This window comes from Mustela putorius, unplaced genomic scaffold (assembly GCF_011764305.1).
Source record: "Mustela putorius furo isolate JIRA1106 unplaced genomic scaffold, ASM1176430v1.1 tig00003867_pilon_pilon_pilon, whole genome shotgun sequence".
Lineage (NCBI taxonomy): Eukaryota > Metazoa > Chordata > Mammalia > Carnivora > Mustelidae > Mustela > Mustela putorius.
The window spans coordinates 1,972,251-2,116,429 of NW_025422019.1; the positions used below are offsets into that span (position 1 = coordinate 1,972,251).

Genomic DNA, 144,179 nt, shown 5'->3' on the forward strand with positions numbered 1-144,179 from the left:
ATTTGGCTTGTGGAAGGGGAAGAGTCCATCTTGCCCATCTGTCGTGACACTAAAAGTGATATTTCTAAATTTCAAATCTGATCAGGCCTTCCCCGCTCAGAGTCCTCCAGAGTGTCCCACTGATTATTGATCAAAATGTACACTTCAGAGTTTGATCTTCAAAGCTATTAATGAGTATTCTTTTAGGACTCTGCTCATCACCCTTCTCTTTCTGAGATTCTCTTTTGTTAATTCAAATGCTGATAACTCAGTAATTCCTACTTATTCTTTCAGACTAACAAGTAGAGTTCTTCCTCCAGGAACCTTTCCTGACCAATTTCTCTCTTCTTTTCTATCCATTTCTTTGCCTTCCCCTTGCTTCTCTCTCCATCACACTCTCTTGGGTCATGTGTGGAAACATCCTGGGGTCCCTTCTGTCTCTGTATTCAGTAAGCTGTGTTGACATTTTCAATTTCCTTTATATTAATGCCTACCTTTGTGACCTCCCTCATTCGTCCCTGTAGATCAAGTGTACACATAGAATCAGGCACAGAGTAGGTTCTCTGTATGTGCTTTGTGACACAGAATGGAGGCACGTTCTCCTACCATGGTATACAAGTGGTGCTCTGCCTTCGTAGGGCTCCAGGACTTTATTTTGTCATGACCCATGAACAAAGTTCCCTGATGTGGCTCCTGGGCAACATAATTTTCAGGGTTTTCCATTATTCTGAGGATTGAGCATGGCATCCAGGTAGAATGTTTCTGGAAGGCAGTACCCTTCCTTCCTCCAGTGCCCCAACCCCTGCAGACATCCCAGGGAAAGCAGGGATGTCCTGAAGGAACAGATGTCTTGTGGGATATTTCTGAGAATCTGTTTGCCTGGCCTCTAAGAATTTGATTGGGAAAACACTTACCTCAGTTGGAATAATTGCGAGTTCTGTGGATAGAGATGCTGACTTGACTGGGTCAGGGTTGCAGATGAGTCCACTCACCTCATGCCAGACAGAGAGGGTATCTAAGCTACAGCAAATCTCCTGCAGGCTCACAAGCCGCATGTTCCCAGAAACTCAGTGCAGCTCCTTCATTTCAGAATCAACACTTTCTGAAAAACTGTGTGGTGATTAAGTGAATGGGCTGAGGCCTGGGTTCAAATCTGGCTCTCTCTCATGTCATGTTATGCAGTCTGGAGGGCCTCCTTCACATCCCTATATCTCAGTTTCCTTACCTATAAAATGGAGTCCTACCTCAAAGGACTGTTGTGAGGATTAAATGAGTTAATGGATCATACCTAGAACATTTTCAGTGATTAGAAAACTTAGGAAGGTTAGTCATAGCTCAATATAATGTATTGTGTTTTATCCAACCAGGCCTTATCTCATCTCTCCTTAGTGTTCCCATCTGTTCAGTGAGACAGCTGGGCTGTATAACCTCATCTGTACCTTCTAGCAACAGGAGCCCCCAATTGTCTTCCGTTTGCTAGCTCCGTGCCCAGTGCTTCCAAACATGGATGGTATGTTCATCGACTAGTATGGCTAGGCATTGATGTAAATCACTTTTCACATGGCCTTGTTTCTGGTTTGGACAATACTCTTGCACTGTGTCTCTGTTTGGCTCTAAAGACTACCCTTTCTGGGGTGATAACCTTCACTAGGGAATTCATACAGGAATTTGTATCCTGAGGGCTCAGGGAGGAGGGTGTTCTGTAGAATACTCTGAATTTTACAGCAGAGCCAATTCATGGCTGAGGTTCATTTAATTTATACTACATTTTCCCGCCCCCTCTGATTGTATATTTTTTGTAGAGGACTTGGAAAAGCACTTGATAGGAAGGAAATAGCAGAAAATGATGACTCATACCTATTACTGTTTGCTGCAGAACCTCTGCTCCTCTGGAGGAGCTGAGATCCTCTGCAGTTGCTGGGATCGAGAAGGTGACGTCTCGTTTGCAGTGTCTCAGTGTGAACTCACTTGCCACAGTGTTAACCCCTTGACAGGAGATACACAGTGGGACAAGGGAGCCTATGAAGGTGCCGTATCCTGAGGGTGAAGAGGGAACGGGCCACAGTGAACCTCTGGTCTCGGCCTCCCTAGGGTGAGTAGTCTCAGAAAAGCTTGCTTGATTCTTGTGGAAACTTCCCTCAATGGTCTTAGTACCCTGAGTGGTTACTGTTCACATGCAGGTGGGCTTTCCAATCTTGCCTGTGCCTTTTTAGCCTGACTGAGTTTGCACTGGGTATATTGTGTAATTTAGTGTTTTTCACTTAACATTCTATCACAAGCATTTCCTGAACTTATTAACAATTCTCTGTAATATCATTTTATTGCTTCAGAATATCTAATTGCAAGTCCACATCATAATTTTCTTAACATTCCCCTAATGATAAACACCTAAGCAGTTTTATATTTTCCTTACTTTAAATAGAGCTATTATGGGCACTTTTTAACTGAAATCCTGATGTGCATTTCAGGATATTTTCTCAGAATAGACTTCTAGAGGTAGAATTTCAGGGTCAAAGAATATGAACATTTATGAGATTCTTGGTACACTGCCAAAGGGACTGCCAAGTCTGTTCCTGCCAGCGTATGCCTATTGCACCCTTGATGGCTTTGGGTAAGCTTCTTTTAGATAATCTCTGCCTTAATTAATAAAATAAAATGGGCATACATATTTCTTTGATTAGTAATTCAGCAGCACATTTTTTCCTCTTAGAATCATTTTTCAATAGCAGGTGATTAATAATAAGTGGGATAAACAAGTTAGAGAACTTCCTTCTACGTCCCTGGGGGAAGCTGCTGCTGGCTGCCAAGAATTCCAGTTCAGCCTGGCTGTTGAAACTCTCTAGCTTTTTTATTTTGAAAAGTGAACATGTCTGTGTGTGTTGGGGGGGGCGGAATTCTCTATATAAGCAACCCAAACACATTTTTGGCATGGTACATTTCAACAGGGTATTGAAAAGGATGGGAAAAACTCATGGTGGAGGTATTCCAAACATCACACATTAACACCTCGGTCTCAGGACCAGCTAATTCTGACAGCTCCATGAAGAAGGAGGCAAGGACTTTTCTCCTCTTTTTACTAATGAGGAAATATAGGGGCAAAGAGACAAGACTCCTGATTCTGTTCCATGTCAATTCCCAAGAACGAACTCATCTTTCTCAGCTAGTGAAAAACAACTGTAAGGTGCCAGCAATTCACTTCAATTGTCAGACCACATCTGGGTTTGGCTCAGGCTGTGGGAGTGAGGTGTGGAGGTGATGGTGAAGCCAGGCTGGCTCTGGTAGGAGAGCAATTTAATCAGTTAGCAGTACCTGCCAGGGACACAGGGAGTGGGAGGATTTCACAAGTGCCCACTACTGCCCAGGTGTCTAGTATTGCCCAGGTATCAGTATTACCTGGATGCTAGAATTGCATCGTTGCTAGTATGGCACGGGTGCTGGTATTTACCAAATATGTGGACCCCACCTCCCTTCGAGTCTCCTAGATCCCATTTTTCCTCTCTCAGGAAAATTAGAAGGTTAAACGTAAGTACACAGATTGGTTTCTGTGACCTTGTCTGGTACATGTCTACTTATTCTGCCTGACTTCGAGCATAACCTCTTTTCTGTATCACAGTCCTATGTGGGCTAGAATGGGGTTCTGACCTGAGAAAGGTCTCAGAGCTGAGCCTTATAGAGTAATGAAGTCAGAAATGTCTTTCTTATCTACCTTCCTGTCTCTGTCCCACCCTGCACTACATAAACATTCCTCAGCACTCCATTCTGCTGTCCCATCTCCAGGCTCTCATGCCTTGCATCTCTGGCCAGAGATAGGATGCACAGAGGATTAGGATTCCCTTTGTTTCCCCCCATGCCTAGAAAGATGTGCATAACAGAGGGCTTTGCAATGCTTCATCCTGAAGAATAAAATTTGAACAATGGAATTTCTGACTTACTCGGGGTTAAAAGTTTAGGTAGAATGCCTTCCCATGGTATCTCAAATGCCATATGGGCAGGCTTTAAGAGCTTTCAGGCTTCTGAATCCATTGCTATTCCCTCTGGGCTTGTAGTCAGTTATTTTTTGTCCCAGAGGAGATACAGGTGTGACTATAGGATGCTGAAGGCTTTCGTTCATTCCATGCAGAATTTAGTGACAAAGATTGATGAACAGTCTACATCTTTAAACCCAACACATCTAGTGTGAACTTCCCCTCCAGGAGCTGTAGGGTTCTATATGCATGACATCCCAGAACAAGTACGGGAGTCAGGTGAATTCACAATTGTGTTGAAAGGATTTGGCTTCTATCCCAAGGGATCTGTTATAAGGTGCTTTTCCCTATTCAGGCTTCAACAATTCCTAGGCTATCTTTCTCCCCAGAGTACACCTCTAATTCATCTTCAACATTGGCTACCGATATGATTTGCAAACCAGACATCTGGGTCCCATCCCTTCAAGGGCTTTCCACCACCTACAAGGCAACATCCAGACTCCAAGCATGACAGCCAGGCTCCTCATTACCTGGTTCTTTGCAGTCTGTGGGGTTAGCCTCGCCCTTCAGGGCTTCTGCAGACTACATGCCCCAGGAACAGCAGCACACTGAAAATTTCTGGGCTCACCTTTACTTCTCTGCATTTCCCACCCCTATGACTGGTTGACTCCTTTCAAACCAGGCTCAGAGTTCCTTCTCCAAGAATGCTTCCTTGGCCTCCCTACTTTAATGTGCTTCAGTATTCTTCTACTGTGGGCTCTGTGCAACTTGAGCTGTTTTAATGCATTCCCTACTGTGATGAGTGTCCTCCAGAGCAGTGGCAGGGCCGTGCTCACCTTGTCTCTGGCATTGTACTTACCACTTGGGATAAACTCAGAGAACATTTGTGGACTGAACGAAGGTGTTCACTGCCTAGATGCCCAGGTCTGGATGCTCACCATCATTTTGTCCTAATGTCTCCACTTGTCACCCTTAGAGGACAATATCTGATAAACGGCAGCTGTGAACTAACTGGTCCTCCCCTGGAGGAAGGAGTGGTCTGCCCCTGGGGCATCTAAGGGGGACCACAGAGGGCTTTTATCGTCAGAGAACTGAATGTAAAACTTTTTCTTACTTTTTGATGTGGAGAGAAAGAGAAGAATTTCAGCTATTTGAAAAATAAAAGATGGCCAAAGTGTTTGGTTTAAAGTTAAAGACTGGGTGGGGGGTCCACCTCTCTTAAGCATCCTTGGAGATCTATAATGTTGTCAAGAGAGACCTCTTGATCACTGGATAACCTTAGAAATAGAAGCTGGAGAATTCCATCTAGCCTTATTGTCAGGGCTCTGGATTTATGAGTTCACCCATGAACTAAGACATTCCCATAGCATATACCTCTATTTGTTCCTGTGACAGTAAACCAATAAAATCCAGAAAATCTGCAGCCATATCTCTCTGGGATTTGCAAAAAGATGGAGAAAAGTTTTCTCCTTTAAACTCTCTCATGTGCCTTAAGAAGCAGAATATGCTTTTTGGTTGGCTGGTGACAAGGTAGAGATACTTTAATGTTCTCCAAGCCCAGCTACTTGGCACATTGCTTGGGTTTAATGTATGTACATACTTACTCAACAGATATTGAGCACTCATGGGAAGCAGGCACTGTTAGGCAGTGTCTACCTTGTTGGGAACAATGCTCCATGGGTCTCTCAAATTTGTCACATCTTGTGAGGAGTGAACTGGGCTATCTTTGCAAGGCTGTTTTTATAGCAAGCAGCTTTGGAGAGTGGAGATAATGCCTTTCTCCAGAGCAGAGAGGCAAGCATGCTTACTGTCCATCAGAAAGACTCTGGTTCTCTTAGCTCAAGTCTCTTTTTCTAGAATTCAACCTACCTTGTGGGCAAGCATCTAGCAGGGACCATCCACATTGCCCACATGGGGTTAGGGGACAAGAAGTGCTGACACAAGTGTGTTGATGTTCATGCCCTAGCTGTGAGCAGTAAAGCCCTCTATCCTGTGTCTTCTGTCAACATCTGTGGAACTGTTATAGGTTTGGCTTACCTCACAAGCAAGCAAAATCTCAGCACCTTTATATTTCCTGACCAACTTATATCCTTACTGAATTTCATATTCAAAAAACCCCCAAATTAAAATATCTTTACTTCATTTCATGGATTAGAACTGAAGCAGAGAAGTTAACTCTTCCTAGGTCACAGAGCTAGTTAGCGGTAGAGAGGAGATAATTGCTCAAGTCTGTCCAGTTCCAGAACCATGACTTTCCATAATATGTTGGTTCAATTGCAGATGTGAAGGTGCCTATAGTTCTATGTGTGGTACTCTTCCCCCTATTCCCTAACCCCTTGGCCACTAAATGAGCTCTGTTGCTATAATGATAAAAAAGCTCAAGCAAGGAGTGGAAACCAATCGAGCAGCATCTTCTCCAAAGGAACATAAACAAGGTATGATCAGGAGTGACTTCCATGAAAGAAGTTCTCCAATATTTACCTAACAGTTGGCTCAAAGCTCTACTTACTGCCCTTTCTTCTGATGCGCAGATGAGATCAATTTCCCCATGAGCAGGATGGGCTGAGTCATGTGAATTTCATACAAAATGATGTGTAGCTGGAGTAATGGGCGTGCTCTAGGATGACAGATGTCTCCAGCCCCTTCGCAGGGTCCAAAACTTGATAAGCATATAGAAGCTCCCTTGTACATTTCCACAGTGCATTTTCATCTGTGCCATTTAATTTGATCATTGCCTTATCCTTATGATAGTGACCTGCTTCTCTGGTGGCTCCATATGGTCTGTGGCACAAAGCCCCATTTCTTAGACTAAGGGCCCAAGATTTTCTGTGGTCCAGCCCTAGTCTACTCTGTGGCCAAACAAAGTTTCCTTTCCCCTCAGAAGCCTTCCTAATCCATTCCATACCTTCGGTGGAACTGGCTTCTCCTTCCATGGTGCTCACAGTTACCTGTATCTCTTCACTCACAGCATCTGTAACTGTGGGCTGAATACACTGACATGTTCATCTTCTCCTTCAAGCCATGGGCCTTTGAGGCAAGGCTGGCGATATCTAGATAAACCACCCATGTCACACAGAATCTATCTCTAGGTTTGAAATTTCATCATTAAATCCTCTTATTTGGGGCTTAAACACTTTTTTAAAGCCACAAATCATCCCAGGAGTAAGTAGTACAGATGTTTTGCACATGTTTTGACATGATTTAACCTATCTGATCATTTTCTTCCTTGATAAGTGTGACCTGGTGGTAAGATTCATGGGTGTTAGTACATGAATGAGATGTGATCAACCTGAAAGTACTTACTGTCTTTATCTTGCTAATCATCCTGCAGGGGGCCAACAGTTCAGGACTCCACTTGGTCACTGACTCGCACCATTGAGAGCTGCCTCTGTCCCAGGCCAGCCCTTGCCAGGGATGGAGATGTTGGCATAAGAGCCCTGGTCATTGTTGGCAGGAGCCAGGCCTGGAGTGCTCTGACCCCAGCACTGGGTCACTTCGGGGTCCTTGAGTCCTGGTACCACCTGCTCCACTCCCATGAAGAGCTCTTGCTGATGCTCCTCAACCTGCAGAAGGAAGGAGCCTCCTATCTCTAGCCTGCTAGTCAGACAGGCCTGGGTTCAAACGCTCCGGTGGCCATTAGAAGCTGTGTGACCTCCAGAGATCACTCCAAGCTTTCTGAGCCTGTTTCTACAGGGCTGAAAGGTGGATAAGGCCACTGGCCTGCAAGGACTGTGGTGAGGACAAGAAGAGCACATGCAAAGCAGCTGGCATTTCATACAGAGTGTGCTAGCTCCCCCTCCCTCTTCTTCTAGCCCTCCTCTCCACTTCTCTCCCTTTTCTCTCCCCTTTCTGCCTTTCCTCTCCACTTCCCTCTGTTCTCAAGAGCTTTTGAAGAACTGGTGCATGCATCTGTGCACATTTGCCCCCATCTGCATTTGTGGCAGACATGCTACCTTGTGACTCTATGCACCATCCTTTGGGGGAGGGATCAAAGATAAAGAAAGTGTGCTCCCTTCGAGGATGGTGCACCATTTATTTGCATACCAGTGTGTTTTAGATGCCTGAGGGAATGTGTGCATGCCTGTGCTCACTGGCTTGGTGCTCTGCAGTTAGCCTGTGACAGCTTCCTCCTCCTGGGGGCATCTGGATAGGCCACCTTGGATGAATCAGCTGGCAGCATCCATGTCACCCCTGTGCCTGGTTCTGGCTAGGCCTGAGGGCTGAGACTAAGCTGTGCTTCAATACAGTCTTCTAGGACATTGGATCGGCATGGGGGGCAAGGACCAGGGGAAGGAGGTGCCAGTTCTCAGAGAGTAGTCAACACAGGTGGCTCTGGGGCTTTTGCAGAGGATGTGGGGAGGACATCTGTTGTGGCATCAGGGGGCCCAGGTACTCTGGGTTCATCCTTTTCCTGGAGACTTTTTTAAAGCAAGACATGCCTGTGTATGGGTTCAGGGAGCCTCCTCTGTGCCCACTGGGCAGTGACCTGTGCTCACAGTCCTTCAAGATGAGGCCATATGCCCACATTTTCTCAAAACCCTGAAGTGATGTCACAACAGGAAGGGATGTTGGTAGTTGGTTAGTTCAGTGTTTCCCAAATATGTTCTGGGGACTCTTGGCCCACAAGCGTGTAAAAGGTGTCTGGGGAAGAAATCGGGTCTCTGGAAACATACATTTGAGGAATGCTGCATTCAACCTCCTACCCTCCCATACTCCAAGAGTCACTGCACACATTAGAACACTAAGGATGCCTGAAGCTTTGCACAGCTTTAACTTTGCTTAACATGTCATTTACACATTTATTTGCACAAGGGACATCCTTTTTGTTTGGGCTGTTTATCACTATTTTGCCAGGCTGTTACTTTATAGGTTAGAGTTTGGGACACATGGATGGTTGTAGCTAAATGCTTGATTTTATAGATGAAGTGTGGTGGGCCAGCGAACTCAGGTTACTCAGGGGAAGGTCTCACCTTTTGGCTATCATTAACTTCTTTTCTTCTATTTCTCCCCCAACACCCATGACAACCTTAGAACATCCAGCTATTTTGCTTGATGGCAATTTGGGACAGAACTTGGATCCTGCTCTTCTCCTAGGGGGAATGGTGGAGGACCTTTTTGCTGACTCCTGGTAGTAGAAGGTGCAGCCTCAAGAGATCTGAGTCACAGAGGGTTCCTGGCAGCCTGGGCTGTAGTCTTAAACCTGGACTTGCTGATCTCTGAGTGACTGCTGAGTTGCTGGGAGTCTTAGAAAGACCCTTAAAAAGGACGATGGTTAGTAAGTTCATCTTCTCTTCCTGTTACTCATTTTAAATGACAGTTCCTCTTCTTCTGGAAATGTTTAGAAGTGGTGCAGTAAGGAAATTCCATTATCTATACATATGTACTGCGTATCTAGCACCAATTATTGACTCTGGATGGCAGCACTGAGCGCCTGATACACTTGTTCTTACTACCAACCCTGAGACTTGGTACTGCAGGGGTTCAGAATGAGTCCCTCAGCATGGACCACTTTGGCACACAGATTATTTTGAGCTGGAAAGAATCAAGACCCAAAAGACTCAGAAGAATCTCTTACCTTCCCCTTAACTGCCCAAAAGAATTGAGACAGAGGACCTGCTCCAGGAAGGGAACTATCACCATAGATAACTATGTTATGATATAACCAGAGGAGGTGGACAGGGAAGAGTTTAGCAAAGTCTGTGTTAAAATTCCTCTCTGTGTCCTATTGTTCCTGAGGGGCCCAGCCAACCTTTCTTTACCAAGCATTTACTCTTTTCCACATTCCTATGAATGGACCTTCCTTCCCTTCAAAATCCCATCCACCGACCCTCTTCCCCTTAGTCAGGATGGCAGATATACCTCATCTTGCCTGACTGTTTTTGGAATCCCATGTTTATGTGGATTCTCAGGAATTATGAGATTAAATTTGATTTTTCCAGTCTGTTTCATGTCAACTTGATTCTTAGACCAGCCAGAAGGATCTTGAAGAGCAGAATAAAATTTTTCCTTCTCAACACTACCATGGAATCATGTCCATTTGAGGGATAAGAACACGGAAGCCAGAAAGGTCAAGTAAGTTGCCCAAGTTCCCAGGACCAGGAAAGGGGATCCAGGGCCCAAACCCAGAGGGATGGCACTCTGCAGTCTATGCCCTAGCCACTGTTATTAAGGGAAGGATTGGTTCACTCATAGTTATTTAACAGGTGTAGTTTTCCTAATATCACACATTAAAAAAATCAATGCTTCAGCCAGTGTCCTGTCAGCTGGTAAGCCCATTATTTCTACGGGAACATTCCACTCTTACATTTATTTCATGAAGCTGGTGCCTGCAGAGGGAGAAAAAGAAATCTTGTCACTGGGCCCTCCTTCCCTCAGGGCCTCAGGAACCCTCTCCACTGTCTATGTTGAGGACAGGACAATGGGGCTGGAAGTGGATGGTTCCAGCCCCACGCATGCAGATTTAGCGGATAACACAAAGTCACACCTGTGAAATGCAAGGTCTGGGTGGTGGTTATCTTTCCCTAGACAATTGCAGTAATGCTGTTTGATTCTGAATGCTTGGTTACATTTCAAATTTATTTCCAATCATTTAGAGCTGGATCAATGGGAGACAAAGGTGCCTTTTAGCTCTGGCACCTGCTGTTCCCCCCAAATGTCAAGGATTGACATTTGATGCCATTATCCCCAGTCAGCTTACAGATGACTCACTTCCTTGCTTCCCCAGCCCTCAGGCCCACCCGCCCAGCAAGGACTTTCACACCATGCTGATAACAAACTGCACTGTCCAGGAGAACCCAGACTTTCTCCCTCTGGCAGAGCAAAGGCAGAACTCCTGGGTGGCCACTGCATCCCTGGGTGCCTGGGAGAGGCCGCTTGTGGCTCAGTTCCTTCTTCCCTCTCTCTCCCCAGGCTAACACCTAGTGTTCCCAGGCCAGGTGCATATCTTGGGATGAGGTGGGCACTCTCATGATCTGTCTGGTGGTACAGATAGCAGGTGGGGTTGTGGGGTGCATCTTCTCTCATGGAGTTGAAGGAGGCACTGGGGGAGGTGAGGCCTGGTGTTCCTCAGATGAAGTACTCCTTTCTGCTGTTGTCACCTGTGTCCTGGAGGGAGGGGTCGTCCTGCAGGGCTGCGTCTGCACTCTCAGCAAACTCTGTGCCCTTGGCCTCATTGGTGTGGTACGTCCCCTTGTGTCTGTACATGTAGCGTAGCATGACAATGAGGAGGCAGATCAGGACGATGGCTACAGCAGCGATCACGCCTGCAGGAGGGAAGCAGTGCATGGTTCTGTCTGAGACAGGCTTGTGGGAGGGGGTCAGGACACACAGGGCTTGTGGCAGAACAGACACTCTGCTGCAATAAACACCACCCCCAGACAGGCTGGCTCATTCCTGCCCAGTGTGCACTCACCCTTATCTGTGCCCATTGAGTTACCCCTCTCTCACTTCCTGCTCCCCCTCCCTCCACTCACTGTGGTGCAGACTGAGGCTGGAAGAGGATTCCAGAACTGACCCTCACTCAGGGAAGCTCAGTCTACTGAGGAAGACAGACCTCTGTGCATAACTTGCAGAATGAACTATGTGAGTTTATCCAAAACTGAGGGGCTCATGAACCTCAGGACTTTCAGTTTTAAAACCAGAACAATCCCAACTGAGAAGTGCCCTGGGGCATGAGACTTGGTGCTGAAACCAGGAGAGTGGCCAGAAGGCTGGGCCCTGGTGGGTGCCCCCTGTGTACTACTGGGGGTCCAGAACAGGGCCATGGGAAACCCTTGAGACAGGTTGGATGGAGTGGGGTTCACTGCTTATCACCCTACCTGAGCTCCAGCACATTCTCCAGAGGTGAGAGCTGCATGAGTCTGGCTGGGGAGCAGTGACCAGGCAAGCAAAGGACTAAAGGGGGAGAGGATTCTGGAGGACGCCACGTAAAGGCATCCTTGTAAGGCATCCATGTGAAGGGTGGAAGTCAGCCCTTCATTTCTGTTGGGGCTCATGCGCAGTTGGGAGAAGAGACTTGAAATCTGGGCAGTAGGGCCCAGGTCACTCAGAGCCTGGGAGTGCTGGGGGGAGGAGGACGCTGGCAAGCTTTAGAGGGGCTTAGGCCCCTCATGCAGCCTCACCCTCATTCAGGCATTTGCTCTGAAGCCTCAGGCGGGTTCTCCCTGGGGAGTTCCCGCGACCCCTCCTGGCTTGGAGTCCCAGAACAGCTCACCTGCAATGATGGCGATGTTCGCCCCCAGAGAGGGGAAAAGTGGGCCAGGGTCGAGTTCTGCAAACAGAAGAGAAAAGCCTTAGTGGGGAGAGAAAATCTTCCCATACTTGGCAGCACCCCAGCCTTGCCTGCACCCCCTGCTCACAGGTGCACAGCTCTTGAGCAGGCCGAGTGGACAGGAGGCAGCATGTGCCTGGCCAGGCTTCTGGCTCTGCCTCGTCACTGGCAGGTCTGGAGAGAACGTGTGAACCGCAATGGAAAGGACCCAGTTCTGGCGTCTCTGCAACCCTGCGAGTGGGATGAGGGATGGGCTCCTGCACTGGGCAGACCCTGGGTAGACATGCCTGGTGGTGGACATGAAGGTGGGAATATGCCTGGTGCCAGCACCACCGGACTTTGGGCCTCAGCTTTTCTCACCATAATGGCCAAAACAGCATTTGTGAAGTGTCCCCACATGTGGAGGGTCTATACATGCCAGGTGTTGGTTTAGCTGCCTTTCACCCATCCCGTCATTTGGTCTTCGCAGCCGTCCCATGAGGTGTGTGGTATTACTAGCCATTTCACAGGTGTGCCCCTGAGCATCAGAGAACGACATGCCCAGAGTCACACAGCTCGCCAAGTGGTGGGCCTGAACTTAGCTCACACTTTCACCTCTGGGGTGTACTTTCTCTTTTCTCTCTTGAAGATGCCCCTCCAAGGGGGGCTCCTGTCTGGAGGCTCCTCCCAGAGTCCCCTCTGTGGTCTCTGATCGGCTCTTCTGTGGGAAGGGCCACCTGGGGTGCTACCAAATTATTGAGTGTGTTTTCCCATAGGGCTCTGGTCTGGCCGCAGGGCTAGCATCTCAAGGACAGCAGGCACCTGCACATCACCTCCAGTGGCTTCACAGAGTGTCTCCTCTCTCCTCTGGGAGATGAGTGAGAGGAAGGATTTATTAGACCGCAGAAATATCAATGTTAACATGGAAATCCCATGTTCCCATTACAACGGCTATGCATATTAAAACAGAGAAGGCTGCTTCATAATAGTCCTTTCCGCTCAGATAATCACTTTAATTATAGTCGGATGAGGTCATTCTCCCCAGCGCAGCTTCCAGATGCCTTTTTCTGATAAGAAACCAGCTGTGGTGCCAGAAAGGACAGTGCGGGGAGCCAAGCAAAGGCTCCAGGCTGGAGACAGAGGAGGAGAAGAACAGCCTGGGGGGTGGAAAGAGGTTAAAAGAGGTCCTCAGGTCAGCAAGGAGAGAAGGCACAAGCAGGAGTCAGGGCAGCAGGGGGAGGGGAAGGCAAGAGGAGCAGTCAGGTCAGCTTCTAGGTGCTTCACCGCAGTGAGAACTGAGGCTGGAGGGGCAGGAAGTTAAAGTAGCATCGGACACTGAGATCTAGGGTGGACAGGAGCAAGCTAGAATTTAGTATGAAGTCCACAGAAGGTGCTCCATGGACACGCACTGAATGATACCGCAGAAAGAAATGCCTGTACGTGTGTATACACCCACACAAGTGAGCGGATTCAGACGCTAGCCTTGTAGACCTTCCTCAATCACGAAGCACTTCATGCTTCAGTAAGAAGAAAGAGTGGCCTCTTCCTTAAGTCTGTGTGGACAGTCACAGAAGTTCAAATATCCAGAATTGCCACTTGGAATGTTCCAGGCCAAGACCAACATTTCTTATGCCAGTTTATCCAACCCAGTCAGGGATAGAAGGGACTCCTGTTCCGTTTTCTTTTAAAAACAATTCACAGTTGATCACCACGTGCCAGGTACTGTCCTCAGCATTTACCAGATTTTAACTCATTTAGTCCCCGCGGCAGTCCCATTCAGAAGCAGTCACTATTTTTCCCATTGTACAGATCTGGAAGCTGAGCCCCAGAAAAGCATTACTGTTTTTCCTGGATCATACAGCTAAGAGAGTTAGGAGTCCACCAACTCAGGCCAAGGCTACTCGGAGTCAGTGTGCTTTCCCCTGCAGGCACTGCCCAGGGAGGGGGTCCGGGTTGGCAGCTTAAGGAATAGTTGAGGTATTTGGCTTGAATCCCTTGGGGTGAACTTCTTAGCTTGTGTTTGGAACCCTGTACCCAAACCCATATACCAGAACACCGGAAGCCCTCCCAGCAGGCCAGTGGTCTGGGGGCATGAGGGACCTCCGGCCTTTGAGGGGTCATTAGTTGAGCCCCTAGCAGGGCTCCCTCTGAACTCATGCACACTCAGGAGCACAGTGGGCAGGGATGCCTGATCTCCATGCCCCAGCCCTCCAGCTGTGTGGAGCTGAATTTGCACACTGTGAGCGCCCCCAGACACTTCAGCATGACAAGAACGGCCACAGAGGTCAGAATCGACACAGAAGAGGCAGCTCAGGCCTGTCTGGGAAGATGGGGATGGTATAAGAAGCGGTTCTTAAAGTGTGGTCCTGGGGCCAGCAGCATTTCCTAGGAGTCTGCTAGAAAGGCAAATTCTTGGGCCTCATCTCAGACCTGTGGAATCAGGGGAGGGTGCTCCGCAATCTGTGGTCACAGGCCTTTAGGTGGTTTGATGATTGTTCCGTGTTGAGAACTGCGGGTGGCGAGAAAGCTCCCAGAGGGAAGTCCTTACGATTGGCCCTTGAAGGATGATTGAGAGTTTCTGCACAGACAGGAGTGTAAGCATTCCGAGCAGAGATCGCAGCACCCAGAACAGCGCTCATCTCTCCCGAGCCCTCACTTTCTCCCTGAATGTCCGCTCACCGTCCATGGTGCTGAGGCTCTGGAAGGCTGTGCTTTGATCTCTCACTTCTGGAGATGGTGGGGTGAGGACCATCATTGGCTCTGCTCCCTTGTCCTGCTTCCTTTTAGCGAGTAGCAATGATAAGGGACATTTGAAAAGGCTAGCTGGAGTGAGCTCCATTCTGTCCAGGAAAGTGGCAGGTTAGTGTGCAAGCAGATTGCAACCCTGGAATGAAAGCCCACCTCTAGCTGGGGTTGAAGGGTGAGTATGTGATTGGAGTTAGCATCATTCTGAGCCCAGGAACTGGGGTAAGGGGTTAATGGGTAGCCTTAGTGGGTGCATTTATGGCAGAGCAAGGTGTTACTTACGTCTAGGCATGGGACTGAGATCAGAAGTAATCCATTGTGTAGCCCTCAGATTGGACAGGCATGGGAGCCCTCCACCCTTCTGTAGAGATCCAGGGTATGCTTTGATTTTCCTTCTTGGCTCCCCTCAAGGTTGTAATGCTCCCCACCAGAGAGAATACAAGCCCCAGAAGCACAGTGACCCCAGTGTGCACAAGCCCCAGAGACACACTGGCTACAGCTCTATGCTCCACATCAAGCTATGCTCCTTGGACCCAAGAACAGTTGTTGAATGGTATTTGTAAGCCTGGTCCCTTCGGGGGAACAGAGAGTCAAACTGCACTTTGCATTGTCCACCTTATTGTGAGGACAGCTTTTGGTTCAAGTCTTGGCGTGAGTTTTGCAGCAGTGTATTCAGCAAAGTACTTGATATTGACTGGCTTTAGCTTCTTTGTATGTAAAACAAGATTAGCAATACCCACCCTGTGGGTGGGATTAGAAATGACATGCCCACACATGATAAATATTATATATGTTTACTGAGTTGTAGTCACTGTTTTTTGTTTTTTGTTTTTTGTTTTTTTTTTTTTAAAGAAAGGCAGACTGCCACATGTGGCACTTCATTTGGACGTGTCTGGAGTCTTGGAAGCTTGACCACCCTACATTCCCCTAAAAATAGTCCTCGAGAGCTTGACTGAAGGTTCTAGCAGGGGAACTCAGCTACTCATATACCTTCAACTGAAGAATCGCCCTCCTCTATCAGGGAAGGTCGTCCTCTTCTACCAAGGGCGTGGCTTTGGGAGGGAAGCACAGGGAGCCTTGAGGAAGGAAGGGGACACCGTCTTGATAGCCAGATCCACTGAATCAACCCTGGTGATCAGCAGGGTGATAGATGTTGCAGCGAGATTGCCCTCACATCCTGTCACCACTAGTTTGATCTCATTCTTATTATTACTCTGCTTTGCACATAATTCAGGGCCAGTGAACTAAGCAACCTGCTAACAGATGCTGCGAGTCCAGGCAGAGGATGGGTGCTGGTCATGGATTCCCAGTGCAGTCTTGGCTGACAGTCAATCACCATCTGGGTGCTGAGTGTCTCTGTGCTCCCAGCAATACCATAGGGACGGAGGAGATTCCAGGAAACAAAATGAGTCTCGAACCTCAGGGGGCTTATGGTCTCCCTGGGAGATTTGACAGTGACATACAACTTATTTAAGTTAGTGTTGTCAAACAGTAAATCCCAACCCACTGGTGGTCCCAACTAGAGGGAGTAGGGTGGGGAGAGAGAGAGAAGTAGAGGAAGAGAGAGAGAGAGAAAGAAGGAATGTGGGGGGGGGAGAGATGTTCAGAAACCATCAAGCCCTATCAGAGGCAGCCAGGGGAAATACTGTTTGGTGGGGCTTTGATTTCATTTGTGCGCATACAACAAAAGCATCCACCATACTGTTTGGAGGCCTTGGCTTAAACCACGGCACTATAAGAGAGAATAAAACAAATCCCTAGTCCTGCAGTGCTGGTTCAAGTAAGCCCAACTACAAACAGGCAGATAGCCAAGAAAGCACGGCTTCACCCTGACAAAAGCTGGTATGGTTACGGCAGTAAGGTGGCCATGTTGTGTGACAGCTCTGGGCTTCTGAACCCCTGATATGGCCAGCCACAGTCCTCACCACAAGGCTAGGGCCTGGGTCATGTGCCAAGTGCAGGGATAACAGATGCTTCCTGTGAGCTGAGCTGGTAAATCTTCAGAGGGAGAGGAAAAGGAAGGGCTGTTATAGCCCCAAACTCCTGTTCAGGGAAACTGCCCTCCCACGGGGGAAGGGGTAGGATGGTGAGTGGGAGAAATGCTCCCTGATTATGGAGATGAGACTGCATAGCCTGGGGTTCAGCCTTGTGAGCCTCTGGAGGAGGAGAAACACTCTGCAGGTTCTCTGTGCATAGAAACTCTGGGCAAAGTTTCTGTGGAAGCTCCCGCATTTAATCCTGCAGCAAGCCTGCAAAAGGGGAGTTTCCTCCCTCTTTTAACTCACAGATAATCAACGCATGCCTAAAGAAGTCAAATAACATGTTAAAAATCTCACTGCCAACAAAAAGCAGAACCTGTGTTCAAAGCCAGGATTCCGTAGTCCCAGAATGTGTGCCCTTCAAAGCACTGGCACTGGCTTTTCTCCTGTGAAATCTACAACCTGGCTGTGGCCACACACGTGCTGATTCTACATGTGGTCCACAGGGTGGCCAGCTGCCTCTCCTCTGGTCGAGGGCAGCAGGGAACACAGGTGCTGCCCCTTGTTAAAGGTGACATTCCCAGTTCCAGCTGGCAGTTGGGCACAGCCAACAGGGTGCAGGACATTAGCAGCAGCTGGACCCTGGAGGTTCTCAGATGTTGACAGAGAGCAGTGGTCAGGTGCTGGCTCCAGAGACACAGGTCGACCCTCTGGGACCACCAAGAATTTTTCTTCTTCCATGTTTTCTGATGAAGCTGTGCCAGGAGTTCTCTTCTTTTGGGCAAGGTTTTGTCTTTACACCTCTTGCCCACCTCTAATGGATTTTCCTTGTGCCTCAGGAGTTATGGAGGAAGAGCCTGCTCCCAGTTTCCCATGTCCACCTGGACCAACAAAATCACAAGAATTCTGGCCAGGGCAGAGCCCTCTGGGGAAGTCAGTTACTTAGAGTCGAGAGGGAGAATGCCTTTGAACCAGGGTGCCTAAGTGTTGTGGGAAGAGGAATATTATTTCAGTTTTAAAACCATGAAGGGGAATAGAGGTTTGTCGTGTAGTCCTCAGAGAGATCCCACCATAACAACTGTGTGGATAACAGCAACACAAAGGGGTCCACACCGTTGCCTGATGATTTGCCAAGCTCCAGGCTGCTTACCCAGAGCATTCCATTTCAAAGAAACTACAGAACTGGTTAGAAAAGTCACTCTCCAGTGGCCATGACTTTGCGTGAGTCTGATTTGGGTTCAGGAGGAGGACAGCTATTGGGGGAGGGAGAGGAAACTACATGGCCACAGAAATTTCTCCTTGGCTCCCACTGGAGTTTCTTCTTCCTGTGCTAGATTCTTGCCTCCAAGTTCTTATGCCGGTCAAGCAGAAAGCAGCTGACAACTGAAGTTTATTAACTGACTTTTCTTTTTGGGTAGGAAAAAGGTCAACCACGTTTCCTTTTCTTTGATGGTTTGTTGTTATCAGACTCTGAAAGGATATAGCATTTAAGCTACAACTGGGGAAGAATTGGTCTCAGGATAGTAGTGCTACAAAATAATAAATGGATAGCTTATTATTCACTGTCTATCCATCTCTCTTGCAAGCCATCAATGTTGGCTGAGCAGGTAGCATTTACCTAGCCTGGGATGTGGAGAAGATGGGGTGTGCCCCCAGGGAGCTTATGACTTGGTTGAGGAGATTTAATATATTTATGTGAAAAGAGACTGCCAACACTGTCTGTGTGGTAAAGTGTCAAAATGAGCAATAAAGATATGCCTAGGGGTGTGGCAGAGGGGACTCAACTATCAGACTCAGCCCCAGGATTCCCAGGCTCTCTGAAAATGCGGGTGGTCATGATTCTGTTTGTTTATTTCTGTGTCCTCGGCCACATTTCTCTAGCACCTACTGTTTTGCAGCAATGTGCTCTCTACTTAAGCCAGGAACCTTACCTGGAAGGAGCTTACTGTGTAATAGAGACAAAGGCATGCACATAAGTTTAGAAAGATTAGCTCTCTGATGTTTTCAGGAATGGGTTCCTGGAGGAAGAGGGGGCTCCCAAGAGGGACCTACTAAGATGGTGTACTGGGCAATACCAGCAGGGGGAGCTGGGCGCAGTGGTGAGAGGATGCGGGGTGCAAGTCCATAGCAGAGTGGTCATGACTTCTACGTGGGGCAGGAGGACCGCTGTGTGGGCCCAACTGCTGTGGTGTCTGGTCATTGTATGTCAGATACAAAGCCCCATGACATAGAACTACACCTAGGCCGGAGGGCAGAACTTCTCTGGCAACTTAGCTCACTTCTTGGAGCTTCCTTTTACTTCCTTTAGAGAGTAAAACCTCTTCCTGATAGGGCTAGAGGGGGCTGATCATGGGTTCTCAGTCTGAGTGTGCATCAGTATTTCCTGGGGGATTTGTGACACCACAGATCACTGCACCCACCTCGGATTCTGACTCAGCACACCAAGAGCGGGCCGAGAATTTGCATTGTTAATTATGTTCCCAGGTGCTGCTGATGCTGCTGGTCCAAGGAGCCTGTCTTTGAGAACCACTGAGCTTGTGACAGTGAGAGTGGCTTACAGATCGCGTGCTCAGTTCCAATGCTTTCACACACCTCCTCTTTGCAAGGAGGTGATATAAGGCTTCAGTAAATGGAAGTTGTAGGAGGATGGTCCTCTCTTAGCAATGAAAATAAGAAGTCATACTCTCAGCTGCCTGGCATCTGAGCGACTCTGAGCTTAGTGTCCTTTCTTTCAGGAGCCAGCTGCTGTAGTTTCAGACCTGGCATAGTGGTTACTGTGAGAATTTGTCACCTGTGCTGGCTTCCTTGCCTGCCCCCATGACTGGAGTTGGGTGAGAGGACAGAGGACCCCATGCCAGCATCTGGTAGGTGCACTTGGCCTCTGATCAATGCCAGATCAGAAGACTAGTCTCCTGTGCCTTGTTCTTTGGAAACTTTTAAAGTCTCAACTGCCCGTTGGATATCCATCTGTATACTGAGTGCCTGCAGTGAGACCTACGGAATACAAACAACCTCTGTCGATATTTTTCAGTATCCCTGGGCTCTGATGATGCATCAAGGAAGTGATTCTCCAAAAAAAGGTGTTTGGGGCACCAAAGTGGCAAAGGGAATAGATGCTTGCAGAAATTTTGAGAAACCAAGAGGGGACAGTGTATCCCAATCAGCATTTGCCTGACTTCCTAGCTCTGAGCTTGGGCAGAAGTGACTGGAGCACAGAAGGCCCTGGATACACTGATTCCAGCCCCAGCTCCGTCCAGACTGGGGGAGAGTGAGGGCACAGAAAGCCTCTGCCCGCCAGGCTCGTGGCGGGGTGCCTGCTTCCCTGCATACCTGTGAGGTGTGCACCTTGGCTGTGTCAGCCAGGCTTGGGAGTGAACAGGTGAAGGAGTGAGGTCCAGAGGCAAGGGGCAGTCCCTCAGCACGACTGAGCTCCTGCCTAGACCACACCTGGACCGTCCTGGGGAGTGCTGTGGCCTTTCTAACCTCACCTTCCTCACACGTGAAATGTGATGGCACAGCTATGTAGGCTCCTTGTCAGCTAGTGTGTGGTGAGCACCTGGGGCAGTGGCCAGCACAGGCTGGCTGTTGGATTATCACCATTGTCACCAGGATCACCACTGTCAACAATGTCAAAAGAGTCCCCAAGTGAGATTTTCAAAAATGGTCACCTTTAATTCTCTTGTATACTGTTTGGCAAATGTGTCACCCTGAGAATCAAAAATTCCATTTCTAGTATGATCCTAGTGAAATAGTCTGAAAAGGGAGCAAAAATTCATGCTTAGGAAAGTATACTGCAATTTGGTATAAAATAGAAAATAAAAGAGAGAGAACAATCTAAATGTTCTACATTAGGGAATTGGTCATGTAAATTCAGATATGCTTATATCATAGAATATTATGCAGTTATTGAAGTGATGCATGGAAATCCTCAGTGACAGGAGGAAAATGCTTACAGTATGATTTAAGAGGAGAAAAAGGACCCTGTAAATATAAATTACATTAAATATTTAAAAAAAAACTATGAAAAAGGAATCAAAGGAAATAGCATGTAGGGGTAGTGGCTTTTGGGTGATCGGTGGGGTTTAGGAATGGTATTATTTTCTCCTAATATACAGTTTTCTACATTTTCCAAATCATCTATGATAAACATGATACTTTTAAGGTCAGGAATTGGAAGTGGATCTATAGACCCAGCTATCATCACAGAATCTTCAAAGTTCCCTCCAACTTTACTCATCTGCCTGCCCCACCCTAAACCCCATGGGATGTCTGCGTCCTTTCGCAGTGTTCCCCACAAAAGCCACTGTGGGCCATCACTGGACAGTAGGACTATGACTGTGCTTTCTCAATGATCTAAGTCTTGTGTCCACATATCCTTTGCTTGACCTGGTAGACATTTTCCCTTCCAATAAAGAGGTGCATGCTGGGGAAAGCTGCAAGTGTATTCAATGCCCCCAGCTCATCTTGCCTTTTCCATGGGCTGTAGATGTGGATGGAGGAGTTCCAGGTGTGGCTTGAGTCCGAAAGTCCTCACAGACATCCTTGTTTCTGCAGGTGGAAACAAAGGTACTGGCCCTCTCCAGAAATGAGTCAGAGCCTGGATATGGGAAATTCTGCAGCTTCTAGACTACAGGTTTTGCTTTTGTCTAAAGGAGTGCTATCCAGAGCAAGGAGCAGTCCCGCAGCACAACTGAGCTCCTGCCTAGACCACACCTGGACTGTCCTGGGGAGTGCTCTGGCTTCCTCACATGTGAAATGTGATGGCACAGGTGCATTGCTTCTGCTTGGTTTCCTCAGAGAAGCTGCATAACTTCTCTTGAGTCATTGTGGGTGTTCTACTCAGCTGAGCTCTCAAGGATTCCTGGATTTGAGCATCTTCCTAAAGACACTGAAGGATCCCTCTCACTTCCTAGACTGGTTGAGAGCCTTCTTTGAAGGGAGGCCTCAGTTATCCTTCTAATCTCAGTCTCAGGGGAAGTAACCTTATAATGGAATGCACAGACTCAGTTTCGCCTCTTGGCTTCATCTCCCTCCATCTCTTCCTTTTTTCCTTATCGCTGTGGCCATCTTCAGTCACTTCATGCTCATCCATATTTCTTGTGTTTTTTTTTTTCCCCCAAGTACAGTGAATCTTCCATCAATGATTTTACCCCTTCACTTTTGGAGTCTGTATCTATCCTTAGCACCTCGAGGTGATGACTTCTAGTTTGCCTGGCAGAAAGGCACCCTTAGTTGTGTGGGTGTCAGAGAGCTCAATTGGAGAAGATTCTTGTAGTCCCTGAAAGCCAACCATTGTAACCTCAGGAGAGCTGGTATTATACCTCAAGGTCACAGAATGCCTCATCTTTCAAAATGTCTGTGGGAAGGGTGTTGGAGGAGTTCGTGTCATCTACTATAGACATTGTAGTGAGCATGTACGTATCAGTTGCTTGGTTCCCAGCAGCTTTGGGTTGGAAATGACCCTGAATGCTCATCCTGGTCAGCTTTGGATTAGAAATGAATTTGAATGCTCCTCCTGGTCAGCTTTTGGGTAGAAATAACCTTGAATGCTCATCCTGGCCACCATTGTCTGGTTCTTCATTGGTCTAAAGCCTTTTTGACCACAACACCTATACTGCATCCACAGCTTCCTGGGGTTATCAACCCAGCCCTGGATTCTACCTCTTTCCACCTGAGCTAAGTGGTCAGCTAGCCCCAAGACAAGCTTTCCACTTGGGCTTGTCTTGTTACCTGATCTGTTCAGGAGAGCTCCGTGAGCTGGCATTGGGTTGCCATCACTACGTCATGTTGTTTTGTGGGGGAAACAAGATACACATGGGCAATGGCTATGCTTTGTCAGCAAGTTTATACATTCTCTCATCCAGTTAAGCCCATGGATAGTCAACGCAACTACTCAGTCACAATGTAAATTTCTTTCTGGTCTCCTATAGGTAATGCCTGCTGCAGGCAGGCCCTGAGTTGAACAGGTGTGGGAGGAGGGCACTGTGGTGTAGGAGAGGCAGGCAGGGGAAGGATAGGGCTGTACAATGGGGACACAGCTTCTGTCCCCCCTCTAAACTGTCAGAACATGCTCTGTGTAGCTGCTCTTGGCCGGGGACTGCATCGTGGGTCGATTCTTTAACTTTCCAGTCCCTCCCAGGGGAGTCCAGTCCACAACAAAAGCTTTGGTCTCATACCCATTTTAAAAGTCCTAAGTGAAATAAGCTAGTCCTAGAAACACAAATACTGCATGATTCCACTTACATGAGGAAACTAAAATAGTCAAATTCATAGAATCCAAGCATGGAATGGTGGTTGCTAGGTCCTGGGGTTAAAGGGGACTTGCTAATCAATGAACATAGTTTCAGAAAAGGAAGGTGGAAAGCTCTAGAGCTGTGTCATATGATACTGTGTCCACAATCAACTGCTTGGTACCCTGGAACATTGGTTAAGTGGGTAGGTCTCATAGTAAGTGTTCATACCATAATAAGATAAAATGTTTTTTAAAAAGCTCTCACTATGCTCAGCTTGCCCAGCAGGGGAAAGGGGGCCTGGCCTTCTCTCATTAATTCCTCTCTCCTCACCAGTTCTGAGTTTGGCCCCTCCAGAGCTGCAGTGGGAAGGAGATACGAGGCCAGGAGGAACCACCTTTCTACCCCCTAATGGGCGACATGGGTTGTTTGGTGTTGGTGGGGAGCTCTGGACTGGGAAGGCTCTTTCTGAGGGTAGAGTGATGGCCACTGGGATGAACTGAGGAAGGTGTGTCCACCCCTGACCCTGGTGGGCCTTGAGCTGATGGATCCTTCAGCAGGCCCCTGTCCGGACTGGATGGAGCTCCTGTGAGTGGGCTGCTTTGAGGATGTTCACACCCAACTCCTCTGGGCCTCGTCCTGCAGAGCAGGGGAGATTTAGGATGTGCTGCCGCTGCCCCTATTGCACAGATGGATGCAGAGCCAGCTTCTCTGTGGCATCAGCTCTGCATGCTCTGGGGACTCTCTCAGGTTCTCTTCACTTGGCCAGAGGTGGAGAGATGCTGAAGGCCACTTAGAGAGATAAGGACAATGCAGTGTTGTATTCTCCCACAACTGCCCTCAGGGATGCTCTGGGTGGCTATCTAGCTTCTCTGAGACCACAATTTATGGGTGACCATGCTTGTCCCAGTGTGGACTCCACTTAGGATATGTCTAGTGTCCGTTTAGAATGTAAGTGTTCTACTGTTCCCTTTCCTCGATTTTGACTCTTTATGGAAATTCCTGTATTATTTTTATTAAATATTTTATTTATTTATTTGAGAGGGGGAGAGAGGGAGAGAGAGCACACACATGAGCAGGGAGAGGGAGAAGCAGATTCCCTGCTGAGCAGGAAGCCCAATATGGGGCTTGATCCCAGGACCCTGGGATCATCTGAGATGAGGGCAGACGCTTAATCGACTGAACAACCCAAGGCACCCAAAATTCCTGTATTATATTACACACAAGTGCACAGACACAAACACAGCCCTTCAGGATGTGCAGTCCTATAGGGCCCCTCTTCGAGCTGATGCAGCTGCTTCTCTAAGGCATGGTCCCTACCACTGATGGTGGGTTGTGAGCTTCCCAGCTATATCTGTTCTAGCCCAAGGTCAAGCACATGGATGATAAGCAAGATCCATAATGGGGAAAATAATTCTGTAAGTAGCTCTCAGTGAGGCATGAGGCTCAGAATGACAGTGCACCCGGGAAGTGAGCCAGTGATAAGTCTTCCCAATCCTGATTTCAGGCACAGGGACCTAGGGAGGACCTCATCTTTTCAGCTTAGGAAATAACAGAGGCTGGTGTTATAAAGCCTTTCTCTGCAGTCACCCTGCCTCAGAAGCTTTTCTGAAGACAAGGTCACCTTCTCAGACTTCCCCAAACCTTCATGGGTCTGCTTGGCCTTTGTGTGCTCTCTCTTTCACACCCTGAGGCCTAGGTTTCCTGTCTTGCCTCCACATCCTCTACTTCCCCAGGAATCCTGATTGCCCAAGGCTCTCTTTTCCTGCTTGAAACTCTCCTTTCCTGATGTGGATAATGATGCCATTGCCACCACTTGGGGCTCATTTTATAATTGATTGATTATAATTTTATAATCATTGAATCGGATGTTATGATGCCTATTACTTCACAGTTAAGGAAACTGAGGCTCAGAGATGTTGGGTAACTTGCCCAAGTTTAAACAATGGATAAGTTCTGGGATTGGAATCCAGGTCTAATTCCAAAGCTCATTCCAGAATCATTCATCCAACGAAAGTCTCTGAATGGCTACTGTGTTCCTGTCCTAGAGCCTGAGGATTTCACAGTGCACAGCACAAAACCTGTCCTCAGCATCTTCCATTCTAGAGGAGGGAGCAACCGATAGCTCATGAAAGATGTGGATCCATGCTACAAGGCCTGGTGGTGATAGATGCTATGAGGCATAAAAAGGGAGAAGAGAGAGAGAGTGATCAGAGAGGCCTTTCAGAGGAAATGCTTTTGGGTTGTGCTAGAGACCGAATATTTGCATCCTCCCAAAATTCATATGTTGAAAGCCCTCACTGGGATGGCATTAGGAGGTCGGGCCTTTGGGAGGTGGAGCCATCATAAATGGGGTTAGTGCCTTAATAAAAAGACTCTGAGAGCTCCCTCACCCCTCCTGCCATGTGACGACCCAGAGAGAAGATGGTCACCTATGAACTGGGAAGCAGGCAGGCTCTCACCAGATACAGGATCTGTCAGTGCCTTGATCTTGGGTTCCCAGTCTCCAAAACCCTGAGTAAATGTCTGCTGTTGAAGTCCTCCAGGCCATAGCACAGTGCTCTGTGGTAGCAGCCCGATCCCATTAATACAGTGTGAAGCAGGGAGAGAATGAGCCTTGCTCATTCTGAGTCTGAAAGAGGAGTGTTCCAGCTGGACATTGGCCAGTGTGAAGGCCGGGGGCAGGCTAGCTTGGTGAGCTCTGGGGTGAGCCAGAGACTGTGGGCCTAGAAGGTGTGGCACGCTACTGTAGAAAGAAGTATGGCTTTCATCTGTGAAGGGTGGGAGGCCAGGGAGGGTCTCCCGCAGGACTGTTTGCGAAGTTTCTATCTGAGCAGTGTCACCATGGCTGCCGTGCTGAGGAGAGATGTTGGGGTGAGGATGGGACCCCTACAGTTGGGGTCCAGAGAAGTGCTTAGGCCTGCACAGCGGTGGTGCTGGTGAGAAAGAATGGAGGTATTTTGGACACGTCTGGAATTGGAGTCAATAGGAGTTGCTGCTGGATTAGATGTAAAATGAACAAATTAAAGAAGGAAGGAAAGAAAGAGAAACTAACAAAGAAAGAAAGAAAGAAAGAAAGAAAGAAAGAAAAAACAAACAAGAGAGGAGTAAGAGTCAAGGGTTTGGCCCCAGCAAGAGGGCTGGGCTGCATTCACTATGGGCAGGAGGTGAGTGGGGGATCACTGGGGTTGGGGGGGGTTGTTGCTATGCCCAGAGAGACTTCAGGTTGCAGCATAGGCACAAGGTAGGCCACTGTGCACAGGGCCTGGGGTTCAGGGGAGAGGTAAGGGCTGGAGCCCCAGCTGGGGCTTCCAGGGCCTCGATGGCATTAACAGCCAAGGGCAGGGAGAAGAGGAAAAGAGCTGAGCCAGGGGATTTCCACAGGGCATCCTGGGAGGGATCAGGAGAGGACTAGGAGGAAAGCAGGGAGCACCGTATCAGGAACATCTCAGCTTTCCATCTGATGCTGTCCAGGGCTGTCTGGGCTCCCTACCACTACACCTTTGTGTGTGTACTAGACCCATCTCTTACTGGACTCTGCTGAGATCCTCCCTTCTCCCCTGCATCACTGAATCAGTCCCTCCACCCGATCACTTCTGGCAGCATGACCATCCCAAATTTAAGAGAAGGAAAACCTTCCCTGATACCCTGTCTCCCTCTTGCTCCTGGCCCCTTTCTCTGTGCCCTTCGTGGCAAAGCTCCACTAAAACATTCCTATACATGCTTTTGGTATTTGAAGTGTTTTTTCTTTTTTGTTTCCCAGTGAGATAAACTGAAACAGAACCTTCTACAGAATGTGGGAAGCTGGAGAGAGTGGAGGCAGGGAGAGGGGATGGATTGCTGGGCAGCACACTGGGGCTCTGGTTGAAGCGCTGAGGTGGGGCTGGTCAGTGTGAGTGTGTGTGAGTGGGAAAGTGTGTAAGCATGTGTTTGTGTGTGAGTTAGTAGGGTGTGCTTGCAGCCATGGGCATGTTTGGATGCAGGCATGCAGCACGAAGGAGATGGATCATCTAGACTGAGCCAACAGGAGAAAATGAGAAAAGACGAGAAGAGCATTTGGCCCGAACCAGCTGGGTGACAGCAGTGGACAAACAGCTCAGAGATCTGGTCCTCCTGGAGTTCATGTTCTAGGGAAGAAATGCAGATGATGCAAAGGAGAAATTAATAAGCTCTATAGTGTGCTAGATGGTGCTAATAGAAACAATGAAGCAGAAAAAAAGGGTGGGGCTCCGGGGGAGGGGGGGGGCTGCAAGTTTAAACAGTGCAGCTGGGAGGGCATCAGGAAACAGGTGGCATGTGGCTGAGGTCTGACCCAGGCTATGAAGGCAGGATGAGGGTATCTGGGGAACAGTGCTGTACACAGAGGGAGCAGCTTTGCATATTTCAGGAACACCCAGATGGCCAGTGTGGCCGTGGTGAAATGAGCTGTAGAAGACAGGGTTGGAGCATGAACTGGGGCCACGTAGGGCCTTGAGATCCTGGGATGGCCACTAGGTCTCACCCTGAGGTAGATGGGAGCCATGGGAGGATTCTGAGAAAAGGAATGACATGAACTGAGACGTTGACAGGATTACACTGTGCAAGGGAAGGGGACCATGGTAGGCTGTGGTAAAACCCAGGGTGGAGAGAATGGTGGCTTGGACCCTAGTGGAAGAGGTGAGAAGTAGTGGGCTTGAACATACTTCCTAGCAATTACTGGCAGGAGTTGAGGACATACAACAAAGGCCACAGCAATGGGCCGCAGAATCTGAGCTGTGGAAGGGAGGTGAGAAAGGAAGGGAGGTGGCCAGGCTGCAGGGCCCGGGGAGCTTCTGGGCTGAGGAATTGCCTGAGTGGAGATATGGAATGGACATGGGCAGGAGCTAGGAGTACCAGGGGCTTTGGAGGGCAGGGTGACTGAAATGGAGACTGGGGTCATTCTTAGTATCCCCTGTCAGTGAGTGACTGTAGGAGCTAGTGGCTGATGCCAGTTGCAGTTGAGGTAAGTCACCTTTGAGGGTGAACGGCATTAAGAATGACAGTGGCCATGTGTGTGAGAGAGGCAGCAGAGGCAACGGCTTCAGAGAACAGATGTGTGCTTTTTAGAAGCAAGGAAGTAACAGTACCTTGGAAGTAACCTTTGTTTCCACACTGCCCAGTGGCACAAGAACATGGGAGAGAAACACAACGTCCTCCAGAAGCCAGGCTGATCTTCCTCCAAGGGAGAAGAAGCTGAGGGAAGGGGGCTTGGTGATGCAGTCTGGAGGCTTAGGAACAGAGATGCCAGGCAGCGCTGAGGACCTGGTCAGGAGGAAAGCCCTGAGCCACAGAGAAGAGGGCTAGGAAACTTCGTGTCCTTGGTGTCTGTGTGTGGGAGGTCAGGGGCCCTCGTAGAGCTGTGTGTCTGTGTGTGTCTCTCTCTTCCATGCAGCTGCTCTTCTCTCCCCAGTCACTCAGTCCCAAGAGGGACCCTGTGATGATTCAGAGCTAAGTCTATGGCCTCTAGGCTAGAAGGGGCCTGAGAAGCTGAGTCATCTGTCCCTTCCCTCTGACTGATGTTGGGGCATGTTAGTGTGTCTGGGAAAATGCCTGTTGGTTCTTCTGCTGAATATCCAGTCCAAGTTCTACTGTCTGACATTTCAGAACTTCTGGATGCCTACAGCCCTTATTTCAGTTAGAAATCCTCTCGATTTGTCCTTAATCTTTGTTTTTCATGTTCCAGCCGCCAGGCTGGAAGGGAGCTCCTGGGAGGCCTGAGTGCTGCGCCAAGTCTCAGGGCCTTTCCAAACTCCAGTTCTGCAAACAGGTTTAGATCATGTCACCTTCTCTGGGAAGTCTTTTGTGACTTCTGCAAAGGGCTGTGTGCTCCTTCCTCTATCCCTGCAGAAGGTAGCAAACTTTCTCATAAATATTTTAGGCTATACATAGACCACATATATTCTTCTTTCTTTGTTCTATTCATTGGTTTGTTTGTCTGCTTTTTTACAATATTTAAAAAATGTAAAAACCATGACTCTATCAAAACAGGCCAGAGGCTGGGTTTAGCCTGAAGGCTGCAGTTTGCTGAACAACTTGTTCAAATCACCATTAACCTGCTTTGCAGTTGTCTGTCTCCACACTGAGGGCAAGGACTGTATTTTATATACCTCAATGTCTGACACAATGCTACGTGAATGAGTAAGTGATGTTGCGTAAAATATCCTCTGACATGTCCCAGCTGACTCTTTTATCATTTTTCTGCACACCTGCTTTTCTCATGTTAAATAAATTACCTCCTTAAGAGTCTCCAAGTCAGTCATTAAACAATCCCTCCACAGATGCACACTAAGCTTTCAATGATATTAATGGATGTCATTTATTAAGCTCCTGGTATGCAGCAGGCCAGTGTGGAGTCCTGGGAACACAGAAGTGAAGCCAACAGACTGTGTGTGTGTGTGTGTGTGCTCACACAAGTGACTCAGGTACAGGTCACTCAGTCTCTGCACAGCCCAGGGTCACACTGACGTGCTCTCTACTGTCCCTGCTCTCTAGCTGGATCATGTGCACTAATCCTTACCACTTCTCTGGAGGAGTTAATTCACTTAAAAAAAATCATATAATTGCATTTTCAGCATAATTAGGTACCTAATTACATGACTAAATGTCCTCGATCAGGCTGCATGTGTAAATAATGATGATTTAGTTAGCCATGCTTTGTTATTGGCTTTCCAGAAGGCTCATCAGTTGGCGAACAGGATGGAGAAAATGTTTTTCTCTTTCCTTCACCAGGTTTGACAGGCAGGAGCAGCAGAGCTCTTTCCGATTAGGAGAGGAGCTGGGTGGCAAGGAGAATAGGAGGTAGAGGGGACTCCTGCTGCTTGGGGATCTTGGTTCAAAGCCTCAGGGAAATCCTGTCAGATGAGGGCATGAGTGCCCACATTCTTTTTTTTTTTTTGCCACACGGGGTGGGGGGTTTAATTCCAGTCACAGCTTCCAGAGAAACTCAACAATAAATTACATCATTAAATAAACTCCCTGCTGGACCACGCCCCCTTCTGCCCCTCCTCCTCGCCACACGCTCCCTGTGGGGACCCTGTGGGGACCTGGCCAGGCCCACTCCCTGCCCTCAGCCGCTGCCGGGGAGGGAGCCTCACTTGGTCCCAGCAACTGAGGGTGGCAGCGGCAGAGTCTCCCCGCCCTGGTCCTTGGCCCCTCGAACTCACTTGCCTGACCTTGACAGCTGGGCAGCTGCTAGTCAGCTGTCTCCTCCAGAGGGGGGGCGGGGGGGGCAGGCAACAGCCGCCCCGCGCAGGCCTGGGTCCCTAGAGGTGCGTGGGGTTCTCCAGAGAAGGGTCCGTCTTAGTCATGTGCAAGACCACGGTGGGGGCCTTGTAGTGGCAGTGGGTGCCACGGCCGTAGCCCCCTGGAGCCCGGCAGGCCTTGGCCCGGGCCCGGCCAGCTGCCATCTTACGGTGGCACAGGCTCTGCCAGGTCTGGAAAGTCTTAGAGCTCCACACCCAGACACCGCTGGTGATGCCCACCACCAGCGACATGAAGATTTTGAGCATAAAGACAGCCACGGTGGGCACCGAGCCCCCTGGGAGCGAGCAGTCCCTCCGGCCCCCGGGCATGCTGGCAGCCGAGCAGGGCTGCTCTGTGGCCCGAAGGCGCCAGAAGTCCATGTTGAGGCGTTCGTAGACGTAGCACACGATGACGCAGGTGGCGGGCACCGTGTAGAGGATGGAGAAGACCCCAATCTTGACCATGAGTTTCTCCAGCTTCTCCGTGTTGGTGCCGCCCGCCTTCATGATCTTGCGGATGTGGAAGAGGGCCACGAAGCCGGTCAGGAGGAAGCTGGTGCCCAGCACCAGGTAGCAGGAGAGAGGCACCAGCACGAAGCCCGTCAGGGCCGCCGCATCCATGCTGGCCACGTAGCAGAGCCCCGTGAGCTCGTCCCCCGCCACCTTGCGCAGCGTCAGGATGACGATGGTCTTGAGGGCCGGCAGGCCCCAGGCCGCCATGTGGAAGTAGCTGCCATGGGCCTCGATGGCCTCGTGGCCCCACTTCTTGCCGGCGGCCAGGAACCAGGTGAGGGTCAGCACCACCCACCACAGCGAGCTGGCCATGCCGAAGTAGTAGAGCAGCAGGAAGACGAGGGTGCAGCCCGTGTTCTCCAGGCCCTCCTGGATCACGTACAGGGCGCCCGCCTCCTGGTCGCAGGCCACGCTCTGCGCACCGGCCACCGCGCGGATGAGGAAGGCCAGCGAGTAGACGTTGTAGCACATGGACAGGAAGATGATGGGGCGCTCGGGGTACTGGAAGCGGTGCGGCTCCAGCAGGAAGGTGAGCACGGTGAAGGCCGTGGAGAAGAAGCACAGCGCCGACCACACGGCCATCCAGACGAGCGCGAAGTCCTTGTCACGCCGCGACCAGAACACCTCGACGCCGGGCCCGCAGCGCGGCGCGCACGAGCGGCTCTTCTCCACGTACTGGAACTTCTCCGGGTTCTCGCAGGTGCCGCCGCTGCCGCCACCGCCGCCGCCGGGGCCAGGGCCCGAGGCCGGGTCGCCGGGGGGTATGCCCAGGCCCTTGTGGGGCTCGGCGGGGCCGGCCGTGGCGTTCTCGGGCGCCTCCATGCAGAGCGCGTGCGGGTCGTTGCGCGTGGGCAGCCGCGCGCAGTCCAGCGAGTCCGGCCAGCCGAAGTGGAACTGCTCCATGATGGGGGCGCAGCGCAGGCGCGCCTGCTCGCACATGGGCCGGCAGGCGGGGATGGGCGTCGACACCTGGTCGGTGCACATGGGCGCGTACAGCGAGCACAGGAAGAAGCGCAGGTGGCTGTGGCAGCCGTACTGCACGAGCGGCGCGAACTCCGCCAGCTCCGCGGCCGCCTCGCCCTGCGATGTGTGGCCCAGCAGGTTGGGCATGCGGGTCAGGTTGTAGCCGATGCCGCGGCACATGGGGATCTCCACCGCCTGGCAGGGTGCCGGCCCGCGCCCGCGCTCCGGGTCGAAGCGGCCGATCTCCAGCGCCGCGCCGCCCGCCGCCAGCAGCTGCCACAGCAGCAGCAGCGGCGCCCAGCCGAGCGGCGGCACGGCCATCCCGGGCGGCCCCGGCCGAGGGCAGGAGGGCGGCCCCGGCTCACTCGGGCCGCGCCGTCCGGCGTCCCCGTGCCCGCCCGCCACGTCGCGGGGCGCGGGCCATCGCCGAGCCGCCCGCGTGCGTCCGGGCGCCCCGGCAGCGCGCAGGGAAGCCGCCCGAGGGAGAGGAGGCGCCGAGCCCACGGAGCCGCCGCCGCCGCTGCCAGTCGAGCGGCCGCGGAGCCAGAGCCGGCGCCTCCCGAGTGCCCACATTCTAAAGACAGACAAGACCACTTGCCCCCAAGAACTGCCATGGGAGGCCCAAGTGGCCCTGAGACAGTAGAACCTCCAGATTCCAGACCAGAAGGGTAAAGCTGTGGTGAGGATTCTAGAAGGAAGGAAAGCCACAGGAGTAAGAGGCATGCATGGCTCCTCTTCCATTCCCTGGAATAGTTCTCCTCCTCTTAAGTCAGTGAGGGCATCTACACCAAAAGATGCAGCTTTCTCCCGATCCTGGGTTGAGGTGTGCTGAGGCTCACTGTTCCTACATATGCAGTGGATCATGAGAGAACTTACCTCAGAGGAAAGTTGTGAGAATGACATGAGATGATGCATATAGATGGCACAGTATGATTTAATATGTAACACCTGTTAGCTAGTATTGTGAATGATACTGTGGTGCTTCGTTTTTTTAAGCTGGACTAGTGTTTGAAAGGGAGGGTACATTTTGACCTAGATATTGGGCGTATATTGCTTGGGGGCAGTGACGAAGAGTAGGGCAAACGTACATCAACACAGTGCTCTACAGAAGTTATCTTAAAGTGATTGAAGGGGGCGTTGTGATGCACAGCACAGGGAGTGTGGATTGTGGCACCAGAAAGTTACGGCTATAGGTACCTGAGTCCCACCTGCATATGACTGTCTCTAATGCTCAGCTAAGGTGCCTCCTTAGTGCAGTAGGCAGCACGTCAGTCTCATAATCTAATGCTCAGCTAACTCAACAATACAGAAGGATGTACCTTCATGGCACCAAGAGAGGCACTTCCCAATACAAGCAAGCTCTTCTTATCATTCCCATTTATTTGAGTATAGCTCCTGCACATGTGTGTTCACACATATGGCCCCCGGATTCAGGGCCCCTGTGGGGGAAGCAGAGCGATACAGTGCTTATGACTTGAGGAGTAGGGAGTCCTTGTTTATCTCCTGGGATAGCTGGGCTTCCAGATGCTTCCCACTATGCTGTTAGCCCTCCTTTGTCCTCTGGGTATTAGAGCAGAAAGGGGGCTTCAGGAAGTCACCAGTTTACCTCATTTTGTACCCAGCACTACAGCCAGGAAGCTGGCTGCCCCCAGTCAAGCCCCTGTGCTGTGTTTGTACTCGGGGAGGAAAAGCTATTTCTCTTCACCACACGTGACCCACCACCCCTCCACTCCATCCTCCCACTGTATTTCTGGCTGATGAAGACACTCTATAATACGTCTCAATCCATCACCCTGGCACTCTCCTGTTCTATCTTCCCAGCCCCCCGATCAGGTCTTGTGATTTATACTTCCCCAACATTAATCTTTTAAAAGCAAAGAAGCTATAAACACATACATAATTCTTCCTCCTGTCAGTTGAAATCCCATGACACAAATCAACTGCCATCTAAATTAAATGTTTCTTTCACAGAAAGTGATAAATGCCCTGGAGACCAATCAAGAAAGCCAACAAACTTAGACTTTGTTTCACTTGGGAATTTTGCAGGTAGTATGGCTAAAGTCCAATAACTGGTTATCTCTCATAACCAACAGGAGTGGTGAATTGGATGTTTTAATACAGCTGTATGGACAGGAGACATTGTGCATCTTTCCTCATTAGGGATCTTAGCTTATCAATTGCAGGGTTGAAATCTAACACATAATCTTAGAGCAAAACGGTAAATACAGACAAAATATACTATTCTATCAGACCAAGTGACAGAATGAAAACAGAGTTACCAAAAGAGACATCAGCCTGTTACAGAGATGGATCTGTTTAACTAGTTAGGATTCGGGCTCCCAGATAGGTCAGATGGTCTAAGAGCAGATTTCAAATAATTTTGTCCTTTTTAGCAGAGATGGTTTCATATTTTTAAAAATGCAGTTTTTAATTCTACACCTTTCACATACCTATTTTTTGGGGAAATATAGAAGTTATGATTTTAGGAGAAGGAAGGAGAAATGAATGGCTAGATCCGGTACATATCTTGGGTTTATTTTCCTCTCTTCTTTTTCCGTGTCTTATTACTTCTTCCACAATCACTACTGGATTCAAAATCATTAATAAACTTCATTATTCATCTCATTATAGGAAGAAAAGAGTCCTTTTTTTTCCCTTTTTGAGATAGAGAGCAGAGCACGAGTGGGGGTGGAGGGGTAGAGGGAGAGGGAAAGAGAGACAATGATGGAGCCAGATGCTGGGCTCGATCTCAGGACCCTGAGATCATGACCTGAGCTGATATCAAGAGTAAATGTTTAACTGCTTGAGCCACTCTGGGGCCCCAGGAAGTAGATAATCTTAAAGGTCAGGTTAAAGAAACTATACCTTCTATTGTAGGCCATGAGCAGGTGAAAGATTATGAAAAAGGAGATTCTCTAGATATTCTGAAGTAGTACGGGGAGGGAGAGGAGAGCCTTTTCTCTTCCAAGTTTAGAAGAACACTTAGAAGCCACCAAGAAAGGATCAGCATGACACAACGAGAGGCTATCAAGGCTGAGAGTAGTGGACATGAGCAGAGAGGTGTGAGGTGTGTGTGGTGGGGGGGAGGTCCAGCAAGTTACACTTGACAAGGCTAGGCATCTTGAGGGTTAAAGAATTTGAGGTTCTGACAGGAGTGTGATTAGAAGTTAAGTGAAGAAGACGGTGTGATAGAAGAGGTAGGAGGATTATGAACAGTGATTTATTATTTTGTACTAAAATATATACAGTTAATGAATAGGTTCCATAATTATATAATATAATTATGTAAAACAAATGCTTACAAAATACATAAATCTCTTAAAGTATTAAATATCAGGATGTGTTTCAGATCTTCTAATTTATGTAAAAAATAGGTTTTTGACCATTGTGGGAAGCATCCATGTGTGGCTGGGATGAATGAGTCAGAAGGGGATCTTGAAAATGTTTGAAATAAGGATAGTTTTTAAGACTAGGAGTGCTCCATTTACCCAGAGGGCTTTGCACCCAGGCACCTGGCCTGGGAGTTGAGGCACTGAGTATGTGGGTTCTTCCCTCAAAGCAAGAACTTCTTGTTTATGGTTCTCAACTCTGGCTGCACATCAGAATCACATGGAACTCTTTAAAAAACACCCATGCCCAGGTCCCATCCTCCTAGGGTTGCCAGATAAAATGCAGAACACCAGTTAAATTTGAATGTTAGATAAACAACAACAAATTTCTTGGTGAAAGTATGTCCTACATATTGCAAGACAGCTCCAGAGACTATTTGGTTCTTTGTCAGCTCATGATAGACTGGCAGGGGAATGCACCCGGGGGAGAGCTCAGAGCCACAGACACAAGCCAGCCTGAATTTTCACATTATTATTTCATGTGTTCATTTCATGCAGGGTAGTTCATTTCATGCAGGGTAGTAGCAGAGCCCACTGTATGTGGGCCCACTGTATGTCACATGGATTCTAATTCCACTTCATACCTCCTGGCTTTGGGCTTATGCTGTTCCCTCTGCCTGAAGTTCAGTCCACCTGGGGCCTACCTTGTGAATGAATGTCTACACATCAAGGAGGATGTCTCTCCTGACCTCCCAGTGGAAGTGACCTCCTGTTACTATGCACAGACTCATCAAGTATGTGAAAACTACCCTGGGGGTAGGGAGGGCCACGGCATCTTTGTCTCAGTATCCTGGCATTTTGCAAGGTGGCTTACACATAGTAAGTCAGGTCATCAAAAGCTTACTGAGTGAGAGAGAGGTCTTCTCAGCAGACCGGATTGAAATGTAGCAGGAAAAAAATCATATAAAAGAGAGCTTCTGAAAGCAGGAGTTGTATAGTGATTGCTAAAACAATTGCTGAGCACCTACTAGGTGCAGGTGTAAAACCATCTTTTGCATTTATCTCTCCACATTGCACAGAAATTTTATATATACTGATCCTTCGGCTAATGATTAGAGAATGATTACAGTGATGGTTTGGTTGGTTCCAGGGAAGAGACTGGAGGAGGCCTCCTTTGTGTCCCCCCAACCCTGGCTATCCTACTGCTCTTTCCCTTGATCTCTAGCTCTTCAGACTTTGTCAGCCTTGGTGTCTGAGAGCTGCTCATATCTTGATATTCTAGTGACAATCTCCTTGAGCTCAGTCTCCAGGTGAGGGCGCACCACCAGCACAGTCCCAGTTTGGGTATCTGTCAAGAGCTGCAACTTGCCCACGAGTCTGCTTTGATGGAGCCATCCTGGCAGGTCGTCTGAAGGCTCAGGCCTCAGGCCTCCCAGAGAACTCGGAGTTGGCTCAATCCATAGATGTAGTCCGGATATCTCCATGGGAGGCACCAGGTCCATTGTCATGTCCATCTCCCCCAAAAGTCTCTACCATCCCCTTCTCCATCAACCCTCCTTGCCAAACATTTACCCCAGTTGCTCCTCATTGGGTCTTGCTGCCTGTGGCCACCAGGAGTCTATCTGGTGCTTAAGAATGGAGAGAAGCTTCCTGGGTCTCACTGTTCCTGTTTCTGAGGGGTTGGGCCCTGGGGATGGGTCTGAGAAAGCAAGTGGTGAACGGCTGGGCCCAGACCCACTTTATCAGCCCCAGGCCCACCAGGCAGGCACCAGATCTCCCTGCAACTCCCTGATAAGAGGCTCAGCTCAGCGCCTCGAGTCTCTTATCAGAGGCAGGCCTAGGTGAAGGTTCCATTTCCTTCAGTGTGAATAAAGGGGAAGGAAAAAGGCTGGGGAAGAAATAGAATGTCCTCGCACTCAGACATAGTCAAGCTGGCTACCTGCCTGTGAGTCTGGGCCCTACTGGTACAAATGGAGAGGGGCTCAGGACAAGGAACCCCAGGCTTCCCTATGTAAGAGTGAGTGGGGAACCTTATACCCACTGGGTCTGAAGCTTACAAAGACCTGAGCCCAGTGAGGGTGCGTGCTGCCTTGCAGCTCTCCTGACTTGGGTGTCTATGTTTATGTGCATGTGTATTGGGGGGAGCAGGGAGTATTTAAGCTTGAAGCATTTTCCCCCTTAGAACTGTGGCACATAAAACACATGGTGTCATAGACAGGGGTGCACTGCCTGCCTACCCATGAACCTGGCGAGTTGCAGAGGTTGTGTGATCAAGTTATACCTGAATCCTAGTGCGGACTCCACCATGTGCTATGGGTGTGCCCTTGAGACAGACTTTACATCTACCCCAGGAACACTCAGGATACTGAGCTGTGTGAGAACCCTAAGTTCCTCATCTAGGCAGGTGTGTAATAGTGCCGTCCTTCCCGGTGGGCACATGAACAGCCTGCCCTGGCACGCAGGCACAGAGAGAGTTCGATAAATGCTAATGTCCTGTCCACCCCTCCCTCCTCCGCAGTACCAGGCTGGGTGAGGACAGAGTGAGATAGGAAGTGTGAATGGCTTTGCTATGTGCCAGTGATTCCAAGCACAAACAGTTGCTCAGGGGGCGTGATTTCCAACAGGGCCCTCAGGTGGAGATGAGAAGCCAGTCATTCCCGTAGAAGCTGGATTCTCATGCTGGGATCATATTCTCTGAGGGGAGGAGGCACACAGGATGAATTTGTGTGTATGTGTTTAAGTGGCTTTGGTCACTTAACTGAATTGCTGTTTGGACTGCTTATCAGACTAAACAGAAAAGTGTGCAAATATAAAGCAGGTGCAAATAACCTCTTAACATCTTTCCCATGCTTATGACCCTGACTATTAGTGTGGCTGGCCTGCGGGGAGAATTGCATGAATTTCTATCTTGCATATGGGTGGTGGGGTGGTGGGGAGAGAGCCTGAGGTGGTGGAATCCTGGGCTCTAACCTAAGCTGTCTGAACCTGAGCTGGTCTCTTCAGTTCTCTGATTTCCAGGAGAAGGAGCCTGCATTTCTGGTCTGTGCTTTCATTCTGCCAGCGAAAACGAGGTGAGGCTGAATATGGCATGAGGACCTCCTTCCCCAGCAAGGTGGCAGCTTGAACATCAGGAACAGCAGGGTGGACCTCCTTTGTCCACACTCTTTCATGGTTCTCTCTTCACCCCCTTCTAGGCCAGACCCTCCACTGCAGGGGAGAAGGTTGCTGCTCTGTGCTCTCTGCTGGGTCGGTACCCACAGAGCTTCCATGTACCCAGAGTTGCAGGTGAGGGGCTGATTCACATCCCTTTTGCTCCCAGCTTCCCTGTGAACTGCAGGTACTTGGGGCTCTGGGCCCTGCACTCACACTTAGTCCTTGCAGAAAACCTTCAGACCCAGAAGATGCAACTAGCAATATCAGAAAGGCTTCTGGAAGCTGGCCTCTGTGTGTACACACACCTGTGCACTCAACTAAAGCATCTCTCAGGACGGCTGAGGACAAATGGGGGGTCTTGGTATTACAGTACCCCACGTCTCCCATTCCCCTGCATTTCAGGCACTCCTCCAGAATTCCCTAGCTTCTTCTCCCCTCCCAGTCATTCTCACCGGATGCCATGGCTCCAGGTCTTCGCTCTTAGTCTTTTGCTGGAGCATTAGCTGAATGCTCAAGGGTTCCTCTCTTAGGGGCAGAAGCGTTCTACCAGGAGGTTTGGAAGTCCCCAAACTTGGGAGGATTGTGGAATTCCACAACAGGTGCTAGGAGATAGTCCCATTGTCTTTCTGCTACCTCCCCTGTTGGTCTTTGTCTCTTTCTTACTATTTTCCACCATTCTCTTCTAGTCACACTGCCTCCTCAGTGTTCCTTGATCAGACCAGGTCTCCTCCTACCTCAGGGCCTTTGTACCTGCTATGCTCTCTGCTTATTTTGTACTCTCTCAGATATTCCTTTTTGACTCCCTGCTTCCTTTCAAACATTATCTCTCCCAATGAAGACTTCTTTGGCCATGCTCTCTAAAATGATATCTCCCTCATCTCCCTCACATCTCTGGGTTCAGACCTAGTTTGCTGCAACATGGCTAAACCTTCCAAGAATGTCGGAATTGTGGGTAAACATAGGACCCTTTATGGAGCTTCCCTCAGGAAAAAGAAGACTGAAATGAGCTGGTATGCCATGTACACTTGCTCTTTCTGTGGCAAGGTGTCACCTTGATGAAAAGGCAAGCTGTGGGATCTGGCATTGTGGCTCCTGCATGGGATCCATGGCCGGTGGTGCCTGGACCTACGATCCCATTTCTGCTGTCACAGTAAAGTCTGCCATCAGAAGACTGAAGAAGTGGGGTGCCTGGGTAGCTCAGTTGGTTAAATCTTCAGTTTGGGTTGTGATCCCGGGGTCCTGGGATCAAGCCCCACATCAATTTCCCTGCTCAGCGGGGAGCCTGTTTCTCTCTCTCAGTCTCTCTCTCTCTCGCCTGCTTGTGCTCTCCCCTTCTCACTCTCTCTCAAATAAATAAATAATATCTTAAAAACAAAACAAAACAAAAAACGAAGATGAAGGAGTTGAAAGACCAGTAGAAGTTCCACCATTTGAAACACTGCTGGCCTATAATAAAGGAGTTAGTTTATGTAACAAAACAAAACAAAACAAAATTAAATAAAATGGTACCCCCCTCATCCCTGGCCTTCCTTATCTCCTTTCTTGACTTGATTGTCTTCTCTAGCACTTGGCACTATCTGATGTATTGAGCATTATCCCCATACGTCTAGTATCTATCTGTCCAAATCCCACAGAATATAAGTTCCTTTTTGTGATCACTGTTAGTTTGTTCATTGTCATATCCCCAAAACCTCACACAGTTGGTCCTCAATTTATGGTCATGGAATGTGATTCATGGCCTACCAGCCAACTGGTGTTGGTGGCATAGGCAAAGAACATGGATGTATACTCAGGGACCCTAAGACTGAATTCGGATCCACCATTTTATAACTGGTCAAATGCAGACACACTTCTGAGTATCCAGCTCCAAATCTGAAAAGAGAGGTAATAACCTCCTGAGGGGTAAGAGGTTTCAGTAAGGTCTGGGCAATGCACCTGGCCCAACACCTGTCATGTGGAGAGTTACCCCTCTTCCTTACTTGGGCAGTGGGTGAGAAGCACTGTTTTCTGAACTTGGGAGGTAAGCTGGCAGGCCCCGTAGCTGTAATCCCAGGGGGAGCCCGTGTGTTGCCTTTCCTCCCACCCCTGTTATGTTGAGATGAGGATTTTCTGCAGGGTAGTAACAGAGCCCCTAGGGCCTATACTGACAGACGGGTGGCTAGAAGACAAGAGACAGTGAAGACTACAAGAGGAGCCTTCTCCTTGGTGGCCTGGACACTAGCAGATCAAGTGATGGGAACAAAGGCACTTTGTGTATCCATAGTCTGGCCCATTTGGGCCTCCCTGGTTGATGTCTGGTTCTTGATCTTGACTGCAGGTCTTTCCTCCATGGCTTCTTATTCATCAGGGGTGGTGGTATCCCCAGAGAAAGGCTATGGGCCCCACATGGGCTCTAGGCCTGGAAGTTGAGGCATTAGAGATTCTCCTGTTGGTTTAAGTCAGGAATCAAGAAACTTTTTTGATAAAGGGCCACATGGTAAATAGTGTAGGCTTTAAGGGCCATATGGTCTCTGTTACAAAAACCAGTCATAGACAAATGAATGAGTGCAGCTGTGTTCCAATAAAACTTTATTTATAAAAACAGATGGCAGACTGGATTTGAGGTGTGGGCCTCAGTTTGCAGACCCCTGGTTTAAGTCTCTATACCACTGAGTCTCTCTCTTCCTGCTCAGACTAATATTTACTAAATATTTTCCCCGTGCTAAGCCTGGGCCTTTTCCTATAATCTTCTCATTTTCTCCCACAGGGAAGAAGCCACTGAATGGCCAAGCTGCACCTTGAACCCAGTTCTGTCACACTGGAGGCCTGAAATCTTACCTGTGCAATGCACAACTGTTGGAATGCAGGCACGCCGTCCACTGCCCTGGTCACTTTCTACAGATTACCAGTCTGGTGGCATGTGGGGCTCATTGGATCCTGGACATACGGTGGGGTGCTGAGTACACAAGCATCAGGGGCATAGAGGCCCAAAAGGGTGAGATGACTATCCTGAGGTTGTCCTCACAGCTTAGCAGTGGAGACAACAGTAGCTGGTGAGGTAGCAGGGAGGGGTGGGGTCCTGCCTCTGAGTTAAACCTTGCATAGGGTCAAAGCCATCTGTGCCAGTGAGGGCAGTGGGCTGGGCCTCGCTGTCTTGGCTCTGCGAACCTTCTCTGGCCAATTACACTGATTGTCCAGGCCCTGTCACAGAGGGACTTCCTGGGGAATCCTGAGCCCTTGGGGCCTTGGGTCCCAGAATAGGATAAATGGCCACAGCTGGTTACCATGTAAGGGCTTGGTGCAGGGAGGCCAGAGGTGGTCTGGGAAATATGCTGCTGCAGTCTAAGCGTCCCTGAGGGAGGCACAAGTGGCTCAGAAGGAGATACCACAATTCGAGGTGGAGGAGAATGCCACCCTACACTCATTCCCCCTTGGGGAGGACCCTCTCATGGGAGCTCAAAGGAGAACCATGGGGGACCTTGGAGGCAGGAGGCAGGATAGTGAGAGGTCAGCCTTTTATCTGCCCAGACAGTCAGACTTCTGTTCCCACAGCCCCTGGACAAGGAGGGCAAGATAAGGCCAGGAACTCAGATAATTGTGCCTCCAAGGTGGTGCAACTTCAGCATTGGCTTATCCCCAAAGCACCACCCTGGAAACAGAGGGAAGAAAGAACAGTGAAAATAGGCAGGCGGAGACCAAAGCCTCAGGAAATAAATGGCCCAGAAGTGCTCTTGAATGGGAAACACAGCCTCAGGGTGTCTGAACTTTGAAGAAAAACTGTGGATTCTGTCCTCCAAAATGGATTTTGACTTTTTCCAGCATTGTTTGTTTTCTCAGTGAGTGACAAATATCATTTCACTCAAATACGTCCTTTAAAAGCAGCATGTTCCAAAAGGTCTTTTCGGAAGCTCCATGATTCTTTTTCTTTTAAGATTTCATTTATTTATGACAAAGAGATAGCGAGAGAAGGAACACAAACACAGGGGAGCTGGAGAGGGAGAAGCAGGCTTCCCGTGGAGCAGGGAGCCTGTATGGGGCACATTCCCAGGACCCTGGGACCATGACCCAAGCCAAAGGCAGACGGTTAATGACTGAGCCACAGTGGAGCCCTGGAGGCTACATAGTTCTTAAATAGGAAATGTCCTAGGGGTAATTACCAGAGCCTGATACAAGGAAATGGACTTAAAAAGCCCATTTGAACCAACATTCTTTCCCTCCTCCTGTGAAAGAAAACTTTGTTCTTCTTGGAAACTCCTTATATTCTGCACCTATGAATGGTGGTGGTGTGCAGGGGTTAAAAGACAGCCCAGGGTTGGACACCCCCAGCTCAAATCACAGCCCTGCCACTCACAGCAATGTCCTGTGTCCTGAAGATGGAGGTGCCACCCACAGCAACCCCCTCACAGTGAGGGACCCTGGCTACTGATAAGTATGACCAGCAAACATTGGCTCAGCTCTTCAGACAGACCAGATCACCCTGCCTACCGTGTGTACCCTGTACATTTACACGCTATTTTTCCTTTTTACGTCTTTCCATTTGTCTTTACTGAAGTCATTCCCCAAAGTTAGAGCATTCTCAACAATCAACATTGATCACTGACAGCTTATTTCTTCAAGCATAAAATCTTAATCCAAGATAAAATTATATCTAGCTAAGTAGAAATTTACCATAATTTAATATTACCTACCAATATTAGGTAATATTTGGTCATAATTTACATTTGGGGAATTATATTACTTTAAGTTATTCTTTAGATAGCTAGATATCTATTTACCTTGTTCAGTGAATGATCGCAAGACATAGGCAATTTGATCTGCAACCTGAATTCGTGTGATAAGAAATGTCTCCCTAGGAGGATTGTTGCTTTTTTTTTTTTTTTCTCTGTTATGTAGTGTGTCTTGCTGCTCCAAGAAGCCCAACAATGGTTTGAGGGCATGGATCTTATCTTATACTTTATTTGTCTCTTCCTTAAACCCTAGAACAGATGAGGAAGATGAATATTTCTATTGATGAATCAGGAATGTATATGGTATTGAGTAAAAATTTGTGTATAAATTGCTTTCATAATCAACTCTTCTGTCTAGTTTCCTTTCCTACTTCTCAGATTTTCTTCATGGAGTCTGAGCGCTGGGTTCTGACGTGTGATAAGATATCCTCAGGGAACTAATTGGTAGAGCGATTGACACGTGGGCATACATTACAGTTTGGCTGTAGGCAAACCTTTAGCCACAGTGAGAACATTTTATGGCTTCATGGAATGGAAATGTCTACAACTGAAGGATCCTGAAATCCAGGCTCCCAAGTATCATTGATAACCAACAGTGACTGGATATCAATGAACCATTCTGTCTTAAGCACCAAGCACCAGGTGGAAAGGAGTTCGCAGACTGGGTTACACGAAGCCCTTGGTGTCCAGCGATAACTTAAGAGTAAACCATCACAAGGAGCCTCTGGAGTGTGGTCACCTGCCTCTCATCCTCAACTCGACTACATCAGGTAGGCTTTTATCACTTTTATATTTCCAAACTTCATCTAAGAATTTATTTTGTGGAAGTGTCATTTCTGCTGAAAATAATTGCAATTGAGATTTGTAGCTGTGACACCACTGTGTGTGTGTGTGTGTGTGTGTGTGTGTGTGTTTGTGTGTGTTTGGGGGGGAGACCCTAGATGAAAACCTACTTCTTATGGAGTTTCAGGGATACATGACCTTTATTCCAGAGGGGACCTGCAGAGCTGCATGCAGCTGAACCTGGCGTGGCCAGTGGCCTGAAGGGTATTTTTAATTCTTTTGCCCTCTGCTGTTCTTGGGTCTTGCTTCCCAACTAGGCTGAAGATCTTTTGAAGAGAGGTTCTGTGTCCCCTGTATCTCCTGTGTGGTCCCTTGTACACAGGTAGTGCTCATTGGATCAAAATCAAAGTGCATCAGATTGAATTATGGTAATCTGGAGGAGTGCTCTGGACTGGATTCACAAGAAGTAGATAGAAGGCCAAGGGCCCATGGCTTGTGTCACCTGCTTCCCAAGGGGTCCCTGAAGACTTGGGATTTACAAAGGGACCCCAAATGATGTAATAGGCTGGGAGTGATGAGGGGCATGTATAGGGCTCAAATCTGGAAAACAGCCCTGAATCTGGTACATGCAGGTGCTGCATCAGTAACCTGCCAGAGGGAAGGTGGATTTTATTAATGGACTGACTATTAGATTGTTGTCTTTGTTCATACACTCTGAGTGGGCTCAAGGGGGGAAGGCATGAAAGAGGCAATGCTGAGCCCAAACCCCAAATCACCAAAACAACTTTGTGGACTTCTTTCGACCTGTGTGTCCCATGAAGAGGGTGGTTAAGGGGATCTGGCCCGCACATTTCATTGACTTCAGATGAGATCACAGATAGAGGAGGCTTTGAGAAGCAAAGCTGCCGATAGATAGTCAGGTGTTCTGCAGAGATACCAGACGGAGGCAAAGAGATGCGAGCTGTGTCTGAAAACTGGTAGCATAGGAAAAATTTCAAAAGTATGCCCGAGGCCAGAGATGCTGTAGGCAGCACGTCTCACATTTGTTTTCAGCTCTCTCTGTGAGGTCGGTAGGGCCCAAAGACTAAGTGTCTGTTCACCCTGCCCCAGGCCAAACTAGGACCCAAGAGAGCTCCTCCTTGCCTTGAACCTGGTGGTGACACCAGTCTGTTGCTGAGGACTGAGAGCAAGTGGTAAAGGGCGTTTGTGCATGCATGCTGTGCGCACCTGTGCATGAATATGTGCGTGCGTGCGTGTGTGTGTGTGTATGTGAGCACGTGTATGGGAAGGTACAGGAGAATGTAGCGCCAGTGTCAGTTTCTTCCTTTTGGTGACCCTACAGGTCCAGCATCAGCATCTCAGCATCACCCTCATCCTGTCCCCGCCTTAAGAACCTGAAGAATGAGTTTCTGTGGGACAGAGTGCACTCCCAGAGGAATCAGAGACCTGTGTCCCAATCTTGCTCTACCTACTATCCCTGGCTGCTTGAATTTTTATTAAGTCACACAGCTTCTCTGAGCTTTACTTTATTTTCTCTCAAAGAGGGAGAGTAGTCTCTCTTGAATGAAGATGGGAAATGGATTTAAAAGGACCTAGCAAACTGTAACACACAATACAGTAATGGTCCTGTGGCTTGAAATCTCTGAACAAAAGACAAAGCTGCTAGCCCAGGGGTGGTTGTGTGGTGGAGGCATTCCAGCAATTGTCTGGGAATTGGTGGGGTCTTTATTGTCTCCAGTGTCCTTGCAGTGAACCTGAGAGGCAGCTGCCCACTGCTTCCCCAGGGGAAAGCAAGACTTGTGTGTGGGTGAGCCTTGGCAGGCAGGGCTCTCACAGGCACAACCCTGCCCTTGTGTGCCACTATGGGCATTTCATTAGCAGCTGCTGGGCCAGCAGTTGTGGGCTGGCAGAGGAGGGTAGAGCTGGGCACAAGTGGCCTGGGGTGGGTGGGCAAAGAAAGGCCTTTTCTTCCGAGGCAGGAGAGTAACCTCAGGGCTGCATAGGGCCAAGCAGAAGGGCACGGAGTCATGGGCAGCCTCCTCCCAGCATGGGGGATGGATGCTGCATCCCACAGGTGGAGGGATACACACCTAACTCAAAGCAGGACCCTGCCAGTGGTATACAGTGAGGGCCTGGGGACACCATCTCTTGAACCTCATTTTCCATATTTCTAAACTGGAATTAATAGTGTCTGCATTGGTGCAACATCTCCAGGATGAAAACCAGGTACCACGTATATCCTCAGTGGGTATGGAGTAGGACAGAACGGGCACTCACAACTGCTCTTCGCCACCCATTCCTTGCGCCTGTGTGAAGATCCACACCATCTGGAGAGATCCATGCATCCCCAGGACACTCTTCACGCCCCCACTCTCAGCCCCTGGCGGCCCCCCTTCCTTGGTCCTTATCTTTGCCCAGATCTCTCTACCAAACTGCCTTCCAGCTGTCACCTGCATGCCCCACGAGTATCTCAAAGTTGCCTCTGCTCTAGAGAGAATCTTCCTACCCCTTTCCTCTTGGTCTTGTACATATAATTTGATAGTGAACACAAATTGTTTCTATAATAATGAAACAGGACAAAGAAAACCTGTTTCTTTTAAAAAATTTTTTTTAAATAGATTTCATTTATCTATTTGACAGAGATCACAAGTAGGCAGAGAGGCAGGCAGAAAGAGAGGGGGAAGCAGGCTCCCCTCCGAGCACAGAGCCCGATGCTCAATCCCAGGACGCCGAGACCATGACCCTAGCTGAAAGCAGAGGCTTTAACCCACTGGGCCACCTAGGCGCCCCCCCCTTTTTTTAAATTTTAAGTGAAGATCAACTTAATTACATGGCTTAAAAAAAGCCAAGAGAGTAAGAGAAAGAGAGAGAGAGAGGGAGAGAGAGTGCGAATGAGTGAGTCCTGGCTCCCCACAAGCATTTACTTTGATGGAATCTCCTGAGGCCAGAGGTAAAGGGCAGGCTCAAAAACAGCCCTGGCAGCTGGCCACCCCAGGGGGCTCGGCAGGATTATGCAGGACTGCTGGGGGAGTGTGAGGATTGCAGGTAGGGCAGCCATGAAAGGTGGTCAGTGTGCTGGCAACAGAACAGAGTCCAGTAGGGAGAATGGCCATGCAGGGACCAGCAGGTACCCAGCCTCTCGGCCTCTGGTGCACTGAGCCAGGCAGGGATGCTGGGTGACCTTCCTGGGCCTGGGTGCTTCATGGATCCCTTCTCCCACAAAATATTAAAAGTCTTATTTTATAGCGGTATTGGTCTAAAGACAAATGTAATGTTTAAAAAGTTTGTGTTTTGTTGTTGTTGTTCCTTTTGATTTTAAAAGACATACACATTTTTTGGTATCTCTAAGAGCACCATGGGTCCTAACTACTTGCCTACCGTGCAGATTAGCCCTGGCTGAGACCTTCCTAGAAAAACCCCAGTACGCATAAGCATGCGTGTGAAGGGTCGGCTGTGGCTCTCTGCAAGTCACATTGGTTGCCTCTAGGGTTTTGGTATCATCATATGCAAAACAGAGATAAAAATACCTCCTGTAGGGCAGCTAGAGGGTAAAATGAGATAACTTATGGGACATGAAGCCTACTTTCTACCCTTTGAGTCAGGGAGATAGTCACCACAAGGGAGAGTGGGTCAGGTTAATTTACAGAATTTGTACAAAAGGAAAAAAAAAGTGATTATGAAATTAAAAAAAAAAGATTACTCAAGATTTTCAGCCATAGATGAAATTAATTCACTAAAATGAGAATTTTGGTAGAAGCTGAAGGAGAGCTATTCACATGACAAGTCAGTCTCAGGATGTGACTGGAGGAAGCAAAGTCCAGGTTTCCAGCAGAAGTTCAGGCATGGGGTGTAGGCTGGAAAAGAGGGGTAGAGGGAGTCCTCCCAGGAGAGAGGGGACTCCAAGCTTTAAGAAGCACCTGGCAGAGTCTATGCTGTCAACCTGGATGAACAGCAACATGAGGAAAGGAAAGAACTGACCCAGGAGGGAAGGCACTGAAGGGTGCTGGGTGAACCAGGTAGGGGGCTCCATGTGCACACAGGTCAGCATGAACAAGGAGTGCAGGGTAGGATGGGGACAGGCCCGTGCGATGAGCCAAGAGGGGCTCTGAGGCCACTGGGTGGTGTGGGGGTAGGTAGGGGATGTGAATATGGAGACCCATAGCACTCTGTGCAGACAGGCTTGGCTTGCATTAGTTGGACCTCCACATTCACTCATTCTTTCATGCATTCCTTCACTCACTCATTCAGTGTTTTTAAAGAGCCTGAGCTTCCCATGGAGAACAAGACAGCTGAGCCCCCAGTGTTCAGATGAGGCTGGTGTTCAGATAAGTCTAGGGGAACAAGGATGTCCCCCCAAGTACCATGTAAGGAAACTCACTGCAGAGGGGTAAAAAGTTTGCTGGAGCCACAGCTGGTGTGAGAAGTCACAGTGGCCTATGTGTGTTCTGGGCTGCCTCCTTGCCCCCTCACCGTACCCTAGAAGCACGAAGAAGCCCATGTATTAGGGAGCAGCTTGCCTTGCCCTGGCTCTCCAGATCTGGGCAGACTGTGCCATCCCATCCTTGGGTGCTATGCTCAGCAAACAGGGACAGGGACTTGGCAGCAGGAGTGAGCTAGCGTTCACTTTGTACTCAGTAAGTGGCAGAGATGAACATGTACCAGGCACTATACTAGGAATTTTATCTAGAATAATACTTTTAATCCTCAGAACAAACCCCTGAGGTAGAAGTGATTATTATCCCCATTTAGTGGATCAAGACTAGCTGTAAAATTTATGGGACCCAGTACAAAATTAAAACAGGGGCTCCTTTACAAAAATTAAGAATTTCAGGACAGTGATTGCAGAGCATTAACAGAGCACATGTGGGGTCCTCTGAGAGTGGGGTCCTGCATTACTGCATGGGACAAAGTCAGCTCTGCCCTGGAGGATGAGCTGAGATGCAGGAGGCCTGGCACCATGTTCAAGGCCATAGGCAGGTCAGAATGGGTTCAGACTCACACCCAAATCTTTGAATTGTAAATCTCTTCATCTGATGTCTTCATCACTAGCAAATTGGTGCAAAGTGAATTTGAGCTAAATGGTTGCTTTTTTTTTAGCTTAATTTTTTAAAAAAATTATTTATTTATTTGACAGACAGAGATCACAAGTAGGCAGAGAGGCAGGCAGAGAGAGGGGGGGGGGGAACAGGCTCCCTGCTGAGCAGAGAGCTGGATGTGGGGCTCGATCCCAAGACCCTGAGATCATGACCTGAGTAGAAGGCAGAGGCTTTAACCCACTGAGCCAGCCAGGTGCCCCAGCTCAATGGTTTTTAAAAAGTAGAAAGGGGAACCTGAATATGAAGCCTGTGGTTGTTGAAGGTGGTGTGCATGGTTTTAGCATTTGGTGAGCCTCTAAAGAAAAAGTACAATTTCATAGCCAGTGGACTTTGCTGCTGGGTGAATACAGAAATTGCAGCCTGGGGCCCAAAAGAAAAGGCAGGCAGACATGACTACATTATCTGGTTTTGATTTAGCTAACCATAATGTCCTTCACCTTAAGACTCTGGTGAGATTATATATGCCCTCAGCTAAGATGTGAAGTTTATCCATTCCAGGGGAGAATATTCCCAAGGGGGAGAAATGACAGTGCTGGGGCCTGGAATTGGGTGGCAGCTACACACTTGAACCCCTCTTAAAAATGTGCACTGTCTGTAGGAGAAGGGGGAGCAAGGGGCTCTGGCTGTCTGTGCTCTCTACAAGTGATGTGCTAGCCAGAGCTTCACATTCGAAGTGGAAGTAGAAGGCCTCCATCTATGAAGTGTGCAGTAAGATGACTTGGTAGCCTTGCCCAGGGTCTGCCCCCGTGAGTACCCTGAAGGGCCGGCTTCCCCCTTAGGGACCTGGAAAGGATCTGGAGTATGTCCACTTAGCCCCAAATAGTATGTCGCCCACAATGTTTTGACAATAATAAAAAGAAGGTATGGATTTAACTACAGAAGGACTTTGCTAGAGAACAGAAACAAGAGAGAATATAATACAGTATCTTAACTAGCTATTAATCGTAGTTATTTGAAATTTCCAGCCTGGTAATTCCCTACCATGGCAGGTTCTGATGCTTGCTCTGTCTCTTCAAATTGTATTTTTTGCCTTGTAGTGTGCCTCATAATTTTGTTGACAGCTAGACATGATGTAATGGGTAAAAGGAACTGCAGTGATGTGGCAGGGCGGGGTGGCGGGGAGGGGAGGCGTCCCGTAACCCTGTGAGCAGATCTGTCTTTCCATGAACCTGTGCTTCTGGGCTATGAATTCATGAGGGTTTCTATTCTTTTTTTTTTCACCCCTTAGGTGGGACAGGATGGGCTGGAGTTGGGTAAACCTCTTCCTCCAGGTGAGACAGGTTCTGATTATACACGAACAGATTAGGCTCTGGTTAACTCAATTGACTTTGAACAATGTAGGGCATTAGAGGTGCTAGACCTCTTCCTCCCCAACAGCTGAAAATCCATGTGTAACTTGTGACTATTCCCAAAACTTCACTAATAGCCTGCTGTGGACCAGAAGACTTACCAGCAATGTAAATAGTCTATCAATATATTTTGTATGTTGTATATATTATATGCTGTTTTCTTATAATGAAGTATGCTGGAGCAAAGAAAATGTTATTAAGAAAATCGTAAGTAAGAGAAAATACAATTACAGCACTGTGCTGTATTTATTTAAAAAAATCCACATATAAGTGGACCCACAGGGTTCACCGTTGTCCAAGTGTCAACTGTAGCTTCCACTGAGGCAGGCCTGGTTCAGAACAGGTGCTCTGGTCTATTTCAAGATGCATCCATTTTCCTTCTCCTGCTAGAATTTTGAGGGGATTTTCCTCTGATAAATACTGTGGAAACGAGGTTGAGCTCTAGGAGGTGAATCTCATAGTATCGGGGGGATCTGCTATGACCCAGTCCCCTTGGAATTTCTAACTCTCAGAGTTGTCCACACTGAGCCTCCAGCAAGTTGGTCAATCTCAGAGTCACTAATGAGAGGCGGTGAAGATGTCAGGTCAGGAGAAAGGGCAGGGCACAGTGCTAGGCAGGTGGGTCCTAAGTCCTACTCTGCTGTTGTAGCCTGAGCAACAAGATGTGGGGTGTGACAACCCTGCACGTTCTCTGGGAGTCATGCAAGGGCCCTGCTGAGCCCACCAGCCTGTGATAGAACCCCATGTCTTGGACTTGGCTCCTGCTGGCACAAGAGGAAACCTTCTCTCATCAGCACGTGACATGCTATGATTTTGCTCACTATTTATACTGGAAGAATGTACAAAAAAGAAAATACCTAATAATGAAGGGCAGGAGCCAGCACTCCCTCATAAGTTCACAAGATTACATGGTGATCTCTGGGGGAGAATATGAAATAAGAATCAGTAGGGGAGTGGGAGAGAGCAAGGTAGTGAGTGCTAGGGCCAGCAGCCCTGATTTCAGAGTTTCTTTCATTTTGACTCTCTGTCCCTTTTAGCTTATTATTCACTGACCTCCATGTATGTGCCAAGTTCTGGACACAGCTACTGAGTGTATGATTTTTAAAAGGTGTTTCCAGTGTATGGAATGGACACAGGCCTAGGAGCGTTCACCTCTCTGTGCCAGACCCCAAGGAGGGGGCATGTGGGGTGATGGAGTCCCTTGGGAGGTCAGAATTTCCAGGAAAGTGACAACTCCAGGAATTTGTTGGTGCTGCAGTGTCCTTAGGGCCATGGTGAGTGGTTTTCAGGTGTGCAGGGAGGCCCAGGGAGCTTTGGGGGAATAACCCAAGTCTTAGGGGATGAGCAGGAGTGAGGCAGGCAGTGTGTGTGGGTGTGAACATGCGTGTGTACATGTGCTTGCATATGTGTGGGCAGGACCACCCAGAGAGCACTGGAGGTGAAGCTGGAGAAGCAGAGCCATCCTGGGCATCAGGAAAGGCATAAGAGAAGGTTCTAGAGGACCGCACTAGCAGGCTGTGGAAGGCATGATGAAGGGCAGCCGCTGACCTGGTATGGGTCAGGCCCAACTACAAAACCGTGGGCGGTGGTACACTGAGGTCAGAACACAGGCCTGGCTGAAGAGCCGTCGGGTGTCTGGTAGGTTCTGAGGATCTGTGCCACACCCAGGTCCTCTGTGTGCAAAGCTACAGTACAGTTTCTCAGGCACAGCCCCCATGGTGCCGGGTGGCAAAATGTCATGTCCATATGCAACCTAAGTAGCCCTCAGCTGGCCTCTGCTGGCTCTGGGGTCTGACAGCCTATGTCCACAGCCCTGTGCCCTCAGTGCCTGGGAATCCTGGGGTAAGCCATCCTATGAGCCTCCAGTGTTTCCTATGCAAAATAGTTAAGAAAATGCCCATGGGACCAGGCTGAGGAGAGGTGACCCACGCAAGGCCTTACTAAAGTGTTTGGCATCTAAGTATTGATATTCTTGTTATATTATCAAAAGCAAAAACAGCAGCAGCTGTCTGTAAGGGAGACTCTAGAGATTAGGAACACCCGCAGGCCAGGTTTGCTTTGATAAATTCTGTTAACAACAACAGCCACAGATACCACTATTCCTGGGCAGGATGCCAAGCTCTTATTCTCTTGTTCGTCACATGACTCCTGGGAAGTAGCTGTTACTATTCCCACTTCAGATGAGAAAACTGAGGCTCTGACACAGACACTCAAAGCCTGCAAGTGTTGGAGGTGAGTCCAAACTCAGGTCTGACTCCACAGCTCTGACTGTGGGGCTCAAGCCCTGCTCTGCCTCCAGGTCACTATAAGAGAGAGGACACCTCATAAACTTCTTTCCTGGCGGTGGGGAGGCCTTGGAGGAAAGGCCAAGAACAGGTACTTCTCAGAAGAAGAAATACAATATGTTGTGGCAGTATGAAAACATGCCCAACCTCCTCTCTCTCTCAGATAAATAAATAAAATCTTTTATAAAGGTGGGGAAGCACTTGGGTGGCTCAGTCAGTTAAGTGTCTGACTCTTGATTTCAGCTCAGGTCATGATCTCAGGATCCTAAGATGGAGCCCCAGTCCCCAGTGTGGAGCTTGTTTGTCCCTGTCCCTCTACTCCTCCTCCTGCTTGTGCCCTTTCTCTCTTAAACAGATAAATAATATCTTTAAAAAACAAACAAACAAGCAAAAACCATGCACAACCTCACTTATAATTACAGAGGCACATTCAGAAGTGACAACATGTTTTACTTACCAGATTTGCTAAGATGTAAACTGCACAATGTGATGAGGGTGTAAAGAAAGAATGACTTCCATTGGCTACTGGTGGGTGTTAGAAATTCATGTGACCTTTTAGAGGGCAGTTTTTTAGTATCTACCAACATTTTAAATGTCCCAGAAATTAAATCTGTGTGTGTATATTTATCCTAATCATATACAAACACATATATTTACACATATATATGTAAATACATAAACCCTACTTAAAGGGTTGTAATGACAGCACTGTGTCTGGTTTAAAAACAACAACAACAACAACAAATAATGACTGTCCACAATCTAAATGTCCATTGGTGAAGGAACTGCTTAAATAAAATAATTAATTCATGTATTTATTCATGCAATTCATATGCATACAGCTTTGAGAAGAATGTGTTAGTCTATATATGATGACAAATTCTGATCTTCAGCATATATTCTTATGAAAAAAGGAAGATGAAGTAGAATATATAAAAGAAGTTTTATTTTGTAAAACAAAAAGTAATTGTACATACATACAATAGTTCTAGAAGGCTTCTCATAAATCCATAAATTGCTCTCAAAGTGGGATGGTATCATTTTCTTTCCTATTATTAACTCTTGATTCATTGTTAAGATTTGTTTTTAGTTTGTACTTGTTGGGTCCATTGTACTCACACAGTCTCTGGAAGGTGTTTTGGATGTGGCTGCAAAAGGCCATTTGAAATATGTACCTATATCTGCCGTCCAAAAGAGGAAAACTGATATGGCTTGCCACCTCCCTCTGCTATCTCTTCCTTCTCATTGTATATGGGCTGATGTGCTTCCACTGCAAACACAGAATGCCTCTTATCCTATACCCCTCTGTTTCCCAAGGTGCACTGCAAGCCCCCAGAAATTATTGCCCAACCATGGGCACCCTTGGAAAGGTCCAGCGGCTGATGGTGCCAATGCCATGTGACTCCTACTGCTGTGGATGTCTGGAGGGTTGAGCAATGGACGAGATGGAATTTCATTTGGCACTTAATGTAATCCTTCAGCTTCTGCCAGACACAGTGAAATCTATATAAAGTTGACAAAGCTGACTATCTCCTCACTGAGTGTTGACCCCTTCCATCCAAGGGCAAGGCAGTGGATTTCTGCACATGACTCATTTGTAGTACCTGGGGCATTCAGACTTAACAGGAGTTAGCTGAGACCAGAGGGGTAGGCAGGACTGATTGGGCAGGAGCAGAGGGTCTTCTCCATTCCAACCTCTGCTTCTGAGAAGCAGTGATAGAAACTGAGACCGGATATAGACACATCCTGCCTGAATTAGCAGCAAGAAAGAGGGCTCCAGGGTTCTCTTATAGCAAAGAGCCTGCTGTAAATCAAATCCTAAGGGTAGTCTAGAATGGTATGCAAGTAAGGGCTGCATCCCTGTGAGCTCTGGAAGGGAAGTGTCTGCAGCCATTGATCAAGGTCAGAAACTTGAATCCTAGAGAACAGCTAGAGAGAGGGGGCAGGGGTAGGGTTCCTAGTGAACAAGCCTGTCCTCTCCAGCCAGGGTAATGGCCGCAGGCCTGCACTTCCTCAGCGCCTCTACCGGAATGATTACAGTGGCTTTGCCTTTCAACCTGGCCCAGACACACACATACTAAGTACACTAGTGTCTGACTCCCACACACTCACAGAAACACACATGTAAGCACTAATGCACATGAGCTTCCGGACCCAGTCTAGTGTAAAATGAAAACAAAAATGCCTGACATTTATCTAGCTCTTAGTATGTGTCAATCTCTATCCTGAACTATTTATAAGCTCTTAATTCTTACAACCCAAGGAAGAATACCCTATTATTCCCATTTTGCAGATGATGAAGCTGGAGCTAAGAGAGGCTAGCTTGCCGCAGGCACCTGGCTAATGGGTGGCACATCTGATCCCACAGCAGGCAGCGGGGCCCTCACTCCAGGACTCTCGTCCTCCCGTAGCACCCAGACTCGCTGAGTACCCTCACCGGCACAAGCGTGGGCAAGCAAACACATGCACCAAGCCACAGTCCACTATGCTCAAGGTCCCCTGGTGAGGCCACACAACCACCTAGATTTAAAAGACTTGTAAACGAGTGTCTCTAGTACCCATATTATTATTATATTAATTACCTAACGTGATTACACTATAGACTCAGGATGTCTCCCCTCTGACAGTTTCTAAGGACCAGATCTAGCCAGGGTGGGGATAGAAGGGATAAACATTCACTGTTTTAAAAAGGAAATTTTAGGTTTTTTTAATTGCATAAACCCACTGGCCGAGGAGGGCGTGAGGAGGCCTGACAAAGTTTCCCAACATCCTCACAAAGAAGCTCAGGGTATAGGATTTCCCGTCAGCAGGAAACCATGTGCCCTCTTAAAAAGAAAGAGGAATTACAACCCCCCAAAAGGTCAAGGCGAGCCGATGCCTCCGCCATGTGTGCGTCCCTCGCCGCGCCCAGAGAGTGAGTCAGGGCATCCGCGGAGTTTACTGAAGTTTACTCCGAATCCGCCCCCGCGTCCTGGGCCGCGGAGCAAAGAGCGTACGACGTCCTCTCCCTCCCAGAACGTCCTTCACTTACTAGTCTAGGGGCCAGTTCCTGCGGCACAGACTCTGCGGCCACCGCACAAAGACATGGAGAGCCGGCGGCGCGCCGGGAGGGGTGGCCGGGCGGCCTCTCCCGGCCCCGGGGCGCGCAGAGCAGGGCCGGGCTCGGGGGCTCGGGGCGCTACCCGGCGATTCCCGGGGTCAGGCTGCGGTCCCGTCTCTGAGCCCGAGCTCCTGGCCTGGCCCCCGTGGGCCCGGCCAGGAGTGGGGTCCCGGGGACCCCGCGAAGCAGCGGACCCTCACGGGCGGCGGGTACTCACCAAGGCTGGGCCGCGACGTGCCATTGACGCTGTTCATCGCCGACGGGTGCGGGGCGCCGGCGGGACCAGGGGCCGAAGTGACAGCGGAGCGGTGGCGAGGGTCGCGCCGGCCGGCTCCTGACCCTCAGCGGCGGGGAGGAAGCGGCACCTGTGTCACGCTCCTCTGGCGCGGGCCGAGGGGAGGGGCTCCGGCCCGAGATAGGCAGACTTCATTTATTTTTTTTCTGCAGACTTGGCTGGTGGGGTTTCCACCCTTTTCTTTCTTTCTTTCTTTCTTTCTTTCTTTCTTTCTTTCTTTCTTTCAACACACACTCCCGCCCACGTCTGAACTCTTCTCTGTTCCAACTTTCCTGCGCAAGAATCACATTTTTCTGACTATGTTTCTGTTTCCATCTGTAGTTACCAGACTCAGAGGTTGTGGTGAATTCCCCTGTGTGTGGACTGAAGAACTCCCAGATGTGACAAGAGGGCCTGTCCCAGCACTGTCAGGGCCGGTGACCAAATAGGGGCAGACTTATTTGAATCTTGACTGGCTGCTCTGCCACTCCAGAGCAGGGTGGTCTCTCATCGCTGAGGGTCCTTAAGTGGCCTGGGAAATCCCTGCATGGCTGGCCCCTGAAGGGCGCTGTCCCAGTCCCTGGGCTAGTGTTTGGAAAAGATTCCTAGAAAAAGGGATTGCTTGGACAAAGACCATGTGATTTATTTGGATCACTTCTGTCTTAGGCTTCCAGACATAGTAGAGTTTGTAAAGTCTTCACTTAGGGAAATAAAAACTTGAAGCCAATTTTGACACTCTGGTCAGTTAAATGGAGTCTACCTACATCACCCAGAAAGAATGCTATGTTATATGTAGCATTTTATCTCTTCCCTCTCCATGCTAGAGAGAAGGGCAGGGAATTTGAGACCATGGCACCCCTGTTTGAAATCTCAGACCCAAGAGACACCCTGCACTTCTCATGTCTGATGGCTGGTCCCTCCTGCCGGGCTTTTCATTGTTTACTTGACATTCCTCCAGTGAACTGCTGACACCCTCCTGGCTTCTCCCATTAAGATTGCTCTGCTGGAGTTCCAGGGCTGCATTCCAGATGTCTGTACAATGTGTGTGCCCTTGGGTATACCATCCAGGTTGAAGGCAATGTAAGGTTGCCCCCTGGAGGAGCCAATTCTGTGTGGGCTGGGCCAACTCCAGGCATTATTATCAGGACTGCCTCTTTGACACAGTGGGCAAGTGTTCATAATTCTCTTTAGTTAGTTAATGAAGAAATTGACACTGCTTGTCAATATTTAGTGAAATTTCCAGGATGGACATATACATGTTGATGTCAAGGGAACTATTCACAGAACTCTCTTGACCAGGTGTGGAAACTTTTGAGTCTCCATTTCTTCGCTTAGAAAATGGGAACAAGAACACTTGAATTCCAGAGTTTTGCAGAAGCAATGTCTATAAGATAACAGTGGGACAGAGGAGGCATTTACTAGAAACTAGCAACAGTTCAGCATTTTGTTTTGTAGTACTTATAGATCCATGTTGGCTAATAGTATCTCCTGTTTCAGAATTCATAAATTAAACAACTTCAATTATCTGAAATGCAACTGGGGAGCTGGAAGGAAGCCAAAAGAGCCAATAGGTAACCAAAGGACATGTCTCCGGGTTATTGCACCTCAGTTATGGGAAGACTTCTCAAGGCTCACTGACAGGCAGCTGGCTTTTAGATATAATCATAAGATGTCTACTTATGTCATTTCTCACGGTAGGTTGGGTTAAAAACACCAGAATATAACAAGAATTCCTTACAAGGAGGAAGCCAAAGAACTAACTAAAGAAAGGTAGAAAATTCCATAAACGATAAGGTCAGATACAAAAACAAAGTAACATTTATTATACAATTAAAGTTTCTTGGATTCAGCCATAAATGGAGGATGTGCTGGATCATGGGCTGGCAAGGAACCAGGGCTTTAGGACTCCATCTCGGTTTGAGTCTTCACTGCCTTCCATGGGGCTGACTGTTGGCATTTTATTTAACTTCTCTGAGCCTCAGTTTTTTCATCTGTGAAACTGGAACAATCTGCAAAGTTAGGTTGTTGTGACTAATACATTAGATAATAATGTGAGGAGTACCTGGGTGGCTCAGTCGGTTAAGCGTCTGCCTTCAGCTCAGGTCATGAGCCGAGGGTCCTGGAATCGAGCCCCATATCGGGTTCCCTGCTCAGTGAGGAGCCTGCTTCTCCCTCTCCTGGTGCCCCCTTGCTTGTGTTCCCTCTCTCACTATCTCTGTCTGTCATAAATAAATAAAACCTTTAAAAAAATAATGTGATAATACAATGTCTTACTCAGCAAATAGCTCAAAGATATTAAGTTTAAGTTATTGGAGAGATTGGTCCTCTTCCCTTGATGGGCACACTTATAGTAAGGATCCAAAGACATTCTGAAAAGAAGATAAATAGGGTTTAATGGTGAGTGGTTGTTTAGCTTGTAGGGAAACATTTGATATTTTAGAAGATTTAACCATTGAAGTGTTCAATTTTAAGGAAATGAGACACATTTTAAGAAGGCAAAATAAGTATATGAAAAATTATATTATATGGTAAAAGGCTGATGTTAAGTCACAGAAATGCAGTGTTTCTTCCTGTGTTGGATACTTATTAATGGAGTAGCAAGAACTCAGCTATATCTTATAACAATAAAACTGTTAGCTCATTTAATTCCCATAAATACCATCAAAGAGTATATTGCCAAAGGCCCATTTTGAAACTGAGAAAATGGAGGTTGGGAGCAGTGACAAAAATTTGTCTGAGGAAGTGCAGCCAGGGCTGGGACTCAGTTCCAGCAGCCTCAGTAATATGTGCAGGATGTGGCTGGTGTAAGCTACTGAGCTCCCCACAGAGTGACAGGGTGTGATGGAGTCCCAGATGGGAATTTCTATTTCCTTCCCAGAACTACATCCAGCAAGGGTTGCTCATGAGAGGGGCATCCCTGCCCACTTTATCCACACCTAAACAAACACATACTCAGTCCTTGTTCTTTCTTGAAGGGGCCCTACTGCAATCCCTGTCTCTGAGCTCTTACACATAGAGGCAGGCAGATTTTCCTTGGATCCTATAAAATCTCTAATTAAAAGTTTTGCCCTGTATCAAAGTGATAGATTTTTTTTTTTTTAAAGTGACGGAAATGTGAAAACAACAAAAAAAGAATCCCAAACTCTATCAACTGCTCATAATATCTAGCACATTCAGGTACATTTTTTTCTAGTCTCTTACACACTTGTGGACATTTGCTTTATACCTCTGAGATGTTACTGAATATGTGATTTTAAATGCTGAGTTTTCACTACCAAACATTATACCATGATCATTTTCCCATATAAAAGTACAAAAGCTCTTTAATTTGTTTTAATTACTAAATTGCTTCCTTTTCTTTGCTATGATAAACCATATGAACATAAATATATGCCTTTCATATTTTTACCTTAGTTTATATTCCAATAATGGAACAACTGGATCAAAGGTTATGAGACTATGTTTCAGGCTTCTGATACATTCATGAGTTGTGGCTGTAACAATTTATATTCTCCCCAACCAAGTGTTCATCTCAGAGCCTCTTGCCAGAATCAAGCATTAGATTTTAAATATTGATAATTCTGTAGATAGGAAATATGTAATTATTTGACTTTGCTTTTTCTTGATTACTAGTGGGATTCAATGTACTGTCATATGCTTATTTAGAAATTGCATGTTCTTTTGGGTGAATATTTTGTTCATGCTGTTTCTCATTCAGAAGGGTGGTTAATGTTTTTCTTATTGATTTATTTGAGCTCTTTATACACAGAAGACAACAACACTTTTTCATGTGTATTGCAAATATTTTCTCCTTGGGCCTTTTTCTGATTCTTTCTCATTAGCGCAGAAACATGGCTTAACTTAACTGATTGGCAAGTTGGAAGCATTTAAGAAAACCAAACTGTGGCTCTGCATATTTTAAGAGGAGAGGATAGAGGAAGCAGGGGTTTGGTTGGTTAAGGCTCCTGCAAGCTGCGAGTAATGAGGAGCATGGGGTAGGAATGGGGAGGGGGGTTCCTGAGAGATCAGTGAAAACAAACTGTGCAGCCATGGCCAGGAGCCTCTCCCCTTTCCCAGGGACACAAAGATCTTGAGAAGAATCCATAAATGAGGAGGTTTGAAAGCTGAGAGAGGAGACTCAATGCTTCCTCCTAGGACTGAGGTGCTAGGACCTCTTCTGTCTAGACTTTGCTAAAGGCTGGCTCTCGACATGCCAGGTAGAAAACAGCACCCAGGGTCAGTGAGGTTGTGGACTCAGGTTAGACCCAGAACTGCAGCCTAGGCCCCTAACTTAAAGTGGTACCTCATCTTGGGGTAGATATTAAGGATTCAGAATAACCTGCCTCTGGATGCTTTCTAACAGTATCTTTAAGAGAAGAGGGACTGCAGAGAAACCCAGCAAGAGCACCAAGTGGTCTGGGATCGTTTGAAGTGACCATAAGCAAAATCTCATGTGTTGGTGACAGGTCTGAAAGTCCAGCTGTATGGACTATGGTTAAGAAAAGTGAGAAAGCTTAAAAGTAAGGGTTGGGGCACTGGAGGAAGGAAAAGGAGAGAGAGAGAGAATGAATAGAAAGCCCAGAGATGTCAGGATGGGGTTGGCTTGAATCTTGGGCAGAGAAAAGTCAGTAAAAAGGACAGAGCATATAAGTTAGCCTGGGTGGTTCTGATGCTTTTGTAGATTTAATGACTTCCCAGAGAAACACATCCCAGCAGACATAGGAATGTACAAGCAGTAAAAATCCTCTGAGCACCTAGAATGGGCCAGAACTGGTGCTATGTTGGGTCCTCCTATATGAGGGTATTGCTATGTCACAGCACCCTTACAGGGTGGATGGTACCTTGTTTTAGTCATTTTTTAAAAAGAATTTATTTATTTATTTGACACAGAGAGATCACAAATAGAGATGCAGGCAGAGAGAGAGGAGGAAATAGGCTCCCCACTTAGCAGAGAACCTGATGCGGTACTCGATCCCAGGACCCTGAGATCATGACCTGAGCCGAAGGCAGAGGCTTAACACACTGAGCCACCCAGGTGCCCTGTTTTAGTCTTTTCCCCCCCTTTCCTTCTTTTTAATTTTACAGAAATGGAAACTGAGGACCAGAGAGGTGTGGTAACTATTCAAGTTCACACAGGTACACAGGGACAGCTAGAAATTGAATGAGGACTGTCTGGCCCTCAATCTCTGCTGTAAGGGAGATGCTACTAGTTCAGTCTCTTTGGCACCCATCCTTTGTAACCCAGTGTCCCTAGAAAACCCCAGTGTCTGGTGTTACTGCTCAGCTTGATGCGGCTTTTGCTGGAGGCCCTGAGACACAAGGAAAGGAGACATGGAGTTCCTGAATGAATTTCCAACAATTCCCATCAGAACATCAGGAAATTAGTATCTCCCAGCAAGTAGAGAGTGAATTACTAATATTCAGAGAGCCCTCTTGGGGTCACAGCCCTTTCCCTTCATGTGTAAGTTGTTGGTGTGAACCTGGACTAAAACAATTTGCATCTCCAGCTCCTCCCAGCTGAGGCCTGGGGCCCTCTAAGAGAAGAGCCAGTTTCTTCCTTAGACCCTTTGTTGTGGCTTTTATTCTCTTTGACTAAGAGAAGGGAGAGATTTGGGGTATGTTGCTGTGATGAAGAAGGGAGAACCAGAATGGTAATTATATTTGCCAGACTTCTGCTACGAATGCTACATATTTCATCTCATTTAATCCCCAGAACAATTTCATGAGCAAAGAAAGAACAGGATTTGGGGACACTTGGGTGGCTCAGTCGTTAAGCATCTGCCTTTGGTTCAGGTCATGATCCCAGGGTCCTGGGATCAAGCCCCACATCAGGTTCCCTGCTCAACAGGAAGCCTGCTTCTCTCTTTCCTAATGCCCCTGCTTGCTTTCCCTCTCTTGCTGTGTCTCTCTCTGTCAAATAAATAAATAAAATCTTAAAAAAAAAAAACCACCAAAAAAACAGGATTTGAAATGTAGCAGATATGGCTTTTCATTTCTGACTCAGCACTTGCAACTTTACTAAGTGACTTTGCCTCCAAATTTTCTCACGTCACAGTGGGGTTAATGACACTTACATCTGATGTGCTCTGATGGGTTCTTCTTGGAGGCTCACACATTTATCAAGAAGATAAAGACAGAGACTTCACAGCACTAAAGAAAAAAGTCAAAATATCATGTTAATACACAGAGAGACATAGATATATAACTTATGCTCACTTACAAATGGAAACAGTCATGCCAAGGCCACAGGGACAAAGGAGACTGTGTATCTATTTATCTCATTAAAAGTTCCTTCAACTGTATAGCTCAATGACAATAGACTTAGCATATTTTGTACTCTTTTTTTTTTCCATTGCCACCAGCAGTGTAAGGAGCTGTCAAACACTTGGTATTTTGAGCCTTAAATTTACTTAGTTTGATATGTAGGAGTATTTCATTGTGTTCTTAACAAATAAATACATCAGATAAAACGATCAGTGAAGTTGAATGCCACAAGAAATTGGAAAGAGCCCATGGGCAGTGTGTGGGCTTCTAGAATGGTCTTGATATCTATCTTTGGCATGCTCTTAGTAACACTGCACGAGATACTTAATAACAATGCACGAGATCTCTTTGATCTGTAGCTTTCTTGTATGTGATATGTATAGCATATGTATAACAACTCTTTCTTTGTAGATGTGTGGTGAGAATTACAAATGATACATATACAGTGACTGAAATGTCATGGGTACTCCATAAATAGTTACTCTTTTTCTCATTATCTTTACTCATTGGGTGATAAAAGCCACCAAAGCATAAAAAGCAGACAGTTCCAGGAAATTATGAGGAAGCAGCAGGGGCCTCGAGACTTAACCATTTTTTTTTTTTTTAAGATTCAATTTATTTATTTGAGAGAGAAAGGATGAACAGGGGTGGAACAGAAGGCGTGGGACAAGCACACTCCAGGCTGAGCATGAAGCACAATGTAGGGCTTGATCCCACAACCCTGAGAGATCTTGACCTGAGCTGAAACCAACCAGGAGTCTGATGCTCAACTGGCTGAGCCACCCAGGTATACCAAGAGTTAGCTTTGGAATGACTCCCTGTGATAGTTTGTATTATTATTCAGTAAATATTTACTTTTCCCTTCCCCAGAAAAATATACTTCCCCTGTATAGTGCCTCACCCTATGGATATTGGGTTTGGTCACAAGATTTATTTTGGCCAATGGAATGTGAATGGACATGACCTAAACCATATCCCAGTGGAGGCTTGGAATGTGTTTGCATGGTTTGGCCTGACTTCTTGTCCTCTGGACCTCTACCATGGGAAGAGCATGTGCCTGGTAGCTGCTGCTGCTTCAGTCTGAGTCCTGCTTTGGAATCCCCACTGGCTCTTACTATGCCATTCTAACGTCTTGATTCATCTGTGAGTGATTGTGTTGAGAATTGCTGACAGTGGGATGCCTGGGTGGCTCAGTGGGTTGGAGCCTTTGCCTTCGGCTCAGGTTATGGTCCCGGGGTCCTGGGATCGAGTCCCGCATCGGGCTCTCTGCTCAGCGGGGAGCCTGCTTCTCCGCCTCTCTCTGCCTGCCTCTCTGCCTGCTTGTGATCTCTGTCTGTCAAATAAATAAATAAAAATCTTAAAAAAAAAAAAAAGAATTGCTGACAATGGTGACAGTCTGAATCATATCACAATTTCATTGTATATGGCAACAATAAAAAATAATAAACATGAAATAGATTATCTTGGCAGACAGGAATTAATATGACAGTGGACAGATACTCTAATATTCATCCCTGAAGCCGTTAGTGCTTGTTTTCTCAGAAACATGAACAATAAATACAAGGATCTTCCTGCTTTGAAAAGAGGGGAAAAAAAATCTAAAGGAAGCGGCACTAATTTACTTATAGCTTTCTCTGTGCTAATGAAACTTACAGGGTGGAAATAAATTCCAGAGTATCTTGAAGCATGGAAAAAATATCAGAATATAGGACCATTTTCAGAACAGGACCGTTTTCAGAGCAGTAGACATTAGACATTAGATCTAGTGTGACCCTCTTATCTCTTTGTCATGAGGAAAGGTTGATACTTAGTGTGAGGAATCACTTATCCTCCCACCCGCCCATGCACCCAACTATTCATTCACCCTCCATGGATCCAGTCTTTCACTTATTGAGCTAATTTTCCACTGTGTGCCAGACACTATGTTAGGTATACAGGATACAAGGAGGAGTCAGACATAGAGCTGCCATTAAGAAAAGCAGAGACAAGCATTGGAGAGGGACACTTGACAGAAAACTCTTACAGAGTGCTGTAGATGCTACCAGATACCTGGGTAAGATTCCTTCTCTGGCAGGCTGGAGCAGAGTGCACAGTGTTCCCATGTCGTGTCCAGACTTTCAGAAACAGACTATGTCTTGTCATTCTTTCATAAGTCCTGAAGCAGTTGGCACAGTGGAGCACACAGAGATGGCAGGTGATTGAAATTACGTGGTATGAAGGTAGTAAAACCTTCTCCCACAGTTACCAAATTTTAGGGGTCTGGCTAGTCTACCCCTATGGCTTTGTCCTCCCCTGTGCCTTTATAACCACCTGGTTCCATGTCATTGCCCTATACACACCTGGGCAACACTCTGATGGGTGCCTGATATTTTCCATTCAGCCATTCCTTTTAAAATGCTTGCCTCTTCTACTTAGTGTTTGAGGCAAAAACAAGCACTATATTCCCTTTTTAGCTTTAGTGTCCTATTGCAACTACCATTTAGACTGGGAAATATCTATTGCCTCTATGTCATCTTGACAATTATATGAGTTAATACACATAAAACACTAAGAACTATATTTAGCAAATTGTGAGCTCTCAAAAAATGTATTGATATTATTAATATTATTATTAGCTAATATATCTTTGTGCTTCTATGGATATTTATGAATGACAGAGCCTTAACAATTGAATTGCTGAATCAAAGGGTAAATAAATTTGAAACATAGAGATACCTGACAGCTAAGTATTTTCATTTCTTCTTCCCTAACTTATGAAAGTCCCAGCTTTACCACCATGGATCAATGGTGTATTAATTTGTAACTTTTAATATAATGTATGAAAATACCTTTTATTGCTTTTTAATTTTAATTTTTTGATTAAAAGTGAATCTGCACATTATTAGACTTATTCTTGTATGGCTTATTTGTGTTCTCTGTGAATTGCCTGTTTAGAAATTTTGTCCATTTTTTCCTTGTGGTGATTCTCTTTAATCTTACTGATTTGTTAGAACTCTTTATATATTGTTAATAACTATTGAATCTCATCTGATGGGGGTTGCTGAAGATATACATATGTTAGCACCAGTAGAATGTACATTTAAGATTAGTGCACTTTACTTTACTGTATGTTAGTTATCATAGAGTTAAACACTTTTAAAAATAGGAAATCAACCAATATAAACAGACCTACAGAAAAGTCAGATATTACATTTATTAGACATGAACTCTATAATAATATGTTCAAGGAGTAAGCTGACAAAATTTTATCAGGAAACTGACATGAAAAATTTTACAAGGAAACTATAGAAAGTTTATATGAATGCTCTAGTAATAAAAATACAATAATAGCCTATATTAATTAAGAACTCAGTAAAGGAGTTTCACAACAGATTGGACAGACTTGCAACAAAATTAGTAAGCTGGAAATCTGGTCACTAGAAAATAGACTGAAGCATGGAGAGAAAAAAAAACATGCAAAATACAGAAAAAGAATATGAGACAGATGGAGCATGGTGAAAATATATGACAATGAGTTACTGGAGTGTTGGGGGTAGGGAGTAGAAAAGAGAATGAAATGGGGTAGAATCTATACTTGAAAAAAAATCATGGACAATAATTATACCTAAATCACAAAAGACATCAAGTTATAGTTTCAAGTGCTTCAGACTTTAAGCAAAATAAGTGCTACAAATAAACCTATGCTTAAACACATCACAGGAAAACTGATGAGAAATAAGACATAATTTTTTTTTATTTTTTAATTTTTTATAAGCATATAATGTATTTTTATAAGCATGTAATGTATTATTAGCCCCAGGTCTGTGAATCACCAGGTTTACACACTTCACAGTACTCACCATAGCACATACCCTCCCCAATGTCCATAACTCCACCACCCTCTCTCAACCCCCCCTCCCCCAGCTACCCTCAGTTTGTTTTGTGACATTAAGAGTCTCTTATGGGGCACCTGGGTGGCTCAGTGGGTTAAGCCGCTGCCTTCGGCTCAGGTCATGATCTCAGGGTCCTGGGATGAGGCCCGCATCGGGCTCTCTGCTCAGCAGGGAGCCTGCTTCCCTCTCTCTCTCTCTCTGCCTGCCTCTCCATCTACTTGTGATTTCTCTCTGTCAAATAAATAAATAAAATCTTTAAAAAAAAAAAAAGAGTCTCTTATGGTTTGTCTCCCTCCCGATCCCATCTTATTTCATCCATTCTTTTCCTATACACCAAGCCCCCCACGTTGCATCTCCACTTCCTCATAATCAGAGAGATCATATGATAGTTGTTTTCTCTGCTTGACTTATTTCACTAAGCATAATACCCTCTAGTTCCATCCACATCATCGCAAATGGCAAGATATCATTTCTTTTGATGGCTGCATAGTATTCCATTGTGTATATATATATATATATATACCACCTCTTCTTTATCCTTTATCCATTCATCTGTTGATGGACATCTAGGTTCTTTCTATAGTTTGGTTATTGTGGACATTGCTGCTATAAACATTCGGGTGCACATGCCCCTTTAGATCACTACGTTTGTATCTTTACTCAGTAAATACTCAGTAGTGCAATTGCTGGGTCATAAGGTAGCTCTGTTTTCAACTTTTTGAGGAACCTCCATGCTGTTTTCCAGAGTGGTTGGACCAGCTTGCATTACTACCAACAGTGTAGGAGGGTTCCTCTTTCTCCGCATCCTCGCCAGCATCTGTCATTTTCTGACTTGTTAATTTTAGCCATTCTGCCTGGTGTGGGGTGGTATCTCATTGTGGTTTTGGTTTGTATTTCCCAAGACAGGGAATCTTAAAGGCAGCTGAGAAAAGGGGCACTTTATTTTCAAAGAAGCAATGCTTAGACTGAAAGCAGACTTCTTTTTTTCCTACTGGCAGTGGGATTAAACTGGATTTTCTTTTTGTCTGTACATATTTGAAATGATAAGCATAAAAATAGTATGAAGGTATTTGTATTTAGGGGAAATTCCCTATATAGCAGTTACAATTATATGCCAGTGACATAGCCCTTCTTTGAAATGATTTTCCATCTCATCTCAACTTTGCAAATTATCTGTAGATTTGATCAGTTCTCTTTTTCTTTAAAAAAATTAAAAAAATTATATAATCAGTTATACTGTTTGTTAAAGGTTCAGAAAACCTGCTCCTCTTTCAAGGCAAAGCCTCTTAGAAAGGAGGCCTGTCAATGCAGAAGGCATAAAAGGACACCCTGTAAGTCTAACAGCAGCTTATTTGAAAACTAGAATAAGTGCCAAGCTTCAAAGGCAACTATTTTGAAGGGGAAAAATGCTTACTAGACAAAAATACTATAAAATGTGAAATTTTTAAAAAAATTATTTTCAGCGTAATAGTAGTCATTGTTTTTGCACCACACCCAGTGCTCTATGCAATCTGTGCCCTCTCCAATACCCACCACCTGGTTCCCCCAACCTCCCACCTCCTGCCCCTTCAAAACCCTCAGATTGATTTTCAAAGTCCATAGTCTCTCATGGTTCACCTCCCCTTCCAATTTCCCTCAACTCTCTTCTCCTCTCCATCTCCCCTTGTCCTCCATGCTATTTGTTATGCTCCACAAATAAGTGAAACCATATGATAATTGACTCTCTGCTTGACTTATTTCACTCAGCATAATCTTTCACAGTTCCGTCCATGTTGCTACACAAGTTGGGTATTCATCCTTTCTGATGGAGGCAAATACTCCATAGTATATGGACCACATCTTCCTTATCCATTTGTCCATTGAAGGGTCCTTTCTTTCTTTCTTTCTTTCTTTTTCTCTCTTTCCTTCTTTCTTTCTCTCTCTCTCTTTTTCTTTCTTTCTTTCTTGGTTCTTTCCACAGATTGGTGACTATGGCCATTGCTGCTATAAATACTGGGGTACAGATGGCCCTTCTTTTCACTACATCTGTATCTTTGGGGTAAATACCCAGTAGCGCAATTGCAGGGTCATAGGGAAGCTCTATTTTTAATTTCTTGAGGAATCTCCACTGTTCTACAAAGTGGCTGCACGAACTTGCATTCCCACCAACAGTGTAAGAAGGTTCCCCTTTCTCCACATCCCCTCCAAAACATGTTGTTTCCTGTCTTGCTAATTTTGGCCATTCTAACTGGTGTAAGCTGGTATCTCAATGTGGTTTTAATTTGAATCTACCTGATGGCTAGTGATGATGAACATTTTTTTATGTGTCTGATAGCCATTTGTATGTCTTCATTGGAGAAGTGTCTGTTCATATCTTCTGCCCATTTTTTGATATGATAATCTGTTTTTTGTGTGTTGAGTTTGAGTTCTTTATAGATCCTGGATATTAACCTTTTGTCTGTACTGTCATTTGCAAATATCTTCTCCCATTCCGTGGGTTGCCTCTTTGTTTTGTAGACTGTTTTCCTTTTCTGTGCAGAATTTTTTGATTTTGATGAAGTCCCAAAAGTTCATTTTTGCTTTTGTTTCCTTTGCTTTTGGAGACATATCTTGAAAGAAGTTGCTGTGGCTGATATCGAAGAGGTTACTACCTATATTCTCCTCTAGAATTCTGATGGATTCCTGTCTCTCATTGAGGTCTTTTATCCATTTCAAGTTTATCTTTGTGTACGGTGTAAGAGAATGGTCGAGTTTTATTCTTCTACATATAGCTGTCCAGTTTTTGCAGCGCCATTTATTGAAGAGACTGTCTTTTTTCCACTGTATATTTTTTCCTGTTTTGTTGAAGATTATTTGACCATAGAGTTGAGAGTCCATATCTGAGCTCTCTACTCTGTTCCACTGGTCTATGTGTCTGTTTTTATGCCAGTACCATGCTGTTCTGGTGATCACAGATTTGTAGTAAAGCTTGAAATCAGGTAATGTGATGCCCCCAGTTTTATTTTTGTTTTTCAACATTTCCTTAGCGATTCGGGGTCTCTTCTGATTCCATACAAATTTTTGGATTATTTGCTCCAGCTCTTTGAGAAATACTGGTGGAATTTCGATTGGAATGGCATTAAAAGTATAAATTGCTCTAGGCAGTATAGACATTTTAACAATGTTTATTCTTCTGATCCAAGAGCATGGAATGGTCTTCCATCTTTTTGTGTCTTCTTCAATTTCTTTCATGAATGTTCTGTAGTTCCTTGAGTACAGATCCTTTACTTCTTTGGTTAGGTTTATTCCCAGGTATCTTATGATTCTTGGTGCTATAGTAAATGGAATTGACTCTTTAATTTCCCTTTCTGTATTGTCATTGTTAGTGTATAAGAAAGCCACTGATTTCTGTACATTGACTTTTTATCCTGCCACGTTACTGAATAGCTGTATGAGTTCTAGTAGTTTGGGGGTGGAGTCTTTTGGGTTTTCCATATAAAGAATCATGTCATCTGCAAAGAGAGAGAGTTTGACTTCTTCATTGCCAATTTGGATACCTTTTATTTCTCTTTGTTGTCTGATTCCTGTTGCTAGGACTTCTAATACTATGTTGAACAAGATTGGTGAGAGTGGGCATCCTTGTCATGTTCCTGATCTCAGCGGGAAGCCTGTGAGATTTTTCCCATTGAGGATGATATTTGCTGTTGGTCTTTCATAGATAGATTTTATGAAGTTCAGGAAAGTTCTCTCTATCCCTATACTTTGAAGAGTTTAATCAGGAATGGATGCTGGATTCTGTCGAATGCTTTTTTTGCATCAATTGAGAGGATCATGTGGTTCTTCTCTCTTCTCTTATTAATTTGTTCTATCACACTGATTGATTTGTGAATGTTGAACCATCCTTGTAGACCAGGAATGAATCCCACCTGGTCATGGTGGATAATCTTTTTAATGTGCTGTTGGATCCTGTTTGCTAGGATCTTGTTGAGAATCTTAGCATCCATATTTATCAGTGATATTGGTCTGAAATTCTCCTTTTTGGTAGGGTCTTTGACTGCTTTGGGGATCAAGGTAATGCTGGCTTCATAGAAAGAGTCTGGAAATTTTCCTTCTGCTTCAATTTTTTGGAAACAGCTTCAGGAGAATAGGTGTTATTTCTTCTTTGAATGTTTGGTAGAATTCCCCAGGGAATCCATCAGGTCCGGGGCTCTTGTTTTTTGGGAGGTTTTTTGATCACTGCTTCAATCTTGTTACTAGATATCGGTCTATTCACATTGTCAGTTTCTTCCTGGTTCAATTTTGGGAGTTTATAGTTTTCCAGGAATGCATCCATTTCATCTAGGTTGCTTAGCTTATTGGAATATAACTGTTGATAATAGCTTCTGATGATTGTTTCTACTTCATTTGTGTTATTGTGATTTCTCCCTTTTCATTCATAGTTTTATGAATTTGGGCTTTCGCTCTTTTCTTTTGGATTAGTGTGGCCAATGGTTTATTGATCTTATTGATTCTTTTAAAAAACCAGCTTCTAGTTTCATTGATACGTTCTACTGTATCTCTGGTTTCTACCTCATTGATCTCAGTTCTAATCTTATTTCCCTTCTTATGTGTGGAGTTGGTTTGATTTGTTGTTGATTCTCCAGTTCTTTAAGGTGTAGAGACAGCTGCTCTATTCTGGATTTTTCAATTTTTTTGAGGGAGGCTTGGATGGCTATGTATTTCCCCCTTAGGAGTGCCTTTGCTGTATCCCATAGGTTTTGGGCCAAAGTGTCTTCATTCTCATTGGTTTCCATGAATTGTTTCAGTTCTTCTTTGATCTCCTGGTTGATCCAAGCATTCTTAAGCAAGGTGGTCTTTAGCTTCCAGGTGTTTTAGTTCCTTCAAAAATTTTCCTTGTGATTGAGCTCCAGTTTCAAAGCATTGTGATCTGAGAATATGCAGGGAATAATCTCAGTCTTTTGGTATCAGTTGAGTCCTTATTTGTGACCCAGTATGTGCTCTATTCTGGAGAAGGTTCCATGTGCACTTGAGGAGAATGAGTGTTCTGTTGTTTTAGGGTGTAATGTTCTGTATATATCTTTGGGGTCCATCTGGTCCAATGTGTCATTCAATGCTCTTGTTTCTTTATTGATTTTCTGCTTCGATGATCTTTCTATTTCTGAGAGAGGCATGTTAAGGTCTCCTACTATTAATGTATTCATATCAATATGACTATCTTGATTAACAGTTTTCTTATGTAATTGGCTGCTCCCATATTGGGGGCATAGATATTTACAATTGTTAGATCATCATGGTGGATAGTACCTTTAAGAATGATGTAATGTCCTTCTGTATCTCTGACTACAGTCTTTAGTTTAAAATCTAATTTGTCTGAAAGGAGAATTGCTACCCTGGCCTTCTTTTGAGGCCTGTTGGCATGAAAGATGCTTCTCCATCCCTTCTCTTTCAGTCTGCGTGTATCTTTAGGTTCAAAATGGGTCTCTTGTAGACAACATATGGATGGGTCCCGTCGTTTTATCCAATCTGCAACCCTGTGCCATTTTATGGGTGCATTTAGGCCATTCACATTGAGATTGATTATTGATAGATAAGTTTTTATTGACATCGTGTTACCTTTGAAGTCTTTCTTTCTGTAGATTATCTATATATTTCTGTTCAATGCTATTCTTAGGATTTTTCCTCTTTTATAGAACCCCCCTTAATATTTCCTGCAGTGTAGGCTTGGTGGTTGCGTAGTCTTTTAAGCCTTGCCGGTCTTGGAAACTCTTTATCTCTCCATCCATTTTGAATGTCAGTATTGTTGGATAAAGTATTCTTGGCTGCATGTTCTTCTCATTTAGTGCCCTGAATATATCTTGCCAGCCCTTTCTGGCTTGCCAGGTCTCTGTGGACAGGTCTGACGTTATTCTGATGGACTTTGCTCTATAAGTAAGGAGCCTCTTTGTCCTAGCGGCTTTCAAGAGATTATATCTACAATTATGATTCCTCTATTTGACTATCAGGTGCCTTGATGTTTTTCTGGAATCTATAATCTTGGAGAGACCATTCGGCCTCTTGTACATGAACGCTGGTTCCATTCATGAGATTGGGAAAATTTTCATGAAGAACTTGTTCCACTATATGTTCTAAACTTCTTTCTTTCTCCTCCCCTTCAGGGATTCCGATAATTCTGATGTTGGTACATTTCATGGCATCGTTTATTTTCCTGATTCTGTTTTTGTGGCTTCTAAGCTGTTTGTTCCAGGCTTCCTCCTGATCCTTTCTCTCTATCTGTTTGTCCTCCAGATCACTAATTCTATCTTCTGTCTCAGTTACCCTAGTTTTGAGAGAATTTAGATTAGATTGGAACTCATTGAGAGCATTGTGAAGCTCATCTCTGGTAGCTTTCAGCTCTGCCCTAACATTGTAAACATCATCTCTGGTCGCTTTCAGTTCAGCCCTAATCAATTCTGTTTGGTCATCCATGGCTTTCTCCAACCTAGCTATTGCCTGGATAAGTGTTAGCCTGAATTCTCTTTCCGACATATTGTCTATGTTGATAGCCATTAACTCTGTTGCAGAAGGCCCATCCTCTGTATTTTTCTTCTGTTGGGCATTCCTCCTCCTAGTCATTTTGGTGAAAGATGGCTGAACGGATGTAGCTAGATGTATCGACTTTGGTGCAGTCAAGGTGCAGCCTGGAACGCTTCTGAGCAATCAGGATTCCCAACCAAACGTGAGAAAAAAAGAAAAGAAAAAGAAAGAGAGAGAGAGAGAGAGAGAGGAAAGAAAGGGAAGATAAAAGAGAAGGTTCAGCCCAAATGTGCCCCAAGGTAAGATTTATGAAGTATACAAACAAAAACAGACAAACAAAAAGACTGATAAAAGTATATGAGAAGAGAAAAAAATTATATATATATAATTATATATATAATTTATATTTATATAAATATATATTTATATATATTATTTATATTTCATATATATATGTATATATATGCAAATAAAGGAAGAAACTCATCAAAAAGAACCACAAGTATAAGATTTATATACTATCAGGACAAACACAAAAACACAGAAACAGTGGTGGAAGAAAAAGATGAGAGAGTGGTTATAAATTCTCAGTGTGGGCGAGGAAAGTTGTCTTGATTCTTCCTGGATGTATCTTGATATCTTTGTTAAAGGACTCAACTTTCCTAAGATAGAGGGGGATTAAAAATTGGTTTACCTATGGGGGTAGCATTGATTGGGGAAAGGGGATTACCTTGAAGTTTAACTCTATATGAATATTAGAAAATAAAAATAAAAAAGGAATAAACTAGACTAAACTAAACTAAAATTTAAAAATAAAAGAAATTTAAGAAATAGAAACGCAAAAGAAAAACACAGGTGTATGTAACAAAAAGTTTAGGTTAGAAGGTTATTATGGAATTTGATGTACTGGACATCTCACTGTGATGGTAAATAGGTTAAAAACTTATCTATATCAAAAAAATGAGCCAGAATAGTGGGAACGAATTAAAAATAAAAGTTTTCCCAGGAAGTAGTGGTGGTTGTTCTCTTCTCATCTTTTTTTTTTTTTTTTTTTCTTTCCTGGTTGGTTTTCTGGGGGAGGGGCCTGCCATGTGGGTTTTCAGTCAATGATGTTCTCTGAGTTAAGTCCTCCCGCCCCTCTCAAGGGGGTGGGCTCTGAGGAAACTGTTTTTTTCAGGCTTTTGTTCTCTGGAGGTTTTTATGTTTGTTCACTTTTGTTTTTCTCTCTCGCCTTGACCGCTTTTGATGGTTTTTGTAGGTTTAGAGGAAAGCAAACTGCACCCTGACCTCCCTCTCAGAAAGAAGCCTCAGTTTGGCTGCAGAGCCCAAATAAATGCCCCCTTGGCTGCTGGCAGAACAGGTTCTGAATCGAGGTCCCTGGGGACGCAGGATCTTCTGCTTGTACTCAAAACCACAGCAGTGGTGGCTGTCTGGGCAGCTCCAGACTGCCAGAAAGGTTCCAAGCAGCGATTGCACACTGAGATTTTCCTGCTGGCCCAGGCTTGGAGTGCCTGGTCTTTCTGGGTCCGAGAGCACCAGCACCTGGCTGGCGCCTGCACACACCTCTCTCAGGGGAGGGCGCGGGGAGTGACTCGACTCTGATAGCACTGCAGGCCACTCTCTTGGGGACTGCAACAAGGCTGTGCTTCTGCTAGCCGGCGGCGAGGCTCCCAGCCCCTCATGGGAGCTGGACCCCACGCGCTCTCAGGCATGCTGGTGACTCAGGGACCAAGACCTGGTTTCTCCACCTCACTCTCTCTAGATCTGAGCCAGGGGTGGCTGTCCTGGGTCTGAGGACTTAAGCCCCTGTCCCTAATGCCCCGATTCTCACAACCCCCCCCCCCCCCCGCCTCCGTGATCCTTTGCTCTTTTTGAGTGCTTTCTACCAGACTCTGAGTTAATGCTGGTCCCCAGACCCAGGGCACTCTTGTATTGGGATATTACTTTCCAATGGGTCGCCTCTGGTGGCTCCCTCCCCCTTTTGTTTATCTTCCGATATCAGTCCGAGATTCCCACTCCGCTTTACCTGCCCATTGGCGTCTTCTGCTCCTGCAGAGATCCAGACCTGTATAATTCTGATTTCAGGCTGATTTTGTGGGTGATCGGAGTTCTTTGGAAGGTAATAACTTTAGGGTACAGGTTGAAAGGGTGCATCCTCCTACTTCCCCGCCATCTTGTCTCTCCCTAAAATGTGAAATTTTAAAAAGTGACTTTAAAAATTAATAGACTTATTTTTTAGAGCACTTATAGATTCACAGAAAAATTGAGCAGATAGTACAGCAAGGTCTATATACATCTCTCCTTAAACAGTTTCCCCTAATTATCAACATCCTGCATGACTGCGGTATATTTGTTATAATTGTTGAACCAATCAATATTGATACATTATTATTAAATAAAGACCATAGTTTGCATAAAGTTTCATTCTTTGTGGTATACATTTCTATGGGTTTTGACAGATGAATAATGTTGTGTATTACCATGACATTATCATACAGAATAGTTTCACTGTCTTAAAAAAATCCTTGTGGTCCATCTATTCATCATCCCCAAATACCTGACAACCACTGACCATTTTTGTCTCTGTAGTTTTGTGTTTTCCAGAATGTCATATAGTTGGAACCATACAGTATATGTTGCCTTATCAGATTGGTTTCTTTCATTTAGCAATATGCACTTAAGCTTCCATCATGTTATTTCATGAATTGATAGCTCATTTCTTTTTTTTTTAATTAATTTTTTATTTTTTATAAACATATATTTTTATCCCCAGGGGTACAGGTCTGTGAATCACCAGGTTTACACACTTCACATCACTCACCAAAGCACATACCCCATTTCTTTTTATTGCTGAAAATATTCCATTGTATGGATGTACCAGGGTATCCACATATTGAAGAATATCTAAGTTACTTCCAGTTTTTGGCAATTATGGATAAAGTTGCCATAAACATTTGTGTGCAGAGTTTGTGCAGGTATGGGTTTTCAACTCAAATAGTAAATATGTAGGAGACCTGGATTACTTGTAAAGAGTTTGTGTAGTTTTGTAAGAAACTGGTAAACTGTCTTTAAATTAGTTGTATAATTTTGGATCCCAGCAGCAGTGAATGAGAATCCTTTTTCACATTTTTGGCAGCATTGGGTATTGTCAATTTCTTTTTATAATTTAAGTCATCTTAATAGTTGCACCGCAGTGTTTCATTCGTTCAGTGTTGAGCTTTGTTTCATTTACGTATTTGCTATTTCTACACTTTCTTTAGTGAGATGTCTGTCTAGGTTGTTTGCCCATTTTTAATTGGGTTGTTTGTTTTGTTATTGTTGAGTTTAGAGCTCATTGTATTTTGGATAAAAGTCCTTTATCAGAGATGTTTTTCAAAGATTTCTTCCCAGTCTGTGGCTTAATAGAAGTTTTTTTTTTTTTTACTTTTAATAGAGTGCAATTTAGTATTTTTCTTTTATGAGTCATGACTTTGGTATTAATATCTAGCAACTCATCTCCAAACCAAGGGAACTTTGAATTTCTCCTATGGCATCTTCTAGAAGCTTATAGTTTGGAATTTAAATGAGGTCTATGATCCATTTTGAGTTACTATTATTTTTTTTATGTTCAGTTAGTACATAATTAGTACATAATATAGTACATAATTAGTTTTTGATATAGTGTTCAATGATTCATTAGTTTCCTGTAACACCCAGTGCTCATCACAACATGTGCCCTCACCTTGTTACCCATAACCCTGTTACCCCATCTCCCACCCACCTACCTTCTGTAACCCTCAGTTTGGTTCCCAGAATCCAGAGTCTCTAATGGTTTGTTTCCCTCTCTGATGTCATCCAAATCAGTTTTCCCGCCCTTCCTCTGTGGTCCTCTCTTACTCTGTGCTATTATTATGAGTGAAACCATATGATGATTATCTTTCTCTGCTTGACTTATTTCACTTAGTAGAGTCCCCTCAAGTTCTGTCCATGTTGATGGCTGAATAATATTCCATTGTATATATGAACTACATCTTCTTTATCCATTCAGCTGCTTCAAGACATCTTGGCTCCTTCCACAGTGTGGCTATTGTGGACATTATTGCTATGAACATTGGAGGCATCTGCCCCTTCTTTTCACTACATCTGTATCTTTGGGATAAATACCTAGTGCAATTGCTGGGTTATAGGGCCACTCTATTTTTAATGTCTTGAGAAGCCTCCATGCTGTTTTTCAGAGTGGCTGTACCAACTTGTGTTCCCACCAACAGTGCAAGAAGGTTCCCCTTTCTCCATATCCTAGCCAACATTTGTTGTTTCCTGTCTTGTTAATTTTGCCACTCTAACTGGTATAAGATGGTGTCTTATTGTGGTTTTGATTTGTACTTCCCTGATGGCTAGAGATGTTGAACATTTTTTCATGTGTCTGTTAGCCATTCATATGTCTTCTTTGGAGAAGTGTCTGTTAATTTTTTCTGCCCATTTTTTGACTGGATTATTTGTTTGTCTGTTTTTTTGGGTGTTCAGTTTGATATGTTCTTTTTTAAATTAATTTATTTATTTTCAGAAAAACAGTATTCATTATTTTTTCACCACACCCAGTACTCCATGCAATCCGTGCCCTCTATAATACCCACCACCTGGTACCCCCAACCTCCCACCCCCCCACCACTTCAAACCCCTCAGATTGTTTTTCAGAGTCCATAGTCTCTCATGATTCACCTCCCCTTCCAATTTACCCCAACTCCCTTCTCCTAACACCCATTGTCCTCCATGATATTTGTTATGCTCCACAAATAAGTGAAACCATATGATAACTGACTCTCTCTGCTTGACTTATTTCACTCAGCATAATCTCTTCCAGTCCCGTCCATGTTGCTACAAAAGCTGGGTATTTGTCCTTTCTGATGGAGGCATAATACTCCATAGTGTATATGGACCACATCTTCCTTATCCATTCATCCATTGAAGGGCATCTTGGTTCTTACCACAGTTTGGCGACTGTGGCCATTGCTGCTATAAACATTGGGGTACAGATGGCCCTTCTTTTCATGATATCTGTATCTTTGGGGTAAATATCCAGGAGTGCAATTGCAGGGTCGTAGGGAAGTTCTATTTTTAATTTCTTGAGGAATCTCCACACTGTTCTCCAAAGAGGCTGCACCAACTTGCATTCCCACCAACAGTGTAAGAGGGTTACCCTTTTTCCACATCCCCTCCAACACATGTTGTTTCCTGTCTTGTTAATTTTGGCCATTCTAACTGGTGTAAGGTGATATCTCAATGTAGTTTTAATTTGAATCTACCTGATGGCTAGTGATGATGAACATTTTTTCATGTGTCTGATAGCCATTTGTATGTCTTGATTGGAGAAGTGTCTGTTCATATCTTCTTCCCATTTTTTGATATGTTTGCCTGTTTCGTGTGTGTTGAGTTTGAGGAGTTCATTATAGATCCTGGATATCAACCTTTTTCTGTACTGTCATTTATATCTTCTCCCATTCCATGGGTTGCCTCTTTGTTTTTTTGACTGTTTCCTTTGCTGTGCAGAAGCTTTTGATTTTGATGAAGTCCCAAAAGTTTATTTTCGCTTTTGTTTCCTTTGACTTTGGAGACATATCTCGAAAGAAGTTGCTGTGGCTGATATCGAAGAGATTACTGCCTGTGTTCTCCCCTAGGAGTCTGATGGATTCCTGTCTCACGTTTAGGTCTTTTACCCATTTTGAGTTGATCTTTGTGTATGGTGTAAGAGAATGGTCGAATTTCATTCTTCTACATATAGCTGTCCAGTTTTTGCAGCGCCATTTATTGAAGAGACTGTCTTTTTTCCACTGTATATTTTTTCCTGTTTTGTTGAAGTTTAATTGACCATAGAGTTGAGGGTCCATATCTGGGCTCTCTACTCTGTTCCACTGGTCTATGTGTCTGTTTTTATGCCAGTACCATGCTGTCTTTGTGATCACAGCTTTGTAATAAAGCTTGAAATCAGGTAACGTGATGCCCCCAGCTTTATTTTTGTTTTTCAACATTTTCTTCACTAAGGAAATGTTGATGCGTTCTTGATATATCTTGGATATGAGCCCTTTATCTGAAATGACATTTGCAAATATCTCCTTCCATTTCATGGGTTGCCTCTTAGTTTTGTTGACTGTTTCTTTTGCTGTGCAGAAACTTTTTATCTTGACGAATTCCCAAAAGTTCATTTTTGCTCTTGTTTCCCTTGTCTTTGGAGACATGTCATGAACAAAATTGCTGTGGCTGATGTCAAAGAGGTTACTGCCTGTGTTCTCCTCTAAGGTTTTTATGGATTCTTGTCTTACATTGAGGTATTTCATCATGAGTTTATCTTTAAGTATGGTGTAAGAAACTACAGAACACTATGAAAGAAATGGATGGAGACACAAAGAGATGGAAAAACATTCCATGCTTATGGATTGAAGGAATAAACATTATTAAAATATCTATGCTGCCAGACAAATCTACACTTCCAATGCCATCCCTTTCAAAATACCATTGACATTTTTCACAGAGCTGGAACAAACAATCCTAAAATTTGTATGGAACTAGAAAAGACCCTGAATTGCCAGGGGAATGTTTAAAAAGAAAAACAAAGCTTGGGGCATCACAATGCCTGACCTTCAAGCTATATTACAAAGCTGTGATCATCAAGGCAGCATAGATAGGCACAAAAACAGACACATAGATCAATGGAACAGAATAGAGACCCCAGAAATGAACTCTCAACTCTATGGTCAATAATTCTTAGACAAAACAGGAAAGAACATCCAATGGAAAAAAGACTATCTTTAATAAATGGTCCTGGGAAAACTGAACAGCCACATGAAGAAGAATGAAACTGTACTATTTTCTTACACCATAAAAGATAAACATTCTATATTCATTAAGTTTCAGGAATTTTTTGTTGAGTTTTGGGGATTTTATACACTGACAATCATGTCATCTGCTAACAATGACAGTTTTATTTCTTTGTTCTAAATCTGTATATCTTTTTCTTATCTTATTTCATTAACTACCAGTACAATATTTAATAAGAGTGGTGGGAGGAGACATACTTGTACTCTGTCTTAGGTGGAAAGCCCATAGTTTCTCAACATTAACTATGAGGTTATGAGAAGAGTTTATTTTTATAACTTTTCTTTGTCAGATTGAGGGAGTTCCCTCCAAGTGAAAGGGTGAATTTTTGTGGTTGTTGTTTATTTGTTTTTATCACAAAGGAGGGCTATATTTTCCAAAAAGCTTTTCTTGGATACAACAATATGATTTTCTTTAGCCTACTGATATGAAGAATCACATTAATTGAAATTTTTGAATGTTGAACCATCCTCCCATACATAGAATAAATCCTACTTGGTTCAAGTGTATAATTTTGTCTATACTTTGTTAAATTTGATTTGTTAGTATTTTGTTAGGAGTTCTATTGAATTTATGTTTATGAGAACTTTCTTGTAAGTTCACTATCTGGTTTAAGTGTTAGAGTAATGATGACCTCATAGCTTCTATTTTTTTTTTTTTTGAAGATATTGTGGATAATTTGTATTATTTCTTCCTTTAATGTTTGGTAAAATTCATAAGTGAAACCATCTGGGATTAGCACTTTCTTTTTTGAAAGTTTAAAAGTTATTGATTCAATTTCTTTAATATATATAGCCTTATATATGTTTGTACCTTTCAAGGAATTGTCATTTCACTCAAATTTGTGAGCATACAGTTCATAATATTGCTTTATTATCTTCTTAATATCCATGGAATCAGTAAGAATAGTTTCTCTTCCATTTCTCATATTACTAATTTATGTGTTCTCTTTCCACTACCCCTTTAGGTAGCCTAGTTAGAGGGTTGTAAATTTTTTTGAAAAAAACCAGATTTTGATTTTATTGGTTTTTCTCTATTATTTCCTGTTCTCAGTTCCTTGATTTCTGCCCTGATTTTATTATTTATTTATTTTCTTCTATTTGTTTAAAGTTTTTATTGTTTTTTTTTCTCTAGTTTTCTAATGTGGAAAATTAGATTATGGATTTTAGGGATTTTTTTATTCTTTTCTAATATATACATTTGATGCTGCAAATTTCTTTTTAAGAACTGTTTTCTACAAATTTTGAGAAGCTGTATTTTCATTTTCATTTAGTTAAAAATATTTTAAAGCTTCTCTTGAGACATCTTCTTTAACTCGTGTGTTTAGAAATATGTTGTTTAATATCCAAGTATTTTGAGATTTTCCAGCTATCTATGCCATTATTGATTTCCAGTTTAATTCCATTATGGTCTGAGAGCAGATATTATATGATTCTAATTCTATTGAATTTGTTAAGGTATGTGTTTTATGTCTCAATATGTGATGTATCTTGATCAATGTTCCACTTGAGCTGTAGAAGAATATGCTGTTGAATGAAATGTCAATTAGATCCAGTAGATCAATAGACCTGTTCAGTTCAATTATGTCCTTACTGATTTTCTGTCTGCTGGACCTGTCAATTAATGATGGAGGGATGTTGGGGTCTTGAACTACAACAGCAGAATTTCTGTTTCTTTTTGCAGTTCTATTGGCTTTTGACCCAGAAATTTTGATGCTCTATCGTCAAGTATATACCCATTAAGAATTGTTATGTGTTCTTGGAGAATTAATCATTTTATCATTAGGGGATTCTTCTCTTTCTTCATGATAATTTTCTGTCCTGAAGTCTGATTTATTTAAAATTAAAATAGCTACTTAGCATTCTTTTGATTGGTGTTAGCTTGGTATAGCTATCTCCACCCCTTTACTTTAAATCTATTTTTGTCTTCATATTTAAATTGATTTTCTTATATACAACATATAGCTGTTTTCAAAAAGAATTCTCTTCAGAAGTCTTTTAATTTGTACATTTAGAATATTAATATTTAATTATTGACATAGTTTGGTTGATATCTACCATATTTGGAACTGTTTTATTTGTTGCCCTTGTTTTATGTTTCTGTTTTTGTTTTCCATTCTTTTTCTGCCTTTTCAGTTTTAATTGAGCATTTTTTTGGTTCCATTTATTTCTTCTCTTGCCTTATCAATTATAATTCTCAAATTTTATTTTAACAGTTTCCCTAAGCTGTTTTTTTGTTTTGTTTTGTTTTTGATTTAAAACTAATCCAAGTCAATTATTAAATAACACCGAACTTCTTCCTGGACAGTACAGGTAACTTATAGCAGAGTATCCCCAATGCCTCTCTCCCTTCTTCTATGATACTGCTATCATTCATTTCACTTATCCATAAGCTGTAATCATGCAATAAATTATTGCTATTGTTACTTGTAAAAAATAGTTTCTATTAGATCAATTAAAAATAAGAAAAATAATGGATTATTTTATCTACCTTCTTTTATTCCTTCTCTAAAATTCTTTACTTTTATATATAAATCCATAGTTATGACCTATATAATACTCCTTCTTTTGACAAAATTCTTTAAACATTTCTTGCAAGGCAGGACTACTGGTGACATATTGTCTAGCTTTTATTTTTCTTCTTATTTTTTATTTTCTATTTTTCTGAAATAAGTATGTTTATTTCTTCTTTATGTTTGAAGGATAATTTCACTGGGTTTTGAGTTTTAGGCTGGTGAATTTTTTCTTTCAATAGCTTTAAATATTTTACTCTATTCTCTTCTTGCTTTCATGGGTTTTGGAGGGAGGTCTGATGTAATTCTTATGGTTGGTCCTCTGAAGGTAATGTGTTTCTCCCAAATTCCTCTGCTCCTGGCTTCTTTCAAGATCTCTTTGTCTGTTTTGTTTTTGTTTTTCAGTTGGAATATGATGGCTCGGGTATGATATTGACTTATTTCTGGAATTTTTCCTACGTGGTATTCCCTGAGCTTCTAGGATTTGTGGTTTGCTGTCATTAATTTTAAGTATTCCCTGCCAGTATTACTAAAATCATTTATTTTGCTCCTCTATTTCTTCTGCTTCTGGTATCCCTATTATACAAATGTCACAATTTTTGTGATTGTCTCACAGTTCTTAGATATTTTGATCCATTTTTTTTTCTCCCCACTCTTTATTTCTTTTTGTGTATTAGCTTGAGAGGTTCATCTGGCACATTTTCAGTCTCACTGGTTCTTTCTTCAACTATGTGCAGTTTGCTGTTCACAACATTCAATCTGGCTAAATTGAGTTCCTTTTCAGGAAATGCTGTGTTGGAACCATGAGAGAATGGGCAAAGCTGAACTGGTAATATGAAGACTGGAAATGTCATAACTACCATGTATGACTGTGCAAACTGGCCACAGAAGGAATTTGTACTCAGGAAGGGAAGCTGAAGCAATAATGAAGACTACAGGGGAAGAAAAAGAACAAAAGTCATGAAACATCAGCATCAATGCAACCATCTTGCAATCATGAGGGAGATACATCCTGATGGCAAAACTAATGCACCAACAATGGAAAACAGAAAGGTGGGGGGGGGGAAAGGCTCCCTGTAGACATTTTTGAGTTGGCCAATTAATCCCAAAGCTTATTCTATCAAAAGTCTTCCTGTTTTATAAGCCAATATATTTCTTTATTCAATAAGCTATTTTATTTAGTTGGGTTTTTCCATTACTTAGAGACTATAGCATTACAACTGATTCTATTTGAGGAGAGTAATTTTCATTCTATGTGACTTTTATTGAGTGAAACATTTTCTCCTTTAGATACTTGTTGGGGAGATTTCTTCTATCCTGAGAAACCAGTTTGGATTGTCTCTCAGGTAATGGTAAGGCAGGAGACTTCAGCTGGTCTTCTGAGCTATAAGTCCCCTATTTGAAACTTCCTCACTTTTGACTTCTCCATCCTGTGAAATTTTACTCCTCCCTCAGAGCCTCAGTTGGCTTCCTTCTTCTTGTAAAGTTTTTCCTTATGACTCTAAGTGACAACAACCTCTTTTAATAAAGTCCATGGCAGAATTGCAGTCAATAAAATGACCTCAATTAATAGTTTAAACATCATCTTCTCACGGTTATATGCAGATACTTTCTGTTTTCAAGGCTGTGTACGGTCAAAATGCTCTCAGCTGCAAATAACAAAATACACAACTAACTCCTACAGAAATTTATTGTTTCTTTAACAAGAAGTCTAGAGGACTTCAAGTGATAGTGTAAGCATCTCAATAATGATATTAAAAAGCCAAGCTCTTTTTGTTCTAACATCCTTTGCTCATTTCATTTTTGTTTTCATGCTTATTGCTCATGGCAAGAGGACAGCTGCAGCTCTAGTCAACCTCCATGTTTCTCTCATAAGAAGTTCAGAAGAAAGGTTCTAGTTTGTTTGATGCCATCCTGAACCCATATTATGCTTTCTTTGCTCTGCTTGTGTAGCATGTTGCCTTTGACTTTGAGCTTGTCCCTTCATGGTTGAAAGATGGCTGCAGCTGCTCCAAGATTCTCAGGTCAAACATCAATGGTGAGAGGCCAGAAAAAAGAATGTTCCTTCCCTAATTCTCCTTGAAGGATATGGAGCACTTCCCTGGATGCCATATAGGAGGCTTTTCTTTATATATTAGCTAGATGTTCTTAATCACTAACAAGAGGAAGAGAATTATAAGCATTGGATTGGATAAATAACATATCACTCTCTGTAGGTGGAAAGGGACCTTACCTTCCCTGAAGTATGTGGCCATCTGTTAGTAAAATGAATAAGGAGAGAAACAGGTAAAAATTTTTTTGCCATAGAAAACTTCCCTTTTCCTAGATATTGAAAAAAGAGAGGCATTGAAGTTGCACAGTCCGGATTTTTTAAAAGTTTTTTTTTAATACTCAAACATTGCAAATACTTTACAGTAAACAACTGTATATCCATCATGTAGAATCTGTCTTTACCATTTCACTATCCTTGTTTTATTGCAATCTCATCAGTTTACATTTCTTTATCCATCCATCATTTCATTTTAGTTTTTGGTACATTTCAATTAGCAATAATCGCGCCTCGGATAAACCTCATTGGCTATGATACTGCCACTGCGCAAAGCTTAGTTTTTGGTACATTTCAAAGTAAACTGCAGGCAATAATATGCTTCATCCCAAATACTTCAGCATGCATATCACTAGAGTTCAGTCTTTTGTCTGTGTTATTTTTCTTTGAAATGCAATTTATATATGGTGTAATGCATATATTTTCAGTGTACATTCACTGAGTTTTGGTAAATGCATGTACATATAACCCATGTAATCCAAACAGCTATTGAGTTATAACCGTTAACATTACATGAATGTTTCCTTGTGATACTTTCAAATCCATCATCACCTCTAGGCTTTCCGAGGTAACCACTGTTCTTTTTCCCACATAAATTAGATCTTTTTATTCTATAACTCCATATGACTAAAATAATAGAATATTTTCTCTTTTGTGTAAAGCTTCTTTCAAGCAGTATAATGCTTTTGAGATTTATCTGTTGTTTTTGTGTAGTAGTAGCTCATTCATTGTTACTCATAAATAATAATGCATTGTATGAATATACCATATTTTATGTTTCTACTATCCTATTAATGGATATGTGGAGTATTTATAGTTTTTGAAAGTTATGAATAATGTTAGTCTCAAGATTCTTATCTAATTCACTGGATGGGAATAGTTAGAATCAGAATTTGGTGGCTTATAAGGTAGGAATATGTTTAATTTTGTAAGAAATTGTTGGAATTTTTTTCCTAAATTGGCTATGAATTTTATAATTCCACTAATAATGTATTATAGTATCAGCTTTTTGACAATGTTGTAGAAATCATATAACCTTAGAAATGTGAGTTTATTTCTGGTCCTCTATTCTATTCCATTGATCTATTTGTCATTCCTTATGCAGCTAGCATACTTTCTTGAATAATGATTTTTTAAAATTATTTTTATTAAAATATAATGTATGATTTGTCACAGGGGTACAGGTCTATGAATCATCAGGCTTACCATTTCACAACACTTACTATAGCACATACCCTTCCCAATGTCCACCACCCAGCCACCCCATCCCTCTCACCCCACCCCCCAGCAACCCTCAGTTTGTTTATGAGATTAAGAGTCACTTATGGTTTGTCTCCCTCCTGATCCCATTATTTTTTTAAGATTTTATTTATTTATTTGTCAGATAGAGAGAGAGAGGGAGAGAGGGCATAGGCAGACAGAATGGCAGACCCCCTGCTGAGCAAGGAGCCCGATGTGGAACTCGATCCCAGGACTCTGGGATCATGACCCGGGCCGAAAGGAGCCGCTCAACCAACTGAGCCATCCATGCGTCCCCTGATCCCATTTTGTTTAATTTTTTCCTTCCCTACCCCCCAACTCCCCCACCCTGCCTCCCAAATTCCTCACATTAGAGAGATCATATGATAATTATTTTTCTGATTGACTTATTTCGCTCAGGATAATACTCTCTAGTTCCATCCACATCATTGCAAATGGCAAGATTTCATTTCTTTTGATGGCTGCATAGTATTCCTCTGTGTGTGTGTGTGTGTGTACATATATATGTATGTGTATATATGTACACACACACACACATACCACATCTTCTTCATCTATTCAAATGTTGATGGACATCTAGGCTCATTCCATAGTTTGGCTATTGTGAACCCTGCTACTATAAACTGGAATAATGATTTTTAATAGAAAATCTTGACATCGGAAAATATTAATTTCTTAATTTCTTCTTTTTCAGTATGCTTTTGGTATTTGGTGTTCTTTGCATTTTAATATATATTTTAGAATTAGTTTGTTACCAATGTCTCTAAAAAACCTGTTAAGATTTTCATTTGGATTTCTTGAAGTCTATAGTTCAATTTGAGAGGAAATACATTAAAAACATTGAATATTTTTTTAAAAAGTCTTTTTAATCCATTAAAATGGTACATCTCTCCATTTATTTCGTTATTCTTTAATGTCTTTTAGGTCTTCTTTGTTGCAATGTGGAGGCATTAAACATGTTTCATTAACTTTTATGTTTAAGTATTTGATTTATTTTAATGCTATTGTATATGGAGTTAAAAAAATCTCCTTCTCTGATTGTTTATTGCTAATTATAGAAACAGATTATTTTTGTGTACGATCTTTTACCCTACAGCATTGATAAATTCATTTATCAGGTGTGTAAGTTTTTTATAGTTTTTGTTTTGTGGTTTCACTGAAGATTTTTATATAAACAATCATGCTGTCTGTAAATAAAGGCAGGTTTACCTTTTCCTTTCTAATTATGTGAATTTTATTTCTTTTTATTGCCTTATTGCACTGGCTAGGATCTCCAGGTAAAATGTTAAATGATTTGATGAGAGCTAACATCTGTGCTTTGTTCATATTACATAGAAAGCTTTGAACCTTTCACAGTTGGGTATGATGTTAGCTGTAGGGTTTTAGAGGTTCTTAATTAGACTTAAAAGTTTCCTTCTATTCACAGTTTTCTGAATTTTTCTTGGCAGTGGGAGTTGAATTCAGTCAGTTTCTTTTTTTCCTGCACCTATTGAAAAAATTGTACAAATTTACCTGTTATTCCACTATTCTTATCCTCATGGTTGTCTGAGTCAGGTGTCTCCAGGCTCCTGCTCACAAGAAGGGGAATAGACACAGGGGAGAGCATTTGCAATGGAATGGCAAAGTTCTACTTCATTGATGACTCTTATCAGATGCCCACACCCAGGTACTACTAAGGATCATGGGAAGAGTGATCCCATATCCCCACCTGTAACTCAATTAGCACACAATAGGGGAAAGCAGAAGCTGATGGATAGGAGGAAACAAACCATTGAGCTTCTATTTAAAATTCTCCAGTAGTGGGAAACTCACTAATGACTATAGCTGCCAACTTCCTCCTTACAAAATTCTGAAATGAAGTTTGCCCTTTGAATAGGCCCAGGTCTGTCTCTGCTTATGGCTGCCTCCAATTCTTCTGTTTTATACCAAGAGAGTTTTTGTTATTTTTATACCAAGTTTTATACCAAATTTTATGTGTAAGTTTTATACCAAGAGAGTTTGTGTTATTTACATTGAATGAGTTCTAAATCATTTCATTCTAAAATAAGTGATGCTAGTCTACCACTTACAAGACCTCAAGAGTCTTCTGTTCCCTATCTAAATAAGCCCAAACACTTTCGCCTGGTAGCAATGGTCCTGTATCAGAGGGAGAGGAAGGCAAAGAGCCAGGCACACTGGAGCTTCATGCAATTTCAAGAGCAGGCACAGAGACCTCACAAGGCAGCAGCGAAGTTGGCTACTGACCAAAGTCCAGGTCCTAAGATCTGCACCTGTCGTGGCAGTTTCTGCGTTCTTCAATTACATCAGCTTTATCTTCAAGTTGGTGTCCACTTGGTCCTGAAATAGATGCAGTAATTCCTGGAAAAACAGAGAGGATTACCTTCACTCAATAGTAACTCTTTTGCTATTTTGCTATGTTTCCATTCACTTTTGATTTCTCAGGGTTAAGGTATGGCTATTTCCAATGTGCAAATCAAGATTTTGATAAGACTAATAAATGTTCACATCAATTAATTAGCTGGAGGAATTGCAGACAAGCATGGCCATATTAGGTAATGCTTAGTAATTATAACCTTAGTGTGATTCATTTTCTTTAAAAAATGAGGCTTAGGGATGTTAAGAGATTTTACTAATGCCACTAAGCAATTTGATAACAGAGCTGTGCAATCTGTACTTCTTAACACAAATTGGAATATTGGGCTTGTATGCACACATTTGTTCATTTGTGCTTTCCTTTAGATATGTGGTTAATGTCATAGCTTGAAAAAGTGCTAAGAACAGGCCATGCAGACATCTCTTTGCTGGGTGCAGGGAATTCCCTATGACTAAAACAATAACCTCCTCAATTTTACTATGAAGCTGTGAGGTCAGACAGACCTCAAGTTTAATCACACTTTCTTCACTTACTGATCTTTGGGAAGTGATTTAGTATCTCTGAGCCTCAGTTTTCCCATCTGGATAACAGAATATTTCAAAAGCCGGGTTTTCTCAATTTTAACATTATGGAAATTTTGGACTGGATAATTTTTATTATGGGACAAGCTGTGCTGTACTAAACATCCTGTGTCGACAGAAGTTTAACAGCATCCCTGGTTTCTTTCCATCAAATGCCAGTCGCACACTGCCCATACGCACAAATTACGACAACCCAAAATAGCTCCAGGGATCCCCTCATATCCCCGGAGAACACTACAGCAAGTATTAACTAAAGCATATTCAAATCTTCACACAGTGCTTGGCTCAGTGAAATTATTCACAGGTGTTAGTGTTAATACCTCTTCCCTGATCCCCACACCCTTCACCCTTGGTCAATTCCATCTACCATCATTCCTCTATTCTGAGACCCTGAGATTTGCTGGGTTTGGATCAGCTCTTCGATTCTGCTTTTTAGCCACCAAAATGGATGAAAATTGAAAGCATACCTGATGGTATTATTTTCAAAACTGCCTCATATACTGCATTTCCCTTCACAATTTAATGGACTCATTCACAAATTGTAGGTACAGCTAAAAAATAACATGTATTATGTTCAATAGCTGTGATTTTATTTGTGGGGGAAGGCTGTGAATTTTTTTTTTTTTAAACCCAGAAGCAAATGCATGGTTAAAATGTGGATTTTGGGTGCAACCAGCAGACTTGGGATATATTACAGAGAAAACTGAGTCAGTATAGGGCCACTGATTGCTGAGCATAGAACAAAAGGTCCACTGTGGAAGGATTTCAAAGCTCCTGATAAAAATGCAGTCCTCATGAAGTGGGGACAGTGAAAGATAAATGTCCACATATCGTAGAGGTTTTGATTTTCAGGTTGGTGGAAGAAAGATCCACATTCAGGATGACTGAATGAAGGGTACTCTGAGAAGTGAATGGAGTGGTGGTCAGAGCTCTCAAGGTTCACAGGGAAGCTCTGAGGGTCAGCCTTCCTGGAAAATGGGTTTGGGACATGGGTGGACATCTGGCTCTGGTCATTAAAGCAGAAGTATAGTTCTGAGCTCATCCATCACATTCTACCGAGGCAGAGGTAGATCTGGGGTGTGATTTTGAAATCATGGTTGTGATGATAAAACGAGAAACCAGTTAGGAGGAAAACCTCAGGCAGTGGGTACCTGGTCCTAATCTGGACATCTCTGTTTTTAATAAATCTCTCTGGAGTCTCTGTTGGATATGCTTTGTGTAAGTCTCAGAAGTGTCATTAATACTGGAGGGCTATGTACTTGAATAGCTCTTTGGTCCTGGGTTCAGCCAGCAGAAGACCTTCATGACAGCTACATTATCATGCAGCAAATATGTAATTCCAGCCTTAAAATGTCTAGGTGTATAATTTTGTACTTATATCCCAGATTAGAAAATTGAGTCTCAAAAAAAAAAAAAAGCAACCAAAAAACAAAAACCAAACAATGGTGATAAGCTATAAAGAATATAGATTCAAATTCAGTTCTGTTTTCTCTCCAAAAGCTATGCTAAGGCTGTCTGGTTGGTTGAGAAAGGTCAGTTTAAACCAGATTTCAAGTAAGGAGAAGCTTGTTCTGTGGGGATAATATAGCCATGTACATAGCCCAGTGCATCTCTATCCTGAGCCACTGAGAGTCTGCTCACAGGATCTTCTGAGACTCCCCAACTTCTGCTCACACTTTAAGCATTAGCCATAAAAAGTTCCTGTGATTCTCAGTCCTCAGTGCTGGCTGGCTTACATGGGCACCTATTCAAAACGTAGGTGCCAAGACCCTACCCTGGAGCTTCCAACACAGTGGGCATGGGGACAGGACACCTGTGGACAAACCATTCTATGAAAAGTTCCCCCACAGATTGGATATGCCACCAGCTCCCATTCACGTCCTTTTCTCTCTGTGTGGGACACCTCTTGCCACCCCTCACCTCAGCTGAGTCCTCCTCATCCTCAGTTCAGCTCACCCCTCCAGCTGACCCAGCAGATTGAGCTTAGAGCACCTCCTTGGGCTCTCAGCATCGCCCACCTCAAATTTTAATTTCCATCTCAGCAGGTAGTAAACTGGATATTGAAATCATGTCTGCTTGTTGATCTCTGCTACTTTCTAGGATAGTGGTTCTTCACTGGGGGTGATTTGGTCTCTCATGGGACATTTGATAATGCCTGGAGACATTTTTGATGGTTACAACTCAGATAGGGATGCTACTGGTCTCCAGTTGGTTGAAGCTGGGGATACTGCTAATCATCCTTCAATGCACAGAAAAGCCTTGCAACAAAGAATGATCCGTTTCCGATGTCAGTAGTGCTGCAGGGGAAAAGCTTTAATACCAAACCCCTTCTCTCTGTTTACTAGCTGTGTACCCCAAGCAGGTTTCTCATCTTCTCTGTGGCTGGCACCTCTTTCTATAGCATGGGTTTGCTGAAAGCCCCTGCCTACAGCTGTAGGAGGATGAAATGAGTTTGCACATGTAAAGTGCTTATAATGATGCAGGGCAGGCAGCATGTCAGTGACTGTTCACTGGACACACAACACGATTCCCAGTGGAGTGTAGAGCCTTTGGGGAGTAACAGCCCTGCTGACTATATTCCATGCAACATCCCCTCTGATGGACTTCCCCAGCCTTTGAAAACCCCTTTCCTCTGTTCCATGTTTACATTTCAAACTCACCTGGCCAGTTGGGAGTTCAGTGGGTTTAACCTTGACTTACTGGTTAACTCCCCTCCAGAAAGCAAGGCAGGTAATCACTTCAGAGCCTCCATGGCGGATTTATTTAGGTTATGTAGACTCCTCCTTCCCACTCCAGGCCTGTTTGGATGCAGATGTTCTGTGACCCCTCCCCTGGGTGCCATGGGTGCCTCCAGCCCTCTTCAAATGTGCCCCGAGAACTTCCTCCTCAGGCCCTTGGCTATACCCTGGAGATACAAAACAAAATAAGACATCCGCAATGTTTGTCTATACGAAACTTGCAGACAAGCTGAACACACCCAATAGGTGTCAGTGCTCACAACAGGATACCTTCTTAGTCATCAAACTTCTAGAATCTGGGTCTGAATGTCTGGAGCAGAAAGTCTGGCTGGACAAGAGGATACCAGCTCATATGCACTGCCACTCTGTTGGATGTACTAACGAACGTCTTCGTAAATACCACACTCGCAGCATGAGGAGTGTGGGGACAGTTTATACTGTCTTCCTTTCACTGCTGAAAAACTACAGCTTAGAGAGGTAAGTAACTTTCTCAAGGTAGAGGGACAAGGGAGTGCCTCTTTTTCCACATGTGACAGTAATGTGACCCCCACTTCACTGCCTACCTCTTCCTCCTCTTGTACTTGGGCATCTTGGGGTCCTCCTGATCCTACCAGTCCTTCTCTGTGCCTGGTGGCCAACCCATGAGCCTATGAATATGTCTGTATAAAGGAACACACCATCTGTCCTACCCCAGTCAGCCTTGGCCATGCTGGCTTGGTCATTTTACTGGGAAGACAGTCTGGCCCTTGCCTCCAGAGGTAAACTGCTTCCCTCCACCAGCCTATGCTGTTGATCTGACTGGTTTGTTCAGTGCTCCCAACCTTGCAAATCATTGCCCAGGGTTGTCTTCAGTGCTGTCAAACCTGCTTATCTGACGAGGAAGGCTGGAGGAGCCAGGCTATAAAATTAAATGAAATTACTGCAGAAACTAGGGTGTTGGTGACAATGAGGTGGAATTATAACTTGGAGAATGGCAAGGGAGGTTTATGATACCCCAATGCTTATCTGCAAAGTCATTATTCAAAAGGCTCCTGTTTTCCCTAATGTCCATGCTTAATATCATCCTTTGCCAGCTACAGGGGGCTCACTGGCCTCTGCATAATGTTCTTCTCAGATGAATAGAATTTGAACATTAGAGGGTCTCTGTTTTAACTAGCTCAATGCTGTCATTAGATGGATGGAGAAGCTCAGGCTCATAGAGGTGCTGAGGTTGCCTCACTGTTCCAGAATATGTGAGTGACAGAAGTAATCAGTCAACCTCAGATCCCTTGGCTCATAGTTTGGTGGCTCTTTCCTTGCCATTTTGGAGCATTTTGTAATATAAAAAATTGTATGCACATACCACTGTGAATTAGTATTTAAACGCAGAGCTAGGAAACAAGAGTGAGACACTAGGAGAACAGGGTTGCAATGAGGTTTTCCCATGTTCACTGCATTGCATTCTCTCCCTCTGCAAGGAACTCCCAGCCTAAGCCAGACCTCAAAAACCTACCCTTGCCACCCAAATCTTACACCAATAAGCACTTTTTTTTTTTGGTGTCTTTTTTCTTTTTTTTTTTTTCTTTCGGATCTTAGGAGAACAGAAAGCATAATGCACAGTGCCTGCCCTCAGTGAGTTCTGAGTCCACTCTTGTTTCTGAGTCCACTGGGGAAGCAGACAAGTAAGCAAATTACCTTCTAAATGGATGCCTTTTGCAAGAGAAATGTGCAGAGAACTGGGCAGACAGAAATGCTCGTAAGAGTAAATGTTATCGGTGGCTGTCTGGAAAAGCTTCCTGGAAGAGGTGATCCTGACCAGGAAAGCATTCTAGCCTGGTATGACATGGACAGCTTATCCAGAACTGTGGCTTTTCTTGTATACTGTATTGCTTCTTTCCTTGGTGTGATCTTGAGGAAAAGGCCAAAATCTTTCCTTGTACATTTTTGGGTCTTTGTCTTCTCATAGCTCAGGTGCTCAAAATGGACAGATCAATGGTGCATCATCATGTAGAACATGGTTTTGGGCTCATTGTATGTCAAATGGAGATGATGATGCTTACCTTGAAGGGTCATGGAATTTTAAATCCTATGAAGCTCCTGGAATAGCTCTTGGCATAGAGAAACTGAGTGCTTTAGGCGTTGTTGTAATGCACCTTTCTTTCATGGCACTATGCATGCTGTTATTTACAGTGCCTAAACCCATGTTTTCAGGGTTGCAAAGTTTTTATTTTTCTTTTAAGAAATAGCAAATCTGGGACTCTTTCACAAAGCTGTTCTGGATTAATGGGAACAGTAGGGGAAAGAGCTACCTGCATGGGGTGTCCCTGGTGGCACTCATTGCAGAGGTGGTGGAAAATCAGCCTCTGTCCTCCTCCAGGCAATGAAATCCTGCTGTGAGACCAGGTGCAGTTAATTTCCACCAAGTTTTCTGGTTTTGGGGGATGTATGGTGAGATTTCAGTCTAATGAGCTTTCAAACTTAGCTGGAATTTTTAGAAAATGCTGTGCATGAGATTTAATTCATGATGACCTGGAATAGTTCTGACCAAGTCAATGTTTGTGGAAGGAGAGCCTGTGTGAAAAACATGCATTTTAGAATTGCACTGGGTGGATTCAAATTCTAATCTAACCACATAGAGATAGAGAGATTTTGGCAATTCCTTAAGCTCTGATTCTCAGACTCCTTATCTACAAAATTAGGATATAAACATTGACTGTGCAATCACCACATGGATTGTATGAGGTTTCATGTGTACTTGACTCACAATACCAATGACCCCACTTCCTTTGTCCTCACTCAGAAGGCTTGTCATTTCCTTACACCACTAATGATCAGTCCCTCCACAGGCTGGCTAGCAGAGGATGGTCCCCGAGCCCTGTCTTGTACCAGGCCTTCTCTCACATGTCTCAAATGTGTTCTGATCCTAAGCTCTGGATGAGAGAGAGCAAGCTTTGGAGTCCCTGTCTCAGCATCCTCCATGTTGGCAGGAGGACCTGAACTCAGCATGTGTTCCTGGCCACCCAGACATATACTAAAACATACCAACACCTCTAGGCTTTTCTAGTCTCTTGCAGTGAAAAGGCACTGGTTAAAAGGGGATTTTCAAGCAATAATACAACTAGCTTTGAAAATGGTTAGGCCATTCCATTGCAAGAAATGTTTTAAAAGAAAATCTAAAAACCAAAACAAAAAACTAATCACCCTTCTAATTTTAGGTTACCTTTGCCTTTGGAATTCAAGATGGATGGTTTTCTTGCCCATGGTCACCTCTCCTCAGAATTCAAGAAACTCCTTCAATGATCATCTATTTTTCTTCCCAGTGACTCTTTAATAAAAATTAATTTAATTTAGCTTTATTTAATTATTTATTTTTTCCAGTGTTCCAAAATTCATTGTTTATGCACCACACCCAGTGCTCCATGCAATAGGTGCCCTCCTTAATACCCACCACCAGGCTCACCCAACACCCTACCCCCCTCCCCTCCAAAACCCACAGTTTGTTTCTCAGAGTTCACAGTCTCTCATGGTTTGTCTCCCCCTCTGATTTCCCCCAACTCACTTCTCCTCATTCCTTGAACCTGACTTCAAGGGTTTTATGGAGTCAAGATAGAGACAAGCAGGTGTGATTGAGCTGTGACAGAGGGAGGCACTGGGTCAGGGTAACCTTCTAGCTCCCTTCTATGACAGACTTTAGAGAAAGGCTCAGCACCACTGAAACAACTAGAGAATTACAAATTTATTTATTTGAGCACCTTGGAGATGCCTTATGTGACATTCTGACCCAGTTTTTCAGGCAAAAAATAGTCCTACAGACAGGTGGTGAACATATGAATGAGAGCAAACTGTAAGCCCTAAATGTAGAAACTACTTCCCAACTTTTCTCCTAACACAGGTGCCCTCGCCTCAAAGAAGTTGTCTTTCACAAGTGGCTTTTTTAGATTTCAGAAAGTCCCTAAAATTATCAGGTTTTCATTGCTTCAGTTGTAACTATGAATAACTTAGGGAAAAAAATGTTCTGGGTGAGGGAGCTGTGGAATTAGAGCTGTCTGTAGGTTTCTTAAGATCATTATATGTTGGAGCAGGAATAATTTTTACTGGGGAATTATGTTATATGGATGACCGTCTCTGTCCTGCCTCCTTACTGGCTGGGGAAACTGGACCTCTGAACTTTTCATATATGAATGAGGGTATATTTCACCCAATATCTCACAGAGATTTTCCTATTTCAAAACATTGTCTACCTTATTTACTTCAGTGACTCTTAATGTATTTCCAAGAATCCATTTAACATAATTTATTTAACAATTCTCTTATTGATAGCTCTTTTATTTTCTATAAAAACAATGGTCCAATGGTCCAGCTTATCTATGATTCTATGGAAAGTTTGGAGAGCATTTTTCTAGAATAGATTCAAAGTAATTGATTTGCTGATTAAATGACAGGGACATTTAATATTTTATTTTTTTCTACAAATTGTCCCCCAATGATGCTGTATTTAACTTACACTTTATCTCCTATATAGTTCAATTTATCACAGCATAGCAAGCTCTACATTACCACGTCCATTTTAAAGATGAGGGGAACTGGAGTCAGAGAGATTAAGTAAGGTTTCGAAGGCATTAAATTCTCCAATGGGGATTTGACCGAGGTCAGCTTCTGTTTGTTTCACTGTCCACGCTATACAGCTTCTCTCCAGGTTACTGGTTTTCATGACCCATGGAAAATAAGAGTTGACTAAAGATGGAGTGAGAGAAGGCGGCAGGGATTCTGGAGAACATGCATTAGGATTGGAAAAATAACATCATGGGGTCCGTGTAAGGTCACAGCTATCCAAATCTTTTTCCTTTATTAAATATTATATAAAAATAATATTTATAAAATATGCATAATAAATGTAAAATAATAATACAATGAATGCCAACATATCCTCCACACAGTTTAAAAAACAGAATATTACTGTGATCTTTGAAGCCCTGTATCTCTTTCTAACCCCATCTTCTCTTTCTCCAGAGGTAGCCACTCTACAGAATACGTGGTTTTTTGTTGTTTTTTTTTTTCTTTCCTTGCATTTCTTGTTTAACAACTATGGCTGTTTCTCTAGCAGGACCACCACATAATGCTTTAGAGCGCATGCGCTGTAACCGTCCAGGACTTATTTACAGAAGTGGTGCAGCACACGGCTGTCTTAGCTCTGACTTACAGCCCACAAATAAAATAATGCTTAGTGCTACGAATTTTAAATTTTATTTAGATGGAATTGTACCATATGTACTCTTCTGCAGCTTGCTTTATACTGCTCAGTGTACTCTTCTGAGAGTGAGTCACCAGATGCTCATGGCTATAGTTCATTTATTTTCCACTCTGTACAGTACCGTGTGGTACCAATGTACCAGTCTCTATGCATTTTCCTGTCTTTGGGCATTTGGCTTGATTCTGAGGTTTTGCTATTGTACAGTGCTGCTATGAACATTTTGTAGATATTTCCGAGAACATATGTATGCATGTGCTTCCATTCAACCCTAGGAATGGAATGCCTGTATCTTGAAAGTGCACAACTTCAATTTTACTAGATAATGCCAGATTGTTACCCCACAGTACTGGATGGGTTTTCTGAACATCCCTGCCAAAACTTGATTTTGTCAGACTTGAGAAATTCTGCCAATCCTATCGGTGTAAAATGGCAACTGATTGTGGTTTTTATTTGAATTTTCCTAATTAATCACGAGTTGAACTTTTTTTTCATATTTTCATTAGCCATTAGAGATTTTCTTCCCCCGCCCCAAAGTATTCTTTCAAGTCTTTTGCACATTTCTCTTTTGCATTACCTTTTTCCTGTTGATTTATAGCAGATTTTTTTTATTAATTTGTATTCTAATTCTTTGTCAGTTGTATATTTTGCAAATATGTTTTCCCAATTTGTAGCTTATATACATTTTTACAATGGTTTCTTATGATGAAGAGAAGTTTTTATTTTTAATATGTTTACATTTATTTTTTCTTTATGATTTGCCTTTTTGGAATCTTAAGATATCCATTCCTATCCTGCCAGTCATAAAGATAGTCTTCCATATGGTATTCTAAGATGTTTATAGCCTCATGTATACATTTACATCTTTAAAGCATCGGGAATTAATTTTTATGTATGGTATGAGGTAATACTCTATTTTTTTTTTTCCCTCTCCTTATGTGGATCACTGATTGTCTTAGGCCTGAAAAGCTTATGCTTTCCCCTATTGTGCATCATTTTCATAGGCGAAGATCTGTGCGTGGGCTTTCTCTCCTGCTTAGTCTGTGTACTAATGCATCCCTGCACCAGTGCCACGCAGTCTTAGTTATCATGACTTCTTAATAAATCAGGTGAGGTAGGACTCCTTACCTGGGTTCTTCTTTAGGGGTATGTTCAGGACCTGAGCGGAAGGCAGAGGCTTAACCCACTGAGCCACACATGCACCCCATTCCATATATGTTTTAAAAACTGCTTGTCAAGTACCACAAAATAACTGAAGGTTTGAATTGGATTTGCACTGAACTGTGTATCATTTTGGAAATAATTGGTAACTTTAAGCAGTGCAGATTTCCGAGCCATGAAAGTGATCTAGTCCTTCATTTATTTGGATCTTCCTTTATATATTTTAGTATAGCATTATTTGTTTACAGAAAACTTAAGATTTTGTGCTAAACTTATTCATAGGAACTTTATAATTTCAAGGTATTTAAATAATATTTTATTTAATTATAGTTTGAAGATGTTTGCCATGTTGTGTATATATTTAAATCGACCTGTGTTAAATGCATTTTTAATTCTAATAATTTATCTGTCTACTTTAACAATTGCATTATCTACAGTTTCCTCTCTCCCTTTCTTTCTCTTTCCTCCCCCTTCTTCCTCCTGCTCTTCTTCCTCCTTCCTTTTCTTTCATTCTTCTTTTCCTTCCTTCCTTTTCTCTCTATCACTCTTTCTTTTCATATTCTTTGTACTTCCTTTTCTTATTGGATGGGAAATAACCAGCATATGTTGAGTAGAAATGGTAATAACAGGAACCTTTGTTTTTCCTGTTCATAAAGGAAATGATTATAGCATTTTGTTTGTTTATTTGTTTAGTATGATGCTTGTTTCAAGGTGTTGTGGATATATTTTACCAGCTTCAGAAAATTCACTTCTACTTTCAGTTTGCTAAGTATTATTAATTTTTAAATCATAAATGGAATTTTTTCACTGAGCAAATATTCTCTTTTAAACTGTTAATATAGAACTTACCAAAACTGATTTCTATGTTAAATTACACGGCTTTTCTACTGGCATATTGCGTTACCATATTTATACATTTTGGATTCAGTTTGATAACATTTATTTGACTTTTTTGCATAAATTTATGAAATAAGACTATAGTTTTATTTTCTTATAAAATGAGTTGTAAATTTTTTCCACTGTTTTATCCTCCATAATATTGGTTTAGGATTACTTGTCCCTTGACAGAACTAATAGGGACAAACCATTGGAAACCCATATTTTCTCTGTAGAAAGACATCTAGCTGCTGATTTAATTTATCAAATATTTATAGGGTTATTTACATTTTCTATTTCTTCTGGTGTTGATTTTTGTTATATTTTTAAGTTATCTGCCCATTTGCTACATCTTCAAGTTAGTCATGAAATATTTTTATGTTCTGCAAATTTGTGGTTATATGCATTTGCTATTTCTAATACTGACTATTTCTTCCAATTAATGTTACAAAGTATCTGTTTTTAATTGGATTACTCTTTGGTCTATTTTTATTTCTTCCCATTTATGTTGTAAACTCTCAATCTGGATTCTTTGCTCATTAAATTTCATTTTTTTTAGTTTTCTAATATAAATTATTAGGTTATATATTTCCCTCTAAATACTGTTCTAGCTCAACTCCACAATTTTGTCAAGCTGTAGTCTCCTTGTTGATCAATTGGATGTATTTTTAACAACTATGATTTATTTGATCCATAAATTATTTAAGTTGCATTTTAAAAATAATTTTCATCTTTTCTTATTGCTTTCTAATTTGTAAGATATAAAGATATAAGAGAAATTCTAATTTTTAAGGCTATCAAGTATTTAAGTAAATCATTTTTGCTATTGATATCTAACTAATTATATTAATTTTTTGATGTTTGAGTTATGGTCCTGTTGATCAATATTTATGTTGCCTAATATTTATATATTATTTATATATTAGTAATATTCTCTACTGGCTGTGTTAATACACTAGCTAAGTGTCTTTAAGCTTACTAGTTGCATTATTACAACTGTTTATGAATGCTGATTATTTTTCCTGACATATCTTTTTTTTTTTTTTAAGATTTTATTTATTTGTTTGACAGAGAGAGATCACAAGTAGGCAGAGAGTCAGCAGGTAAAGCTGTTTTTCTCATGGAACATTCAAAGTATTATTCCACTGTCTTCAGACCTGTATTTGCTTTTTGGCATTCCTTTATTGATAATCTGTCTTTTCTCTGAAGATTTTTAAGATAGTCTCTTTCTCCCTTTGGTATTGTGCAGTTTCACAGTTACATTTCTAAGTGTGGGCTTTATTTTTTAAAAATTTTTATTCTACTTGACATAAATTTGCTTTTATAATATAAGTAGTGATGTCTTTTAACAGTTCTGAAGTATTTCACTCATAGCTTTTCTTTTTTTTTATTATGTTATATTAGTCACCATACGGTACATCATTAGTTTTTGATGTAGTCTTCCATGATTAGTTGTTTCAATTTAATACCCAGTGCACTCATAGTTTTTTTCAAATATCTCTCCCCATCTCTCACAACACACTTATGGATCTCCAATCAGACAACTACTAGGCTTTTTTATTCTCATGTCTTCTCATCCTCCTTTATTATTTCCTGACTCTGGGATTCTAGACTGCATTATAGAAAACTTTAGATCTAGCTTTTGTTTTCTTAAATATCTCTTAAACTTCTAAAATTTTTATGTTAAAACCTTCTATTGTGCTCTTTAATTGTTATACATTCTTGAGCACCCTTGTTTCTTGTCAAAAGGTTTAGATATTTTAATAGTCTCTTATTATTTGTTCATCTTCTCAAACACTATTTTTTCTTTAAATCCATTAAATATACATATTTTACATTCTTGCTGGTAATTCTGAATCTGAGTTGGTATAAATGTGTCATTACTGCCAATTCTCCTGTTGATCACTTCCAATTCTCACTGAGGGTGCCTGTTTTCTCTGTGTGTGTGTGTGTGTGTGTGTGTGTGTATTTTGACTGTGAAATCAGAATCCTTGGCAGTTCATTTGGGGGGACTCTACCAAGCTTGTGTTGAATATTTTCTTTTACTGCTTATCTGGAATTGATGTTTTAAACTGAGCTTTAAACTTGAGTTTTTTCAGACCTTTCAGGTAGAGTTGACTTATGCTGCAATTTGAGTGAGAACAAGATTTTCTTTTTAAAAATTTTGTTTATTTACTTGTGTGTGTGTGTGTGTGTGAGAGAGAGAGAGAGAGAGAGAGAAAGAGAGAGAGAGAGAAAGAGAGAGATCTGAAAGAGCACAAACGGGGATGGGAGGCAGAGGGAGGGATAAAGAGACTCCCTGCTGAGCAGGGAGCCCCATGGGGGTCTCAATTCCACGACCCTTGGATCATGACCTAAGTTGAAGGCAGATGCTTAACTGAGCCACCCAGTTCCTTCTTCAAAGAACAAGATTTTGTCAACAATTCTCAGGGTAGATTTTCTTTCTTTCATTCAGTGCTGTGACTCAGACGGGTATCTTTTATAATTTTCCTTCTGGGTAGATGTGGATCTGAGTAAGTGGCAATCAGTACAGAATATATGTTTATTCTTTTTTTTTCTATTTTTAAATTTTTAATTTTTTATACACATAATATATTTTTATCCTCAGGGGGTACAGGTCTGTGAATCGCCAGGTTTACACACTTCACAGCACTCACCATAGCACATACCCTCTCCAATGTCCATAACCCCACCCCCTTTCTCCGAACCCCTCCCCCCCAGCAACCCTCAGTTTGTTTTGTGAGATTAAGAGTAACTTATGGTTTGTTTCCCTCCCAATCCCATCTTGTTTCATTTATTCTTCTCCTACCCAACTAAGCCCCGATGTTGCATCAAAACTTCCTCATATCAGGGAGATCATATGATAGTTGTCTTTCTCCGCTTGACTTATTTCGCTAAGCATGATATGCTTTAGTTCCATCCATGTTGTCGCAAATGGCAAGATTTCATTTCTTTTGATGGCTTCATAGTATTCCATTGTGTATATGTACCACCTCTTCTTTATCCATTCATCTGTTGAGGGACATCTAGGTTCTTTCCATAGTTTGGCTATTGTGGACATTGCTGCTATAAACATTCGGGTACACATGCCCCTTCGGATCACTACGTTTGTATCTTTAGGGTAAATACCCAGTAGTGCAATTGCTGGGTCATAGAGTAGTTCAATTTTCAACTTTATGAGGAACCTCCATGCTGTTTTCCAGAGTGGTTACACTAGCTTGCATTCCCACCAACAGTGTAGGAGGGTTCCCCTTTCTCCGCATCCTCGCCAGCATCTGTCATTTCCTGACTTGTTGATTTTAGCCATTCTGACTGGTGTGAGGTGATCTCTCATTGTGGTTTTGATTTGTATTTCCCTGATGCCGAGTGATATGGAGCACTTTTTCATGTGTCTGTTGGCCATCTGGATGTCTTCTTTGCAGAAATGTCTGTTCATGTCCTCTGCCCATTTCTTGATTGGATTATTTGTTCTTTGGGTGTTGAGTTTGCTAAGTTCTTTAGAGATTTTGGACACTAGTCCTTTATCTGATATGTTGTTTGCAAATATCTTCTCCCATTCTGTCAGTTGTCTTTTGATTTTGTTAACTGTTTCCTTTGCTGTGCAAAAGCTTTTGATCTTGATGAAATCCCAATAGTTCATTTTTGCCCTTGCTTCCCTTGACTTTGGCGTTGTTCCTAGGAAGATGTTGCTGCAGCAGAGGTCGAAGAGGTTGCTGCCTGTGTTCTCCTCAAGGATTTGGATGGATTCCTTTCTCACATTGAGGTCCTTCATCCATTTAGAGTCTATTTTTGTGCGTGGTGTAAGGAAATGGTCCAATTTCATTTTTCTGCATGTGGCTGTCCAATTTTCCCAGCACCATTTATTGAAGAGGCTGTCTTTTTTCCATTGGACATTCTTTCCTGCTTTGTCGAAGATTAGTTGACCGTAGAGTTGAGGGTCTATTTCTGGGCTCTCTATTCTGTTCCATTGATCTATGTGTCCGTTTTTGTGCCAGTGCCATGCTGTCGTGATGATGACAGCTTTGTAATAGAGCTTGAAGTCCGGAATTGTGATGCCTCCAACTTTGGCTTTCTTTTTCAATATCCCTTTGGCTATTCGAGGTCTTTTCTGGTTCCATATAAATTTTAGCATTATTTGTTCCATTTCTTTGAAAAAGATGAATGGTACTTTGATAGGAATTGCATTAAATGTGTAGATTGCTTTAGGTAGCATAGACATTTTCACAATATTTATTCTTCCAATCCAGGAGCATGGAACATTTTTCCATTTCTTTGTGTCTTCCTCAATTTCTTTCATGAGTACTTTATAGTTTTCTGAGTATAGATTCTGTGCCTCTTTGGTTAGGTTTATTCCTAGGTATCTTATGGTTTTGGGTGCAATTGTAAATGGTATTGACTCCTTAATTTCTCTTTCTTCTGTCTTGTTGTTGGTGTAGAGAAATGCAACTGATTTCTGTGCATTGATTTTATATCCTGACACTTTACTGAATTCCTGTATATGTTTTCCACATATAGTATCATATCTGCAAAGAGTGATAATTTGACTTCTTCTTTGCTGATTTGGATGTCTTTAATTTCCTTTTGTTGTCTGATTGCTGAGGCTAGGATTTCTAGTACTATGTTGAATAGCAGTGGTGATAATGGACAGCCCTGCTCTGTTCCTGACCTTAGCGGAAAAGCTTTCAGTTTTTCTCCATTGAGAATGATATTTGTGGTGGGTTTTTCATAGATGGCTTTGATGATATTGAGGTATGTGCCCTCTATCCTTACACTTTGAAGAGTTTTGTTCAGAAAGGGATGCTGTACTTTGTCAAATGCTTTTTCAGCATCTATTGAGAGTAGCATATGGTTCTTGTTCTTTCTTTTATTGATTGGTTGTATCACATTGATTGATTTGTGGATTTTGAATCAACCTTGCAGCCCTGGAATAAATCCCACTTGGTCGTGTTGAATAATCCTTTTAATGTACTGTTGAATCCTATTGGTTAATAATTTGGTGAGAATTTTCACATCTGTGTTTATCAAGGATATTGGTCTATAGCTCTCTTTTTTGATGGGATCCTTGTCTGGTTTTGGGATCAAGGTGATGCTGGCCTCATAAAATGAGTTTGGAAGTTTTCCTTCCATTTCTATTTTTTGGAACAGTTCAGGAGAATAGAAATTAGTTCTTCTTTAAATGTTTGTTAGAATTCACCTGGGAAGCCATCTGGCCCTGGGCTTTTGTTTGTTTGGAGATTTTTAATGACTGTTTCAATCTCCTTACTGGTTATGGGTCTGTTCAGGCTTTCTATTTCTTCCTGGTTCAGTTGTGGTAGTTTATATGTTTCTAGGAATGTAAATATTTCTTCTAGATTGTCAATTTTTTTGGTGTAGAGCTGCTCATAGTATGTTCTTATAATAGTTTGTATTTCTTTGGTGTTAGTTGTGATCTCTCCTCTTTCATTCATGATTTTATTTATTTGGTTCCTTTCTCTTTTCTTCTTGATAGGTCTGGCCAGGGGTTTATCAATTTTATTAATTCTTTCAAATAACCAGCCTCTAGTTTCATTTATTTGTTCTATTGGGTTTTTTTTTTGTTTGTTTGTTTGTTTCTATTTCATTGATTTCTGCTCGATCTTTATGATTTCTTTTCTCCTGCTGGGCTTAGGGTTTCTTTCTTGTTCTTTCTCCAGCTCCTTTAGGTGTAGGGTTAGGTTGTGTACCTGAGACCTTTCTTGTTTCTTGAGAAAGGCTTGTACCGCTATATATTTTCCTCTCAGGACTGCCTTTGTTGTGTCCCACAGATTTTGAACCGTTGTGTTTTCATTATCATTTGTTTCCATGATTTTTTTGAATTCTTCTTTAATTTCCCAGTTGACCCATTCATTCCTTAGAAGGATGCTGTTTAATCTCCATGTATTTGGGTTCTTTCCAAACTTCCTCTTGCGGTTGACTTCTAGCTTTAGAGCATTGTGGTCTGAAAATATGCAGGGAATGATCCCAATCTTTTGATACCGGTTGAGTCCTACTTTAGGACCGAGGATGTGATCTATTCTGGAGAATGTTCCATGTGCACTAGAGAAGAATGTGTATTCTGTTGCTTTGGGATGAAATGTTCTGAATATATCTGTGATGTCCATCTGGTCCAGTGTGTCGTTTAAGGCCTTTATTTCCTTGTTGATCTTTTGCTTGGATGATATGTCCATTTCAGCAAGGGTGTGTTAAAGTCCCCTACTATTATTGTATTATTGTTGATATGCTTCTTTGATTTTGTTATTAATTGGTTTATGTAGTTGGCTGCTCCCACTTTGGGGGCATAGATATTTAAAATTGTTAGATCTTCTTGTCGGACAGACCCTTTGAATATGAGATAGTGTCCTTCCTCATCTCTTATATAGTCTTTGGCTTAAAAGCTAATTGATCTGATATAAGGATTGCCTCTCCTGCTTTCTTCTGATGTCCATTAGCATGGTAAATTATTCCCCCCCCCACTTTAAATCTGGAGGTATCTTCAGGCTTAAAATGAGTTTCTTGGAGGCAACATATAGATGGGTTTTGTTTTTTTATCCATTCTGATACCCTGTGTCTTTTGATTGGGGCATTTAGCCTATTAATATTCAGGGTAACTATTGAGAGATATATGAATTTAGTGCCATTGTATTGCCTGTAAGGTGACTGTTACTGTATATTGTCTCTGTTCCTTTCTGATCTACCATTTGAAGGCTCTCTCTTTGCTTAGAGGACCTCTTTCAATATTTCCTGTAGAGCTGATTTGGTGTTTGCAAATTCTTTCAGTGTTGTTTGTCCTGGAAGCTTTTAATCTCTCCTTCTATTTTCATGATAGCCTAGCTGGATATAGTATTCTTGGCTGCATGTTTTTCTCATTTAGTGCTCTGAATATATCATGCTAGCTCTTTCTGGTGGGCCAGGTCTCTGTGGATAAGTCTGCTGCCAATCTAATATTTTTACCATTGTATGTTACAGACTTCTTTTCCCGGGCTGCTTCAGGATTTTCTCTTTGTCACTAAGGCTTGTAAATTTTACTATTAGGTGATGGGGTGTGGGCCTATTCTTATTGATTTTGATGGGCATTCTCAGAACCTCCTGAATTTTGATGCTTGTTCCCTTTGCCATATTGGGGACATTCTTCCGAATAATTCTCTCCAGTATACCTTCTGCTCCCCTCTCTCTTTCTTCTTCTTCTTCTGGATTCCCAATTATTCTAATGTTGTTACATCTTATGGTGCCACTTATCTCTCGAATTCTCCCCTCGTGGTCCAGTAGCTGTTTGTCCCTCTTTTGCTCAGCTTCTTTTTTCTCTGTCATTTGGTCTTCTATATCGCTAATTCTTTCTTCTGCCTCATTTATCCTAGCAGTGAGAGCTTCTGTTTTTGATTGCACCTCATTAATAGCTTTTTTGATTTCGACTTGGTTAGATTTTAGTTCTTTTATTTCTCCAGAAAGGGCTTTTATATCTCCAGAGAGGCTTTCTCTAACAAATCCATGCCTTTTTTGAGTCTAGCTACAACCTTGAGAATTGTCATTCTGAACTCTAGATCTGACATATTACCAATGTCTGTATTGATTAGGTCCCTAGCCTTCGGTACCACCTCTTGTTCTTTTTTTTGTGGTGAAGTTTTCTGCCTTGTCATTTTGTCCAGATAAGAGTATATGAAGGAGCAAGTAAAATACTAAAAGCGTGGCAACAACCCCAGGAAAATATGCTTTAACCAAATCAGGACAGATCCCAAATCGTGAGGGGGGAGAAAGGGGATAGAAAGAGGTTCAGAAAGAAAGAAAGAAAAAGGAAAAAAGAAAGGAAAAGAATTTAAAAAAGAAAACAAATAAAGAAAAGTATAAAAAAGAATAAAATTTTATATTAGATAAACTAGTTAAAAAACATTAAAAAAGAAAAGGGTAAAAGTTAAAAAAAATTTAGCAGAAGAAGAGAAAAAATGAAAAAGGAAAAAAATTAAATTAACTGCAAGACTAAAAAATCACAGGGAGAAAGCCCTGAGTTCCATGCTTTGCTTTCTCCTCCTCTGGAATTCTGCTGCTCTCCTTGGTATTGAAACTTCACTCCTTGGTAGGTGAACTTGGTCTTGGCTGGATTTCTTGTTGATCTTCTGGGGAAGTGGCCTGTTGTAGTGATTCTCAAGTGTCTTTGCCCCAGGCGGAATTGCACCGCCCTTACCAGGTGCTGAGTAATCCGTTTGGGTTTGCTTTCAGGAGCTTTTGTTCCCTGAGCGCTTTCCGTAGAGTTCCAGAGGACAGAAATACAAATGGTGGCCTCCTGGTCTCCGGCCTGGAGGAGCCGAGAGCCCATGGCCCCACTCCTTAGTGTGCCCTTAGAGAACAGCACCCAGTAACTCCCGTCTGCCTGACCTCCAGCCACGCTCTGAGCCCACTGAGCCTGTGACCGGTTCAGCTGTGAGCTTACTGTCAGCTCTGTCTCTGTAGCCAACTTTCCCGTTCCAATACCTGCAAGCTCTGCGACACTCAGACACGCCCAATCCTTCTGTGACCCTGCGGGACCTGAGGCCACGCTGACCCTCCGTGGGCTTCGCCCCAGTTTAGCCTCTGGAGCGATGTCCCTTAGTGGAACAGAATTTTAAAAGTCCTGATTTTGTGCTCCGTTGCTCTGCCGCTTGCCGGGAGCCGGCCCCTCCCCCCAGGGTCTATCTTCCCATCTTTTTGGATTCACTTCTTCGCCAGTCCTACCTTTCAGAAAGTGGTTGTTTTTCTGTTTCTAGAATTGCTGTTCTTCTTCTCTTTGATCTGCTGATGGATTTGCAGGTGTTTGCAATCTTTAGATAAGCTATCTAGCTGATCTGCTAGCTGAAGTAGTCTCAGCCTGCTACTTCTCCACCATATTAACTCCTCTCCTATATGTTTATTCTTGTTCACACTTACAGTGAAGTTGTAGCACTTCAGGTTCCAGATTCATGGAGTTAGGCTTCTCACCTTGGCCGAATCCAGGCTTTGTTTCATGATTCCTGAATCCAACAGGAGTACACAAGTGATTGCTGAGTGAAAGACACAGTTTTTCTATGGGGGAAGGACAAAGAAGGGAACGTGCAATCACTGAGTGCCACATGCTCCATTTACTCTGTTTCACAGCCCTAACTGGCTATAGTTGTCTTCCCATTGGACAGACAAGGGCAGGGCTGGGCATGACTCTGCACACACAGCCCACCTAAATGGGACCTTTCTAACCCCAACCCATCCACTTTCCCCTTCCATACTCTGCCTACCAGGGGATCTGCAGACCAAACTCAAGATTTAAAAAGTTGTTAGATAAATTTGACTTGCTTGTGAGGACTGATTGAGTCAATTGTTTTACTATGGGAGAACTGTCCCAAACTGCTAAAAAAAAAAACCCCAAAACCAAAAACCAAAAAACTACTCTTTCCTCTTATTTTTTTAATGCAGTTTTTCTTAAAGTCATGTGGCACAGATTGAACATGGATATTTACTTTTTAGAAGATCGTCCTTGGAGAAGAGGAGAGGAGACAGAGAAAGAGTGAAAGATATAACTGAAAATGAACTATATTTAATAGAAAACCAATCATTTCATTGGTGTTTTTTACTTGGAGACTCTTCTGATTTATGAATATGTTATTCAGGAGCCCAGGGAAAGCTTCATGACGGGGCTTCTACAAGCTTATGGGACACATTTCATGAAGAACAAATGTCTTTAATTAAGAGTGTGAATGTTAACAGAGTCCATAATTAGCTGTTTGCAATAAATATGCTCTGTTAGTGACAGTCTTTGGAAATACAAGGAAGCGACATTGCCACCTCGTGTTTGCGTGTGTATTTATTTTGTGGAATGAGATATGAATCCTGGAGGAAGATTCCTTCTTCCAGAGGCTCAGCAGACTAGTGAACTCATTTGTTTGTTCTTTCTTAGTTTCTAATGTTTCCTTCCTTCTCTATTCCATATGTTCATGGAGAACTCTCCATCTGGTACCTGGGACTGGTCACTCTTAGCTAATAAGGGTTAGCAAGAGGAAGGGGATATGCATCTATTGAATACTTATTGATTACAAGTCATTGCCCAGAACTCAGCACAAAGTTAATCTCTTTTAATTTTTAAAACAATTTTGTTAGAAGTCTGAAACTTCTAAAAGTATTTGTAAAGATTTGGTGTTACCAAACTTTAATTTTTGCAGTTTTGCTTGATATCGCCTTGTGGTTTTAATTTGCATTTATGCGATGAACAATGACATGTGCTAATTGGATATTAATATATCTTATTTTCTTAAGCATCTGTTCCAATTTTTTTCTCATTTTTATAGGTTTGTTTCTCTTCCTATTATTGAGTGTTAGGAGTCTTTATATATTCTACACATAAGGCTTTCTCAGTTATGTGTTCTGTGAATACTTCCCATTTTGTGATTTGTCTTTTCATTTTCTTAACTATGTCTTTTGAATAACAAAATTTTCAGTTTTGGAGTTTAATATATCTTTTGTTCTTTTATGGTTTTCATTTTTGTGTCCTTTCTAAAAATTCCATCTTTACTCAAAGGTCATGAAGATATTCTTCTATACATTTTTTTCAGAAGCTTTAGTCTTTTAACATTTGCATTTAAGGCAGTGATCCTTCTCAAATAAATTTTGTGTATAGTGGGTTGTAAGGTCAAGATTGATTTTCTTTTTATGGGTATATAGTTGTTCCAAAGCCTTGGCACCTTTGTTGAAAGTTGATTAATTATAAGTATGTGGTTTTATTCCTGGACTGTCCTATTGGAACTCTGGACTCTATTCCATTTTTAATATTGACTATTCCTGTGCCAATACCACACTGTCATATTATTGTATCCTTAAAGGAAGTTTTGAATTCAAGAAGTGTGTGTTCTCCTACTTTGTCCTTTATTCAAGGTTGTTCTGTCTCTTGTGAATTTTTTAGCTTTCTATATAAATTCTATAGTCAGCTTTTCAATTCTATGGAATAGCCTATGAGGATTTCAATTGGGATTGCATTGAATCTGTACCAAACTGTGGAGAATTAGCACATTAACAATATTCAGTCTTATAATCCATGACCCTGTCATGCCTCTCCATTTAGGTCATGTTTAGTATGCTTTACCAATGTTTTGTGTTTTGCAGTGCATGGGTGTTGTACTTCTACTAAATTTATTCTTAAGTATTTTTTGGTTTTGATGCAAGTGTAAATGACACATTTTAAAATTTCATTTTTTCCTCATGTAATGGTATGTGACAATCAGAGAAGCAGAATTGAAAGTAATATAGATTGAGGAATTAATTACAGTTATTGGACTTTATGCAGTTATAGGAGGTTGTTAAGCAGTGCATAGAGCTGTTACCTCTGTGTCTGGTACAGGGCTTCAGGTATACCGGGCTGGTGGTTGAACAAGGACAACAGACACAGAATGGAAGAAATTGGAAATGATCCAGAACCTGTCATAACAAAATGGAACTGTCTCTCACTCCTTGGACTGAATTGTGTCACCTCAAAATTTGTGTGTTGAAATCTTAACCCCTAATGTGACCATATTTGGAGATAAGGCTTTTACAAGATAATTAAGGTTAAATAAAGTCATAAGTGGGGGTCCTAATTTAATAGGATTGGTGGTCTTGTAAAAAAAGGAAAAGAGAGAGATGTTTCTTTCTCTCTGCTATGTGAGGATACAATGGGAAAGCAGCCATCTACAAACCAGGAGGAGAGCTTTCATCAGGAACTGACCATGCTGGAGCCCTGACCTTGGACTTCCCAGCTTCCCTTACTGTGAGAAAGAAATTTCTGTTGATTGAATCCCTCAGTGTATAATATTTTGCTGTGGCATCCTGAGCAGACTAAAACAGCCTCCTATCTTTATGATTCAAATGGCTTTCAGGATAAGTTTATGTCTTTAACTATGCAGCTGCTCACACAATGGACCCCGTATTTGTAGAACTTTGATAAAGATATTGAGCAAGCTGCAGAGGTTGTAGGTCCAGCTGTTGCTTCCTCCAACAAAGTAGGCTGGCAGATAAATAGCAACATGTATGAGCTCCAAAAGCTGCTTCCCTCTGTTACATTTCTGGTTATAAAAGTGATACTATTTCACTTCCATCTTCAAAATATATAAAATTCTCTTGTAGTCCTCTAATTGGCTTAGCTAATTTGACAACACATCGTTCGGTGCTAGCTAGCAGATGTACAATTTAAAGTTTTGTATTGACACTTTATCCTATGACTTTTGAAATTGACTTATTTAAAATTTTAGTTTTTGTTGATTCTTTTGGACTTCATACGCACAACCTTCTCTTCTGTTAATAAGGAAAATATTGCTTCTTTTTAATAAGAATAACTTTTATTTTTCTTGCCATATTGCACTAGCTAGGACCCCCCACACCCAGCCCAATACAGCCCAATATTGAATGGAAGTGGTGAGAACAGATGTTCTTATTCTTGAACATACAGGGATATTATTTGTTCTTTTACCATCAAGTATAAAGCTGATTGTAGGTTTCGCATGATATCCTTTACCAGATTAAGAAAGTTTCCTTCCATTTCTACTTTGCTGATAGTTTTTATCAGGGGAAATGATTGAATTTTATCAATGTTTTCTATGTATTAAAATAATTATATGTTTTCTCATTACTTATTATATTTTATTCTTATTTGTTACTATAAAGAATAACATTAATTTTAGAATATTAAATCACCTTACATTCCTGAGATAACCCCTAATATTGTGTTGTGCTTCTTAAAGATTGTGAGATTTTATTTGCTATTATTTTATTAAAGATTTTTGTATTCATCTATGTGAATGTAATTGGTCATTCTTTATTTATTGCTGTTTTTGGTGGTATAAGAACTATGTTGGATGTTGTGGGTTTATGCTGCCCTAATACATTTGGAAAGTGTTCCTTCCTCCTTTGCTTTCTGAAAGTGTCTATGTAAAGTTGCTATTTCTTCCTTAAATGTTTGGTCTGATTGACTAATGAACTCACTGAGGTCTGAACATTTTGACTATGAATTTAATTTCCTAATATATATGTTTATGTTTACTTATATTTTTACTATATGTCACATATATCTCTATATTTGTATTTGTCTGCATATATGTTATAAATGTCTTAAAAGATATATCTATTTAAATATATTATTTCTTCTTTATTCAGGTAAATTGTGTTTTTTAAAAAATGCCAAATTTATTGGAATAGTGTTAACCATAATATTCCTTTATTATATTTTGAGTCTATTTGAAATAAGTAGTGATATCACTTCTTTTAATCCCCAAATTTATAATTTGTGCTTTTTCTCCTTTATCTGGATAATTCTTTAAGGGTTTAATCAATTTTATTACTTTAAAAAGCTTAAAAATTACATTAATTTTTCTATTTTTTGTCTCTTTTCAATATTTATTTATTTTTGACAAAAAATATATATATTTAAGGTGTACAACATGGTGTTTTGATATATGTATACATTCTGACTTGATCACCACAGTCAAACTAATTAATATATTCATCATCTAACATAGCTACCTTTTTATTAGTGTGTGATGCAAACAATTGAGATTTACTATCTTAGAAAATTTCAGGAATATAAAATGTTACTGCTAAGTATTGTCATCACAGTGTACATTAGGTCACTAGACTTATTAACTTATAACAGAAAGTTTATACCCTTTGATCAATATCTCTCCTCCTCCTAACATCCCAGATTCTGATATCAATTACTCTACTTTCTGTTACTATGTGTGTGGCTTGCTTGTTTTCTTTCTTTCTTTTCTTTTTCTTTTTTTAGTTTCAGAGGTAGAGTTAAGTGATTCTTCACTTGCATATCACACCGAGTGCTCATTAAGGGGGGCATTTGATATAATGGACACTGAGTGTGGCTTAAAAAAAAAAAATATATATATATATATATATATATATATATATATATAAATTTATTTGGCAGACACAGATCACAAGTAGGCAGAGAGGCAGGCAGAGAGTGAGAGGAAGGAAAGCAGGCTCCCTGCTGAGCAGAAAGCCCCATGCGGGGCTCAATCCCAGGACACTGGGATCATGACCTGAGCCAAAAGCAGAGGCTTTAACCCACTGAGCCACTCCAGTGCCTCAAAAAAATATATATAGTTTTAGGATGTCTGGGTGGCTCAGTCACTTAAGCGTCTGCCTTCTGCTCAGGTCATGATCCCAGGGTCCTCTCTGCTCAATGGGAGCCAGCTTCTCCCTCTCCCTGCCACTCCCCTTCTGGTACTCTCTCTCACTGTCAAATAAATAAATAAAAATATTTAAAAATATATATGTATATTTTTTAGATTCAACATATAAGTAGATATGTTATATCTGTCTTTCTGTGTCTGGTTTATTTTACTTGCTATAATATCGTCCAAGTTTATCCATGCTGTTATAAATGACAACATTTTTTTCTTTTTTAAGGTTGAATAATATTACATTGTATGCTTATATATAAAATTTTCTTTATCCACTCATTTCTTAACAATGCTTAGGTTGTTTCCATATCTTGGCTATTGTAAATAATATTGCAGTGAACATGGGAATACATATAACTCTTTGAGATAATAATTTTATTTCCTTTGGATGTATACCCAAAAGGGGGCTTGCTGCATCATACAGTGGTTCTATTTTTAATTTTTTGAGGAACTTCCATACTCTTTCATAATGACTGTAGCAATTTACATTCCCATCAAGTGATTAAAAGGATTCCCTTTGCTCCAAATTATCATAAACTCTTATTTTTTGCCTTTTTGATATAGTCATCCTAACAGGTAGGTGATATCTCATTTGTGGTTTTAATTTGCATCTCCCTGATGATTAGTGATATTGAGCATTTTTCCATTTACCTTTTGGTCTTGGATGAATATCTATCTATTCAGGCGCTTTGCCCATTTTCTGTGTTATTTTTTTTTTTTCTATTGAGTTGTATGAGTTACTTATGTATTTTGAATATTAAACATTTATCAGATATATGGTTTGCAAATATTGTCTCCTTTCCATCAGTTGCTTTTAATTTTGTTTGTTGTTTTCTTTTCTATGAAGAACCTTTAATTTGATGTAGTCCATTTATTAATTTTTGTTTTTTTCCAGTTTTTTTTACCAATTCCAAAAAATTATTGTCAAGATTAATGTTAATGAGCTTTCCCCCCAATTTCCTGTAGAAGTTTTAGGTTAAGTCTTTAAATACATTTTTTAAAGTTTTTAATCCATTTTGAGCTGATTTTTTTTTCAATGTGTTAAGTTAGGGGTCCATTTTCATTATTTTGCATGTAGATATTCAGTATACCCAACATCAGTTATTGAAGAGACTAACCTTTCCCATCATGTATTTTTCGTACATTTTTGGAATTGCTTGACTGTATATCCATGGGTTTATTTCTGGGTGCTTTGTGCTATTCCATTGGTCTATGTATGTGTGTTTATATAAGTACCATAGTGTTTTGATTGCTATATCTTTGTAATATAGTTTGAAGTCAGGAAGTGTGATGCCTCCAACTTTGCTTTTCTTTCTCAAGATTGCTTTGGCTATTTAGGGTCTTCTGTGGTTCCATAAAAAATTTAGGACTTTTTCCCCCATTTCTGTGAATAATACAATTAGAATTTTGATAGAGATTGCACCAAATCTGTAAATTGTTTTGTACAGAATGGACATTTTAATAATATGTATTCTTCCAACCCACAAAATAAGATATGTTTTATTTGTTTGTGTTTTCTTCAGTTTCTTTGATCTATGTTTTATGGTTTTCAGTGTACAAATTCTTCACTTTCTCAGTTAAATTTATTAATTATTTTATTCTTTTCAGTATTATTGCAAATGAGATTGCTTTCATAATATCCTTTTTTTTGATTCATTGTTAATGTGTAGAAATACGACTGTTTTTTGTATATTGATTTTGTATTCTGTAACTTTTCTGATCTATCTTATTAGTTTTAACAGGGTTTTCTTGGTGTAGTCTTTAGGGTTTTCTATATAGAATATCATGCCATCTGCCAAAAGAGACAATATTACTTCTTGTTTTCCAATTTGGAGGCATTTTTTTTCTTTCCTAATTTCTTTGGTTAGGACTTCCAGTATTATGTTAAATAAGAGAGGTGAGAGTGGACACCATTGTCTTGTTCCTGATTTTACAGGAAAACTTTCAGCTTTTCACTATTTAATTATGTAGTTAGTTGTGGGCTTAACATATAGGGCTTTATTATATTGAGGTACATTTCTTATATACATTGTTGAGAGTTTTTATCATGAAAGGATTTCAATTTTTGTCAAACGCTTTTTCTGCATTTATTGAGAGGATCATGTAATTTTTATCATTCATCTTGTTAATGTGGTATATCACATTTATTGATTTGTTTATGTTGAACCATCCTTGCGTCCTAGGGATTAAGCACACATGATTACAGTATATAATTCTTTTTATGTGATGCTGAATTTGGTTTGCCTGTATTTTATTGGGAATATTTATATATTCTATACTCACCAGGGATATTGACCTTAATTTTTTATTCTTGTAATGTCCTTGTCTGGCTTTGATATCAGGTAGTGCTGGCCTCATGAAATGAGCATAGATGTTTCCTCCTCCTCCAAGTTTTCAAGAGTTTGAGAAGGATTAGTATTAAATCATCTTGAAATGACTTAGACTTCACCAGTGAAACCATCTGGTTCCATACCGGTTTAATCTCCTAACTCATATTGGTCTATTAAAAATTTCTATTTCTTCATGATTCAGTCTTATAAGATTGTATGTTTCTAGGATTATATCTATTTCTTCTGAGTCATTTAATTTGCTGTCATATAATTATTCACAGCATTATCTTATGATCTTCTATTATTCTGTGGTATCATTGTAAAGTCACCTCTTTCTTTTCTGATTTTATCCTCTATTTTCCTTGGTCTAGCTAATGGTTTATGAACTCTCAACAAACCAGCTCTTAGTTTCATTGATCTTTTCTATTGTCTTTCTACTCTCTATTTCATTTATTTTTGCTCCAATCTTTGTCATTTCCATTTTATTATAAACTTTGGGCTTAGTTCTTCTTTCTTTAGTTTCTTTTTTTAAAATTTTTTAATTTCTTTTCATCATAACAGTATTCATTGTTTTTGCACCACACCCAGTGCTCCATGCAATCTGTGCCCTCTCTAATACCCACCACCTGGTTCCCCCAACCTCCCACCCCCCGCCCTTTCAAAACCCTCAGATTGTTTTTCAGAGTCCATAGTCTCTCCTGGTTCACCTCCCCTTCCAATTTCTTTAGTTTCTTGAGGTGTAAACTCAGTTTGTTTACTTGAAATCTTTTTTTCCATGCTAATGTTTTAATTTTTTCAAGGTATCGAATTGTATACAAATGACAGTAGATCTTTGCTTCTTTATTTTTATCTACATAAAAGATAACTCAAGATGAATTCTCAAGGAAAAAAAAAAGAGCTCTGGCACTTTGTCTTTCTTCATCATCTACTTGACTGTTGCTGTCATAGAACCAGGGAAGAAGTTGTGATGAGTTGGAAGAGGTACACATACTGCTGTTACCATTTTACCAGAAAATCACTTGCCAAGTTGGATGGGATACAGAGACTGAGGATGACGTGATTGAAGAATATAACAAACATGGGAGATTTATTCATATTTATGTTGAATATTTTGTTTTCTTACATTTATTGCTATGAACTTCCCTCTTAGGTCTGCTTTTGCTGCATCCTATGTAGTACCTTGTCTTTTCATTTTTGTTTGTCTCAAGACATTTTTTTGATTTCCCCTTTCATTTCTCTTTGACTCCCTGGTTGTTCAGGAGCATGTTGCTCAGTTTTCATATGTTTGTAAAATTTCCAGCATACCATTATGGTCAGGAAAGGTACCTGGTATGATTTTAATTTTCTCAAATTTGTTTAGGTTTATTTTGTGGCCTAAATATGATATACCCTGGAGAATGTTCCATGGGTGCTTGAGAAGAGTGTGTCCTATTGCTATTGGATGGAATATTCTGAATGTGTTTGTTAGGCCCATTAGGTTTAAAATTTAGTTCAAATCCAAAGTTTCCTTATTGATTTTTGACTAGAGCTGTTGTTGTGCATTCCTGCAGCTGCAGGGGGGTTACCCATGTGTGCAGTGTTGTGGCGGCCAACTGCATGCACTTGTGTGGTCATGGGAGCCTGGGATGGCAGTGAGAATAGTGGCTGTGATGAGTCTTGGGGTTCAGGGTGTCCACAACATTGCTGGCTGGGTGGCTCAGGCAGTTTGGGGGAGACTCACCTTGCTAGAATCTGCAAATGCAAAAACCTGTGGGGTTCTCAGTGACAAAAGCTGTAGGGAGTCCTTCAGTTCTGCTGGCTATTGGTGTCTTTGGCAGTGGTGTTCTGGGGTCTGTGATGGAGTCCTCAGTTTTGACATCTGTGGGGATATTACATTGTGAACAAGAGCTGTTGAGGTCCTCAGTGGTGAAGGCTGCTGGGGTCCTCTGCAGAGCAGGCATGGGCAGCCATGATTGCTCCTACTGCATGGTTGATACTGATAATCCTTCTCCTTCTTTGTAATTATCTCCACAGATTCTAGCTATGCCAGTCTCCCCTGTGCTCTGGGTGGGGTGAAAATGAAGTTGTTCTTTAGTGCAGTGCCCCATAAGCTGGGGAAACTGGTCAGTCACCCAGTAAAGGGAATTCTCTTGGGCCAAGGAGTTCCCTCTTGGCATTGAGTATAACCAGCCTGAGGAGTGGGATGATGCAAGCAAAATGAAAACTTTCTTCTTAACCTATTTGTGTGGATTCTCAGGTTTATTGCTGCATTGTGTTCCTGAAGCTCCTTAATAGGCCCCTGAGGTTTCTCAGATCTATTTTCATGAATAAAAATATTATTCATTCAATATGATTCATGAACAGTGTCTAATTGTTCTTAGTAGGGGGAGCTGGGATCTCCTGCTCCCCTGTCTTGCTATGTCACCACTTCTATTACATTGATTTCTGGTTTTATCTTTGTTATTTCCCTCCTTCTATTTAATTTCAGTATAATTTGCTGTTTATTCACCACCTTATAATAAGAGAATTTAGATTATTGACAATTAAACTTTCTTCCTCTATAATAAAATAACTTAAAAGTAAAACTTTCTCTCTATGAACTGATCAACCTATAATCCACAAGTTTCGGTGTATTCTTTAATCACTAATTTGAGATATATTCTATTTTTTCTTTGATTCAAGAATTATTTATTATTACTTCTTATTTTTAAATATTCAGTAATTATATATATGTATAAATTATTTATCATAATATTATTTTCTGGTCAGAGAACATATTCTGCAAGATTTCAATTTTTGTAAAACTATTACATGGGCTCTTATATGGTCTTATAGGGAAATACTTCATGTGCATTTGAAAATACTGCTAATTCTGCAGATGATAGGTATAGTTCTAATGGTCAAGTTGTTTGGTATATTGTTTCAGTCTTCTATGTCCTTATCGATTTTATATTTGCTTGTTCTATTTTGTTTTTTGGTTTTTAGAGAAGAGTGGTCAAATCTCTAATTTATAATTTTAGATATATCTACATACTTCAGTTCTATCAATTTCTGCCTCATATATTTTAAAGCTTTGTAATTAGACATTTGTAGTTTTTATGTTACCTTGTGGATTAACTTTTATTTTTATGACCAGGAAGCCACTCAAATACCTTCTCTTGCTTCTCTTTCAAGAATTATCTGATTTATGCATAAGTGGAAGCATGACTGTAAATGCGAACAAAGAATCTTATACATTCTCTGATAATGATCCTGTCTTAACTATACATTTCTGATAATAATATAGCTACACCAACTTTCTTATGCTTAATATTTTCATGACACATCCTTTTTCCCACATTCTTTTACTTTCAGTCCATCTATAAAATAAATATAAATATATATAAATATAAAGTCATCTTTATATTTGAAGTTTATTTCTTGTAGATAATATATAAATGTGTTTGATAGCTATCAGACACATGAAAAGATGTTCTTCAAAACTAGCCGTCAGGGAGATTAAAATTAAAACCACATTGAGATATCACCTTACACCAGTTATAATGGCCAAAATTAGCAAGACAGGAAACAACATGTGTTGGAGGGGATGTGGAGAAAGGGGAACCCTCTTCCACTGTTGGTGGGAATGCAAGTTGGCGCAACCTCTTTGGAGAACAGTGTGGAGATTCCTCAAGAAATTAAAACTTCCCTATGACCCTGCAATTGCACTTCTGGGTATTTACCCCAAAGATACAGATGTAGTGAAAAGAAGGGCCATCTGTTCCCCAATGTTTATACCAGCAATGGCCATGGTCACCAAACTGTGGAAAGAACCAAGATGCCCTTCAACGGACAAATGGATAAGGAAGATGTGGTCTGTATACACTATGGAGTATAATGCCTCCATCAGAAAGAACGAATACCCAGCTTTTGTAGCAACATGGACGGGACTGGAAGAGATTATGCTGAGTGAAATAAGTCAAGCAGAGAGAGTCAATTATCATATGGTCTCACTTATTTGTGGAGCATAACAAATAGCATGGAGGACATGGGGAGATAGAGAAGAGAAGGGAGTTGTGGGAAATTGGAAGGGGAGGTGAACCATGAGAGACTATGGACTCTGAAAAACAGTCTGAGGGTTTTGAAGGAGCAGGGGGGTGGTTGGGGTTCCAGGTGGTGGGTATTATAGAGGGCACGGATTGCATGGAGCACTGGGTGTGGTGCAAAAATAATGAATACTGTTATGCTGAAAATAAAAAAGAAATTTAAAAAAAAGAAAAGAAAAGAAAGACAGGGCTACTTCTCCCTTAAAAAAAATATATATATATGTTTTGTTTTTATATGAATATATCAGTCTGTCTCTTAATTGTATTGTTTAGTTTATGTATGTGCTATGTAATTATTTAATTAGTTGGATTTAGGTTCACTTCCTTGCTTTTTCATTTGTTACATATGAGTTTTGTTTTTCTTTTTTTTTGAGATAAGTATGTATTTCCTTCAAATATTCAAATATGCCAAATAATTTTTTGCAGTCATAATTTTCAAGTATTATTTTCAAGTGTTTATTTCAAAATTTATTTCAAATAGTTATTCTTCTCTCCTTTTGAGTTAATTATAAGTTTTCTTCAAACATTCAAATATGTCCAATTCTTTTTCAAGTCGTCAGAATTTTCAGGTATTTATTTCAAATATTTGAATTATTTATTCCATATTCCACTTATAATGGCTTTTAAGCTATATTTTTTCATATCACTATTGACTGGTTACTCTAGGAATTATAGTATATAAATCTAGGTTTCCCTAGATTTAACATTATATATTTTTCTTAAATATTCAGTACCTTATAACACTTCTATTCCATTTATTGTCTCTTATATTTTATGTTGTTGTATATATTTAATATATACATACACTCTCAACCCAGAAATAAAGCACTATTTTTGCTTTAAACCATTAGTTTTCTTTTTATAAGAAAAAGTCTATTTTTTTTAAAGATTCCATTTATTTATTTGACAGAGAGAGACCACAAGTAGGCACAGAGGCAGTCAGAGAGAGAGAAAGGAGGAAGCAGGCTCCCCGCTGAGCAGAGTGCCCGATGTGGGACCCGATCCCAGGACCCTGAGATCATGACCTGAGACGAAGGCAGCGGCCCAACCCACTGAGCCACCTAGGCGCCCAAGAAAAAGTCTATTTTGCTAACATATTTATCACTTCTTGATTATTCATTTTCTCCATAGATCTATATTTTGTCATTTTTCTTCAGCCTGATAAAACTATTTTATTCTTATTATTCAGATCTGCTTATGACAAATTCTATCAGTTGTTAAGTGGGAATGTTTTTATTTTATTTTTTTATAATTTTTTATTTTTTATAAACATTTAATATAGTTTTATCCCCTGGGGTACAGGTATGTGAATCACCAGGTTTACACACTTCACAGCACTCACCATAACACACCCTCCCCAATGTCCATAACCCCATCCCCCTTCCCCCAGGGCCCCTCCCCCCAGCAACCCTCAGTTTGTTTTGTGAGGTTAAGTGTCACTTATGGTTTGTCTCCCTCCCAATCCCATCTTGTTTCATTAAGATGTGGTATATATACACAATGGAATACTATGCAGCCATCATAAGAAATGAAATCTTGCCATTTGCGATGACATGGATAGAACTAGAGGGTATCATGCTTAGCGAAATAAGTCAAGCAGAGAAAGACAACTATCATATGATCTCCCTGATATGAGGAAGTGGAGATGCAACCGGGGGGGCTTAAGGGGTTAGGAGGAGAATGTTCTTATTTTAGCCAGATAAGGAATTAAAAAATATCTTGCTTGCATATGGAATTCTTTGTTGACAGTTTTTCTCTTAGCACTTTATAGATGTCATTCTATTGTCTTCTGATCTCATTTTTTTTTCCCGCTGAGAAGCAGTCAATCATAAATACTACTGTGTGTAATGGTTACATTATATCATGTGTTTATTTTTAAGATTTTTAAGATTTGCTCTTTATTTTTGGTCATCAGCTTTTTGACTCTGATCTATGTATGTATGGATGTGTTGGTAGTCATTATGCTTGGTGTAACATTTGCTGCAGGTCTCAGATCTATTAATTGCTGTATTTCACCAAATTTAGGACTTTACAAAATTATTTTATTCTATAGTTTTCTGTTCTAATCTCTCTTTTCTCTTCTTTCTTTAATCTCTAATCTCTCTCTTCTTCTTCTTTCTCTAATCTCTCTTTTCTTCTTATATAGTTTTCTGTTCTAATCTCTCTCTCTTCTTCTCTTCTTTCAGAATTCCAGTTATACGTTTGTTAGACTACTTGGCGCCGTTCCAGAATCCTTGAAGTTTTTCCCTTTATATATCATTCATGTTAGTTATAGAATTTCCATTTGGTTATGTTTATTTTTCATTTTTCTGCTGACATCCGACATCTGTTTACTCATTTTGTCTCATTCTTTTCTTTAAATCTGAACAAATTTATATTAGCTGATTTAAAGTCTTTTTCTACTAATTAAAAAAAATGTCTTTTTTAAAATTCATATATTTATCATCTCTAGAGTTATTCATTCTTTTATGTAGGTCAAGTTTTCTATCTGGTATAATTTTTCTTCTGCTGAAAGGATTTCCTTTAACATTTTTTGAAGTTCAGGTCAGCTAATTATGAATTCTTACTGCTTTTGCATGTCTTTGAAAGTCTTGATTTTACTTTTCAAAAGATATTTTTCCTGCATTTAGTAGAGTCGATTTTTTTCCTTCCTATATTTTAATGATGTGCTCTCCTGTCTTCTAGTGTTCATTTTTATCAACAAGGAGACTTCTTAATTTTTATCTTTATTCTATATTTAAGGAAACATTTTTATCTTTATTCTATATTTAAGGAAACATTTTTCTCTGGGTATTTTAAAGATTTTTCTCTATTTCAGTGGCTTTGAGAAATTCAACTATGATATACCTTGGTGCAGTTTTTGTGCTTTTGTCTCCCTGAAATTCTAGGATTTATAGACTTTCATCCAATTTTGATATTTTGGGACAATTATTTCTTCCTATTCCTTGTGCTTTTGTCTCCTTGAAATTCTAGGATTTGTAGACTTTCATCCAATTTTGATATTTGGGGGCAATTATTTCTTCAAATATATCTTTTTCTGTTTCTGTACTCCTCTCTACTCTTCTTTAGGAATTCAAATTACACATATATTAGGGTGTTTAAAGTTGTCCTACAGCTTACTGATGTACTTTTCAGTTTCTTAGGATTGTTTCTGTGTTTCATTTTATACAGTTTTTTTTAATGTTTTCAAGCTCATTAATCTTTTCTTCTATAGTGTATGATCTGTTTTTAATCCCATCCATGATATTTTTCATTACCAACATTGTATTTTTCATATTTGGAAGTTTTATTTGGATCTTTTATACATGTTCCATATCTCTACTTAATATGCTTATCTCTTTCCTTTTTCCTTAATCATATGAAATGCAGTTATAATAAATTATTTAATATCCTTGTTTTCTAATTATGTGATCTGTGACACTTCTGGGTCTATTTCTACTAATTGAATTTTCACCTCCTGTTAGCATACTCACATGAGATAGTTTTCTTTTTTCCCCAGAGTAGAATAATATGAACTAATTTACAAACAAAGTAAGTATAACAAAGGGGGGAAAAAAGAGGGAAATGAAATTCCCAGTGGTAAAGCACATAGGCAAAGGCACATGTATGAGAAATGAATACATAGAAGGAATTTCAGGGAGATCCCTATGGCTGAGTTATAAGCAGGGAGTGGAGAGACATTAACAGTAGACTAGTACATCAGACCAGTTTGTGATGGGACCTGCATTTGGCTGAAAAGCATAAAATTTAATAGCATGGCAAGATTTTAGAGGTCTTAAAAATTGTGGTAAAATACAAATAACATAAAAATTGTCATCTTAACCATTTTTAAGTGTAGTTCATAAGCATTAAATACCTTTACCTCGTTGTGCAACCATTGTTGCCATTCAACTTCAGAATTGTGGTTCCATATTTTCAAACTGAAACTCTGTACTTACTAAATACTAATTAATTTCTCCCTCTTCTCAGCCCTGGAAAACATTATTCTAATTTCTGCCTGAATGAATTTGAACTAGTCATATTAGTGGATTCCTATGCTATTTGCCCTTTTGTGATTGACTTATTTCACTTAGAAATAAGTCCACACTGTAGAATCCACACTGTAGAATCAGTCATAATTCCCCTCATTTTTACTTTTGAATAATATTCCATGGTATGCTATCACAGGTTGTTTATCCATACATGGGTTGATGGACATTGGGTTGCTTTCACTTTTTGGTTATTTTGAATAAGGTTATTATGAACTTGGGTTGCAAATGATGTGCTTGAGTCCCTGCTTTCAATTCTTTTGGCTATATTCAAAAGTGGAATTGCTGGATCATGTGGCAATTTAATGCTTATATTTTTTGAGGAACCACCAATTCCCAACAGCAGTAGAAAGGAGATCTTGAGTTCCTCAAATCCTTACCAAAACTTATTATTTTCCTTTTTAAAAATTTTATTTTATTTTTAAAAATATAATAACCATTTAATGCATGAGAAGTGATATCTCACTGTAGTTTTGATTTGCACTTCCCTAGTAATTAGTGAAATTGTCTTTTCAGATGGTTATTGGCTACTGTATATCTTCTCTCCAGAAATATCTATTTAAATCCTTTGATCATAAAGTCAGGTTGCTTTAGTTGTTGCTTTTAAGTTGTAGGAGTTCTTTATATACTCTGGATGTTAATGTCTTATCAGATATTTGCAAATATTTCCTTCAATTCTATATATATTGACTTTTTATTCTGTTACTAGTGTCCACTGATGTTCAAGAGTTTTGAATTTTGATAGAATTATTTTTCTTCTTTTGTTTCTCATGCTTTTGGTGGCATATTCAAGAAATCATTGTGAAATGCAATATCACGAGTTTTTTCCCTTATGTTTTCTTGTGAGACTTTTATAGTTTTAGGTGTTACATTTAGGTCTTTGATCCATTTTGAGTAAATTTTTGTATAGGATGCTAGATAAGGATTAAATTTCATACTTTTTCATGTAGTTACACAATTTCCCACAACTTCTTGAAAAGACTGTCTTTTCCCTATTCAATGGTTTTGATACCTTTGTCAAAAGTCATTTGACCACATAATATGTGAGGCCTTAATTCTAGGCTCTCTATTCTATCCCATTGGTGTATATGCCCTTCTTTGGGCTGGTACCACACTATTTTGATTTCTGTAGCTTTGTAGTATGTTCTGAAATCAGGAAATCTGAGTGCTCCAAACTTGTTCTTTTTTAAGACTGGCTAGACAATTCCAGGTCCCTTGAGTTTCTATATGAATTTTAAGATGGATTTTTTTTTTTAATTTCAGCAAAACTCTCATTCAGATTTTGAGGGATTGCATTGAATCTGTAGATAGTTTTCGGTAGCACTGACATCTTAATATTAGTCATATAATCCATGAACATAGGAATCTTTCCATTTGTTAACACATTCTTTAATTTCTTTCAACAGTGTTTTGTAGTTTCACTGTACAAATCTCTTGCCTCCTTACTTGAGTTTATTCTTACATATTTTATTCTTTTTGATGCTTTTTAAACATGGAATGGAATTATTTTCTTAATTTTCCTTGTGGATAGTTTATTGATAGTGCAGGGTTTTTTTTGTTTGTTTGTTTGTTTTGGTTTGGTTTTGGTTTTTGGTGTTTTTTGTTTTGTTTTGTTTTGTTTTGTTTTTGTTTGTTTGTTTGTTTGTTTTGGTATGTTCACTTTGTAGCCTGCAAATTTGATGATTTTTTTAAATCAGTTTTAACAAATGTTGTGTATGTATGCAATCTGTAGGGCTTCCTACATCTAAGGTTATATGTAGTGTGAAAAGTGAAAAACTTTCTATTCCAAGTTGGATGCCTTTTATTCCTTTTATTTCTGCCTATTTTCTTTGTTTAGAATTTTTGATATTATATGCTGAATAATATTGGCAAAAGTGGTCATCCTTGTTCTGTTCTAATTTTGGGAGGTTTTATACAGGTGGTCAACCGAGTCATTTCCAAATTTTCTGATGATCACTCTGGCTACTGAATGAGAATGGGTGGAAAAGGCAAGACTGGAGGCAAAAACACTAATAAAAGAGACTTTCAATAGTCCAAATAAGTGTGTTACCTTGCTTAGAGGGCAGTAGAGTAAGCTAGTAATAGTGACACCAAGTTCTCACTGACCCTGAGCATGTATAAAAGGGTCTGATGGACAATGAGCCACCCATTGCCATAGTTAGAGAACAGTTTGAGGTTGGATCATGCTGCATTCCTCTCTACATTCTCATTCGGGAGAGGGAAAATTAAAATGAAAACAAAGACACCCAGGATGCGTGTCTGAGGGAACTCCCTAAAGTCTAATGTTCTAGTCCTGTGGTTTCTTTATAAACAGTGCTAATTATATAGCAGAAATAGAAGACAGTAAAGGAAAAAAAACTCCACCTGGACTACAACTGTCTCTTGTCACACCCTCTTCACACCAATAGTGTCTACAGAAAGCAGGAAAACAAAGCTCAGAGAAGAATTTGATATCAGAGTTCCAAGAAGCAAGTGGTAAGAAATCATTCTTTTGTGTCCCAGGCTGGTAGTATGAGCTTTGACACCTGTCAGGAGCTAGTTGAAGGGAACAATGTATCATTTATGATGAAAGTGATTATCTTGCATCAGGATGCAGGACAATTAACAGAGCATCTTGGGTTATGAACACTCAACAAATACTTCTAAAATATAGGAGCTTGACAGGAAGAAATACATCTCACAGTGACCCATTCCAGATGCTAGAGTCTTTACTGCAATAATTGGGTAGTACAGAAATTAAGAATTGAATTCTAGTCTTTCCACTGAAAGTCCACATTCTATCCTGTGTGGTCCTGGAGTCTTTGCCTGATTGTCCTATTCTGCTTTGTTTCCTTGTCTGTCTGCCTGGTATATTACCTTTCACATTTTTTCTCTGCCTCTGTCTACAATTGCTCAGTGTTTTTTCATAATTCACATTCTTTTTTAAGGAAAAGTTTTATACTAGCCAGTGCATTTGGAAAGCTTTGGATACAAATTGTGTATCTCAGGAATGGCTTATTTATTTTCTTATTTATTTATTTATTTTTTGGTCACTGTATTTTAAAATTTAATTTTATTTTTTCAGTGTTCCAAGATTCATTGTTTATGCACCACACCCAGTGCTCCATACAATATGAAAAGAAAAAATTTGTTGTTATTGTAGTCAAATGGTCTTCTTTCCTCGACTGTGATGTTATCTGCCCAGTTGCTTCTGTTCTTTCTCTGTGATGTGGTCAAGGGATAATTAAAATTCTTTTTTGAAAACTTATTGGGAGAAGAATATCCCTTTTTGGGTCCAAAGTAACTGCTGGGAATTAATATTAATGTTATGATGGCCCCTCTACAGCCCCATCGAACATGGGTCTGACTTCTGCAGTCAAAAATTTAACTTGTTGTTAGTGTTTTGCTCCTGCTGTTAAGAGAACTGCACCAGAGCTGGTCATTCAAAAAGATGTTTTGAAGCTTATGGCCCTCATGTGCAAGAGAATTGAAAAGAGATGGAAAGAGGTAAAAGTCAGAGGAAAACAATAAAGATGTCTCAAAGAGTGAGTTAATTTATTTTTGGGGTAATGAGAGGGGTTATGGAGAAATCCTTGGTGTGGAATAAATTTCAGATCCCTGCTAGCCAAAAATCAAACCCAGAAGAGATGTCATGGACATGAGAATAGTAATGGGTGGCAATTCCCTGAAAGGAGTTCCTTTTATAGTCATGTTGATGCGGAACTACCAGTGAGCATGCTCTAATAATAGTAGAAATTCATGTCTAAACATTGTTCTCTCAGGGACACCTCATCCTGTGAGCTCTGTACTCTGCTGATTATAATATTTGGCCTTTGAGAACTTGCACAGAAAAAGGAAATATGCAAAGGAAGGATTTTTTTTAATTTAAATTTTACTTAGTTAACACACAGTGCAATATTGATTTCTGGAGTAGAAATCAGTAATTCATCATTTACAACACCCAGTGCTTATCACAAGTGTGCAGAAGAGGGGAGTTCTTCTCCTAATTTAATATTTACATGCCTTTGTCATGCTCCTTTTAAATAAATTATTTTTGCTTTACAAATACTTCTTTAATTGATTTTGTTTTTCTCTGAGAGGACAACTACAAAGCAGAAATGGCCTATGACCATTAGACACCATAAGACGTCTTTTGAGCTGTAGATGGCTCTGGTTCTGATTTGACCAGAACGTGTCAGAACCAACTGGTGTTGAGAATGAACAGTTTTAAGTTCAAAGGGGGACAGCAATGGTAGATTGAGGATTCCCATCTCATAGACTCAGGAAGATGATATAGATGAGGGCTAGAATCCAGAAGGAAAAACAGGGACCAGGAAACCTGCTGGAAGCCTAGAAATGCAAGAAAATGGATTAGAGATGGAGGTAAATATGGGCAGTTAACAAGGAAATTCACCATGTAGGCTGGTGGGTCTCAAGTCTGGCCATATGTTGCAATCACCTGGGGAATGTCCTGTATTTCATCACATCCCAGATTTTTTTTTTTTTTCACGATTTTCAAGTAGAACTTTTGTCCCTATACTCCAATTGAACCTTCCTTAGCAGGGTCAATAATGATCTCCATATTTCCAAATTTAAAGAATACTTTTGTTTCTCACTCAACTTACTTTTATTCCAACCGAATCCTATCCAGCCAATCTTGCTTCTCTAAACTCTTTCTTTTCTTGGCTTCAATAACACCACTATTCCTCTAAAAAATAACAAAGAAAAATAATTAAACAAATAAAAACAAATAAATAAAGAAAACTTATTTTTAACACTTAATGCTCACATTTTCTTTTCTAGGCTTCTCAATGTTGAAATGTTCCAGGATCTCATCTCTGTCTCTCTCCTCTCCTCTCCATCTCTCTCCACCCCTCCCTTCTTCTTCCATCCTCTTTTCCTCTCCTCTCCTCTCCTCTTCTCCTCTCTTCTTATTTATTTATTTATTCATCCATCTATTTACTTATTTATTTATTTATTTTTCTCTTTCTACTTATACTCATGTCCTAAGTGATCTAATCAATCAGTGTCCATGGCTTCAGATATCACTCACACATTTATGAAACCTTTAATTAGTCAGAATAGACTAGGTTTTGCAGTACTAACAGACAATTTCAAATTTCATTAGGTTAATATAACCCAAGTTTATTTCTTACTCATGCTACAGATCCGAGGTGGTAACAGGAGTTGTTCCTCATTGTAGTCATTCATGTTGGAGTCATTATCTTAGTAGATGCTCCTACTATCACACCAGCTGTGAGAGGGAATGTAATGAATTGCATAGTCCTTTATGAGAGGTTCTGCCTGGAGGTGAGCTAGGTGCTGTTACTCCATTTTTGAGGTGAGAAACTGAGGCATCAAGGGATAGAGTTGGGCTATGAATCCGGTGAGGTATTACTCTCACCAATTTATGAAAGAGTAAACTAGGTCACAATGAGGTTGACACTCATCTGGGGTCACATTTTACTCTGGATAAGATCACGTGTACATGTAACTGTAGTCTGCTTGACAACAGAGCCCTCCCCATCACCCTCTGCCATTGATCACTGGAAGTCTCATTCCTGCTTGTGAAAGAATCATCTCCATAAAAGTGAAGTTTTACAGGATGGAGTAACTTATTAACAATAGCTAACATGTGCAGTTGTCTTATAGGAGTCAGCTTACTTGTTCCTTGCTAACAGCTCTATGGAGTAGATGTTATTACTATTCTCATTTTACAGTGGGGAACTCTAAGCTCTGTAGAGAAGTAAGTACTTTTGCCAGGGCCACACAACTTGGGGAGGTGGAGCACGGTTTGATGCTGGGTAAATGACCCCTGACCTGATCACACACCCTCAGACTATTCGACCATAATGTGTTTTTCCAACTTGATACACATTAGCTGTTGAAATCCATCTCCTACCTCAACACTAATGGGTGCCTTATGATTGGTGTACAATGTGTTCCAGTCTTACGGGATTGATACACATAGATATAGAGCGAGGCCTGGCTTAAACCCCTCAGTGGTCATTTTTGACAGCCAGAAACCCCTTCTTTCAGGAGACTGCATCCTTTGCAGGTATGTATCACCGGAATTGTATTGTAGGGACAGCAACGTAGTGACACAAACTTCTGTCTTAGAAGCTGATGGCTGGTTGGCCCTGCAGTTATCATTTCAGGTAGCAAGACTTCCTTAACCTGGACTTGGTCTCCTGGATCCCTACTGCCTATGTGTTCAACTCCTGAGCAGGTCTTCAGGATTCTGCCTCCTTTAGTGGCCTCATACTCTGCAAATAACCCCATACGTGTCCTCTATGCTCCATCACACTAGGACTACCAGGCCTTCCTAAACCTGTCCCTTCCTTCCCCTAATTTCATCCCTGTCATTTCCCTGGAAGGGCAGTTGGTTTTGCTCATCCTGAAGCATGAACCTCTTTTCACCATGGTCTGATTGTCTTCCCACAATGTGGTTTTGCATTTGAACCATGGATGACACAGAGCAAGAGTATATACTTTGGGGTCAGATATTTGGATTGGAACCCTGACTTTTCCACATACCAGGTGAGTGACCTTGCATGTGTCCCTTCAGTTCCCCAGACTCAGTCTCTGCACTATAACTTCAGGAAGTCCTGTTAACCTTGCTGTAGGTAAGACTGTGTATAAAAGTAGTACATAGTCTCTAGTATAAGTGACTGGTTCACAAATGAAGACATAACCCACCTATTACTGACCAATAACTACATAGCAAATACATGCTTACATATGCTTATAAAGGGATACATCTGCGTTAAATACATTTAGTGAGGATGCATATACACACATGCCACTGCCCTGATGGACAAAGAAATACTCCTCCCTTCCCCACAACCCAGCTTATTTTCCCCAGGAGCTCCCTGCCAGGCCTGCTAACTTGCCAATTAAAAAACTTAGCTAAATTTCTTTTTTGCAGTTTGGTTTATATATTTGGTTTAAATATATTTCTTTAGGTCAATACTGAGACTCTCAGAATCTGTTCTGTCCCTTCTCTACCCCAAGATGGGGATCTGTGTGTGTGTTTGTGTACTCATGGTGATGGGAGAGAGGCATGTATTTGCTTAGAGCTCTTGTACTGTTCTCTTTGTGCTAACTGCCCTTCACCCTTTTGGTCACTGACCCTATTGTGGGCATTTGCTGTTGCTTGGCTGGTTGTTTTTCTTGTAGGTTGGCAAAGGTGGGTGGTCTAACCTCTACACTCCCCAGGGCTGGGTGCGCTCCTGAGATCCATCTGTGACTCTCCTTAGTAACCCTTCACCCCATAAGCTAATCAATGGCATCATGAGCTGTCTTCTACATGCTTGCACAAGATGGTAAGAAATTGTGGTGACTTACCACCCTATGTGGTAATTCTGGTGTGACCGGGGTAAAGGGCATAGGGAAGAGAAAGCTTTCTTGGGAACCCTTGTTTCAGGAGGGGAATGGATTAAAAGAGTTGGGGACCTGACACATTTTTTTAAAGTTTATTGAGAGAAACCAACAAAAATCCTTTCAACCAAAGAGATTCTAAAAATAATATAGGCCTTTTTATCCAGTGGGGTCACATAAATTTTTTATTCCTTTTGGAATAAAGTAAGCATGTGAATTTCTAGCTCCTTTTAATCTGTCACTCACGTATCATATGTCAAGGGGCTGGCACTGAAAAGTGAATTACATAATGAGTGAGTGGAAGACGTTTTTTTCCTGACATAAGTATGCCTTAAATTACATATTGTTCATCTGGTTTTTAAAATATGGAGCTCTATTTTTTGTGGTTGTCAAATATGTCTCAAAAAGCCTATAATTTCTCAGTAAGAATCAGAAGAACTTTTCTGCATAACAAAGTGGAAGCTATGCTTTTGGTTCTCAAGGTACCATTATTTGGAGATAAGTGAGGTTTATTTGCGTTTCATTAATCATTATTGCTGAGGGTGAATAATAATAATAATAATAGTGATAATAATATTTTGTGTCACTCTAAACTCCCTGCCTAAGAGGTGCCAAGAGGTGGTGGACACACATACCGAAACCTTACATCTGGATATACTGTGTGCCTGGGTGGAGGAGCTGGGCCTATGAAGACAACCTGTGTTCCTGAGGCTGTGATAATTGAGTTCTAACATTTCTGTTCACAGCAACATACTGAGAAGGGAATAGGAGAAAGTAGACTCCCTCGCACAGAGTAACATAAAGTAGCACGTCCAGCATACTAAGAAGGAAACAACATCACCTGTAATGGGCCCCGTGTCCTTTTATCCCCACAATAGTGCTGTGAGGTTGAGGGGCCACATGGATCCTGTGACAGTCAGAGGAGCAAGGCTCTGGACAGGTGAAATCACAGGCCAGGGTTAGGCAGATGGTGAGTGACAGAGCCTTGGTCTCTCCCTGTCCCTCTAGGTAGTGATCACAGCAACACTCAGGAAAGCCTTACTGTTTCATTTTTACAGTGAGGGTTACAGAAGTTAATAAAGCTGTCTGATGTCTCCAACTTTATTTCTTTTTTGGCATCTTCTACTCAGTAAGTGACAAGGTTTAGATTTCACCTAGTTCTGACTGATGCCAAGGAAAGCAAACTTTGTCCTCAGGAGAAATCTGTCATGGAATATCAATATGTAAAAAAAAAATGGATAAAAGAACATTAGTATATACTCATTTTATAAATATATATTATAACATTTACTTATAAAAGTATCAATAGAACAATTAGTGTATCAAGATGATGATAAACACTGGAAATTTAAATATAACCAATAGTTTTATATAAAATTATATCATATTTATTTTAGTTTCAGTTTCCAATTTATTTTCAGTTTCCTATTATTTGAAAGTCTCAAATTTTAAAATATAACCAGTTGGAGATGTTATTTTTTTAGTAACTCTTTTTTTTTTTTTTTTTTTTTTGGTCTTAGGTCATTTAAGCCAATCTCAAAATTTGACAATTAGAAGAAGAGAAACAGGAATGTTTTCTTTCGAAGTTGATATCTTAACATTTACTACTGAAAATATCCTATGCTCTTAATGATTTCTCAGCTATAATTTTTCATCACCTGTAGGAAATAATTTGGATATCATGTAAAGTTCAATAGTGCAGGTGTATGAAATCTTATATTCCTCATGACTTCCCTCCCAAATAGCAACTTCAATGTGAAAATGGTCAACTCTTTTGTCCTATGTTCTGTGTGGCTTATAAGCTTTGATTTTCAAGTTCACCCATCACTTTATTTGCTAACATCGGTGTAGTGATGCTTCTACTGCGTTTCCAGTCTGTAGAGAGCTTGTTACCACTTCGCGGTGGCTACTGAATGCATGACCGCCACGCCACGAGGGAGCTGTGCCCAGCGTGCAGCTAAATGTGGCTCACGTGTGCTGAAGAGTATCCTCACCTCTACAAATTATGTCGACAGTCATGCTCAGACTTCAAATGAATATCACTACAGGATGGATTTCTTTCTGGTTGGTGAAGAAATTTCAAGAAATTCAAATATATGGTTAGGGATGCTAAGATAGGATTGTTATCTTGAAGTTAACTCAGCTGCCCATGTGGTCATGTCATAGACTCTTGTGCAAAATTTTGTTACATAATATATTTAAGTGTTTAAGTTTTACTGCAGTATAACTTACACACAAAGATATGTTAAATGGAATGAGAATTGGTGCACCAAAAGACACCAATATTTTAGGGTTTGAAGAATGAGTAGGAGGTCTGGGAGGGAGAGGGAAGAGAGATCCATGCATATACCATGGTCCTCTATATCTAATGCCTCTGTTGGGTTTCTAAGGAACTTTCTCTGGGTTTCTCTTGAAGCTCTGTAATCTTCTATCATTTTGGTATTCTAGAGTTTCAAAAGTGTATTAAGGTGGAAATTAATTTTTATATGTTTTGCTCAGTTCATGATGCAGGTTTTCAATTTGGTGACGTGCCTCTCTCTAGCTCTGAGAAGTTATTTCATTATTTCTTCAAAATTATATTATCTCAATTTTGTACTATCTTCCTTATAACACCTGCTTTGAAACCCCATGTCTTTGTGCTCTCATCTCCTTTGCCTCCATGACCTGGAAAATTTCCTTAAAATGATTTTCCAAGCGTTCTAATGAAACACTTTCGGAAAACCCATTTTTTTTTCTTTTTCTTTAGCCTATACCTTGTTCTTAATCTTTTTCCCTTTTTAAATGGAATCCAAGTCCTTTAAAAACTAAATCTATTACTTTATTTCAAATTTCTAGGGTTAAAATTAGAATTTTCAAGTTCCCTTCTTTCCCCAAACCATCTTCAATGACACATTTGTTCTCTAGTGAGGATGATGGACCGTACATTATTGTACCTGTGACTGGCAGGATATAATTCAAGGTGCGTGGAGACAGCCATTAATTACCTCCCCCCACTCCCTCTAGCTCCTGCCCCATTACTGGGAACAGGTGTGCTTTTCCCATGATTCCAGCAGCCACAATAGAAGTACATTGGGTCTTTTGGTCACTGATGAGTACCTTCTCATTGTTCTATGTTTTAGTATAAATATATCCCCATTTATGCTTCTGCTATCATTTTATCATTGTATGGTCTTAGGAGAGAAACAAAACCAATGTATGTACCCTTAGTCAGCCATCTGGAATACAAGTCTTGTTGTGAGATGAACTGCTAGCTGTGTTATAAAAAAGATAAGGTAGGTGGACATCTGTGATGTAGTAAGGGGGTAGAGGAGTGGGGTGGAGAAAGGTGACCAGTGTTATGAAGGGCATGTTATGAAGGTTAGAAGGGTGACCAGTGTTATGAAGGGCAGGGAGTGTTTGAGAAGAGGAGTCAGATGGGACTCCTTGGGGCTTTGTGGGATGGTGGGACAGCAGCACAGGCAGATTGAAACAGGAAAGACATGACCAATAATGATCTTGTTACCTACATACTGTTCCCTCTCCTGCATTTTGATTTGATTTTGTCATTTGGTACTGACTGAGCTTCTTCCTGAGTACAGTAGACACAGTCCTGAGACTGCAGAGCATCCTGGATAGGGGGTCCCAGTGCGATTTACTGCCTGAGTGCCTCATGCATTGCAACTCCTTCACCGTGCAAATGACCCATCAGCAGAAATGATAAAGCATGCTTTAAACACAGTGAGGGAATCCAATGATCATTTGTGATAACACATCTGGTGTTATCAGTAGCTCTGCACCTGCAATGGAAACACAGCAGGAGGCTGTTTGCAAATATGTAAAGTCTTGTCAAAGGATGCCTTGTGCCGAAGTAGCAGACAGTAGCTTCTCTGAAAATGCTTCTGTTGCAGTAACAACTATTATTGATTATCCATAACTTTTAGAGACTTGACTGCATATAATTATCACAACATTATGGTAGGTGTTGTTGTTATATATCAGATACCCGAATTCAAAGGAATTAAAGCACAAGATCATGCACCAGTAATGGGCAGAGACAGGATCTGAACTTCTGCCTGCCTGACTGTTTTTCACTGTCCCTCTGGATACTCTACACCATCATCCACACCAGCACTTCTTTGAGTCTTCCTTGCCTATGCTTACTTTCTCTGTAGCATTAAGTACTCTAATATTGGAAGTATCTGAGGAAATCCAGGCCTTGCTGATGGGTACAGTTTTGTGGCGATCGGAGGCAGCTAGGTACAGAAAAGCCTCACCACAACCAACAGGTTCCCTTCAGTGCCACAAAGGGATCTGGAGGAAGTATCCACTGGGAACTGGCTTTTGGAGTTCCAGTATGCCCCGGTGTGCCCTGTGGCCTCATCCTTGATCCTTCAACATAAAGAAGGGAGGCAATGAGCAGGCTGACAGGTGGGACATAAAGACAAAGGAAAGATATATTAAAATGACTGCAAAAGACGTACACCATTCCCGTCACCAGTGGGGAGACTTACATTTTAAGAGAAATACACATACTATATATATATATATATATATATATATATATATATAATCTCCATTACATTTCACTTGAGTGAAAAGTTTTATACACTCACACACACACTCACACACACACACACACACACACACACACACATATATTTCCATTACATTGTACTTCCCATACAGCATTGTAACTAATTCGTGAGTTAGATCAGCTGAGCATTTACTACATGCAAGACACTGTTTTAGGGATTAAAGATCTAGCAGTGAATGACACAAACAAAAATCCCTCCCCTTGGAGAAAATGTATACGTGTATGTATGTATACATTAAGATTTTATTTATGTATCTGACACACAGAGAGAAGGCACAAGTAGGCACAATGGCAGGGAGAGAGAGAAAGAAAGAAGATCCCCAGTGAGCAGGATCCTGAGATTATGACCTGAGTCAAAGGCAGATGCTTAACCGACTGAGCCACCCAGGTGCCCCAAGAAACTGTATTTGAACAATTATACAAGAATGTAAAATGTGAGAAGGGAAGATAGATAGAAATGATTATATAATTTCTCAGAGAGATTGTATTAAGTGATGCCATGAACAAAGGCGAATATTAAACAGACTGAGGAAAAACAAATTGCCACTCATATACTGAAGGTTTATGTGTAATATGCCCTTGCCAATTTATTTCATACCATGGCACATATAAAAGTGGGTGATGTGAGTTCAGTAACCTGGGGTAAGTGAATGGGGCTCTGTGCAGCCTGAGCAACAGGGCTGCCTGAGACCAAAGTTGTCCACGTTTCAGCATGCTTATAATTCATGTGTGACATATACTATTGTGTGCCACCTGATGAACTCTGTACTCAAAGTTCTTACAAACTGAAAAAACAACAACAACAACTGATATTCTAATTGAATAACGGGAAACTATGATGAATTCACAGAGAAAACACCAAAACCTAAAAGTTGTATGAAAAGATGCTCACCCTCACTAATAGCTAGAGAAATGCAAAAGAAATCACCTTTCTTGTCACAAAAGAATATCACATATTGTTAGAAATCGGTATGCTTAATCTTCTTGATGGAAATGCAAGTTTATTTTTCTGGAAAGCAATCTGGTATGATGCATTGAAATAAAAAAGTATGCCTATTGCATACAAAGAGAGCCTCCTTTGTAATGCCAAAGGATTGGAATGGCTCAAAATGCCATCCACTAAGGACCAGTAAAATAAAGATACACCCAAGTACTGAACTCCTGCGTGGTTGGGGAAATTCAGGAATCCCCACCTTTATGCTGGAATGAAAATGTCAAGGCATGATGTCAAGATAAGAAAACAAAGTGGGGATTCCTCCATATGACCATGTGTGTGGATGTTTGTAAATTCCTGGAACTTCAGGGGCCCTCATAAAAGCTGAGTTGTTTTTGCATCTGTGTCCCTTGAGAACGTCAGCACTATTAGGAGGACACCAGGTATGCACAAGACAGCAAAGTAATAAGTTTTTTCTGAACCATCTAGGGAAATGGCAGAGGTCTGCTCATGTGGGTTGTGTGGGTCAAGACTTTTCCTCAGTCCACTCGGACCCTCCAGCATCTCTGGAAGCCAGGCCTGCATTTATCAGGAGACAGCTTATCAGATAGATATATGATGCCTATTCAGGGAAAGCCAGGGGATCCTTGGTTTTTTAATTTTTTCTGCATATGTACATATATTTGAGTATAGTTAGCAGATAATTTTGGATCTTGGTTTTTAATGTAACATTATAATGTACATTATTATTGTGTGAACTCTTTTAAGTAATATACTTATCTTCACAAGTTTGACAGTCACAAACACTTTTCATATACATTATCTTCTTCGATCCTGACCTCTTTATTTGTTCTCTTCTTGAGGGCAATGCACAAAGAGAGAAAAAGTATTTTAGACAATCCGCCTGTTGATAATTGAGCAGTCCATTTGATGGCTGCTAAGATACTTCCTTAATCTTTTTCAGGGAAGCTCATGAAACAAGAATTTCTGACCCACAATCAATCTTTGACAGATATAATTGATATTCTAAAGTAGCAGATGCAGAAATTTACAGTATATTTTAAAACTTAATTGATTTATAAAACCAGATGGAAGGATTACCAAGGAAATCAATTCCTGTAATTTGCTGGGAGACCGATATGGTCTTCTGAGAGCAACCAGGAGTCTTGTCTGGAGGGAAAGGGATACAGTTAAGACTCATATTCTAGGTCTGACCATACAACTGTGTGGTCCAGGAACTCAGCCCTGGTCCCCTGGTGACTCATCTCTGAGATGAGGACTTTGGCATGATTGCCCACAGTTTGATATACATTTGTAAAGTAGTTTAAAAGTGTTCTAATTGCTTTCTCACACTTCGGCTTTATTTTTCATAGTGGCCCTGGGAAATAGCTAGACCATGATTTGGCATTTGTAATAAGAAAAAAAGTTGGGGGAGGTCCAGAGAGGTTCAGAGACATGGCCCAGAGTTGCATGGCCTGAGCAGGGTCTCTTGGCCTTTAGGAGTGCTGCCATCCTGAGTTCTGAAGACACCTGATGCTGTTCCAGAGGTACTTCTTATATGGAAGCAGATGTCTGCTCAGCCTCCTGACCATCAGCACCACAAACCCTACAGGGTAGACTCTCCTAAAACAGGGCCAAAAGATTAAAGTAAGCCTAGAAGGGAAAGGCAGTAGATGATAATTACCAAATTTCATGTCTCAGATGTAAATTTTTGCTTCTGGAAGGGGAGGGACTTTCTCAGTCAAAATAAAAGTGAGATGAAATTTCAAAAAATAAAAATTTTTACTGTTGACAACTTTGTATTTTTCTGTTATTGTTCTTAATGTGAGAGGGCTATTGAAATATAATTCACATACCATACCCTAGACTAACGTAAAAAGTATAATTGCATGGCTTTTGGTATATTCACAGAGGTGTGCAAATATCATCACGATCAAATTTAGAACATTTTCCTCACCCAAAATGATACCTTGTAAGTACTTTCAATCACTCCCACTCTTTCAAACTCCCTACCTCCCACAAGCCTATTCAATTACTAATTTCATTTCTTTCTCTCTCTCTCTATTTGCATATTATGCACATTTCCTATAAATGGGATTGTATAATATGGCATCTTTTGTGACTGGTTTCTTTTACTTAGCAAAACAATATCAAGGTTCACCTATGCTGTTGCATGTATTGGTACTTCATTTAATTTTATTGCCAAGTAATATTCGATTTATGGGCATACCACATTTTATTTATCCATTCATTAATTGTTTTCACTTTTTGGCTATTATGAATAATTCACTTATGAATGTCTGTGTACAAGTTTTTGTGTAGATACAGGTCTTTATTTATTTTGGCTAATGCCTAGAAATAGATTTGCTGGATCAAATAATAACTCGTTGTTTAACTTTTTAAGGAACTACCAAACCTTTTTCTAAAGCATTTGCACCATTTTATATTCCCACCAGATGTCTCAGTGTTCCAATCTCTTCACATCCCCATTAGCATACATTATCTGTTTTTTTATTATAATCATCCTAGATGGTATGAAGTGGCATTTCATTGTGGTTTTAATTTCCATTTTCCTGATAATTATAGATACTGAATGTCTTTTCATGTTCTTACTGGGCATTTGTGTGTCTTCTTTGCAGAAATGACCATTCAAATCATAGCCCCTTTTTTATTAGACATCATGAATTTTTTCTAATTATTGATCAAATTTTAAAATAAGATTTAAAAAAAAAATTTCAGTGTTCCAAGATTCATTGTTTATGCACCACACCCAGTGCTTCATGCAATACGTGCCCTCCTTAATATCCACCACCAGGTTTACCCAAACCTTTACTCCCCTCCTCTCCAAAACCCTCAGTTTGTTTCTCAGAGTCCACAGTCTCTCATAGTCTCCCCCTCTAATTTCCCCCAACTCACTTCTCTATACCCTTCATGTATTCACCTCCCTATACCCTTCATGTTATTCCTTATACTCCACAAGTAAGTGAAACCATATGATACTTGACTGTCTCTGCTTGACTTATTTCACTCAGCATAATCTCTTCCAGTCCTGTCCATGTTAATAAAAAAGTTGAGTATTCATCCTTTCTGATTGGGCATAATATTCCATTGTATATATGGACCATATCTTTTTTATTCATATGTCTGTTGAAGGGCATCTTGGCTCTTTCCACAGTTTGGTGACTGTAGCCATTGCTGCTATAAACATTGGAGTACAAATGGCTCTTCTTTTCACTATGTCTGTATCTTTAGGGTAAATACCAAGTAGTACAATTGCAGGGTCATAGCATAGCTCTATTTTTAATTTCTTAAGGAATCTCCACACTGTTTTCCAAAGTGGCTGCACCAACTTGCATTTCCACCAATAGTGTAATAGGGTTCCCCTTTCTCCACATCCTCTCCAACACTAGTTATTTACTGTCTTGTTAATTTTGGTCATTCTAACTGGTGGTATCTCAATTTGGTTTTGATTTGAATTTCCCTGATGACTAATGATGATGAACATTTTTGACAAAGCAAGAAAAAATACATAGTAGAAGAAAGACAATCTCTTCAATAAATGATGCTGAGAAAATTGGACAGCTATGTGTAGAAGAATGAAACTCGACCATTCTCTCACCATACACAAAGATAAACTCAAAACGGATAAAAGACCTCAACGTGAGGCAGGATCTATCAAAATCCTAAAGGAGAACATAGGCAGTAACCTCTTCAACATCAGGCACGGCAACTTCTTTCAAGATATGCCTCCGAAGACAAAGGAAACAAAAGCGAAAATGAACTTTTGGGACTTCATCAAGATCAAAAACTTTAGCACAGCGAAGAAAACAGTTAACAAAACAAAGAGGCAACACATGGAATGGGAGAAGATGTTTGCAAATGACACTACAGACAAAGGGCTGATATCCAATATCTATAAAGAACTCCTCAAACTCAACACACACAAAACAGATAATCATGTCAAAAAAAAAAAAAGGGGGGGGGCAGAAGACATAAACAGACACTTCTCCAAAGAAGACATACAAATGGCTAACAGACATGAAAAAATGTCCTTTGTTTATTTTAAATTGTGTTATTTGTCTTGTTACTGAGTTGTGAGCATTCCTTATATATTCGAGGTTCAAGTCCCTTATTATAGGTAGAATTTTCAAATATTTTCACCCATTGTATGTGTTGAATTTTCAGTTCTTTGATGGTGTCCTTTAAGACACAAGGTTTTACATTTTATGAAGTCTCATTTATCCATTTTATATTTTCATGTGAACTTAAAGTGCCAAATCTAAGAAGGAGCTGCCTAACTCAAAGTCATTAAGATCTTGTTTTATAGTTTTAGCTCTTACATGTAGTCCTATGATCCATTTTGAGTCAATTTTGAGGTATGCTGTGAAGAGTTTAACTTTATTCTTTTGCCTATAGATATTCAGTTATATTAACACCTTTTGTTGAAAATACTGTTCCTTCCCCAGTTTTAATATCTTTTTGCAAAATGAGATCACCTAATCTGTGGGGATTTATTTTTGGACTCTCAATTTTATTCCATTTATCTCTATGTCAATTCTAATGCCAGTACCATACATCTCAAACTATTGTAGTTTTATAGTTAGTTTTAAAATTGGGCAGTTTGCATTCTCCTATTTTTTCTTGCCCAAAATTTCTTTGGCTAGTCATAGTTCCTTACATTTCTGTATGAATTTTAGGATTAGATCATCCATCTGCATTTTTTGGGGATTTGGATAGAAATTTCCCTTAATTCATAGATTAACTTGGAGAGTATTGTTATTTTTAAAATGTTGTATCTTCCGAGAGATAAGTGACACCATAAGATGAAACAACATTAGAATAATTGGGATTCCAGAAGAAGAAGAAAGAGAGAGGGTAGCAGAAGGTATACTGGAGAGAATTATTGGGGAGAATTTCCCCAATATGGCAAAGGGAACGAGCATCAAAATTCAGGAGGTTCAGAGAACGCCCCTCAAAATCAATAAGAATAGGCCCAAACCCCATCACCTAATAGTAAAATTTACAAGTCTCAGTGACAAAGAGAAAATCCTGAAAGCAGCCCGGGAAAAGAAGTCTGTAACATACAATGGTAAAAATATTGGATTGGCAGCTGACTTATCGAGACAGCTGGCATGATATTTTCAGAGCAATAAATGAGAAAAACATGCAGCCAAGAATACTATATCCAGCTAGGCTATCATTGAAAATGGAAGGAGAGATTAAAAGCTTCCAGGACAAACAAAAACTGAAAGAATTTGCAAACACCAAACTAGCTCTACAGGAAATATTGAAAGGGGTCCTCTAAGCAAAGAGAGAGCCCACAAGTGGTAGATCAGAAAGGAACAGAGACCATATACAGTAACAGCCACCTTACAGGCAATACAATGGCACTAAATTCATATCTCTCAATAGTTACCATGAATGTGAATGGGCTAAATGCCCCAGTCAAAAGACACAGGGTATCAGAATGGATAAAAAAAAACCCCATATATATGTTGCCTCCAAGAAACTCATTTTAAGCCCGAAGACACCTCCAGATTTAAAGTGAGGGGGTGGAAAAGAATTTACCATGGTAATGGACATCAGAAGAAAGCAGGAGTGGCAATCCTTTTATCAGATCAAATAGATTTTAAACCAAAGACTATAATAAGAGATGAGGAAGGACACTATATCATACTCAAAGGGTCTGTCCAACAAGAAGATTTAACAATTTTAAATATCTATTCCCCCAACATGGGAGCAGCCAACTATATAAACCAATTAATAAAAAAATCAAAGAAACACATCAACAATAATACAATAATAGTAGGGGAATTTAACACTCCCCTCACTGAAATGGACAGGTCATCCAAGCAAAAGATCAACAAGGAAATAAAGGCCTTAAACAACACACTGGACCAGATGGACATCACAGATATATTCAGAACATTTCATCCCAAAGCAACAGAATACACATTCTTCTCTAGTGCACATGGAACATTCTCCAGAATAGATCACATCCTCAGTCCTAAATCAGGACTCAATCGGTATCAAAAGATTGGGATCATTCCCTGCATATTTTCAGACCACAATGCTCTAAAGCTAGAACTCAACCACAAAAGGAAGTTTGAAAAGAACCCAAATACATGGAGACTAAACAGCATCCTTCTAAAGAATGAATGGGTCAACCGGGAAATTAAAGAAGACTAGAAAAAATCATGGAAACAAATGATAATGAAAATATAACGGTTCAAAATCTGTGGGACACAACAAAGGCAGTCCTGAGAGGAAAATATATAGCGGTACAAGCCTTTCTCAAAAAACAAGAAAGGTCTCAGGTACACAACCTAAACCTACACCTAAAGGAGCTGGAGAAAGAACAAGAAAGAAACCCGAAGCCCAGCATGAGAAGAGAAATCATAAAGATCAGAGCAGAAATCAACGAAATAGAAACCAAAAAAACAATAGAACAAATCAACGAAACTAGGAGCTGGTTCTTTGAAAGAATTAATAAAATCGATAAACCCCAGGCCCGACTTATCAAAAAGAAAAGAGAAAGGACCCAAATAAATAAAATCATGAATGAAAGAGGAGAGATCACAACTAACACCAAAGAAGTACAAACTATTATAAGAACATACTATGAGCAACTCTATGCCAACAAATTTGACAATCTGGAAGAAATGGATGCATTCCTAGAAACATATAAACAACCACAACTGAACCAGGAAGAAGTAGAAAGCCTGAAAGACCCATAACCAGTAAGGAGATTGAGACAGTCATTAAAAATCTCCAAACGAACAAAAGCCCAGGGCCTTACGGTTTCCCAGGGGAATTCTACCAAACATATAAAGAAGAAATAATTCCTATTCTCCTGAAACTGTTCCAAAAAATAGAAATGGAAGGAAAACTTCCAAACTCATTTTATGAGGCCAGCATCACCTTGATCCAAAACCAGACAAGGATCCCATCAAAAAAGAGAGCTATAGACCAATGTCCTTGATGAACACAGATGCGAAAATACTCAACAAAATACTAGCCAATAGGATTCAACAGTACATTAAAAGGATTATTCACCACAACCAACTGGGATTTATTCCAGGGCTGCAAGGTTGGTTCAACATCTGCAAATCAATCAATGTGATACAACACATTAATAAAAGAAAAAACAAGAACCATATGATACTCTCAATAGATGCTAAAAAAGCATTTGACAAAGTACAGCATCCCTTCCTGATCAAAACTCTTCAAATTGTAGGGATAGAGGGCACATACCTCAATATCATCAAAGCCATTTATGAAAAACCCACCGCAAATATCATTCTCAATGGAGAAAAACTGAAAGCTTTTCCGCTAAGGTCAGGAACACGGCAGGGATGTCCATTATCACCACTGCTATTCAACATAGTACTAGAGGTCCTAGCCTCAGCAATCAGACAACAAAAGGAAATTAAAGGCATCCAAATCGGCAAAGAAGAAGTCAAATTATCACTCTTCGCAGATGATATGATATTATATGTGAAAACCCAAAAGACTCCACTCCAAAACTGCTAAAACTGATACAGGAATTCAGTAAAGTGTCAGGATATAAAATCAATGCACAGAAATCTGCATTTCTCTACACCAACAACAAGACAGAAGAAAGAGAAATTAAGGCGTCAATCCCATTTACAATTGCACCCAAAACCATATGATACCTAGGAATAAACCTAACCAAAGAGGCACAGAATCTATCCTCAGAATACTATAAAGTACTCATGAAAGAAATTGAGGAAGACACAAAGAAATGGAAAAATGTTCCATGCTCCTGGATTGGAAGAATAAATATTGTGAAAATGTCTATGCTACCTAAAGCAATCTACACATTTAATGCAATTCCTATCAAAGTACCATCCATCTTTTTCAAGAAATGGAACAAATAATTCTAAAATTTATATGGAACCAGAAAAGACCTCGAATAGCCAAAGGGATATTGAAAAAGAAAGCCAAAGTTGGTGGCATCACAATTCCGGACTTCAAGCTCTATTACAAAGCTGTCATCATCAAGACAGCATGGTACTGGCACAAAAACGGACACATAGATCAATGGAACAGAATAGAGAGCCCAGAAATAGACCCTCAACTCTACAGTCAACTAATCTTCGACAAAGCAGGAAAGAATGTCCAATGGAAAAAAGACAGCCTCTTCAATAAATGGTGCTGGGAAAATTGGACAGCCACATGCAGAAAAATGAAATTGGACCATTTCCTTACACCACGCACAAAAATAGACTCCAAATGGATGATGGA

At 41.7% G+C, this 144,179-nt stretch overlaps 2 protein-coding genes and 2 pseudogenes across 2 annotated transcripts; 1 reads left to right on the plus strand and 3 right to left on the minus strand.

Annotated features, from left to right (window-relative positions):
* Nucleotides 1-10,502: 10,502 nt before the first annotated feature.
* GYPC (glycophorin C (Gerbich blood group)) lies at nt 10,503-56,494 on the minus strand. The gene is made up of 3 exons (XM_013048599.2): nt 55,900-56,494; nt 12,157-12,213; nt 10,503-11,206 (listed from the first exon to the last, which is right to left on the minus strand). The coding sequence occupies exons 1-3, from the start codon at nt 55,934-55,936 to the stop codon at nt 11,010-11,012; spliced, it is 291 nt and encodes a 96-aa protein (XP_012904053.1). The 5' UTR covers nt 55,937-56,494; the 3' UTR covers nt 10,503-11,009.
* Nucleotides 24,284-32,406, minus strand: LOC106003358 (frizzled-9). The gene has a single exon (XM_045066466.1). The coding sequence runs from the start codon at nt 32,200-32,202 to the stop codon at nt 30,427-30,429; it is 1,776 nt and encodes a 591-aa protein (XP_044922401.1). The 5' UTR covers nt 32,203-32,406; the 3' UTR covers nt 24,284-30,426.
* On the plus strand, nt 39,209-39,952 carry LOC123387909 (annotated as a pseudogene).
* A 27,924-nt stretch (nt 56,495-84,418) lies between the features above and the next one.
* Nucleotides 84,419-84,528, minus strand: LOC123387946 (annotated as a pseudogene).
* Between the last annotated feature and the right edge of the window lie 59,651 nt (nt 84,529-144,179).

Coding starts and splice junctions, on each gene's coding strand:
- LOC106003358 (XM_045066466.1), bottom strand. CDS start 32,202: ATGGCCGTGCCGCCGCTCGGCTGGGCGCCGCTGCTGCTGCTGTGGCAG.
- GYPC (XM_013048599.2), bottom strand. CDS start 55,936: ATGAACAGCGTCAATGGCACGTCGCGGCCCAGCCTTG. Junction 12,214..55,899: donor CACGTCGCGGCCCAGCCTTG/GTGAGTACCCGC, acceptor TTCTGTTTGCAG/AACTCGACCCTGGCCCACTT. Junction 11,207..12,156: donor GAACATCGCCATCATTGCAG/GTGAGCTGTTCT, acceptor TCCCTCCTGCAG/GCGTGATCGCTGCTGTAGCC.